The sequence below is a fragment of the Phalacrocorax carbo genome, chromosome 2 (genome assembly GCF_963921805.1).
Source record: "Phalacrocorax carbo chromosome 2, bPhaCar2.1, whole genome shotgun sequence".
NCBI lineage: Eukaryota > Metazoa > Chordata > Aves > Suliformes > Phalacrocoracidae > Phalacrocorax > Phalacrocorax carbo.
In genome coordinates, this window is record NC_087514.1 from 66,504,211 (window position 1) to 66,647,222 (window position 143,012).

The window sequence follows — 143,012 nt, forward strand, 5'->3', positions numbered from 1 at the left end:
ACAAAGTACCAACACAGACATACTACTAAAACAGAAAAACTCAGTCCTAAATTGGAAAATGCTGTTAATCTGAAAGTTGCGAACAAACATTGTTGGTGAAAAGGTGGGGAAAAAAATCCTCACGGCTTTCTTTTCTAGGATGAAGCATACTCATATCACAAAGCCACCAGGTTATCCCCAGCTAAGGAAACAAGGAAGTGAATCAAAATTGCCCAGGCTGCCATGCAGAGAAGAGTGACTGTGGGGAACGCTGAGGTAAAAGCAAGGAGCTGTGCCCAGCCATGGAGGTCACCTCAGTGCCCCCAGCAACTCCACAATGAAGCAACTGTGGACAGCAGAGGAGGCAGAACATGGGGGATCTGAAAGATGCAGTTGTCTAAAGCTACCCATTTCCATCAGCAACAGATTTGAGGTCCTTTATTCAAAGGTGGGATGATACTGGATGAAACATGAAGGCATCAGACAGCAGTGTACTAAGCAGCTTCAGACAGATTCCTACAGGAAGAAATAAACAAACGAGAAGGACTCCTAGCCTGAATTTGATGTTCTTTCATTCATACAGGTTCATTAGCAGCCAAAATTGTCCTGCGGGCAGTGCAGGCTCTTGTTCCTCACACTGCTTTTCCATCTTCTCTGACAGGAGATAATGACTTGCCAATTGTCTTAGGCTCATTAGCAACGTAATTTCACATGTTTTAACTTTCCTGCTACTATGTCTGAGGCCCAAATCCTGGCTTACCTGTCCTTATGAACTAACTCTTCCTGTTGTAAGAAAACCCTTGGCAGTGTATTAAAGGGAAGAGATACCTCTGGAGATTTTTTTTATCCTTTTTTTTCCAGAAACATTCTTCGCTCATCCACCTTGAAGCTGATTTAAACTGGGAGATCTGCTCCTGCAATCTGGCGGCTGGCTTAAAAACCAACAGGTTGCAAGATATCTTCTCAGGAGTATTCAAATCACACGTGACAAGCTCAGTGACACAGGGTTCACTATTCTTGTTTTATATTTATGCCTGTCACCTACTCCTTCTCTTAATCAATTTCCAAAACACCTACACCTGGTAGCACATTTTCTGAAATAATTTGAAATAGCAAACCTAGACATTTCCCATGAGAATCCCCAGGAGGGAAAATGTAGGTTTTATCAGTATTAGATGGCACTTTTTCCCAAGAATCATTGTTTCCCTAAGAAGCAGTTTTGATGCAGCTTTACAATATAACTTAAAACATGCTGCACATTACTCCAGATTTCATACTTTTTATGAAAAAAGAAGACTAATGTCTAACGAAAGCACACTTTGTACTTGTCTTGCTTATGGCTATTTTACAGACTGTAACCTTCCTAAGGAAGCAAGATCCACCAAACCTAGCTGGAAAGGACTAGTGTTCCAAGCAGTTATTTGTAGTTAAAAACAAACAGTAAAAATTGATCCCTGATGTAGCTCTGCTGGTGCTGTGTTAATGAACTTCCAGCCCAGAGAACCTCATCTCGGTCATGTTGCTTTGCCAATTGCTTCAAATGATAGGTGGTGCATTTCCACAGTTGCTGCACTGTAAGTAGAAGAACAACCATACATGTAATGCCACTCAGCCTGTAGTCTCTCAAAAAAGCTAGGAATGAACACAAAAGGAACAAAAAAGAAATCAAGGGCTAGGACCAGATGCTTCTCCTGGTGTGCTCTTCTGGCTTCTAGCAGCTGGCAGCACAGAGGTTTCTAGAGTCACAGGATGTATCTGCAGTTCTGTTATTATTCTGTTATTAGCCCTGCTAGACTTTCTTCCATGAATCTAAGTGCTTTTGAACTGATTTAATCTTTTATCCTTCACAGCATCCTATGGCATCCCACTGTTTAATGATGTGGAGAAAAATGCTTTATCTTCTTTGCTTTAAATCTGCTGATAACTCCACCTGAAGATTCCTAATTCTTGTGCTATGGTAAAGTGTTAATAACTACTTATTCACCCTCTTCATTCACTTAGTGATTTTATAACCTCTCTAGTTTCTCCTCTCAGTCCTCTTTTTTTTCAGACTGTGGAGCTTCAGTTCATCATCTGTAGTACAGATGCTGTATCACACCTCCAGCCAGCTTTGTTGCCTCTTTCTGCACCTTTTCTAATTCTGCTATGCCATCTTTGAGAGGTGGGACTAGAACCACACATCAGATACTCAAAAGAAATGCTCACGGGTACATTATAAGGACATTGGTGAAGCTTTGCCCCTCCCCTTCTCATAAACCCAAGAGTCAATTTGTCTTTTCAACTACTACTGAGTGCTGAGCCAATGTCCCAGGAGGCTGTTGTTTTAGAAACCAGTACTAAGTCTCTGCACAGTGATTACCCAAACAGCCTCATGTTATCCTTACTGCCTCACATATTTTGTACTGCTCTGAATTAAATAATTAAAAAAAAAAAAAGTTGCTGGAGCTGCTTTTCAAGTGCAAGGTTGCTAGCAGGAATTCCTAATAGAGACTACCTGTCATACACAGCCAATGCACCCAAAATGGGGTGCTGAGTGCCCAGGCCAGCTGCAGCAGGCAAGACGGACAGCACGCCTCGGGTTCAGGTTGCCTGGTGTTTTCTGGCAAAAGATCCTGCCTTCGCTTTCTTATAGCATTGCCAAAAGCGAGCGGGCTGAAATCTTCCCTGGGTGCCTACCTCAGGCTAGTTTAGTCTTGTTGGGAGTTGATTTCGGTTTGGGATTTTTGTGGTTTGAGGGGGGTTGTTCAGGATTATTTTATATTGTTTGTTTCGGGCAAAACAGCTCCACCACTGCCAAGGAAGATGCTAGGGAATGTATGTCTTAACAATACTTAAAAGAAATAAATTGTGTGATTTTTCATTGAAAATTACTAATGTTAGCAGGGTTTGAGAAAAAGATTGTATTCGTGCAGATGAAATTTGCTCAGCATTCTGTTGAGTAGGAGACTTCCAACATTGCCACCGACATGCATCTTATATTTTCAAAACCCTTAGCCTGTGAGGAGTCCTCATTTGTACAACCTTCTTAGATTTGAATAGCTAAATTTGCAGAAAACCCTCCCTGAGTTAGTCACGCTTTGCTCCTGCAGGTCACGCTGGGCCCAGACACCCAAATGGGGCAGGAGGCCCATCACCCCTGTGAAAAGCAGAAACCCCAGGCTTGATGGGAAACTGATCCAGGGTGCACCAGAAGAAACAAGTGTCAGGCTGAGGAAAAGGAACAAAGTGAAGCACAGGAGGCTGAGGAACTTAAAGGAAGCAGCAGGGCAAGTGCAGGAGAACCAAGATTCACCTTGATGCAAAGGACTGACCTGCTTTGGAAGGGAAAGAGAGTAATGAGGGAAATAGTTATTTATAGGATCCTGTTTTATTTCTGTCCTTCAGCCTAACTCCAGTCCAGTGAGCTTCCAGCCCTTACCTAGAGTCCCTGACTTCGGCTCCCTCCCATCCACGTGTGTCGGTACATCCAGCACCTCAAATACCAGCAAGCTGGATACCTGCTCTGCAAGCAAGCATTTTCCTAACAAGTTACAAGTCTGAAATATGGAGCAGGCCAAAACCAAACACCATCACTCCCCCCAATAGAAAGAAAACCAACTCGGACCTGTCAGCACTTTGCTGACTCCTCCTGATCACCCACTCCCCAGAGACTGCTTTCTCCTGGCACCCAGTATCACAAATGATGTCAGATCCCAGTCAGTCGTATGGCGCCAGGGCAAAGTGAATAGAAGCCAAGGCAGTTGTGGGGAAAAGGCCATTGTTCCAAAAAATTCAAATGATGTCATCCTACTCCTTAACGGCGTCAATAAAACATCCCTTCCAATGCAAGTGCCTCACTATGCAGTTCCCTGCAGTGAGGGTAGAGACATGGAATGGATTAGTCTGCTTTTTAGAGGCCTGATATTTATCATAAAACATCATGTTTCAGGATAGACTCCCTTCCCCCCCTGACACCGAGCCGAGTGGTACCACAGTGTAGGGACCTCACCCATATGGACAGCCTGACGACTTGAGCATGCCTGTTCTACGAAGGAGGAAAGCTGCTCATGCTCCTCGTTATTGTACTCCCACTTACTAGTCGTCACCACTTGCATTTTGACATCTGCTAGAAATCTTAATCATCAGTTGTGGCCCCAGTGGAGTAGGCATGAACAGATGGTAAGAGTTACGTTTCTAATTATCTTAACACCTTTCCAGCAGGGTATCATAAACACAAGTTAATTAAGCCTCGGGCTAACCCCATGATGTAGATGTACAGCTATTTTTTTACATTCTGATTTACAAACGAAGAAGCTGAGGGGCCAGCTTATACCTGCTACTCGGTTCTGAAGCCCAAGCCTTCCCCTGGCCTCTCCTCCTAAGCCACTAGGTGACTTCTTACCTGCCAGAAGATCAACATGTTTTGAGCTGTTGCCAGTAAAATTAACAGATCACATACTGTGCCCCTGCAAAATTCTAAGTCTTCTTACAAAGATGAAAGTAATGAGGAGTTTCAACATTCATTACTTCTCCCAACCTTGGTAGCCTGGAAGCACCTCCAGCCTTGGCTATCCCCTTTAAAAACCCGAGGGCCAGCCATGGACCATACCCATATGAGTCATTAGTCAGGCAAGGGGTGACTCTTAATTGCCCATGAGTTGTATCTCTCCGTCATTGCCCATCACTTGGCCCTCGTGATGCTTGCAGCCACAGACGAACCCAAGGAGTGAACCTACAGGCTACTCACACTGAACTGCCTGCATCATGGTAGATCCCAGACAGTGTGAAAATCTAGGCAATGGGTAACAGCTGTAATACCTGTGAGAGACATCCTGGGAGATGAGGGAAGTTGCTGACACCCTCCAGTGATGCATCCAAGAGCGACGTGTATAGGAGGACTACAGGAAAGAGCTGGCACGGCTGCAGAGCTGTGCTAGAGCACCAGAGGTGCTCAGATGGATTTTGGGCAGGAAAGGGTAGAATAAGGCTCCCTAGATATCCCATCCTCCCTCCAAACCTTCATAGGAAAGGAGAAAACAACTTCAGCCCTTGTCTTGGAAGACATCTCCTTTCCAGCCCTCTTGCCACTATGCATGAGCTGGGTCTTTTGAGAGCCATACAAATATTCCTTGGTTCCTCTAACCACAGGGAAAGGGATGGACACAGGGAGGCTGGGGCATCACTCCCTGTTGCCTGCAGGCAAACCATGCGCACTGGCAAGGCTGACTTACCAGCCAAACAATGATCTCTTTCCACAGGCAAACATCCCCTGAAATTGCATTTTATTTTTCAGATCAGCTTCTGAAAGGAAAAGCACAAGAATGAAAATTTAGGTTTTCCAGAGTAGGGGAACCTTGAACAGTCAGACGGAGAGATCATTACAAGGACTTCAAGGGGGCTCAAAACAGACACTTAAAAATTGAGATATACAGAATTAAGCAACTATAAAACACTTACCTAGAGTTACCAGAAGTTCTTCTTTTTACTTGCTAAGCAAAAGTTGCTGATGTTCATGGTGATAAAAATCCCAGGAACCAGCCCTCAGCTAGAGGTATCTCATAAATTAAATTATCTCTCTTTTATTTCATAATCTTTTTATTGCAGAATCACTCTGGTAAACTGGCCTAAACCTAGAGTGCTGTATTCAAGCACCCTTTGTTCAAAACTCTTCAAGCTGTCAGGGAAAAAAAATTAAAGTCTATTTCAGCCTAGTTTTAACCCATCGGTTTTGAGGTTCATATTTTTATTATTTATTTATTTATTTGTTGCAGATTTAGAGGAATTGGCAAAAGTGATCTCAGACATGGCTTAATTTAGGAGTGATTGCTGTAGCACTACACTTCTCTGCAGTGGCTTTGCCAGTCAAAACAGTTTTTAAGAAAATACACCTCAACAAACATGGAAACTCTTATGAAGCCCTTTTTACTGGTGTCCTGTATTTCGAAGAAAACCTTGCCATTGAAAACCGAGGCTCCTTTGTTGAATTGCTTATGCTGGTGAGCTACAGGCAGAACCGTACTTAGCAGGAATGCTGTCGAACAGATGGGATCCCTGTTTTGCACATGATTCTGGAATGCAATAAAATTGCTTGGTTCTGGGAAACAGTTTTTCCTCCCATGGCACTATCAAAATGGCCAAAAGGCCTGATTCTGAAATCCATACCCCCGCCCCCAAGTAATCCTCATTCATGCTTTGGGAAGACACAAGTTATGAAGGCAAAAAAAAAAGTACAGGAACATCACCTTTGCGTAAAAATATTCTCATTTCCTGATCTTAAGAGGGTGCAAAAGGGAACTTGCTTTGGGAGGAAACAGACGTAAGGAACCTATGTACATTGCTAACAGCAAAAATACAGGAAGGAAAATATGTAAGAGCACCACAGCTGAAAACCTGTGATGGCTTCAGGCAAACTGGTCTGGAGAAGCGGTGTAAGGAATCTTCTTGAGAGATTTCTCTTTTCAGCACCTTGAGCCATCAATCGTGAACACATCCCATCCCTTCTCACCTCATGGAAGATGTCAGTGCGGGATGGAGTTTAGACCAGAGATTACAAAACTGGGCCTTTCAGCAGCAGAGGTCGGGGAAGTCACTTGGCTGAAACACTTAGGGCCAGATTCTTGGCTGGTATAAATCATTGTGGCCCCAGAAAAAGTCACACTGAGGCTCTGCTGCTTTACACCCACTGAACATCTGGCCCTCAGCCTGTGGGAAGAGGATATAATGTGCCTCATGCTTCATGAATTTCTGAACAGCTGCTTTGAAGGACTCCTTCAAGCCTCACATGAGACTGTTTGCCCTCGCTGAAAGCTCTGGAAAGGATTGACTGTGCACGAACGATTTAAAACTTCAGTGTTTGCAGGGCACAGAGGCATGCTCAAAGACATGTCTAATGTAGTAAGCTGCTTCTTGGCAAATCTTTTTGCAAATCGGGTGGGTGAGGAAGAGATTATGTCCAGTCCCAGACAATTAAGAGCTTCACAGTGCCTTTCCATACAGGAGCTTGCTTCAGTAGTTCTGACAGGATCAGGTGATTTCAGCCTGGTACAGCTATGTGCAATGGTTCGGCAAACATCGGATGGATTTTGCTATGTTAATATAGGTGACCTTTCCCTCTAACCATTTTTTATTATTCTTGTCAATCAGGAACTACATCTTTGAATCTAACTTTATCTTAACACTGCCACTGGTCTAACAGATCTGCCAAAAATATCTTGCAAAAAGCAGACTTAAAAAGTCATCTGACAATATTCTTTTTTTTTACTAAGAAGCTTTCAGCTGCAGTGTGTTACATTTTTTAGGGATTCTAGTTAGTAAGTGAGCAGTAAAGATTCGTACGTTGCACAATTCGCATGGGTAGGACAGTTTCTTATTATTTTCCCTTATTAGCAGGTGAGATTACTAATCACCACTTCTGATAGGGCTTGACTTAATAGCTAGGCATAGTACCTTATATATTGATTAAAGCTGAAATTCAGGAATATTGGGGTAGTTTAGTTAAAGTGACCTTTGGTCAATTCCCAAATGGAAGTTATCAATAAATTGTGTTTTCATGAAGATTCTGGTTGCTCCTTCCAGTTAATTTCATCCCATGCCAAACTACAAACTTCTCTGTGCTTTTGGTGAGGGACTGAGTTAGACTGGGCAAAAGTTCTACTCTCCTACCTTGTTACCAAACCCCACTCTTCAGCTGCCAGGGCTAACAAAGATGGTAGATGGCATTCATATGAGTTAAGTGCCCGAGATTAAACCCAGTTTGTGACTGACAAGAATTGCAGAGGGTTGCCCCAGGCAGGTTTCTCTGTTCACTAAATTGGATTAGAACTTGGACCATAAGCAGAAGGCAGGCATGATTATATCTTCATGACAGCAGCTTTCTTGCATAGACACTGACATTGAAAATTAACAGTGCTACTTTTATTTCAATTTTATTAATTTAAGGAAGATCTGGCCAGCTTAACTCCATTAGAAAATCAGATAACTACTGCAGAAAAATTACTCCAGTGACACAGTGTGAGTTTCAATAGCCCATTCACAGTTTCACACAGGAAAGGTGCTTAGGGCAATAAAGATGACACCAACAGCATAAATTATTTGATGGTACTGGTCTAATTAGAAGATATAACCTGCACTTGCCAACTTACAATTATGCTTCAATTTACTGTAGTAGTAGGACCAACAATAAAGTGACAAAGTGAAGCACAGCTTTCTCTTGGGGGAAGAGAACCAGGCAGATGCTCCTACACCCTAGGCCTGTGATCAGCAGTGCTGCCTTTAAACCAATTATATTTTAGAAGTATTTGCAGTTGTCATTCTAACATCATCAGTAGCTGCTATCTGCACAGCAGCTTTCATCTAGAGACTTAAAGAGCTTTCTAAAAATTAACTCAGTGCTTCTTGACCAGCTGTTGAATGTCCCAAACCCATACTACCAACCAGTAAAACCATCTTGTTTGCTAGAACCTCTGCTTTCTCCCTTTTTCTTCTCCCTACTTTTTTTTTTTTAATTAAAAAAAATCTTACTATCTGTTACGATCTGGTACACTTACTATCAGGCCATAAAAGCATGCAGCAGACATGGAAACCTTGCTGCGCTATGTGAGATGTATGAGCTACCACATGTAAAGTTTGTGTTGATTCCGATGCTCCGTGGCAAGAAATCACACTGTAAATTACATTTTTACCCCATGTGGAAGTAGAATGACCTACTTCTGGACAACTGGTGGAGGATGAGATCTATTTTTCTGCTGAAATGAATGACATCTGGGAAACATTACTGCTGTTTCATGTTTTTCTCAGTTAAGATCAGAAAACCAAGAATCAAAGTAACTGAAATGGACAAAAAAAATCAGGAAATTCGGCAAATATATGTGCAGAACAAATATAGTTTGAATATTTCTACATTTTGTGGGCAATGTCATGTCCTGGTGATTCATATAGCCAGAGCATACTTTGGCGGCAGAATAAGGAGCGCAGTCCTCCTTCCTCCCACGCCCAAACTCACCTCTACAAATCAAACTCACCTTTGCTATCCTTGTAAAGCACTCTTGCTTTTAACCCCAATTAGGTGTAATCTGGAAAGATGACAATCAGTCTGATAACCCACTCTACTCCCTATCTAGTGATGCTCAGAGTTTGGCCGCTGGGATCGTGATACCTCAGCAGCCTTGGTTCCTGAATTATTTGCACGTTGATACATGTCAATATGTAACCAGTTATATAATATCCGTCAGTTAAACCGAAGTGGCAAATTTTCAGCTGACACAAGAGCACGTTGACCTGATCTGCTGAAGGCAGGGTACTTGCATGCAGATGGTCTGGGAACCTCTGCCCGCTCTCCCCAGCGCGTCGGCAGCACTCATGCTGCTCCCTTCCCGGCGTTGTTTCAAAACAGAAGAAAATTGAGGTCTAAAACATAGTGCTCCTAGCATCCTTTCATGGCCAAGTTCTCACCCCCAGTGCTTTGTCTGGCCTTCTTTGGCGTGCTTTTCCCTCTGCTTTTGGGCAGAGCTGCCACGCGCACCCTCCTGAGACCTCTCGGAGCCCGGCCAGCCACCAAGCTGTGATGGCAAAGCCCAGCGGTGGCATGGGGAGTAGTATTCTGGAGAAACAAAGAAAGTAAAGGACACTGGTAGTGCAGAACAGTTCTTTGGAGAAATCCTGGGAGCTGCAATAGCAAATGCCAGTCTCTGTCCTTGCTTGTGCGCTCTGCAGTGCAGCTCACCAGGTGCTGTTCCCTCAGCTACAGCTCTGGCCTCTCCTCTGAGTATTCTGTAGTAAAGTCATGCAAGAGGTTGCCTTGATGCTTCATCATCCTGGAAAAAAAAGCATCATCAGGTTTCCCCACCTCTTGAGAACAAACACCCATCTTGCTTTGCTCTATTTCCTATTAGATGCACATACATCTGGTGAAGGCCTGAAGGCGAAAGCTCTTAGAAGGAAAGAAAAAGCAGATATTTCATCACCATGAGGGACTGGACAATGGAAAATCACTGAAGCAGCTGGCCTCTTGTCCTGGAGCATCCATTACTGCTGTGGCTGTGGCATTTTCCTTCCTGCTCCCCTCTAGGTACGCTCCTGCACTGGAGCAACTGATGTTCGCTGGCATTGTCCTCTGCGCTTGATGAAGTGGAAACCGTCCTCGCTGTGGCAGGAACACTGCTCGCTACAAGAAAAACAATAGTTGTCATCCCCCTTCTTCCCTCCCTTGTGCTACCCTTCATTCTGGTTTACATTTAAAGAAACCAAAACCCGCCTGTCATTGTAGCAGCTCCCCGAAGTCCTTGGGATTTGCGATTTGTAGCTCTTGCAAATTCAGCATAGGGAGTGGGGGAGAAAAATAAATCCTTGGATGTGAGTCTGGGGTATTTTTTCATCTCTCAGAGAATGTAGATGAGTTGTTAACACTAATGCGGCATGCAGCTAGTCGGAGGGAAGCCCCTTGCATGCTGAAAAGCAGCATTGCAGAGTCAGGCAGATGTTGCAGCACCTTTCATTGGTCCAGTAAATAAAAAGCTTTGAAAACAGGAACACCTGAATATTTTTTTAATGGCCTATTAGGATCCCTGGTCTGTGACATCCCTGACCAGTTTAGGGCAAGAAACAAGGGTATTTGGTGCAGCGCTGCACGCAGGAAGAGGCTATGTGGCTGGGTAAGAGCAAACGTGCCCCCATACTCCACATGCTTCTGGGAATAAGGCTGCAAAGAAGGGCTGAGAGATGGGCACCCAGGAAGAAACTGTGATTTAAAAGCTCTGCAGGTCAGAAACAGGTTAAACTAACTATGGATTACTAAAACAGATGAAGATTTATAGAAATTGTCAAAGGAATGCAGTGCCCTTGGCAAGTGATGAGAAAAAAAAAAAAAAAGGCAACTGAAAGGTGCCTGAGCAAAAGCAGTTAAATTAAAACCATCTTTGCGACTGAGTTTGAGGAGGAAAACAGCTGGTAGGGGCTGCAGCGCGTGGTGCAACCTGGGGCGGGGGCAGCCTGGGAGCACACGCAGTGCTTTGGTTCCTGCTGGTGTATGGAGCTCATGCCACTGCTCATTACAGCACGGCGTGGGCATGGGAAGGGGAGGCAAGAGAAGAAGGGTTTTTCTCAAGCTGTCTTAATCGTGCCTCTGCTCTCCTCTGGTGGAAAGAGATTAAACCTGGAAGTAATTTGGAAATGGGAAAAAAAAAAGGTGTATCGTAGTAAATTTACAAAAATGGACTGAACTAGATTTCAGTGTAGCTTCATTGAGAAGATTAACTTTTAATAAATTCTTATATAATACTAATAAATAACAAAAAGTCTTAACAAATAATGTAGTATGTTATTAAATAAGTAATTGTATCATATGATTGTATTTTTCTACAAATTAAAGTATACAGCCAGGTTTTCATACTGTGACCCCATACCCATGTGTGCACCTATTTTAACCTAATCAATGAGCTATCCAGAGGCTGATCATTCCCTGGATCAGAGTGGGTAAAATTTGTTTATATTAATTTACAGAAGAGTGGATATTTAACTTAAATTGGATTTAAGTAAAACACTTGTATTTTAAAGGTCTGTTCATCATTATGTTTGAAATCATGGCAACATATATTAAAACCTGAATAAAAATAATTGAAATAAAAATATCTTTTTCAGGTATACTGATGGAATTTTTTAAAGAGGCAAACAGTTCGACTGAGAAAAAGCAGCAGAAACCAAATTTTGTTGAAGTAGTTTGAAAAGAACTTTTTTTGCTAGCACTAGCCTCTTCAGGGGTATAAAGAGTGTATTTCCCTACATTAGTGTATTCACTTGTTTACCGTGATAAGTGTTTAATGCAAGGTTGAAAAAGCAGGCAGGAACAGAACAGCAGAAAAGCAGCTCTTCTTATGAGTGAATTAAAAAAAAAAAAAGGGGAAGCAGTGACCTACCACTTCTAAATCCTTTTAGGATAGAAGAAATAGAAGCAACATCAGCTCCACTCCCCAAATACAGTCATTTGTGTCCTCAGTACACCTGTCAGCTTCAAAGCCAGGGTAGATGAGAAGAGGAGGATTGTGTATTCATGTGCTGGGGAAAGTATGAACAGGATCTTCAATGGCTGCTGCTGACAGGGAAGGGAAAGTGGAAGTCCCCGTAGCCCTGCTGGTAAATCAACCCCCTTCTTACGCTTTGAAAAATGTATCTTTATTCTTTACGAACCCAGCATGGCTTACCAGCTTTCATCTCACGCCAAAATATGTATTTTTTTGTTCATTCTAATTGAATTCCCATTCTGGTTGCACACAGCTTGGTAGGCATTATTAATTTGAAGAGTCTTTATTAATATAAAAGAGATGGTAATGAAGCATATGCACTCCCTGAAGGAAGCATAAAAGACAAATGAGTTTAAACCGTACTTCTCAAATGAACATCACAAATACAAGAAGGACCAAATTTAAAGTTATGACTCAAATTAAATCACTTATTGATTGCCAACTGTTGAGAACTCATTTTTCCTTAGAAAAAAAAAACCTAAAAATTTGAAACAAAACCTAATAAAGATCTTTCCTTCTCTGTGGTTGTGATTCTGAGTTCAGCCACATCACCACGTGCCTGAAATGTATAAGAGCACCCCTGGGGCTCTTTCTTGACCCAGGAGGTAATGCAAACAGCTGGGTCTGTTTCTAAGGGTCAGCTGGAGGACCGGTAGGCTGGAATAACATCCCACCTGAAGCCCCTGCTAATGCTCCCAGCGATGTGAATAATACCAGCATTTCCCCCGTTGCAGGTTACATGACTAGACTGGTCCTTTAGCTACTATTTAACTTTGTTCTAGTGAATTGACCTTGTTGCTCCAGATGTTGGACCACTAAACCATATGGATCCAGCTGTTGATTTCAAGGTCGATCTTTAAATGGAAATATCCCAAAAGGATGTGCAGTCCCCGAGCACACTGGGGATACCGCGTCTCCACAGCTCAGCCTTGGCCATCACAACAGGGAGACAAAGCCGCTGCATTGCTTGTACTAAGATAAAAAGAGAGGAAGATCAAGTTCATGCAAACGTTTAGTTTCTCAGCTCTCTATACTTTATTTTTCCAGTTTAGCTTACAGCAAGCCTTCCAAATACAGTGCAGGCCCAGAACATGTGGCAAATGTTCATTTCAGTTCCATTTTCCAATAAGCTGGAGCTGGTTTGTAGCTGGGGCAGCTGCTTTGATCCTCCCGCTTGGAGTCACATGAAGAGTCAACTCAGCTCTTTTCTTTTGCCCCTAAATTCACGGGTACTCCCCGTCACTGCCATTGACACCTGCCCAGCGGGTCTGGAGAAGGGAAGATGGGTGCTCTGTCACGTCTGCTGGGACTTTATGCTCCTTCCTTAGATGGTCAGACGATCCTAGGAGATGTCGAGCGGTAGAAAACCGGTTGCACAGGTTGCGCCTCGTCCTCAGCTTCTTTACATCACGGCTGATGTTTTGGGCAGTGTCGGAAAAAACACCACTGTCAAAGACTCTCAGTGACTAAAAGAAATTGACTGAAGGGAAAAGGCCTGTTAGAATTTTAAAGGTCCTTGGCAGAAGATGGAAAGAAGTTCCTTCAAAATTCTGAAATTAATAACCCACCTAAGTAATAAGGGCTGCTAGCAGAGGGAGGCAGTCCGCTGATTTATTTCAGCGAGGGAGTGGTGGAAACTTTCCTCCCAAACCTGGTGATCTGTGGTCTCAAAATAACAACTTGGAGCAGTTTCCAGATTCCCAACGCTCTTTACGAATAATCAGTGCTGTCCGGAAAGTGCGTGCGGGTCTCTGCGGCACACAGCGGCCACCTCTGAGCACCCCTGCGCCCGCGGGGCACCCCCGCATCACCCTCCGGCGGCTACTTCGGGCGTACTTCCTGCACCCTGAATGATGCCGGCGGCAGGACCGCTCGCCGCCGGTGAAACCGGGCAGGTGCACACGCCTGCCAAGCGCTGGGGCCTAACGCCGCCCCCCAGTAAAGCCGTTTGGCTTCGCGCCTGCACCGCTGCCGGCCTTTCGGGGCAACGCTTTAAAGCGGCGCCCCCGCGCTCCGCCGGCCCCGGCCACCGCCCGCCCTCGGGGGGGCGCGCACGGCGGGGGGGGCCCCGCACCCACCCGGCTGCCCGCACTCGGCTGCGACCTCAGCGGGGCAATCCCCGCGGGGGCCCCCCCGGCCCCCCGCAGCCCCCCACGGCGCAGACTCTTGGGGCCAGGACGCGCCGGAGCCCCGCGGCCGCCGAGGGGCGGGGCGCCGCCGAGAGGGGCGGGGCCGAGCGGGATGGGTGGGCGTGGACGTGGGCGTGGGCGTGGCCCGCCGGCCCAGGCCCCCGCCCCCCCCTCCCTCCGCCCGCCCGCCGCGATCCGCGGGCGCGCGGCTGTTGGGAGCCGGAGCGCGAGGCCGGCGCAGCGGCCGCTCTCATTGGCGCGCCGGGCACAAAGTGGCCGGAGTGGTAGCGGGGCGCCGCGTGCCGCCTGTCGCGCGCGGGGCGATCGGCTCGCGGGGGCGTCCTGGGGGCGCGCGGCCCGCGACGGGAGGGGGGAGGCGGCGGCGGCGGCGGCGGCGGCGGTGGGGGGGCAAGGCAGCGGGGCCGGGAAGATGAACCGGAGTTTCAACAAATCTCAGACTCTGCGGTATCTGGAGTGCAGCGCGGTGGAAGTGAAGAGTAAGGTGAGGAGAGCGCGGCGCGGCCTCGACCGGGGGCGCCCCTGCCCCTCCCGCTCCCGGCGGCTCTCCCGAAAATGAATGGAGCCTGCCCCCCGCGCCCGGCATCCCGCCCCCTCCCCACGCCGCAGCCTCCCGCCCGGTGCTGCCGGAGCCGTGCCCCAGCCGCATCCCGGGGAGCGGTGACGGGCTGGCGGCAGCCCGCGGAGAGGCGGGATCCCCGCTCCGGGCGCAGCTCCCGGCCTCGCCCCCGGCGAGCCGCCCCTGCCCGGCGTGAGGCGGCGGCGTGAAGGGGCGGCGGCGCGACCCTTCCCAGACCGCCCCCGGGGCGGTGGCGGGGCTGCGGCGGGCGGGCGGGCGCCGGGGGCCTCGGGCCCGCAGCTCCCGCTCGATCTTTTGTTTCGCCGCGGGGACTTCGGCACTAACTTTGTGGGGCAGCTCGGAAAGTGCCGGTCGCCTCGGCAGGCGGGAGGGCTGGGGCTCGGGCCGGGGCCGCCGGTGGGCGGGAGGGGAGGCCGGAGGCGGTGACGCCCCCGGGGTGCTCCTGCCCCCCGCAGCCACGGGAGCACGCCGCCCGGCAGCTTCGGCCGTCTCCCGGGTGGTGGGTCGGGTCCCCCGGCGGGGTCTGGCAAGAGGAGCGATGGGTTGGGGGGAGAAGGGCTGGGTCCCCCCCACCTCCCCCCCCACCTCCCCCCCGTCCCGACCGCTGCTGGCAGTGCCGAAATCCTGAATCCTGCCGTAGTTCGGAGTCGGAGAAGCCAGAGCGAGGCCTGCGGGAAGCTTCACCCTCCCGTGGCTGTTTTACCAGGTGTTACCTGGGGGTGCCGGCACCCGCCATGAGCCAGCCAGCTTTTGCACGCTTGTATTGTTGGGGAAGGAGTTGAGATCCGCAGGGCTGTCTGTGCAGAAACAGCTGTCTGCTGGGGCTCGCCTTCTTAAAATGATGATATCAGTTGGCTGTGTCTATCCCTGGTCTTGCTGAGCTCTCTTCAAGAGGCTCCGGTTGTTCTTGGTTGAACCAGCACGTCAAAATCTTGTGTGCCGCCTCTGTGTGCAACAATAAGTAGCTTTTAGAATGTAAAGCTCAAAACTAAAAAGCTAAAACTAGAAGCTGGAAGCCTGTGTTTTATATACATATAACAGAAAAGCCATAGGCAATGCATACGTTGAAAAGAGCATGGAGTAACATTATTAGCATGTCCTGGAATCGTGCACAGCCCTGATCACCTGCTGAGGTGGTACTGGAGGGAACGCCTTTGGGACTTTGTGGTCGGTGCTCCCCATTTTTGTCCCTTGCTGCTGTTAACATTTGCATTCAGATCAAACAGCCTTGAGCAACACACAGACCAGAGGATGGTCGGATGGCCTCAGTGGGAGAATTACTTTACGTCCAAAGGAGTCTCCAATCATTTCTAAACGTGGCACCTTAAATACAGGTTGAGGCCCTTATTTCCTAACCTCCTGTTGCCACTTGAAGGGGCTCAGTTGGCCTGGAAAGTTCCATCCTGCTTCTGTTGCTGGCAAGTTTTGGTTCAGTTTGTACTCCTTCTAAGGTATTACCCACTCACAACATTCACTGTGGTCCCCAAATGCTCCAGATCCTGTTTTCTGGTTACTGAGTGATACCCCATGCACTGTATGAACTTCAAACAAAAAACTTGACCACAGATAAGAATTTTTTTAAGTTCATCTCTTCTCTTCTACTTTAATATTGCTGTAGCTTGAGTTTGCTTTTTAACTGTTAATAGAACAACCTTATAACAAACACCTCATAGCTTCCTTAACTGCTGCAGGAATCCTGTGAGTGAATCCTACATAGTTGTATAGACACTGAGTGATTTAGGGAGGTTGTAAGTGTACGAATTACTGCAAATTTACGGAGAGAAGGAAAATAAACTGGTGTGGGAGGGAGGGGTTTTCCCGAGGTCTTCTGTAGCTCAGGGTTCTCGCTGCTGACAGCCCAGAAGTTACTTTAGAGAACTGTGCTGCATTGGAAGGAAACTTAAAATAGTGGCTAAGTTCAAAATATCCTGCTGAGGGCCTACACCCAGTGATGATCCATTAACGAGCAGCATGGGTCAGCGGAGGCTGTGCTGTTGAATTTCCTGGTGCTGGTGGGGTTACACTGTTAGCGTGACTTGTGCGCAATAACATCTAGACTGTTTATGTAGCAGGCTGTTGCAGGTTGTTGGCGAACAGCGGTTGGTACTGACATTGCAAGATGGTTTTCTTTTGTTTGTAAAGCTTATAGCTTCCCGGTCACAGAGTTACTTTTCAGTGGTTAGAAGTAAATCCAGCGAAAAGTTCTGGCCAGTGGTACCTGGTAAGGTACTGTATAAAGAATGACCTTACACCTCCTGTTAAAACATGGTAATCTTGTAGGGTCGGTTACGATGCTGTTTGTCTTGTCCCTGTGGATCACTGGGTTGTCCTGCTGCAATCATCTAGAAATACAGATTAGGTTGGTGGGTTTTTTTGGTTTTGTTTTGGTTTTTTTTTTGGATCAGGTAGACTGTCTAAGGCTGGAGAAACAAAAAGATTCAAGAATGCTGCTTTTGGTAGCCATCTGTAGTCAGCCTTTTTGAACATTTAGTTGCCTGTGTTTTGTAAGTATGAGGCCTGTCTGGACTTGCCTAAGAACTCGAAAGTTGAGTCTGAGAACTCATGATTTTGCAGCTATCGCCTGAGAGCGCAGGCTGCCAGGTGAGCGGAGGTGGGTGCAGCTCAGCCTCTGCGCCAGGGCATGCTGCTGGCCAGGGATCAAGGGATTCGCGGGTGGCTTTTCAAAGGCTGGGGAAGTGGCAGGCCGTGGGCAGGTGGAATCCCTTTTAGCGGAGGAGCTGGGTGTGAGAGCGTGCTGCTTTTACACAACAGTGTGAAACTGCTTTTTCTCCTTCTCCAAAGATTGAGTTGGATGTGAAGGAGCTCTGGAAAAAAATAGCTGTGGGGAGTTGGATGGGTGATAGTCTGCAAACACTGGGTGTTTGATATCCCTGCCTCTGTTATGATAACCAGGTGGTTCCTTCCTTCAGGATAAACCACCATCTAGCTGGTGTGTTGCATTAGTCAGGATTCAGAAATGGCTCATGTGAAAACTGAGCAAGATTTTCCAGGATTTCCTGAGTTTCTTTCCTTTTTTCCAAAAGAAAGTTTTTGAAAGTTGGTTTGTGCTCTGGATTATTGGAAGGGGAGAATTTGTCAGATCCGTAGTATGATACTGGGTAAGACACTTCTCTGACAATCCCCAAGTCTCCTTCTTAAGTTTTAAGATTCTTGATGTGTGTCAGAGGATTATTTAAAAAAAAAAAGTGGCGGGAGGAGTGAGGGAGCACCTGTTGACTGAACTCACTTCAGTTTTTCAACATCCTTCTTGTGCTGAAGGTCCAAAACCTGCAGGCGGTATTTCTCTTTCCTTGTCCAGTAGACATGTGAGCTTTGTGGATGATCGGATTTCAGCTGGTCTAAATCAGCCTGTACCTTCCCTGGACCCAGTCTGACCCGTCTCCCCCGCTGGGAACGTGGCCCGCAGGCATGCTTCAGCTCCCAACGCTGATGTCCATGGATATTTTAATGCCTTGTGACTACCCAGTGGGAACATTTTTTTTTTTTTTTCGCAGTGACACGTTCTTTGGCTACATGTCTTTGGAGAAGGATGAGCTTTGTGGTGCTGTGTAATACTTTTTGGTGTGTGTCACGTTGGTTTTACTCTGGGTGACTGTAAGGTGCTGCAGAAGCCGCCTTGGATCACTGTGTTGCAGCAAATACTGAAGGGAAAAACAAGAGCATTGGCCATCTGTGTGCCCCTCTGTTTTCAGACATGTCAGTGATGGAAATTTCTTGAAGTAGAAGACTATAGTAGTCTTCCTCCTCCAGGCTTGTTCCCTTCCTCTGTATCCTCCCCTGACTGGCCTTATAATCAAAACACTTAAAAGCTTATTGCTAGATAGGAAAGCGGAAGGACAAAGAGAAACCTGCTTAGAAATTGGCTCATGTCGTAGGAAAATATTAATTGAATTGTAATTGCACCTTATCCCTCTTTCTCACATCTTTCAGGACAGAATACATTAGAAGCACAGTTCTTATCTAGGTGTTGTCTGTGTAGTCCAGGATTAATGTTTCAGCCCTTTTAGACAGGATCTGAGATCATGTTATCTTGGTTGCTTAAGACGACTGTGTATTCTCATGTGTCTAGTACTCACTGGCTCCTTTCTCCCATCGGGTGACAAGTGAAGTGTCTGTCCCCTCTGAAGAAATTGCCTCTAATCTCTGAAAAAGGTTTCCAGATGACCCTTTCTCTCTCTCTTTTCCCTTTTACCAAGAGCTCCAGCGCATGCGATGTGTGGGCCTTTTTTTGTTTGTTTTGTTAAGAACACTGCCTGTGGCCACAAGATCCCAAACCTATTTTTTCATTTTCTCCTTAGCTTTACAGAGAGGTTGCAGGCCTCTTTTCCCATGAGTGTAAGTCTACAGAAGAACAAATACTTTTAAAATAGGAATTCCTACATTAATGATGAGACTTCTCTTTAGTTATAGCTCCATGTAGCCAATCTTCTCTCATCCTGCTCTGAGTGAAAAGGTGGTTGGGTTTTTTTGTGTGTGTTTTTTTTTTTTTTTTTTTCCTTGAATTGTATATACAGCTTTTCAAATAGGAGGATAGGTATCAGCCCAAGTGTGTATTTCTTTTCCAGTCACTTGGATGTTCTGGAAGTGTAAGGTAGTATATTCTGAGGTATAAGATTGCCTCAGACCTTTAAATGGCAACCCTTTGAATTGTTTGTGAAAGTGTGGTTTTTTGCACTTTGACAGTTTTATGCTTTTTTGGCTTAAAAGCAGCAGAAAAATATTTCTCTTCTACTATATTATTTCCTGCAAGCTGCATGTATGAGTAAGAATTAATTTTCATGTTTTCAAAAGTACTGCACTCATGGTATAAAAAAGCACACACCACTCGTGGTGTGTAAATGCACTTGTGGTTCCCTGAAAAACAGTCCTTTGGAAGGAAAAAAACCAACCCTTTTTGTTGCTGAACAATAGGAGCTTTTGATGATGGCTGAGGATTAATAAAACGCAGCTACCTGACTGAAGTGCTGACTGTGACATTTCTGCCTTTATTAACAGTGTCATGTTTTCTTGCGTTACAAATTGACTTACAAATTAACAATAATTTGAATAACACCCTACTACTATAAACAAACCCATTAAGATAAATATATTCAGTTAACTATAACCATATTTATTTTCCTCTTCTCCCATCGTGTTTTGACTTTGTGCCAGTAGACGTTGGTGTCAGATGGATGCCACAAATGTATTTTTAATAAAGTTTCAATCATATTTTGATGTATGCAGAGTATAGACATGATACAGTTCAGGACCCTGAAGACAGAGAGCATATTTGGGATCGGCTATGCTCTGTGCTCTTATGAAGTTGCTAGCAGATAAAATGATGTGCTTTGGTCCTGGGCAAGCATAGAAGTCTGCGCTTCAGCAAGCCTGCCCAAATGCTAGATTGATGTAATACCCAAACAGCTTGTGGGTGGTTCATCCTGCTCATGTGTCATCCTTCTCCTCTTAGGAGGAGCGTACCTGTGCTTGTAAATTCAGATAGCTGTTTTAAACCTTTCACATCCTTCCCACCCCCTGCAAAAGTTGCTGGTACACCTCAGCAGTAATGCATGTTCACATGACTGTTCAGCTGTTACAATATATGTACACACATTCTGTATTTGAAAGGTGTAAAGTATAATATCAAGCAGTGTTGTAACTGTACCAATAGCGTAAGAGTAAGCGTGCTTTTACCAGTCCCCTGTAAAGAGATTTTAAAGGTCTGATTCTTCTCTGTCTGGTGTTAACTAAGTGAGAGAGGTCTACAAATTGTGTTTTCCAGCCTTTTGTACTTTGATTTCACTCTAACCCTGAAGCCTTACAGGCCTTCTGAAGTTTTAAGAAATGTTTTCCATGTGTAGCACACTTCAAAATGGATCAAAAATCATCACCCTTTTTAAACTTACAGGATGTTAAAACAGACTTTAAGTCTGCTTTAACTTTTTAAGCAGTACTTTAGGTTCTTCCAAGTTGGGGTCATACTTGTTACAGCTAGAATAAAACTAAAATAAGTGCAGTGAAAAGCCCTGTAACCAGCTGATTCAACTTCTGGTTTTGAGCTTCAAAACATACTTGATTATATGCAAACCAAATGTGGCACGGACTCAGAAAACCGCAGTGCTTCCCCCTTTCAGATGAAGACAGTATGCCACGGGAATAGCAACTTGAGATGGTCTGGGTTGTTGCAAAATGTGTTAAGAGAAAGAGATTGTAACTGTTAATCTCTTAAGAAATCTTGCCTCTGTTCCTTTCCCTCCCAGTTTGCTGAGCTTCTGACAGCAGGTGTTGTATTTATTCTGATGTGTTAAATAGCATCTACTAAACTCCTAGTTCCTCTGTGATTACAAATCTTTGTTTTTCGTAGTAGGATGACTTTCTGAAGTGGTCATACCTAATAAACTTAGGTCTGTCTTTAAATGGTTATGTGACTTGAGAGAAAGTGACCACAGCTTAACAAGTTACCATGCAGCAGCTGAGCCACAACATCCTGTGCATGCTTGCTGCCCTTCACAGGTGAGAGGCCAAACTCTTCACCTGAAAAGGTGTTGCACAGACAAGTCATTTTGAGATAGATCTGTTCAGATTGCAGCTGCAGTAAGCACTAGCACAATCTAACTATCTTCTCTGACTGATGCTCTGGCACTATGTGAGCAGTAGGGCCTGTAGGAGATACAGGGAAGACTGGGCTTCACAGAGCATGGGATGGAGAAGGATATGCTCTAGTACTAGGGTTATAGTCTCAGGTCCTGCAGAACAACAAAAAAGTCAAAATCTAGTTACTGGAAGGTGGTAGTTCCACTGACAATGTTCCTGAAGTTAGTAATCTGTTATAGGCTTGGGTGCTAGCTGTGCTAACTGGATGGTTAGTGATACCCCTGTGATGCATTGACTAGAAGGCCAGGGCTGTTACCTTGTGTTTCAGCACCTCCCCTACTCTCCTATTCCTGATCCTGCCTCCAGGTGCTCACCTTTGCTTTCATAATCATTTTTAGCCTAGTAACTTGGAAATTTCTGATCTGCTTAAAACTTGGTCCAGCCAGTCTGTCTCACGTAAGTAGTCTTCTGAATTTTAGTCTTGCCACACTGAAACAGTCCTGAAGGACACTGAATGATGGACCTTTAATTTGCTGAGGTGCTCTTTAAAGTTGAAAAGTTGTTTACAGCCAGGTCAGAAAGGAATGCCTTCCATGTGAGGTTAAAATACCTGTGGAGGCTCTGTCTGGCAGGCTGCAGGACTAGCCACTTCCAAGGAGTTCTTCAGGGGTGCAATTAATAGTGCTTTCCTCGGTAGTCCCTTATCATTCCCTTTGTAAGAGACTTTGCATACCCTTAATCTGAGGTTTTAGTAACTAAGAAATGCTCTTCCCAGGATTGCTTGCTTGCCCCTAATTACCTTTACAATGCAGGTCAGAAGTTAAAGATGAAATATACCTTTGGAGACATTCCCTCCCTGTAAGTGGAGGCAGAGTCTCCCAGTACAGAGGTAGTCCAGTTCCCATTGGAAATTCCTGAAGTTAATTGAGGCAGAAATGTCTGGGGCAGGGTGTGGTGCACCAGCCCCAGGGCCACCTGGCCTGGGGCCATTCCTCCTGCTTCCGTCCTGCACAGCTGTTCCTGGTCCCCCATCAGGTCTGGTCGGGATGTGTGTGTGTGCGCGCACGCCTGTGCATCAAATTACCTCTCTGCAGCTGTTGGCTCAGAGCTCATGGGGAAACCTCTGGCAGAAACTAAAAGGGTCTTAAGTAAGTTTGCGACCAGCCAGAGCCCTTACTGGTTACGGGTGTCTTGTAACCATGCAGATACCTCTCTTCGTGAATGTTCAGAAAATGGTTTGCTCTTGCTAGAGACCTGTACAAATGTAGGGCTCCCTTTCTGTAGGAAGCTAGGCTCATGGGTTTGTCTGCTCTTGGCAGTGTTTACCAGACCTCCTGATTCAGTGGTCAGTTTTCCCTCTGGGTGGTAAGATGCCAAGCGTTCTTTCCTCCTTGTGCTGATGGTGACATGCCATGGATGTATGCATCCCGTGCTGCATTTGTGCTAAAGCTGTCTGGTGTGAAGGTGCGTGTGGTGCTCGGTGTTCTTGTGAAAATACAGGATGACCTTGGTCTACATCCTTTGCAAACAGACTTTGTTTTGCTCCCAGATGTGTAGGTGCCTGGAAGAGATTTGCTTTTGGAAAGGTAGACCAATCACTTAAGGCAAAGATATATTTTAAAGGCTTTGCTGAGAGTGACTGCTTCTTGAAGAACAGCACTGTGGGTTTAAATATCAAGAGTTGAGGCAGTGAGGAAGGCTGGCGCTGTGTGCTGCTTGGAGGCAGTACTGACTGAGAGAGATGGTAGGGAGAAAGCAGCTACACAGGTGACCTGATGGGAGAGGAGCTACTAGAGCAGGGACTGCAAAGAAAGGGATGATGAATTCAGAAGAACAGGCTGGGAAAATAGCTTCTGTTGGTAGCTACTTTTACAAACTACCACCAACTAAGAAATAGTTGGGTGATAGTGAGGCAAAATAGTGTTTAGGAAAGCTAGGGAAAAGTACAGAGCAGCAGTCAAGGCAAAGTCCAGCTGTGCCGATGAGTAGCTGAATGGTGTCCATGGATTTAAAATACTGGGTAGAAAAGATCTGGGCAATTAACATATAGATATCTGCAACTGCCTGGATACAGGGGTGGTACTGGAGTAGAGGTGCTGGGGAAGGCAGTGTAATGGTCTTGTGCCCAGTAATCACGAAAGAAGGTAGGTGAAGCAGGGAAAAGGGTAAGCTAAGCTCAAGTTGCCCTTGAGCTGGTAGCTGAGCATCTGTGAAGAGATCAATAAGAACTTGTATGGGAGGTGTGTCTCATGAACAGAAGTTGGTCTGAGAGTGATGGGAACAGAGAAGGAAGCTGAATTTGTATTCTGAGCAGAAGAGAGAAGAAGTGTTGTCGTGAACTGAGCCTCACAGGCTGTTGGGGTGGTTGCAAAGGCTGTTCTTCAGATGAAAAGCAGAGACATGAAGCATTGTGTCCAAGAAGCATGAAAAAGAAGGGAAACCACTAGGTTTCTTTGGGGGCAGAAACTATTCTAAGAATTGAAGATATTGAGCATGGCTGTATTTTTATGGGGGAGTGAAAGGGGAAAATATAAGGGAGAAGGGTAGGAGTATGGCACTGTGCCAATCAGGAAAAAAGTTTGAGGGAGAAGGTAGTGTGAAATTATCTCTGTGATGGGGTTCCTATGAAGGGCAAATAGAAGAGAGGCTGTCTTGCTCTTGTGACTGTCTCTTGGAAGAAATAGCAAGAGTTGAGCAGAACACGAAATCCCACAGTTCCCACCAGCTTGGTCATCAGGGTGGTGCACAGCTGCTTTGGGGCAGGCGGTTGAAGGGGAGAAGAGTGAACTTGTTGCAGAGGACATCTGCTGGCTTGGTGGCATTTTGCCACTAGTGACAACCACTGTGAGACTGGGAGCAGAGCAAGAGAGTGCTGGGTGAGCTGGGGGAGACATGGCTGAGGCAGAACCGGGGAGCAGAGAAACACAGACATGAATGTGACAGCAGAGCCCTGAAGTCCCGGATGAAGTCAGCCAGCACAAAACCATTTACGTTCGGTCTTCCCCCCTCCTCTGTCTTGGCCCCTGTGCCTTCTCCCTGATAAAGCAGCCCTGATCAGGTCTTACCCATTTTGAAAACCTCACAGGTAAGCAGAAATTATAGTCTATGCAAGGATGAAAGTGTTTGTTTTTCTTTCTGTTCCTGATGCTTACTTCATGGGAGAAGTAGGTGGTTAATGTAATTCATGTTTATTGCTAAATGTTGCTCTTTGATGTTTTCTTATTACAATAGCCTGAACTCAAAGCCAGCAATAAACTAGAAGGATGGCACCTCATAAACATAGGGCTTCATTTTTGACCCTGTAAGGTTTTTGAAACTTAATATTTAAAGATTAAAAAATTGGTGTCTCTTGCTTGCAAATAAATCTTCCATTTCACTTCATAAAATAGCAACTCTCTAAGTAAACAGAGCTCAAAATCCTGTTCCTTCTTCTCCTCTGACCTCTGGTCCCCCCTAGCCAGAAGAAAAAAAGCAAAAGCAGTTGATTGCTCTTGGTCAGCCTGTGTAGGTTTTGGTCAGCTAGCTGTGACTTGCTTCTTTAATACAACTTTCATCATAACACTTTTTTCTTTTTTGCTCTTTTTCTTTACTTCTGTTTTTGCTCAGGGTTCCTGCTTGATGTATGGCATTTTATTGGGTGCTTTTTATCATCTGTCTGCAGACAGCAAGTATAGTGGCTGGCTGATACTTTGAAGGATCTTGGGACAGAGCTTATTCTTTGTGAAACAAAATGTACAGTTCTTTCTAGAGTTTTTTTTTCAGTCATAATTAGCTCTGTCAGACTAAATTCTTTTAAGTTCCCTTGGACCCTTCTGTCCTCTGACTTCTGCAATAATAGATGCAGTATTTGCATTAGATAAACAGGTCAGAATAATTTACTTCATTATGGAAAACTAATCTGCTTGTTAAAATTGTTAGTTTATCCAACAGAGTAATGCAGTATTGTTCTGGCAGAGACTGCTGGCAGACTCCAGTCCTTGTGTCTCTCTCTGTGGAGGGATATAATGAAGATGAACTTTGTAGCTTAGGAAAGCAGATAGTCATCCTGGCTATCTGTGCAAAGCCCTCAGAATTTGTAGTTTCTGGAAAATTCACGGTGGATGTTATCTTGAAATCCTGGCCGAATACAATGCAGAGCACCCAGTCTCCAAACTGCAGTACTCTCTATTGACCTCATTAGGGGTGATGAATGAACGGTCACTGCTGAAGCGGTTTTTTTTCCCCTCTTCTGAAAAGACCTGTTGACAATGGTTGCTGCCTGTGTATATGCACGGGGTGAATTAATCAGCTAAACTACTACTACAGTAATACCTTTAAACAACAAAACATAATCCACATTACCTGCTTAAATCTCTTTTGAAGACAATTTTCCTACTTCTCTCTGCAGAATCACCTTCTAGCTCTCTTGCCTTAAAGGGCAGCGTCATGCAAAAATCACAAGAGAAATCGCTTTTATTGGTTTATCGTTGTCCCGTTCCTAGGTGAAGGAAGTTGTGTCTTGGGCTTTCCTGGGGCTCAACGTGTGAGCGAGTTCATTTGACTATACAGTGCTCGCACCAGGCCTCAGCACCCCAAGTCTGCAGTTGCATCCCTGTGGGTGGGCTGGTACCCACGTGTCACGCTCCACTGGCACAATTGTGTCTCATGGGCCCATAAGGGTTAGGCTGGGAGGCCTGGCCCTTTCGCCAGCTGTCCTCTCATGTGGCAGCTTAAGCTGAACTTTGGGTCATACCAACATGTAAATAACCATCCTTGCTTCTTTCCTCTCTCCTTTCCCATGTCACTTCCCCGCTGAGTGTGGTGCCCCAGCATGGGAGCTGGTCTGTTCCTTGGCGCGTGTGTCAGGCAGAGCGGGGCCGATGGGCTCCCCCGGCACACCGTGCGGGGCGGGTGGTTGTGTGGGATGGGTGTTGTACTGGCTGGGGTGAGACTGCACAGCATCCACTTCCTTGCAAGTACTGTGCATGCTAATGGTCCTGAACAAGTTGTCTGTCCAGTAAACAAGTGGTTACTGGGATTGGCATCCGAATACCCTGGCCTGGCACTTTTTTGGCTAAAGGAATCCTTTGTTCCTGTTCTGGTGTGTGGAGCAGGAGATGCAGCCCTAAACAAAGATTACAAAGATCTTGTTCCTGCTCCTTCAGTTTACCACGTAGATGTTAAACTTGTGACTTTGAGGTGGTTGCTTCTTGTTTGAATCTAGGAAAAAGAAAACTTTTAAGATACTTTTCAAATAAAAAGGCTTAAGCTTTTCTTCAGTTTGAAATGTGTCAACGAAGTAAGTTGCCACTTGGATTTTTCTGGAGAGGAGCAGGGGGTGGAGGACAAAGGAGGACTGTTTTTCTTCCATTGGAACCAGCTGTGGTTTGTTCAACTTAAATGCATTTGGATGGGCACTCTGAATTGAAATTCAAACTGGAACTAGCAGTTGATATTACAAACAAGCAGCATAATTTGACTAAACAAGCTTTCAGATGTTCACAACTAGGCTTTGATGCTGAAGAGTGGGATTTTCATAACTGCGGAAGTAATTTGAGAACATGCTTGCACCCAAAGCAGTAGGGTTGAGTTTGTTTGGGTTTTTTTTGTTTTGGTTTTTTTTTTCTTGAGGATGATTATGGTGATGATTCATACTCTTGTTAGTCTCGGCAAAAGAATGGCTTGCATATGTACATTGATTTAACATCTGAGACCTCAAAGCATGTCATTCTCCATTTTGAGGAAGAATTTACAGAAAGTTATCTTTTTTTTTTCTTTGCTTGTTAGGTTTTTTGTCTTTGGTTTCTTGCCCTGGTATTGACTGACAATAAGAACTTCCATGAGATCCTAGTCACAGCCTTCCTTGTTCTCAGATTTGTGGATGTGGTTCCATGCTTTCAGGAGTGAGTTAGCATGATTTAGAGGATCCATTGATGAACAGTAGTTTATTAGTACTACACAATCTGAGTTATAAGATTAAATCTACCAGAAAGGTGATTTAAGCTTCTTAGTTTAACTAGATGCCTGTGTTCATTTCCTTGATTAGAAAATCTTTTTTTTACGCCTGTTCTTAATAGCATATTTGGTTTCTAATATCAGAAATAAGGTCCATTGAAATATTTTCCTCAATCACTTTCTGACTTAATTAACCTCATGGATTTATAATATTTTCAATTGTCTTGTGCCAAATCACACCCTCTTTTTTTTTTTTTTTTTTTAAATAGCCACTTACTGGTCTGTAATCGTCAAAAATAAAAACCAGTGGAGTGACAGAAAAAGTAAACCTATGAAAACTAACTTAGAATAAGAACTTTCCTCCTCCTCTATGGATACCAGGAAATTAAGGGGACATACAGAGTGAGCATATTTCCTAATAACAAGCTGTGTGCTCACATACCACACTTTAAAGGTCTTGTGGTTGTGATCCCAGTGGTATTGATAGGAAATGTGCAAAGAATTTTTATAAGGTTATTTGAATAGTTGAGTAACTTCTTTTGAAAGCAGTAGAGTGAACACTTCTGCTTTACTGCTTCAGAGAAGAATGGTTCTGTGGATGCCGGAGATGATGATAATGAATGATGGAGCTCCAAAGTTAAATCCTGCAAATGCAATTATCCTCTAGAGGATTTAATGAAAACTTCATATTTAAAAAATACACTTTCTTTTAAGGTGGCACACTTGAGTATATCTCTTGTCAAGCAGGGTCATGTCTTGGTAGCCATGGTTATATTTTAATGTGAGGACATAAAAGGTCAATTGTAGTCTTGAAAGCATCGATATTTGACTGTATTCATCATAGAAAGACAGAGGCGGCATATACCATGTTCAAATGCCAAGCTAGAGCATTGGGCTGTGGTGACGTTTGACAGCAGACACTCTGTTTTCTCTTGCAGTTTGGGGCAGAGTTCAGAAGGTTCTCCCTGGATCGCTACAAGCCAGGAAAGTTTGAAGACTTCTACAAACTAATTCTACACATTCATCACATAGCCAACCTGGAAGTGATGATTGGGTATGCTGATGTGCATGGAGACCTTCTCCCTATTAATAACGATGACAACTTCTTCAAAGCTGTTTCAAGTGCTCATCCACTGCTCAGGGTTTTTATTCAAAGGCAAGGTAAGATGCAGTTTCATTTTGGTGCCTTGAAGTGTGCTGGGGCAAGGTGAAGAGTGGATTTGTGGCCCCCATTTAGAGGCTGAAATGATGTAAGAGGGACGTAGGAGCCATCTGACTCCTCCTCTCAGGTGCTTCGTTACAGCTTGCAGTAATGGTGTGACTTCAGGGCAGGTAGAGACACTGGGTTGCTGCCTGTGAGACGTTTGAAGGATAACATACTGAGAATTGCCATGAGCCCCTTCTTCTCCAAGGAGGGCATACCTTGCGCTACTGGTAGTGTCATCGCTTGAGCATGTCAGCTGCACCACTCCACTTGTTTGAGGGAGCTGTGAGGTGGGAGGGGATCCTAGTGTTATACTACTCCTTCACATTTAGAAATCTTATCTATCCATCTTGATAGTCAGTGTCATACCCAAATGATTCATGCCTGTATAGCGTGTGAATGCTCATAGATGTGTAGTTATAAAACAAAAAATGTCTCTCACAAATGAGACCTTGTTTGACTGTGTTGACCTGGCAGGCAGACAAATAATGATTCTTGCCTCTGTCCTTACTAAAGAGTATTGAATCTTCCCATTTTGAATCATCAAAAAAACTTTGGGCAGAGTTGCCCAAATGTTAAGATGGCGTGTGTTCTTGTCAAGCTTTTATTGCAGATATCTGAAACCTTCCCCTTAAAGACCATGTTTGGCAGTTGCTTCAGATGAGGTTTGCTTTTTATAACAAGGTGTCTTCCCCACAGAGCTCCTTAAATCCCAGGGAAACCTAACACTGTGTTAACACTACCTCCATAGCTTTTAAAGTCATGTAGTGATTTATAGCACAGGGCTTTTGGAATTAAAATCTTGTCAGTAGCATAGTCAGAAATGAGACTTGATCTGAGACTTTGAGCAGTCATGTAGCTCTCCTGGCCTGGACTCTGCTCTGTGGGCGTTTGTACTGATAAGGATTTAGCAGGAGGCTCCAGCCTGCTTGCTGGTATGAGCTGATATAGTGTGTGGTTCAATTCAGAGCATGTTGTCTGCCGCCACCTTTTAGATGGGAATAAGCACGCAGGGAGGCAATGGAGAAAAGGGTCTAGAGCAGTTTGGTGTGGGGGTGTGTGTGTGTGGGTGTGTGTGTCAAATGAGTGGAAATGTCTGTGGGAGATGACTTGGGTGGCTAGCTCTGCCTTCTTGTGCTGAACATGCAAAGGTGGATGGCAAGTCCTCCTTCCTGCGATGCCTGTTAGGGCTTATGAATGTTCATGGTGTGTCAGGTCGTTGTGTGTGTGAGGAATTGCTTGCATGACTGTCATGCCTGCATCAGTTTGAGTTTATTCATGTCTCTCTATCAATCCTGTTCAAAAGGCAGCTATCCTTGCCCTGCTTGGGCAGACTGCTGAAGCCACTGAGTATCTCTAACTCTGTACTGGGGGGGGCTGCCACTGAATTGCTGATCGCAGAAGTAGGCAAATGAGAGAGAACTGTTGACTACATGTGGGAAAAATGCTCCCTCCTCTTCTTCAATAGAAGAAATATGCTAGTTGTGGAGCCTTACTACTAGTAACCTTAATGGAAAAGTGCAGTATTTCCTTTTAAAAAAGCTGCTCTTTTTACCTGTTGCTCAGTGGAAAGAATCACGCTGACAAGTAAGGAAGCTCATGCAAGAGGGAAGACAGGCCCGTGCCTCCTCATGTGTGGCAAAGCCTGAAAGCTTTCAAAACACACATCCTCTTTTGCTTCCTCTATAAAGCTGAAGGGAACAGTAAATTTTGGCCTGTCGCTTTGATTAATGGCACCTTTAATAAGGGACTCCTGGGGGTTAACATTTGAGTTTCAGACTTGTGAATGCTCCCAAACAATCATGTCTATCTCCTTTCCTGAGAAGAAACCTTTAGAAATTTTACCCTTCAACAGTAATAGGAGTTACTGAAATCTTGTTTGTCTCTCTTCCTTTCCTCCATCATACAACCCCCTTTTCCCCTGTCTTCAGACTGGTGTGATGAAGCAATGCTGATCCTTCTGCTGGAACCTGCACTAGAGAAGTGCAGGTGACTGTATCACAAGTCACAAGGTGACTAGCACTGAGAAATCATTGCCCCATCCAGGGGAATGTGATGTGCCTGCAGTGCTTCAGCTCACACCCTAAACTCTGACTTTAGAGGCAGGAAACGAAGCTGACAGGGATGCTAGTAAAATATGAGGCTAGTCCTCTTCTGTGACTTTGAAGGAGACTGCAGAGCATGGGTTCTCTAGCCTGTCGGGTCAGGGATCACTGCTCTTCAGTGGGAGAAGTCCTGGGAGGTGGCTGCCAAAAGGTTGTTCTCAGTGTTGCGGAGTAGGGAGGGTTTGAGAGAATTAGGCAGAAGTATGCAGGCATGGAAGGACTGCATAGTTGAAGTTCAGGTCTTTTTCTAGCAGAGCAAACTGTTTATCAACTGCATGATTAGTGATCTTATCTGTTTTCCCAGTTTATAGCTGGGTTATCCTTTCTCTTTGTCAAGTGAATTATACATCATGTTAAAACAGCTTACCTACTTGTTCCCAGAGTTGTAAAATAGGTAACTTACTCTTTGCACAATAATCAGGCAACAATTTGCTAGTTTGAGTTTTGTTTGCCTAGTTGTTTTTATCTAAGCTAAGTCTTGCACCTTTTCAGTTCAAAAGCGCTTCCCTCACTTGTCCCCAGAGGCAAGCCACGTGCACATGCCTGGACTCTTACGTGCTAGGTTGGTGACCGGGGATGGGATGCCTGTTTTATTTCACTTCCTCCTTTTTGGTCAAGTCTCCCAAGCCCCAGCTTTTTCAGGATCACAGTAGCTGTTCCCTCCCCAGGCAGAGGATGTCAGTGCTTGTTAGCCAGCCTTCTTACTAAGGACCTGAATTGCCTTTCCCAGTGTGCCTACAACAAGTACCGCTCATACTTTCTGGGATCTTGAAGTTTCTGGGACATTTGCAGGTTATGTTTGAGGAAACTCAGCTATAACAAGTTTTTTATAGCTTATAGTGATCCATCTGCTGAAAGGATGTGGTGCTCTTTTCTTTTTCTCTCCAATGCCAAATTACAGTGCAGACAAAAATCCTAATTAGAGAACCAGGCTATAAAAAGAAAAGGCAGTTTTCCCTTGACTTGCTTTCCCAGGCAAGTACGGGTTGTGTCCTGTGTTGTAAACTGATGTGGCTCTTTTGACTTCATTCGCACAGTAGTGATTTATATCAGCTGATGCTTTGAGCCCAAGAACTTCTTCACTTGGCTGTAACTGATATCAGACACATCCAGAACTCTCTATCGAAGGTGCCTGCTGCTGGGGAAGGGACAGATGTCCCAAAGACCTTAGAACAATGCAAGGAATTATGATGTGTTTGGCTTGCTCCATAATAACTGAACTCTTGTACTCTAGCCAAGAGGTTTTTGAAGGAAGAGCTTATCTGATGATGCATCCGGTCATCATTTTTTCAAGACTTCATTTGTTCTGTGTTTGATTTAAACTACAGTGCTTGAGACAGTCTTTTGAATACTGCAAAAATATTTAAGTGTAAGCTGTGAATTCAAGCAGAAACAAAGGACAGAAAAACTGAAAGGAGTTAGCACTACATATTGTGAATGCATTACACTTTTCCTTGTGCCATTCAACGGAATGATGTTAATACCGAATCTTGCTTTAATGCCTATCTCGCAGAGGCAGAGTATTCAAACCAGGCATTTTGGAGGCTCTTAAATAAAATGGAATAAATAGCAGAATTATGATGACTTCTTCATTGTAAACCTGCCTGAAATGACTCCTTGAACTTTGCAAGTGGAGCATAAGGATCTAAGTGGAGGCCTACCAGATAACAGAGTTTTCAAGATTTCTCCTCTTCTGCTTGGCCTACCTATTATGGTGTGTTTAACCTAGGAAGTTCAGAAACTCAGGAAATTGTTGTGAAATGAACATGCTGATCATCACCTTGCAGGTACTCTGTGCAGCACTTTTTTACAAGAAAAAGAGGCAGATCCAGGACCAAGATGTTGAAGTACAGCAAGCACAGTGAATGGAGTGATATTTGCTCTACTGTAACTGAGCACACCACTGTAAATCCAGACTAATGATTCTGATTCTAGGAGAAGTGATGGAGGATGCTGCTCTTCAGGATTTGTAGAATAATGGTCAGTTACAGAAGATATGCTGTAGCTCAAGTAGCAAAGGAGATGAGAGAGGTAGTAAGCAGCCTGTCAGGCCTCATCTTGACGCCAGACTGAGGTCAGATGAACTGTTCTTGGGGGAAGGCTTTTTGTTTTGTCCCCTTCACAACTGGAGGTGTGTCCTGATGGTGGTTTGAGGTTTTGGAGCTCTGCTTGCTTTGCCTGAGTTTCAGCAAGTGGCTTTGTTCCTATAAATCTGTGTGTCGATGAAAATGTATCCCTCAGCAGAACATCTCACCAGCAAAACTTGAAGGAGTTGGGGTTTGGAGAAATAACAAACGTACTTAAATATTCAGGCAGTCTTGACAAGACATATAGAGTGTTAGTAGGGACCGTGATTGTGCATGTGGCTGTTGTGTGAGTACAGTTGCTGATCCTGTGAATCAGCAGGTATGCTACTATTGCTCTTAAGCAACTTCCATAAACATAACAGTAAATTAATGAATGTGGGAGCACTAAAAATCCTAAAGCAGATTCCAGATCAAATTCACAATCTTTCCATCAATAAAATTAATTTTAAAGCTTTCTAAAGGTTTAAAAGGTTTCATGGTAAGTGTCCTACAAGTAGGAGACAGGTGAAATGCTGGAGTGTCAGATGCTGGATCTGTATTTCAGCATATCTTTGTCAAATATCACACTTCTTGCAGGAACGTAAAAGGTAAAGAAGCTGAAGAGCATTCTAACAGCAAATAATCCTAAAACACACTCTACAGCTGACTGGAACAGGCCCTTACGTAATAATCTAGCAAATGCCACAAATGAACTGTAGCTGTCAACTGAGGTGGCCTGAAGTTGGAGAATGCTCATGTCTTTTGGTACCTGTCTGGAAAACTGATAGTGTGTAAAAAGCCATTAAGTACCATCTTCAGAAACTTGCTATAAGTGTCTTTTCTTTTGTAGTTACATTTTAATAATCCATTACTGTAACAGTAAACCAGTACTGAACACCAATTCTTGCTTTCCTCCTTGAGTGGTAAGACCTGCTGTCTACCATCAGTTCTCACTTAAAGCTTGATCCAAAATCAACAGGCAAAAATGTGCATTTACCTGGTTGCATTTTGGATTTGGCTCGTTTTAACTTACAATAAATTAAAGATTGGAAGATGCTGGTTTTCTTCTACTCCATGCAGCAACTAATGTATTTCAACTGCAGTGCCATGCGATGTTTTCTGTATGTTCAGAAGCAGTTCGTAACACTGGAATCTGTTATTTACCTGGCAAAGTTCTGTTCTGCTTGAAGTACCAACATCTGTGCTTAGCTTTCTTGTATTATAAGATCATAGCAATCACACTGAGTTTTAAAATAAAAATATGCTAATGGGAATCATGCCCAGGTCTGACTGAAAAACTAATGGTGGGTTGTTTTATTGTCTTTCATACTCTAAGCAGATAATCCCCAGGAATGGTGGTTGGCTGTCTAACCACATGTGTTAAACACAAAACCTGGCTTTGAGGCAGCAACTAAAATGAAACCTATTTCCAGCTACCTAAAAGCTTTAACTCTCTGCTCAGCCTTCTAGAGTGGGTACAGTTGGAAAAGTGAGTTGAAGACTTGCACATCTTCTTGGTTCTTAGTAACTTTCCTGTTTATTTTACGGCACAGGCATCAACTTCACCTTCTCATTATCTTGTATTCCTGAATAAGAACAATGTGATTTTACTGCTCTTGTTAAAGGTATCTGATATATTAAATAATAAAGCAGGTTGCAGCACATGTTGAGGGAAAAATACCAAACTGCTTCTGGTCTTGCTCTTGGTTGAGCTGTGTAGAGTTTCACAATGGTCTAATGAGTTCGAGGGAATAAGATAAAGTTAAGAGTGCAGAGAAGGTGACTCAAGGTCTTCAGTTTATCTGCTCCTGTATGGGGGGGGGGGGGGGGGGGGTTGGGGGAGGGAGGTGAGAAGAAACTCTTCTGACACTTGGTGTGGCTCATCGGTGCACGGGAGGATGTGGCTGAGCTGTTGGTCAGACTCCTGGGGCTGCTACCCTGTCTCCTCTGCCCTGGCGCTGGTGTGACCCAGGCACGGAGCTCTCTGAGCCAGCTCTTTGGCAGAAAAGTAGTTGTTTTCAGTGAGGAGCTAGCATGGGATGAGCAGGACCACAGTAGATTTAGAGACTTAACACCACCATGAAGTTTCTGCTTCCTGGTAGAAAGAGCATGTCTGCTTGTAGCCTTTGGAAATGTGCAACGTCACTGTACTTGGAAAGAAGGCAAAGCATCTTGTCTTAGCTTTGACAAGATTAGGGGATGGTGGTAGATTTCATGCCAGTATAAAAGGAGTTGCTGCTAGGCTTAAATGAAATCCTTTCATGATTTTCCTCAGAATCATCTCTGGTTTTGAGCTGGAGGGGTCTTTGAATGCTTGTCAGGCCAAGTAATCTGTGTCCCACTCAGGTCCTTTGATATCTTCAGATAAGTAAAATGCAGCTGTTTGTTCCAGTGAAGTCTGGCAACAAATCACTGTTAACTTCCCTGTTCCACCTTTCATGTGCAAATGATGGGACTGGGTAATCATTATCATTCAACTACTTTATTAAGCATCTTTAAAACATTATGTTTTATCTGGCTTGTCAGACATAAACACAAAACAGCCTTGGATTTTGTTGCTTGCATGGTTAGTGATACCTGATGGCTGAGCAGAGCCAGCACGAGGCTGCTTCTTTCATTCTCCTTGAAAACACCATTTTTAGAGTATGAGGATATTTGATTTTTATCACTGGTTACTTTAACTGCAGCCAGAACACCTGGTGAGCAAGAATTTTCAGTGAAAGGAGAGGAAAGCATGTGGAAATAGCATAGCCTACAGATGGGCTTTGCAGAGTTGGTCGATAACTGGTAGCGGGAACTGTTGCAGAAATACGTGCTGCGTAAATATTAGTAGTTGCAGTGTACAGTAAGCATGGAGCAGACGCCTGGCAAAAATGCTGCTGCTGCTGTTCTGTCATTGGCAGCAACAGTTTGTTGCATTTCTGTGTTAAAGCTACATGGGATTTGGTTTCAGTTTCAGAGTTTATTAACAATAAAAACACATAATCAAATATATTAATAATAAAAATAGACTTTAACAGTTGATGCTTCTTAAAAATTGCATCAAGCTGGCACCAGCACCATATGTTCTGCTGAATTTAGACTGGAGACTTGTTTACCATGGGGACTTGTGCAGCCCTTAATAGGAACCTCTACTTAACTCCATGCTTTGCTTTAGCTGGTAACCCACATAAGAACAAGCAAATAGCCACTCCTTTTGGTCCCTACAAACTCATGTTTGTTGTCTTACAGTTGCAGATTGTGGCTCTCACAGTACTTAAAAAGGCAAAATAGAAGAACCCCACAATTATGTCTACTTAAAGGTAGTCTCATGTAAAACTATTTCTTATTTTTTTTCCTTGGGTCTGACCCTTTTTGTTTAATATAGTGAAGCTGCTCTAACAGGTGACTTGACTGTATAAGAACAGTGGTGAGGAAGACTTGTCAAACGATCCACTTCTGTTAAGGTCCCTATGAGGGAATTTTCCACTATTTGTCTTTCCTTACCTTAGTAGTCAAAACAAGAGATTCTGTTTCCTGCTCGTGGCTCAGGTTTTTTCCTGTTGTGCCTAGCTGTCATTTCCCTCCTGTAAGTGATGGAAACAAGCACAGTGTTCAGATAATAAGGAAATGCACTTAACAGTCTCTTCTTTGATACCAGATTTTGCCTGAAGAGACCTCACAAGCTTAAAGTAGCTTTCATATAGTGAGGGAGGGTAGATAGCACAAACATCAACTCAAGATTCAGGCCTTCAGGAATAGGCTTTCTGCTAAATTTCTGAAGTACTCTAAACTTAAGTACATTAAAGGTCTTACGACAACTTAGTTGGTAGACTCTTGCGCTGAAAGCAAGCATGCAGTGAAGAATGTTTCTGCAAGGTGTTTGTAGTGGGAATTGAAAAAATAACTCCAAATATAACTCAACTGAAACTATTTTTTAAGTGACTGAAAGCTCCTCTTTTGTCTTCAGACTGCCTGTGTTGTCAGGATTGGACGCTCCAAATTTAAGTGTGTCAGCATTGATATTGTATAAGAACTCTGGATGTTTTTCAGCTGCAAGAGAGAAAGTGGTTTGGGGGAGGTTGAAAGAACTCTTTCTTGAACCTGCCCCTGATGATGATCTACTTGAATCTTATTTTTTCCTCTGTGCTATGTTTAGAGTAGCTAAGAGTCCTGTGGGAATATTAAGGAAACTATTAACCTAGAAAATTTCACTGTTGTTCTTGCTCTTCAGTCTCCTGCCATATGCTGACATTAAGTAACCTCTAAAAACTTCTGCACTGCTCATCTTCCCCTCCCCCCCCCTTAATTTTCTGGTATTTTTTCTATTCTGCTTCTTTTTCCCATTTATTGCTTTTTCTTCCTTTTGGCTCTCGGCTTTCTACTCCTTGCCATAGTTTTTTAATTGCTCTTCAAGGCAGTCACTCACTGGGCAGGAGAGTGTGTGTTGGGTGAAAGCGCATGGGTGCTGGTGCCTGTTTAACTCCAGGTGCTAGAAGAAGGCTTGGAGAACACTGGCATCAGTGGGGTGGAACGGCAGTGACAGAGCAGGTATGGAAATAGCAATTAGTGAGGAAAAACTGTGGGTCTTAGACCAATTAGTTTTCTTTTCTGATTATCATTCTGCACTAGAAATAATAGAAGAGTTGAGAATTTTTTAAAAATAAACATTGTGAAATTTTGAAGGAGAACATTTATTTCATTTGAATTTACATATGAATAAGAAGTTGTCTTGCCTGGTGTCTGTGGAAGTTGGACTGCTGGAATCCATCAGAGCTGGTGGAAGGCACCATCTTGGCACGGTGAGGGCTCTGTGAGGCTACCCAGCCACTGGCAGCGGTGGGCTTTGAGACAGTGTTTCTGCCTCTTCAGCCACAGTAGGTGAACACAACTGTTTCCTTTAAAACTGAGGTACCAGCTGAGGCTTTGAAAAGGCCTAAAGCTGTTTTCCGCATCCGTCAATGCCACTGAGGTGTGATAAGAGGAGGTCCAAGTATGACCTCGGGTTGGACATTAGTGGCAACCAGTTTGTTCACTTTATTAGCCTGCTTTATTGCTGCTTCATTTTCATTCTGCCAAGCAGTTTGGTAGTTTTAGTCGTATGTATCCAGCAGGTGCAGTGATTTTTGTTTACAAAATAATGTAATCTTTACATTTTTGCTTGCACTTACTTCTTAAAGTCTAGTTTTAAATGCAGCAGGCATGAGTAAAGGGGAGGAAAAAACTGTGTTAACCAGAAAATCATAAAATTTCAGGAAGAATTCCCCCCAACCTGCAGGAATCTGAATGAATGAAAGCTTTATAACAGAGCCCATAACTAAGTCCAGCAGTAGTCTCTTTGTGGCTAGCAAGAACAAAAAATGGAGTTCCCCAAGTTTGCATTCCTTGAAGCTGCATAATTCTAATATGACTTAGACTTTGTAGAAGGAAAATATAAAAGTTTAGTACAATTGAAGTATATGTTGCTGTACTTCATACATACTTCATGTATGTATGTTAAACAAGACATTTTAACAATTTTGTTTCAGAGCAGCTCTTAGCTGAGACAAAGATTATCAATAGCAGGAGGAGTGGCAACGTCTGCTGAACTGGGATCCTCCAGTGCCTTGGTTGACAAGTTGCCTCTTCTGTTAGGTTGCTTCATAAGGGAGTTACTTTTCCATGTGGGTAACCACATGTCTTCATTTATCAGCTTGTTGTACCTGAAAGGTGGTATCCCAAGGGTTTCCCCTGGACAGACAATAATTGTGGCGCAGACAGTGCTGCTGCTGATTTGCTAGGGAGCTTTACACTTGCAAGAGTGACTGAAAATGCTGATTCTGGTCATGATTTTCACTAGATCTGGCTAACACCTCTTCTTGTGTAAACAGGCCAAGCCCAGAGGCACATCAGGTTCTTTTTTGCTTTAGTTGATTTCAGTAATTGTGTGGCTGGTGCCTTTCTGACCTCTTCAAAGCATCTGTGCCTGAACTGGGCCATGACTATGAAAACAGGAAACTTTTTTAACTTCAGTCTTCTGTTTGGGTCTCTTGCCTTTTGCTTGTGGATGCAAAGGTGCTGGTGAGGACATTGCAGAATTTCCCCTTCCCTGTTTTTTTGGCTGACTTCAAAGGACATGTGACAGCATTACCTGGCAGCTCTTGTCACAGTGTGGAGTTTGGTGCATTAACGTTTGCACTGAGAGAGGGGAATTGAATAGCTGTCTGCGGGCTGCCCGGTGGGTTCTAGCCTGCCCCCTAGAAAAGCACTGGCCTGTGCTGTAATTCATTTAAGTGGGATTTAATTTCTCCTTCTTTGATCTATTTGGCTACCATACCATAGCACACCACCTGCTGCCACATGAACAGTTTACCAGTCACCTTACAGAGGACACAGGGTGTAATGAAGAATTATGGTACGTGTGGGTTGTAGTACAGGTTTGGTGTTAGATGTTGTTCATTGCTGTGTGCTGATCTGTGTTGTACAAGCACTGCAGGGCACTCTGGGGTAGGGGGAGGTATTTAAGCTCATCTCAGGCATGCCATGTCATCCAGAGGGGATGGAGAGGAGAAGGGAGAGCATGGGAGAAGCTGCAGACTAGATATCTGTTGTGATTTAACAAGTGCTGCTGTGGGTGAAGTGGCTTGGCAGTACCTCAAAACCCATCTTCCCTCCCTGAAACATTCCCAGAAGCAGCTGGCCACAGGAGCCAGCTCATGGGTTGCAGATCACAGGAAACAGCTTGCTGCAACAAACTTCCTCTGCTCAGGTGACCCTCACTCAGCAAGGGTACGTGCCATCTGCACCAGCTCTGGGAAGTGCATGGTGGTGACGAGCAAGAGGAAGGGTGTAGTTGGAGGTATGCACAAAGCCTTGTCTTACAGCAGGCTTCACCAGTGTTGAACCCCAGACCATGTGGAGACCATCCCTGCAATTAACTTGTCCTAACTTTGGATGCCTTGGAGTAAGGCTGGACAGCAGTATTTCCCTGAGCAGTTTTTTAGTGCTGTACCTCAGTTGGTCCCAGTTCAGTTGGTAAGTGGTGGCTATGTTCCACACCCTTCCTCTCACCATTTGCATCCTGAGTTCCCAGAGTCATATTGCATCATGAGGAAGTACCGGAGCTGCAGTGTGGAGTGCGGGTGCCTTTCTACAGTAATGGGTGTCATTCAGTGTGTGGGTCGGATGCTCTTGAGTATTGTTGGTCTGATTTATGGGTGTTTTGTGCTTATCTTGGAAAATCAGAGTCACTAGCTCCATCTGTCTTCAGAAATGTTACTGCCTTTGTCTCGGACCACTTCAATTTCATGTGGATGTCCCATGAGAGCTGAAAGAGAGAAGTGAAGAAGATACTTCTGTATGTGCGTCAGCAGCAACCATGAGAGGAAATTGTTTCCCTGCTAGTGTAAATCTGGTGTTCTAGGTTGCTCACTAGCACTTGCTGAATGTGCCGCTACCCACCTTCTGTGGTGGCTCTCTTCCAACTGGTATGGACTGAGCAATTCCAGCAAACCAGGTCTCCCTGCCTTAGACGTCCTGGCACTACAAGGCATGTCAGTATCAGCAACATGTATTGCTGGATAGCTGTTTGCACATAGAAATAAAAAGAAGTTGCATCCTTGCTGAGGAGGGGTCACTGTGGAGGGAATGCTGCTAGAAGTATTTCTGGGGTTGTGCTGAGGTCCGAAGGTTCGTAAAGGCAGCCTGCTGCAGTCTTGTGTCTGTAAGGTACACAAAGGCACTGGCATGGCCTCACATCCCTCTTGCATGATGGGGCTCTGTCAGCTCATGTGGACTGGCGTGCCTTACAGAGCACAGCGTGATCATGCTCTGTGACGTGCAGTTGTGGAGTCTGTTACTCAGATATGGTTCCCGCTGTCTTGCTGAGACATGGTTCCTGACTCTTGATGTTTGTGCTGTTTCAAGGAAAAACCTAAGATTTGCTTATGTTACTAGCTTTCACGCAGCCTGAAATAAATCTGGAATGCATGTTACTCAACGCAGTGAATGAATCCCTCTCCTCTTGAATGTGGTGCTTGGCTACAGTGCACGTGGATGGGCTTTGCAAGCTGGTCCAATGCGCAAATACTAGAAGCGGTGCACTCTGGTGCAGAGCACTAAGGCAGAGTTCAGGGTCGAAGGGGAAGCCTTGTCCCTATGCAGATGCAGTCTGGGTCTTTTTGGGCTCACATTGCACACAACTTGCAGCTGTGCACTCGGCAAATACGTTAGCATGCAGGAGGGGGTCTTATGGTTCTGAGATTGTAGTCTTCATATTGCCGAAGTTGCTTCCAGAACCTGCCTACCCACAAACACAAAATTTTAGTACAATTCAAAAGCAGAGGAAGAGAGAATGTAGAGGAAGTCATAAACATTTATGGGAAAGATGGGGAAAGAACCGAAAAAAACCTGGCAAAAAGGAACCCAGGAAGGAGTTGGGTTTTCAATTCACATACTGTCTACAAAACCTCGCTTCCTAGATATTTTGCCTCAAGACTTTTTAAATGTAGTTAAAACATGAATAGTTTAAAAACAATCAGCTTAACTATTTCTTTATAGAAACATACATTTGCAAACAGCTGGCTTGAAAATGCATGTACAGAAACAGTAGCTGTTGTGGACAGCAATTTGAGAGGCCTAAGGAGCTGATATCTCACTATCTGGCTAGAATAGCTTTTGGAGACACCCTACTGGGGAGGCCATTACAAGGAGGCTGATGTTGAATTTGGGTAGTAAAGAACAGAATATGGTTCAAGCTTTTCATCTGTGCATATGGCACTGAGAATATTGGCACTTAGAAGAAACTGAGTGGTTGCATGTAATATATATCTATGCTTGATATGTATATATAAATCTCAACATCAATTCTTGACAGCTTGGATGTCGGTAAAATAAGACAAGTTCTGCTGTAAGGTGTGGAAGAATAGAGCTACTGAAATAACAGCCCCTGAATTTGTTTGCATTTTAGTGCTTCTATGAGGAGCTTTTCTTTTCACTGTTCAGAATGGTGTTTCTTTTGGGAACAGAGGGTGGGAGGCTGATGATTACTAAGCCAGTCACACAAGTGGTGTGTCTGCCAGTGCGGTGGCACAGTCATTGCCACTAGCCACTCCTGAATAATGTAATCATTTCCACGATAAAGCACGTGAGCTTTTGCAGCTTGCAGAATTCTCCTTTCCCAACAGCTGAAGGTGGGTAAGCTTTCTTTTTTTTTTTTATTTTTTTCTTTTGTGATGGGCAAGTTATATGCCTAACTCTGTATCATCCCACTAAGAGCTGGGTGAACAGCTTTTGCACTGGCCTGATAAGATTTTATTGATGAAAAAAATCAAGTGTGTTCATGATACTTATATCCCATGCCACTTAGTTATTTTTAATGATAAAATGAGGGGAAAAAAAGAACTAAAAGAGTTCGGGTATGTTGTCTAGTGCACCTTCAACTGGGAATCTACATCAGCTGGGAAATAGTTGCCAGCTAATGGCTTTAAAATAGTTACAATAAATAATCTGCTCAGCACATGTATACATTTGTCAGTGGATTACTTTGATTAAACAAAATTGTCAAATGCACTGTTCCACCTTTTTTTTTTTTTTCTTCTGAAGTTGTTTCTTGTCTGTCATTTTCTCTCTCTGCTTCTCCACGCGCCAGTGTGATACAGCTGGTTGTGCTCTGCTGCTTATTACTTGTACCCTGATTCCTAGCCCTCCCAAGGGGGCAATGACCAGTAACAATCTGAATATGCAGCAGCCCGGGACCTTTGGAGAACAATGAGATTAAAAGCTGAGGTGCCAGGTTTAATTCAAACTCCATAAAGACTCCAAGGAGCAGAATTGTTCCTCTAAATTGGTTTAGAAGATTCTGAGTCCTCATATATAGAATCATAGAATTACTGAGGTTGGAAAAGACCTCAAGGATCGTAAAGTCCAACCATCAACCCAGCACCACCATGCCTCTTAAACCATGCCCTGAAGTGCCATGTCTACACATCTTCTAAATACCTCCAGGGATGGTGACACCACCACCTCTCTGGGCAGCCTGTTCCAACGAAGGTGTTCATGTCTGACAGCTCAGAGGATCTGACATGACCAGTGCAGGACAAAAACCCTTGTGTCTGTGGGACCTCACTTGCCTAATGGTTGTGTAAACTGGGAGCTGGTAAACAGCTGCTTCTCTTCAGACATAGTGTGCTTGTCTGTTTTCAAAGCAAAAGATGTTTAATGGGAAGTCTACAACTGCAACCATCTTCCTCGTGGTCATCATTGTGTGCATCCCTCTGGAAATGGTAAATATGGTACCTTGTGCCTGAAGTTTAAGCATAGATTTATAGGAAGGAAGAGAGTTTTTACTCTGACTGTTTCAAAACTGTGGCTTACAACCTTTTTTTTAATGAGATATATTTACAAGAAGTCTAGGGCATGTGTTACTCCCTGCTGCTCTCTGTGTGGCAAAATTTGGAGAGAAACGTCACCTTATAAAGCCATTCAGGTAACTTTTTCAGCCAGGCCTTCTTTGAGATAAAGCATTTTCATTTTAAATTATGTTAATTCATTTAAAAACAAACAAAAAACTCAAACCAAACAAAAAAAAAAACCCACACCACAAAACCCAACCAAAACCAACAGGTTTTTTTGTACGTTCACTAGCTTCTGCAGCTGCTGGGAGGTGTTATATGTCCAGCTTTATTATCTCAGCAGAAGCTGGGTAAACAACTCCTGTGCTAGCGTGACACACTTAAGAGTCAAAGAAAAGCTGCTTCAGAGCACATTGCTTCTGTAGGTAGAGGGAGGAGCTATGTTCTGGGTGTGTTGTCTTGTGTACCTGTATTATCTTTGTGAGGCAGGTGAGATACTGGCTCCTTAAATAACAACTCTAGTCTTCAGCAAGCATTTCATAACAAAGTTATTTGACTCATCAGTTGCTGGGAATAGCAGCCCAGGTCCATTTTACTTGTGGTGAGAGGGCTCCCTGGGAGAGGCTTTGTGAAGGCTTAGCACAATTCTCTGTCTGCAGCTGCATTAGTCTGTATTTTTTTCTTGTGGTTGGGATGCAGTGTGGTGGTAAATTGGTTAAGCTTGGGGCATGAGATCCTCTCCTAGACTTTTCTGTGCAGCCCTGTGGTCCCTTTGCAGAAAAAGGAGAAAGAGACCTTATTTTGGAGTGTTGCCACCATGTCTGCTGAATCACGACCATGAAAACTGCTGAAGGGGGTCTGTGCTAAATAACAAGTGTTGTATGCCAATGGTTATTTTTGGTGGTTTCAATTACAATTCTCCTTTCTCTGAGAACCGCACTGGTGTTTGTGTAAATGGATGCCGAATCGCAACAGCAAAGCCACTGAGTACCTAAGCCAAATCCTAAGAAGAGTGGACACGTTTGCAGCAATGTGTGGGCTCTTCTCAGCTGTTCCAGCCCATGATCCTCAGCCTCTTCCTTGTGTAAACATGGATGGAAGCAGTCAGGGACATTTTTGTTTAGGAGCAATATTGGGAGGCTTAGCTGGGAAGAGGCAGCACAGAGGATGGAGCAGTGGTTAGGCTTTTCAGGCTTTGTCTCAGTGGGAAAGTATGAATGCATTTAATACTGTATTTGCACTCTTGGCTGGCTGGGTCCCAGCCCTGACCACAGCGCCTGCTGATGCTGCAGGGATTGCTTTGGCTTTTAGCACATGGATGAAGGAAAAGCACTTTTGGGAGCTTATTAGTAGTTAAAGAGCAACCTTCTTTGCCTCCTTTCACTTTTTGCCTTTTTTTTTTTTTCTTCTTTCAGCAAGACTCACTGTTTAGACATCTTGTGAATGAATGGCGGAAAGTCTTTGACTTCTGTTTTGAGGGGAAGCCAGGAGTGACTAACATTCCTTAATCTGATTTTACTGCACATTCTTGTCTTGGATATGTTTTTTCTTTTTTCCTCAACCAGAAGAAGAAAACAATCCCTGATGCAAGTGGCTTCTAAGCTCCGTCTTCCTGTAGCTCCACATGTAGCTGCTTTCTGTATCCATTTGGGAACTGACTTTGTGTATTGTTTTGCTTTCATGCAAAAGATCTTTCTGCAAACTGTGACTTGAATAAAATCAGGAGGGAGTTCAGATGCTGGGAGTCCTTGGTGTCAGCTGAGGCAGGCAGCAGATAATACCTGCTCTGTTCTGTACGTTCATTAGCGTTCTAGAAATACCTGATATGTCTATTTCCTGATTAGGAGCTCTCTAGTCAAATGCTCATATTCTCACAGGAAACAAAGTATTCAGAATTTCTCTGGAAAAATTTAGGAATGCCTTTCTGTGTATATAACTGTGGCTTTTCTCATTTGTACGTGATGCTGGCCCCTGTTTGTTAGGGACCTCTCTGCATCCTGGTAAAGCTTTTGGCACAGAAACAAAGCGCACTAGCTCCCTCCCTGCATCCCCATTAATTCCAATTTCTGCTTCTTCCTTTAATAGGCAGATGTGGGAGATGGGCTTGACAGGAGTTGAGAGAGTTGAAAATGGTTTGAAGGGGAGGGTAGTCTAAAGAAACACGATCAAAGCCAGCTATTATCACTGAAATATGAGTGTTGCTATTGATGCTTGTTTATAGCTTGTTAAGTCTTACATGCGTGCACAGTTTCATTTTATAGGCAGATGGCTTTTAAGTAAAATAATGACTTCTCAGTGTGCTCTCCTAAAGTGAAACACTGCTTCCTTCCTCACCACCCCCCCCGCCCCCCCCCCCAAGTAAAGTTTAAAGTCTACAGCTACCAGGAGTGCACGATTCTACCAAAGACAAAATGTATCCTGTTTGTTTAATAAACAATCAGCTGGCTTTGATTTTTGGCTTAATTTAGTCCAAGTGCTTGGAGGCGGATAGATGGGAATGCAGTGTTGGGGGTGGAGACTTTCAAGGAAAAACTCAAGGAGTAGAAAATTAAAGTAGCAGAGGATATATCCTCTGTCCAGGCTGGGGAGACAGCGCTGTGACACATGTTGCTCGTAGCTTCAAAGAACAAAACAGTGATTCCCCAGAAAGTATGTTATAGTTAACATACTCCTAGTTAGGTAAACTTCTACTGCTTTATTTAGCTCTGGCAATGCTGGGTGTCTTTATTTGCAAAGTCCTTGCTTCCAGAGCCTGTGGTTGACTTCTGAGGCACTTCTGCAAGTTGTCTAGTTTTTGTAGTTACCAAGGAAAAAGCTTTGACCTGAAAACACAAGCAGAATGAGTATCTAAGGGCCTGGTTGCACAGACAGTGAGTGGTACAGGCAGTTGCATTTTGGCTGCTTCTGTGCTCTCTTGGCCGGACATAATCTGGTTTTGCTCCAGAAGCCACATAGTTGGGTTAGCATGGTGCCAAGCTCAGATTCCTGTGCCCGGTGTCCAGAGCGGGCTGGGAGAGCAGCCGTCTGCTGTGGACGGGAGAGCAGTGCCCTTGGCCTTGGCGTTTCAGGGGTAAACTAACAGAACTATGTGTGTTTATTTTTTTTTCCCCCCTGTGCTATGCCCTCTTTTTGGGGGAGGATGTGGAGGAAGGGAATTAGTGTGTGGCTAGCACAAGATATTCACTATACTATAAACAGATATTGGCTCTACTGCACCTAGGTTTTCCTAGCATATATGGTGTGAACAGTTATTTAGCAGTGTTAATACAAGTATCTGTGCACCAAAAAGGGTTGCTAGGTGACAGGCAACAAATGCATGCGCTCTGAGGTCAGATTTTTCTTCAAAACTTTGTATGGGCTCTGTCGCTAAGTGTTACAGGAAGGATGTGATGGCAACCAAGAGACCAACCACCTCAAGGGTTTGCATGGCTGTAGTGGGTCCTCGTACACCCCTCTGGGAAAACCTGTGTGCTCAAGTACCTTTCTGAAATACCTGTACACCAGTGCATGCAGCATGGGGAATAAACAGGAGGAGCTAGAGGTCTGTGTGTGGTCACAGGGCCGTGATCTCATTGCAGTCACAGAGACATGGTGGGATAGCTCACATGACTGGAATGAGATCATGGATGGCTACAGGCTTTTCAGGAAAGACAGGCCAGTAAGGCAAGGTGGGGGAGTTGCTCTTTATGTGAGGGAACAACTGGAATGCATCGAGCTCTGCCTTGGAGTGGAAGGAGAGTAAGTTGAGAGCTTGTGGGTAAAAATTAAGGGACAGCCAAATATGGGTGGCACTGTTGTGGGCGTTTGCTACAGGCCACCTGATCACCAAGAGGAAGTTGATGAAGCCTTCTACAGACAGCTGGAAGTAGCCTTGCAATCGCAGGCCCTGGTCCTCATGAGGGACTTCCACCTCCCTGATATTTGCTAGAAAAGCAACACGGCGAGCCATGCACCACCCAGAAGGTTCCTGCAGAGCATCAAGGACAACTTTTTGATGCAAGTGGTAGAGGAGCCAATGTGCTGCTTGACCTTATCCTAACAAACAAGGAAGGGCTGGCTGAGGATGGGAGAGTTGGGGGTACCCTTGGCTGCAGTGACCACGAGATGGTTGAGTTTAGGATACTGTGAGATAGAAGCAGGGCTATGAGTTGGGTTACAACCTTGGACTTCAAGAGGGCTGACTTTGGCCTCTTCAAAGACCTGCTAGGAGGAATCCCATGGGCTAGGGCTCTGGAAAGCAGAGGAGCCCAAGAAAGCTGGACAGTGTTCAACGACTGCTTCCTCCAGGCTCAAGATCGGTGCATCCCCAGGAGGAAGAAGTCAGGCAGAGGAGCCAGGAGACCTGCATGGATGAGCAAAGAACTTCTGGAGAAACTGAAATGGAAGAAGGAGGTTCACGGTATGTGGAAAAAGGGACTGGCCATGTGGGACAAATATAGGAATGTTGTCAGGGTGTACAGAGATGTGATGAAGGCCAAGGCCCACTTGGAATTAAATCTGCAAGGAATGTCAAGGATAACAAGAAGGGCTTCTTTAAATACATCAGCAGTAAAAGGAAGACTGGGGATACAGTGGGCCCACTGCTGAACAAGGAAGGGGCCCTGGTAACGCAGGATGCAGAGAAGGCGGAGTTGCTGAATGCCTTCTTTGCCTCGGTCTTTACTGCTAAGGCTGGCCCTCAGGCATCCCAGCCCCCAGAGGAGAGAGGACAACTCAGAAGAAAGGAAGACTTACCATTGGTTGAGAAAAACTGGGTCAGAGATCACCTATGCAAACTGGATCCTTGCAAATCCATGGGCCCTGATGGGATGCACCTGTGAGTGCTGAGGGAGCTGGCAGATGTTCTTGCTGAGCCACTCTCCATCATCTTTGAAAGGTTGTGGAGGATAGGAGAGGTGCCCAAGGACTGGAGGACAGGAAACGTCACTCCAATCTTCAAAAAGGGCAAGAAGGGAGGACCTGGGGAACTATAGGCCAGTCAGCCTCACCTCCATCCCCAGAAAGATGATGGTGCAGTTCATCCTGGAGGTCATCTCCAGGCATGTAGAGGAAAAGAAGGTCATCAGAAGTATTCAACATGGATTCACCAAGGGAAGATCACACTTGACCAGCCTGATAGTCTTCTACGATAGCATGACTGGCTGGGTTGATGAAGGAAGAGCAGTGCATGTTGTCTATCTTGACTTCAGTAAGACATTTGTCACTCTCTCCCATAGCATCCTCACAGGCAAGCTAAGGAAGTGTGGGTTGGATGAGTGGACAGTGATGTGGATAGAGAACTGGTTCAACAACAGAACTCAGAGGGTCGTGATCAACGGAACAGAGTCTGGATGGAGGCCTGTCACTAGTGGTGTGCCCCAGGGCTCTGTACTGGGCCCAGTCCTGTTCAATATATTCATTGATGACCTGGATGATGGGATCGAGTGTAATCTCAGCAAGTGTGCTGATGATACCAAGCTGGGAGGAGTGGCTGATACACCAGCAGGCTGTGCTGCCATCCAGTGAGACCTGGACAGGCTGGAGAGCTGCGCCCAGGGGAACCTGATGAAATTCAACAACAGCAAGTGCAAGGTCCTGCACCTGGGGAGGAACAACCCCATGCACCAGTACAGGCTGGGGGCTGAACTGCTGGAAAGCTGCTCTGCTGACAAGGACCTGGGAGCGCTGGTGGGCAGCAAGCTGACCCTGAGCCAGCACTGTGCCCTTGTGGCCAAGGCGGCCAACGGTATCGTGGGGTGCATTAAAAGGAGTGTGGCCAGCAGATCGAGAGAGGTTATCCTCCCCCTCTACTCTGCCCTGGTGAGACCACATTTGGAGTACTGTGTCCAGTTTGGGCCCCCCAATTTAAGAAGGACAGGGAACTGCTTGAGCAAGTCCAGCGGAGAGCTACCAAGATGATCAGGGGATGGGAGCATCTCCCTTATGAGGAAAGGCTGAGAGACTTGGGTTTGTTTAGCCTGGAGAAGACTTAGGGGGGATTTCATCAATACCTGTAAGTATCTAAAGGGTGGGTGTCAGGATGATGGGATGAGGCTCTTTTCAGTGGTGCCCAATGACAGGCCAAGGGGCAATGGGCACAAGTTGGAACACAGGAAGTTCCACCTCAATATGAGGAAAATCTTCTTTCCTGTGAGGGTGCCAGAGCAGTGGAACAGGCTGCCCAGGGAGGTTGTGGAGTCTCCTTCCCTGGAGACATTCAAAACCCGCCTGTATGCGTCCCTGTGCCCCCTGCTCTGGGTGTGCCTGCTCAAGCAGGGGGTTTGGAGAAGATGATCTCCAGAGGTCCCTTCCAACCCCTGCCTTTCTGTGATTCTGTGATTCTGTGATTCTGTGATTCTGTGATTCTGTGATTCTGTGATTCTGTGATTCTGTGATTCTGTGATTCTGTGATTCTGTGATTCTGTGATTCTGTGATTCTGTGATTCTGTGATTCTGTGATTCTGTGATTCTGTGATTCTGTGATTCTGTGATTCTGTGATTCTGTGATTCTGTGGTTTCCAGAGGCTAACCTCAGTCCTTCGATGATGACTTACAACCATGGGGCTAAAAGGGAAGGTGGCTTCACTGAAAACTGAGTGTCTTTATGTGAGGAGTAGGACTGCAGGAGGCTGCTGTTTGAGGGCAGAGAAGCAAACCCCCTCGAAAGCACAGGGGTCTGAATTTGTTGCTCATGCTGTTTTCCTAACTTGATTTCAATCCCCCTTTGCATGCAGTGAGTTACCCTCATGGTTGCTTCCTAAACCAGCTGGGGAGAATGATGCAGGCAATTGCCGTTAGCCTTGAGAGCATCAGTGACTGGGGTGTTAGAGGGAGGAAATGAAATTGCCACTGTGTTAAGGTAAAACTCCTTCTGAAGGGGGGGAAAACTTACTTGCTGAAGTTTTTCCACTTATACCCGGTTTTCTGCAGCACAGCAGTTCTTTGCTTGGCAACGCCTTTCGTATTGCTATTGCACTGAGGCTTGTAAGACTTTGAATTTTAGTATGCATACTAATAAGAATTTATTGGTTTTTGCCCTTGAAATGAACAAAAACTCTCCCACTCAGGATCTTCGAGCTGGAGAAAAGTACACTGTTCCCCTTGTGCTGTCCTCTCCCCTTTCCCAAGCACTCCTTTGTGCAGTGAGGAGTTGCTGCAGATCTGCTGTGTAGTTTGTGCAGCTTATTCCTCCTGCTGCCAGAAGTGTAACCCATGCCTGTCTTCATGCTGGCAAAGGTGGTTCTTTGGAAAACTGGGGAGGACGTGCATGTGGGAGGGGGAAAAGTATACAGTCCTGTACTGAGCTGAGATAGCAACTGAAAGTCTTGGGAGTGTTTTGACTATTGCTTGAAGCTCTTAGAGGCATATAAAGGGGAGGGGGGGAGGAATTTACATTCTTTGCCAAAGCTTCCCACAAGTTACAATCTCTTTTTAAAAGAGTTTATAATAAAGGGCCAGATTGTGCTTTCAGACCCTGCAGTCTAGCAAAGCATCCAACTTTTCTTGTCCTATGGCCCTGCATAGCAATGTCCTGAAAGCCTGGTGGAAGCTGGTGACAAGGCCCATTTCTTGGGGGGGAGGTTCTTCAGGTGGGGAGCTCTGAATTAGCAGATCAGCTGGGCAGCTGCTGCCTTTCCCACTTCACCAGTAAGTGGCCTTACTGGACCCCCTGTGCCAGTGTCCTTGCCCTGGCTGCTGCTCCCCAGCCAGTGATTCACTCCCTGCTCCAGCAGCTGCCCAGCACCTAGCTGGTATGATGGAGGTCTCTGTGCAGTGTCTTTCTCTTCCCTCACCACTCCCAGGCTTGAACTACTTTGTAAGCAGCACTGTAAGCAGGCAAGGCCACTTCAAAAGTAGCTGTAAAAGCTGCTTTTAAAGTCAATAGTTTCATCCAGTGTGGTCAATGGCAAATTAGAGAACACCTCAGAAAAACGTGCTGCAATGACAAATGTAGCAGCATGTATTCATCAATAAAGCTAGCACACTGGCATCTAAAAAAGAATTTGTCCCAGAGGGAGCCTGTAATGTGCTGTGTCCTGTTTTTTGGCTGTTAACCCTTCATCTCAGGAAAGAACGGTCCAGAGGTGAGCAATGAGAAGGTGAAGAGGCTTAGGAAACTTTTCCTTCTGTTTTTCTTCAAATTAAACAGATTAACTGAGGGAGGAGAATATAGGTCCAACACTGGTGTGTGGTAAAGGCATTGGAAGACAGCTATGTCTGCGTTTCATGGTTTGATTTGGATCGGGAGGGCACTTGTGATGTAAACCTCCTGATTTTCCACCCCTCCCTGCCCTGTGTGCTGGCTGGTATTGCAAAGCACTGTCAGGGTGTGCAAGCTGGGTTCCTTCTACTTAAAATAAAACCAGAGGCTGCATTCCCAAAGCCTACCCAGCTCACCTGATGTGCTGGGTGTTTGGTCTGTGACAGGAGACCTGGTCTGCAGTAAAAGTCTTGTAAACCTTCAGTCTGGATGTCAGGACCTTCTTTATCATTGTCTTATAGATTGCTTCAAGTGGGCCAAGCTACTTGGTCGTGTGGAGGTATAGCAGGACAGACTGCCCAGACAGAAGGCTGGAAATGGTGAATCTCATCCTTCTCTGCCTGCAGACCCAATATGCAGATCCCCACATGACAGTGGATATGTGTGGCAGACTTGTGCTCCCTTCCAGTGGATTTGGTGGGGTTGTTTTTTGTTAGATTTTTATAACTGCCTTTCACACTGTCATTGAAAGTTGTCCTTTTCTCATCATCTTGCTGGCTCTCCGTTTCTGGGAGATAAATGACTTTTGTCTGCTGTAGAGGATTCACTGAATGGTCTCTTGAGGTGCTTTCCCAGTCCCTGCATATCAATCTCATGCGCAAGTGGTACATGGTAGGAGTTTTCCTCAGCTGCTGTGTGATCCCACTGAGCTATCTAGAAACACTTTCACCTTAAGTGTATGCTCTGTTGCAGTCTTGGAGTATTTTACACAGATTCAAATAGCTAGGAAGGTGAATAAGAGAAAATCAGACATAAAGTGGGGGAAGAAGAGGTGTGCTCTTCTCTAGAACAGGGTAAGAACAGGTAGCATTGAGAAAGATTAAACCCACCAGAAGTGAAGTACTAGCTTTTTTTTTCCCCTCATGGGTACTGCTTATTTTGCATTGGCAAGGTGCAGGAGGATTTGGTGCTGTATGCTCTGTGTGTGCTGTAATTTGCCTGCAGCCAGTTTCTGGCTGAGCAAATTTCTTACCTGTATATGAGCAGGTGGAACAAATGACAAGTCAGCTTCTCTGTTGCCTCCTAAATCCCACTGGTAGTTTTTGTTCCAAAACAACATAGTATAGATGTATGCTGGAGATCCCATGGTGTAGTCTGCTGTGTTCTTGGAGATGGATCTCCTCGCCCTTTGCCCTCGATGTGTCTGGATGACTTTGTTTTCAAATGTGCTTGATCTCAAGAGGTGTGTTATTCTGACCCTCTGAAGTCCAGGTCTCCTGTTTGCCTTGTAACAAATGACTGGCAGGTTGGAAATTGCAAGTAAACTTGTGCAATGCTGTTGTCCTTGGATTATGATCTCACCACTGCAATTCCCAACACCATCTATATGACTACTTTCTTACTGTTAAAACTGAACTCCCCAAAGCTACAAGTTAGTTATTTAGGAGAACGGAAGAAAGAGCATATTGCTTCCTCTTTATTCTCCCCTGCCCCCCAGCATTTGAAATTGTCTAAGATGGGAGAGGAGGGCACATTATTGACTGATGTTAATAGTCAATAAATAAAACCTAATCTGAGTTAAGGATGCTGTGTCCTAAATGGCACATGCCTCACATAAACTCATCATGCTGTATGTTTGGCTTTAGCCAGCTCGGGAAGCAATTCTGACCATTAACTAGCCATAAATTGCTCTGTGTCTGTGTGGTTGGGATGTACTCCTGACACAGGAGAGGATGATGTGTTAAAGACTTGCTAGTCGTCTTGTTTTGAAGCTCTGAGGTGGACATGTGTCAGTGTTCCTTAAACCCTTGGGGGTGTTGGTGACATGATGCAGGTGCACAGCTCAGCAACTTGGGACTCAGTTTTTCGCAGGGCTCTCAGTAACGGAGGGCTGCCTCTTAGGAGCTTGCAGTTTGCAGTGGTGATTGGCCATGCTCTGCTCTGTTCAGGTACATCAGATGTTTGCTGTGAAGTAGCTGAGCGGGAGGAAAGCCTCTGTCTTTGGTGGCTAGACTGGTTTTTGCACTGATGATGACTTCACCTTTTGACTATGCAATGTGTCTGAGACTAGCTCTGCTGGAGACACACCTGAGTAACTTCAGTTGTGGAGATTATTAAAGAAAAATGTTCCCCCTCTAGTTATAATAAAACTTCTGCCATCCATTTCCTGAGTCTTAGTGTAAAGGTAGTCTCTGAGTGAACTATTATGTTACTTTTTTTTTTTTAATTTCTCTCTTGTTGTTTGACCAGCACTCAATGCCAGCATTGCTGGATCAAGTTAAGTTCAGAAGACCTAGTTTTGCTGCCTGTATTTGAGGGAAGAAAATAGTATGCTACTCCATCCTAGAAAAGGAAATCCTCCCTGGATTGAAGCATAAAAACTTGATTCCATTTAAACGTGGCATGTTATAGCAGGAGAGGGCTGGAGTGCCTTGAACCTGCTTGGGTTTAGACTTTTTGTTGTCCAGCCCAGTTTCTGTTAACTTCTTAAAGTGCTCTCTGTTGGAGTTTACTTATGTTGGAAGCTGCTGTTCACCTCCTTGATCTTCCTATCTAAGGTGGTGGTCGTAAAGTGTAAGGAATTCACAGCAGACTCTTGGCTGCTTAGTCTTTTCTACTTGGTAAGCAGAATAGACCTCAACAACATACTATGAATCCCTGGGTTTAGGATTAGTTCAATCTGCAGTTAAGGTAATGCTTTGCATTACAACCTTGTGGCCACCTGCACTGGGCCGTACTTAATTTACAGTGCATGCTTCTACCCCTACTTTTAAAGAAGCATCTCCTGGCTGTCACATTCATCTCGGGGCCTGTGGGATCTGGCATCAAACACTGTTTGTGTTAATTTATGGGGACAGAAAGGGAAGGTGTGGAACTTGTCCTGCTTAACAGCATCTCTTTTTCTGCTCCTGAGCCAGATGCTTTTGCATGTGGCCTTGGGTGCAAAATCATGTTTCAGCAGGTTGAATGGAAGGATTAGTAAGAGCCAGCTGTTGGCAGGAAGGCGTCTTACTGTCAGTGTCATGGCATGAAATCGATTGGATAAGTACAACTCTTGCGTCTTACCACGGAACTTTTTAAAACTGTGTTAATCACTGTGGGAAATCTAGAACCAAATACTGAAACTTGCCCCCCCCAAGTTAAGCTGAAATCCTGGGGATTCTTGGTTGTATTTTTAACGACTGCTGTATGGGATATATAAGGACCCTGCTTTTAAAAATGTGGTGGGCTTCTGTCCAGGTGTGTCTTGACTGGGTCTGCTGAAAATTTCCTTGCCCAAACTCTGAAATAAAGTTGCAACCTTGCTGCAGAAAAATCAAGCACCTCATGGACAACAGGATTTTTCTGGAATCTGAGATGTCCCCACAGAGCTGATTACAGTTAGAAAATTCATCGTCCTTGTTTGCTCACTTGGTATACGCCAGTTTTTACTGCAGGCATTGTGGGGTGGCTGCTGGCACATATGAGGAGTTCTGCATTTCTCATGCCTGATAAAATCGTGCAGCAATGTGTTGCAGAACTCTTGACCTTAGCTAGCAGGCAACATGACTGCAATTCATTCAGTCCTGGCAAGTTTTCTCAAGGTAAGAGATTAAAGGACTTTTAAGATGGCTTTCAGATGCCATTTCAGTAGAGAAGGTAGTGGTCATTTCTCCTGGTGCATTTAGAATATAAATCTGGCAGCATGCTTTCCAGAATAACTTGTTCTTAGTCTGTGTATGTTCCATAAGCCAAACGTTTTTATATCCTCTGTAGTAGTAAAATGAGCTTGAATAGGCTGATACCAAGATATGACTATGGTAGAGGCAGTGGCTAAGGTGGAAAAGCAATGGTTCGTTAATGTGTGGGCTGTCTTTGAAAGAGCATATTGTTTTTCAAAGCTCTTCCATTGTGCATGTTGGGGTGTTTATCTTGGTTTGCAGTCATCAGTGATTTTCTCCTTAGATAAGTGACCAGTAGCTGAGCTGTCGGGCAAATGATTTTATGCCTGCACAGCCTGGGCTGGGCACCTAAAAGAGAACCAAAAACACAAACTTAGGGCTGCATATTGTGTGGCTGTTGCATTTCATAACTGCTGTAAAACAATCACAGTGGGGCTTTTCCTTTCCAAAATGTCAAGACAATAGAAATATTTCTTCTAAAGAAAGAACAAATGGAGGAGGAAGGCTCTAATTGCCCTTTAAAAACAAAATCCCTATCTTGCTGTGCTGCTTCTGGTCTAAAATTAAAATGTTAGATTAATCTTTGAAGCAATGCAAGAATCTCCAAGTGGTTTTCCTCTCTCCACCCAGCACGTGCCTGGGTTTCCCACTCTCTTTAGGAGCAAACCTCTCTTAGGCATGAGCTGAATTTTGTTGTTTGTTGCCAGGAGCAATGAGATGGATTCAAAATTGGGGAGATGAGGGGAGCAGCACACTGATCTCCCTGCTCCTTCTCCAAAACAAATAAGGGTTGGATTTTTATTAAAACCACGACTTAGTTTTGTTTCTTAAATGAAAACACACACTTTATTGACTTTTTAAATCAGGTCTAGCCCTTCCAGTCATGTTCTGTTATTAAGTGTGCCCTTCTCCCAGTCTCTGTGAAATCACTTGCAAGTGGAGTTTAATAAAGAGTATGTTTTTCTGTTTTTATAGTAAAGAGGGAGGAGATCAGGCTCTACTTGCTCTGCTAATGAGACTCATCAAGGAAACCTATCCCCAGTGTTCATTTCTGTTTTAGTTCGTACTATGAAGATTCACCTTCTCCTGTGCCTTGGCAGAAGGGGAGCTGCTTTGCCAGCAGGCAGGGGATGAGATGCTGAAGCTTTTCTGTTGTTTGTGTTGCTGATTTTGGCAATGCCGCTCCTTCCGCCCTGGACAGCCCTCTGCCTTCCTTCAGCAGCTGGCTCTGCTGAACTAGGAAAGCATCTTTCCCCTGTCCTGCTATGTATGAGGAGGGGAGAATTCATTGGTTTTTTCTCGTTTTTTTTCTGGCTTCGCTGAAAATGCTTTTGCTGTCTGATGGTGGAGTAGAAATGAACAGGTTTTCATGCTTGAAACATCCAAAATGGGTGGTCTCCTATCCTTGCTATAGGACTTGGTTAAATCCTGTATGTGCCTTTGAAAAGCTGTTCACTGGAACCTTGCTCGCTTGCAGATCTGACTTAGAGCAGCAGGTATTAACCACTGGTTTCCTTCCAGCACTAATGCCACTTTGATTTGCTGCTTTTGGCCACTGCTTCTCCTTGTCAGCATTACGTAGGCCTCCTCAGCACATTGAGCCAATCTGTGACTTCCACAGGTGCATATGTGGCCATGCAGTGGATTTCTCAACCTGCTTTTTCTTCGCAAATATGTCTGTGCTGGCAAGATGCAAGCTGACTGTCGCAGTGGTCTTATGGGACCATGACTGTATGGGACAGCTGACTTCTTATCCCCTCGCTCCTGTGAAGTAAGGAACTTTCCACTGTTGTTGTTGCTGCAGTTGTTGGAGCCTGGAGGAGACCAGTGGCAGATGTTGTGAAATGTCTTCTCCATGCTACCTACTGGAGAAGAAATGTTGGGTTCTGCTGATGTGAAGCTGTGACTTGGGTGTTTTTGTTTGGTTGGTTGCTCTTTTCTCTCATTCCTGGTGTTTCAGCAGACCACCCTTGCTGGGCATCCAGAGGAAAGTGAGTGGCTGGAGGTGTCTCACTACCTTCTGAAAATGTGTCGGTTGGGTGAGCTCTACTCCTTCAGCAGGTGGTGCTTACACAGCGAATAGCTTTACCTGGGGTGTGGGAGGGCAGACTGGGTGAGGGGTGGTAATGTTGATTTGACATGCTTGAAAATGCTGAAGCAATTTGTTAGGGTCTTTCATGATTGGGTCTGGTGTGCCAAGGAATATCAGGGGAGCTGAGGGGAGAGAAACAGATGCCAAAGCCTGGATTTTTCACTCTCTACCCCCCCGCCTGAGAGAAGGGCAACATAAGCAAATACAATAAGCAAAGGACTTAATTATCATCTGTTAACTCCTGTGGAAGTGAAGGGTGAAGTTTTACATATAGCCAGAAAAACATGAACGTTTCCCCAGTAAGTTTCTGGTAAAAATTGGAGAACTGCACTTTTTTTTTTACTTGCATTGCCCTCCACTCACATTTTCAAGTCCCAACTTGTTGAAACAAACATGCTCATTCTTATTGTGTTCCTGTAAATTCCTGACTTCATTGTAGGTGAAATAATGGAACTGCAGCTCTGAAATGGATCTTCTTGCAGTCCAGGCCCTTGCAGGCAGATGCCTTGAAATAATCCAGAGACTGAAAAATAGAAACTGGGAGCTCGTTATATGGCAAAGACCTGGCTGTACCAGTCCAAAGCTGACTGTTCCTGGTGAGAGAGTCATGTAAAGAGGAGTTGTACAGATGTCAGTATATGAAGCACTGATGAGTGAGACTAAGGAAGGGGAAGGAGGTGAAAGCTAAAGGCTTGTTTTGGCATGAGAATAAATGGCTATGAACTGACCAGAAGTAGACCTGTGCTGCAGTTCAAAGGGTCTCTAATCAATGGAGTATCGATGCTTTCAGTGAGCTTCCCAGGATGCAAAGTGGAAAAGACATCTAACTGGCTTCAGGAGATCACCCTATGATATTGGCTGTGGTAGTAGGGGATTGGACACGTGTACTCAGTGACATTTCTTCCAAACCTGAAAGCTTACAAGCACTTTACTATGCGCTTCTAGTGCTGCTGCTTCTGAGTTGAGGAGCTGTATGAGAGGGGCTTGTGGTGCCTACTGGGTGTGTTGTACTTGTCTAGAGAATTTCCAGAGAATTATATATGCAAACAGGAATGAACTATAACAAGCACTGAATTGTTTTAGCATCTTGTCTACTTTTTTCACTTCCTGCAGCACTGAATACTGATGTACAGGTATAGCTACATCTTTACAGACATGTTCGTCTATGCTGTAGCGTTGGAGTTATAACACACGGGAAGTACTCCTCTGGTGAGGATAGAGCCGTTCTGCCAGAAGTAAGAGCTTGAGTGTGCACTCACGGAGTAACGTGGCTGGGCTTGGGCAGATACTGCAGGAGGTGGGTCAGTTGGTGGTACTGCCTCAGGAAAGGCTTGTTGGGAATCTTAAGTCATGACCATATTTATCATGTGACAAAGCTTTATAAATTGAGTGACTTTTATAGTGGATGCTTTCAGCCCCTGGCTAAAAGAACAGTGGGAGAGGAGTGAAATGGCTTGATTAGTCCTAATCAACCAGCTGTTAATGAAGTATATGCTCAGTTTTTCAAATTTATGCAGAAGAATTTTCAAGTGGGTTGAATCCAGTATCCAAACTTGAATGGGCATGTTTTGAGGCTAAGTGTTAGGTACAGTTGTACTGGAATACTTTATAGCAAAGGTAGGGTGGAAGATCTTTTGCCTTAATTACCTAAACAAGCTTAGGCTGGAATATGTTTTCACAAGGCGGTGTCTTTTTTTTTTTTCCCCCCCCCCCCAGGATTAAGTCTGTAACCTAGTGTTAGCTGGCTTGCTTTTTGTCCCTAGGAAGTAAGTTGACCACCTCTTCTGGCTTGCTAGAGTTGTGGACAAAGCAGATCCAAACGTGCATAGTAAACTAATGGTGATAGTTCAGCATCTAATTCTCAGTCTCCTGTTCCACAGAACGGTTCTGTGAATTATTCTCTTTTTGACTGTGTTGTATGACTTGTAAGTCAACTGAAGATACAGTGCATCCTTCCTTCAGCAGTTGCTTGTTTCATAGGTTGTAGCATAGCAGTCGCTGCTCCTGAAGAAGAAAGCATGTTTTGGGAGAGTCTGATATAAGTGGGAATACGAAGGGAGTCAGCAATGTGGCGCTGTTCATTCAAAGGAAAGGGAGCTAAGAATCATTCCAGGCAGCGGTATGGCATATGGATATTTTGGATGTCTTGGCTTTTCCCAAACATAGTGTTCACACCTCTTCCTATGCTTTCCCCTCTGCCTATATCTGTTCTCCTCTTCCTGTCATGCTGAGCGTGTTAGAGTTATCCTTCGATTCCTGTCTTTTAAATCACTTTCTTCAGGAGTGCAGTAAAGTGTGCGCACACATGAGTGATTGATAAGCCTTTAGTTGCAGAACTGCTTTTACTTCCACTGCTCCCAAGAGACTGCAGTGTGGTTTTGGGCCAGCCCTGTTCTTGTTCAGACATCTCTTAACATGTCTGTCAGGTGTGCTTTCTTTCCTCTCCCTCCCTCCTGTTTTTCTTGATAGCTGTGTGAGATCATCTTTTTACCACCACCCCCACCACCTTTCTCCTTCCTCCACACACCTAACATTACTGTGCAGACTTAGAGATTTTTCTCTGTGGTCACATCTTTGCAGCGAGCAAGAATTCTCCAGTGGTTGCAGCACAGTTGCTGGCCCAACCTCCTGTCTCCTGTGCCTTTAGTACTGTTTTTATGCTCCGCTGTAGAAGCGGAGCAGTACAACTCAGTGGCTTATGTGGCTGAGAGGAGAAGCATGGGGAATAGGCATAAAATGGCTTTAGGGTAGGATCACAGTTTATTTTGCATAATGTGTTGCTGGGTTGGAGATGCCATGTCTTTTCCTGGCTTGAAGCAATGCTCTTGTCTTTCAGCAGCACTGAAGTGGGATGGTGTACCTCCAGCCCACTTGTAATGCTTAGTCTTCATAGTGAAGTCACCCAGACATGATGTGATAGATCTACACCTATAGGCTAAAGACCTTACAAAGCACTGTTCCTTGAACACCTAGACTTTGGGCTATGCGATCACCTGTCTGCATGTTGCCAGGAGTAAATCTTCATTCTGGGGACTGCTGCCTAGCTGATGCTGGGGATTGTTCGGAGAGGACTTCTCAGCACTTGCTTCTGCAAACAGTAAAAAGGGTAAAACACATTAAGGTTGCAAGGGGTGGTTGGTACGAAATTCTGAAGAGTTGAGGTGGGTGCCACCTTTGAAGGCTTCCAGATAAGCCAGAAGCAGCAGCAACATTGTGGTGCCCTAAAGTACTTTGCTGAAAGGTGACAAGAAAGGTGTCTTGACCAGGAAGCATTTTGGGCCATCGTTGTTACCTGAAGCAACCCATCTTCATGCGGTGGGGGAAGCTTGAAATAACTGCTGCTTGGAAGTAATTGTTTCTGCCATTTAGGAAGCTGATGACTCCTGAGAGGCAGAAGGGATTGTGATGTCCAATGAGCTTCATGATGTTGTGGAGTTCCACCACATAAAGTGAGTTAATGGGCCCAAACTGGCCCTAACAAGTAGAATTTCATGATAAATCCAGGTGCTGTATTTCAAATCCAGCTTAGTGAAAGGCCTGCAACTGCATTGATGTGTGCTGAGACACAAAGCAGGAAGAGGATCAAAAAGGACTACACCCAGACCTTGAAGACTTGACCAAAACAAAAAACCAGGCTTCACTGTCTTGATAGAAAATAGGTAAAATCTCTGAAAGATAATATTTTTTTCTGCAGCTTTACAGCCCATGTATTGTTTAAACAATGAAGCAGATCTAGCTGCAGCTCCACTGAATTCAGTGGAGTGATGATGATATGACAGCTGATGATGTGGCCCTGTAAATCTAGTCACAGCAGATAGATGCCTTACAAACTGGAATTCTTAATGTATCGTCTGAAGATAAAGCTTGCTTTTTCTATGGGAAGAAATAAAAGGTTTTGGTGTCAGGTTGGAATAGGGTTTTCTGTCTGAATACTGTCTTTAGTGGAAAGTTAGGAGGATACAAATAAATTAGCAATTTGTGTCTAGATAGTGTGAATTGTGAACTTTTTCTTCATCTTACTTCCTGGAATCTGCATTAAGGAAAGCATATCTCAGACTGAAGTGAGATGAGGGGGAAACTTACTTAGGTCTATTTACAGAGGTCCTCTTAGTCTTTAGCAATAGTTTCAGTTCCTTCCTTCCAAATAATGTATTTCAGTTTTCCTCAGTGCTGGCCACAGTGCTCTTTCTACCTCATGATCTGAAGTGTGACCCTTTTGTTTTCTTATCTTCTTCCTCTGTGGCCAACCTTCTACAACCTACAGACTTTGACTCTTCTAAATACTCTTAGTGCTTCTTTTTGGTAGTCAGTGCTCCTTGTAATGTGTAACTCAGTCATCGGCTCACCACTAGCCGCTGCACACACACACACACACACCCCCCCCCCCTTTTTTTTTCTCCCTCCTCTTTTCCTGCTCATTTGGATTCTTTCTCTTTTTCCCCTTTGTACTGCTTTAAATACCTCTGTGACTGAGTGTCTATGACAGCCTTTGGCTTTTTGTGTGTACACTGGACTACTGCCTTGTACGCCTCTGCTGTGAAATCCAGATTCTTTGAGTGGATATCTACAAACTTGACAGTCTGAAGAACAAGCTGTTCTTGCTCCTGTTTTTCTGGAAGACTTTTCTTTTACTGAAGTAGCCACTGTTTTAGTGAGGTCAGCAGATGCTCAGATGCTTTCTGCTCCCTCCACAGTAGCACTTAACACTGCTTTCATCTGCTGGCACATCACCATGGCTCTGCTGGCCTCCATCAGTGACACTGGCCAGAACATAAGCATTGCTTTAAGCTCATGTCAGAACCTCCTGGGACAAACAACCCTGTCTTTTATCTGCTCTTACTCCAGATCTCACTCGACATCAGATGCAAACATTTCCTTTCTTTAGAAGATGTCACTTCAAAATTTTACCAGATTTCCAAGGGAGCTGTGGCACTGTCTGCTCTCTAGGTCCCTCTGTTCATCCTGAAGTAATTTGGTGTCAGTTCTCTGCAGATTTGACTGGGAGGGTCTCCCACATTTAGAGCAGAATTTGGGTTATAGCCCTATATTTGGGTACTTGGGAGTTAATCCACGAGTGGTGAATCTGCAGGCCAGCTTCCCTTTCACACTAGATGGCTACGAGCAGCTGTACAGACAGCACTCATCCTCTTGGAGCAAGTTGTTGGCCAGTAACAGTAGGAGCAGTGCATGCCATGCAGTCAGCAATCTTACTTTAAAGGCCTTTTTCTATGCAGATACATTCACACGGGGTTTACTGTCCCTCTGATGTTAGCCACATGGCCTGGCTTCAGGGAGTGCTCTGCAGAGCTTCTCATTATCTGTGCCCCAGCGTGAGTCTGTACACGTACGTTTCTTTTCCCAGGAGGAGCTTGATGAGACCAGAGGTTCTTCGCTGTCCTTTTGATCTGGGCCTCCTCAAGGATTGGTGGAGATGTTTCAAAGATTTATTCTGAAGCCAGGACAGATGGACAGCGAATTACTAGCTCCCTATCATTGGGATTTTTGTTAATGATCCTTCAAGTGTTCCTCCTTAAGTCCCTTATCTCCAAAGCAAAAGTCATTACTTTATTTCCTGCTTCCTTTCCTCAGTAGCTCCTTTAGAGATGGTGTCTATATAGTCAGGTGATAACAATCATAAGGTTGCTGATTACTGTAAAGGCATACAGAAATAGTTGATATAGAGCTATCATACATATTTAACTTCATTTAACAGGCCTCTCTTTTAAAGAATCCAAAGCAAGGTTTGCAACATCAGACTTGGAGGAGGCTAGGCTCGGGCTTTTGAGCTCAGACAACATAGGAAATACTTATGTCTAAGGACCAATGTTTTCAACCTGCACTATATCTTTTTGGTCCTGAATTGGTAGCCCTTTGCTATAAACTTTCATGTAAACTGCATTAAATAATCCTGTATTCCTAGAATATTATGTGGTGTGGGGTTTTTTTGTTGTTGTTTTGGGTTTTTTTGTCTGTCATCCCAGGAACTTCTCGGGAAGGGAGCAGGATGACAATGAAGTGGGGACTTTATGGTAGTAATTTTGAGAGAGGGCTGGCTGAATTGACTTTGCCTGGAAACTTTTCCTAGTTTATCTGGGAGAACTTAAAAGATGAACCAGTTAATGCACTTGATATCCCACAGCCAAGAAAAGGTTAAGGTGGAAATAATGTTGTTAATATTGGTCTGTGGAACTGCTGGCAGCATTGCTGCTCTTTAATTAACCTGCTGCATCCCAAACCTCTGGACTACCACAGGGAGAGGCTAAAAGCCATAGTCTGTGACCTGCCGGAACTAGCAGTGACTTCCTCCTAATTGCTTGGAGGCTGTCAAGGAGGAAGCACTTTTACCTGGCCACAAAAACCACTGTCCTAACTGGAGAAAGATACAACAGTGGTTTTGTCTTGCTGTAGCAATACTGAGAACAAGCTGGGGTCATGCTATGGCACGGCCTACTGCAGCCTGAGAAGAGTGTCAGGGACTGATTGAATTAACCACAAAAGCTAGGTGGAAGAATGGGCAAGAAGCCTGCCCAAATTCAAGCTTGGGTACATCAGGTGTGTAAAATTTTCAGTCTGAGACGCAAACTGGTAGCACGAGACGTGCTGGAATTGCTTGTGGATAGAATCTGTCCTTCCAGCAAAACTACCAACAGGCTGGATGTGGTCCTGGTAACTCACCTGTCTGTTTTTAGCCCTTCTTCAGAACTTAACAGTATTGATACTTCTTTCCCACTGCCTCTGAAGTGCTTTCCATACTGCTTTTCTGCTGTTGGTTGTAGAAACAGAGCAAAGCTTTCACACTGGAAGTCTCTCTGGCCAAAGTGGAACATAAAGCTGAGGTAGGCCTTCCCTTCTCTTAGGTTGCCTCTTCATAAGCAGAATCACTGACAAAGTTCAGTCAAGGCAAAGTTGCTTTTTGAATTAAATCCAGATTGTCTTTAGGCCTGTTCTGCCTAGATTTGGAAACTATGAACTGTTTGATACAGTGTGGCTGTTGCCCAGACAGCAGTGGGCCAAAGCAAATGAAAGGGTGTGACTGAAAATTGTGAAGTGCATGTTCATATGTATGTATGAACATGAGAATATATTTATTTCTTACATGATAAAGATTGTAGTCTTTTTACAGGAAAATTTTGAAGATTGTTTACAAACCATTGCTTTCATCACAAGCATTCTGTCTTCCGCAAGCTTGAACAATTTCTAAGTTGTGTTTAAAATTTGAAGACTCAGTGTACCAAAAATATGGATGCAGTCCCCTCCCTGAAGATGTGTGTCAGGGAGACTAGACAGAAGGGGTTCCTGCATTAGTTGAGTGAATCAGGCCAATAACTGGCAAATTATTTGCTTTTTTCAGGTGATTCAGCTATCGATGGCCCTGGTTTTTATTGGTATGGTTTGGTTTGGGGTTTTTTCCTCAACTTTTCTGTATTGTGTGGAGCCAGATGCTGAAGTGCTGTTTGTATTAATACAATCAGCAGTAATCAAAAGGAGTTTGCTTATCAGCCTGGAGCATCCTGGACAACCTAGTCGCTTGTTAGAATGAAAGAGCAGAGGGTGGAGTTTAGTTAGCAAAGATCAGGTATGTCCATGGGAAGCTGACAGCACTGGAGGGTTCAAACTAAGCCTGTTGGGTGGGTTTGGCAAAGGTGTGTTACCAGTAAGAATTGGCCATCGTGAATAACCAAAATTCAAATCTTCTGTGTGTGTGTTGCGGCTCTGTAATGAGCCAATTACTGTTCTGAGGGTCTTGCTGCCCTTGCTCGTGAGAGGTGTGGTGACAGTCTGAGCAGGTATGTTCATCTCTCCCACCACTGGGTAGGAATCTGGCTTTTATTTGGGGGCGGGAGTGCTTGTGAGAAGACCCACAGTGTGTCTACTTCCTCTTCTGAAGTAATTAATTGGCTAAGAGTAGGACAGAGCTGTGCTCAGCCCTAGCTGGAGCACATAGAAGCCACTCGTGCACGCTCCGGGATGTTTTGTTCTCCTAGCAGTGGCAGTCCCAGCTTTGCCACCATTATTTGACTCTCACACTTGGAAACCGTAGTGACTCTTTGCCTACATAGGTATATGGTCAGCTTTGAGTTGCAAGTCCAAGGTACCTGTTAGTGAGGCAACATCCAGCTAACAGCTCATGATTTAACTGGGAAGGACAGGGGACCTGTAAGAGTAGTATAGCATGTCTGAATCATAGGACATCACAAAATCAAGCCTGTCCTAAAATAAAATGACAACTCACAGATTTTTGAAAGCTTAAGTCTCTGCATTCCTGGCAGCTCAGTATTAGAATCTGTATAGCCGTTTGAGCCCTGACAGTGACATTTGGGAGTGCAGTAGTGTGACATAGCATGCACCTTTCTGCACGAGTGTACCCTGAGAGGACAGGACCGTGTCTCGTCTCTGGTATCACTTCCTATCCTAAACAAGCATTGAGCAATGTGTTCCTGTGTGTCCCATTCCTCTAATGTTAGTCGCTGCTCACCTTCTGCAATGATTCTTCATCAACAAACTGTAGATTAGTCTTCTAGATAAACATATGTTAATGGCACACAAATTGGTGTGGTATTTTAGGTGTTAGCTTTTAATTGGAAGTCCCCTCCTAAGTAAGTTTTCAAGTCTAACAGTAAACAGGAATTCCTCCATTTTCTCCACCCCACTGACAGCATGACTTCCTCTGGAAATTTGAAGGGTGCGATCCAACATATTTTTTGCATCAGAGGTGCTGACAGGTTATAAAATAGTCTGTAAATTTTAGAACTAGAATCTCTTGGCTCTTGCTGACACAGAGTGTGACAGTGGATAGGACAGAGCAGCAGCTTTCATGCTCCATTAGAGATGTAAAGAGGAGAAAATAAAAATGTTGGAGGAGGGAAGAAGCTTGATGCAGTTTTCTCCCCCCCCTTAATTTTTTTAGCATGGCCTTCCCTACTACAGCAATCGGTACTACAGTCATCAGTATTGATCTTGTGTAAATTCATAGAAACAACAGAACTTCTCCTCCTTTATTCTGCATCATTGTCCTCCACAGTGCAAGAAGTCTGAACTTTCTTGTCATGCTTGGCTGCCTTACCTTACTTTGCCCCTAGACTGCAAGGCTCGATACAGATGTTGAATTTGGAAGTGGTTTGTCAGGTGGTGGTGGCTGCTGCTGAGCTGGTGAAAACTGGCAGCAGGCAGCAGAGCTGGCAAAGCCCCCTGTGAGAGGCAGTTTCAGCCTGTTTCAGTGGCAGCTTAGTCATCTAAAGAGAACTTGCTGTGTCAAACGTTTTGCTTACTCCAAGTTCTCAAACTTACAAGTTACTTCTGTTGTAAATGCTTTAGCAAGATGGTCACTTAAATCCATTTACCTCCATTGTAATACAAGTGATTTCTTGAAATGGGTATAGTGAGAATGCCATTGTACAAGGACAGGCTTTTTTTGAAGAGTCTGCAAATAATTCTGGTTAGTGATATGTGTGTGCTGACAGCTGTAGTATCTGGTGAGCAACTAGTACAATCTGCAATAACTGCAAATGCCAGTTAGGGATGTTTTCTGTGTGCTGCCCCATGCACTAATACCTCAGAAATGGGAATTTTAAAGGAAATTTCAGAAAGCTGTTTCCTCGTGAGAACAAATGAACACAGGTCTTGTGTTTGCAGACAGCGTTTCTGTCTGCTTAGAAAACATGGATGTTTAATGTGCCTTACCGAGCAGGCAGCAGAGACCTAGTATTTTATTAAAAGAAAAGGCAGCTTTTGCAAGGCTTTTATTTTGTGGGTTTGGGATTGTGGTGTTAAACACATATGCCACCTTTGCTTCTGCCTCTTAACCACTGGCAGCTGCTAGGGCACAGATTGTACACTGTGAAGGCGATAAAACCTGAGAATTTAAGTATCTTAGTCAAACTGTTCTACCTTATTTTGTTGGCTATTTAAGGCATCTGTAAATTCCAGAGGAGACAAGGGAAGAGTATGTGCTCACAGTTACTTTCTTCCATTTCAGGCCTTAATGAAAGCATCCTAAAGACTTGTAATAATATGCACAAATAAAAAGGCTAGAAAGAGTATTTGTGTAGTGTTAAAACTGTTTGATGACAGGCTTAGGATGGGAAGAAGGTGACAAGATGTCTTCTGCTTTCTGAATCAATATGGTCGAAGGGATTTGTGTCAATTTTTTGCAAGTCACTTGTTTGAAAACATGCAGTTGTTGCATGTAATCCTCGCTTATTCAAATGTCCAGTTTTTACTGTTTATAAAGCATTTCTGGTAGTGAAGGCAGTTGGTTTACTCTGGAAAGAATAAATCTTCTGAGGAGGCAGAGCTGATAGCCAGAGGAGAACCAGATTAAGGACCCTGCTTTATTAATAAGCTAGAGAGAGAGTGAATGCTTGGTGGTATTCTCGTGGCTTCTTAGCCAGCCTTTGGTCAGACATTTGTCTTAACTCTGCCATGCTGTAAGCCTGGCTCTGGGCTGGTCCCTTCACTGTCTGTTTCAAAGGTGAAATGATGCATCTCCACTAGCCTTTCTCAAAAGTAAACTTTTAGCTCAAAAGGTGAGTAAGCCACATTTAGTGTTTATTTGTAATATAGAATAGTATAATAGTATATACTACTATACAACTGTATAGTAGTACAATGGTAGTAAGGAAGACTTCCTTAATTGTACTGCTGTGTACCTTTAGCACTGCTCATCAGACAGGTCACAAATATGTAATTTGCTAGAGGTTATATAGTAAATGGATATGTAGAGAGCCCTTAATTCCCCAGTTTATTCTTAGATTTAGCTAGTGAATAGTTGTCATCTTGTACAGTACTAAGCATCTCATTTGACGCATGAGCAGTCCTCTTAATTGTCTCTTTTTTTTTTGTATCTCCCTCAAAACTTAGTTTGACCAGCACAGAATGGGTTTGGGTGGGAAATTTGTTTGTTTTCTTTCAAACCAGCTCATTCACACCTTGCAGTTTCTTAATGATGGTCAGCTTCAGCTTCAGAAAGCTCAATCTTCCTCAGGCTGTCAAAGTCGCTCAGGCTGGCGGCTCCCCACCCTGTTCCTGTCGATGCTGAGCGCCTCTGGTTACTGTCCCCATGGGTGCCCTGTGCCACCACGCCTGGCTCCTGTTTGCGAAGGCTTCCTTTGCCTGGCTCTTCCCCACGTTCCTCCTGCCACCCAGAGAGAGTGCAGGGTGGCCGCTGCTCTGGCCTCCCGCCAAATGCATCTCCAGTGTCCAATCCTCCCACTCTGCTAAAGACCTTGCAGAGATCTGGCAAGGGCAATAGAGGTATTCAAAAGAACTCAGCACTGTGTGTGATCCTAATATCTAGTATTTTTCGTCAGCAATTGGGATAGCTTTTAAAGATAGCTAATTTTCAGGCATATTAAGTTGTAAATGACTCCTGAATTGAAAGTTTTTAGACTTGTGAATTGGAGATTCGCTGTTGGTCATACTTAACTAGAGGTACTGAGACACAAACTTGTTTAAGCTGGTAAACATAGCTGCTGCCTCACCAATTGGTGACATTATTTCCTTCTGGATATTCCCTGTTGGCTTGCAGATCACTGCCAAGGTATATAGAGTGACTCACTTCTTGTAGTGCTTCCAAGATGGAAATTCTTAAGTATAAGCTTGGAGGTGACAATAGTAATATTTTTTACTTATTTGTTAGGTTAGGGGTTGGTTAAGCCCAAAGATGACATATCTATACCCAGTAACTTGCCAGCTAGCAACTGCATCTTGTTTATCGAGTGAATTTTTGTGGGGCTGGCGCTCTGTCTGGCAAATTTGCTCAGATGGTCCTGTAGTTTTAGGGAGGTTTTTATGTCATGCTTCTGCAGAAAGCTCCCATTGTGAAGGAGCTCAGGCTGACTCTGCATAACGTGACGAGTCTCCTACGCAGCATCTCCTACGCAGCCTATCAAACCGACAGCGCAATGCTGGCTCTGTGCGTAGCAGCGGTGAGAGCGCTGGAAGCTATTGACTAACATGATTATAAAGCTAGGAATCTCCTCCTTGGATCCTGTGGGCTGTGTAACACGAGAGCAAGACTTTTTAATTAACACAACAATCTGAAACGAGCAAAAGAGCAGAGCTCAGCTAAAACAGTTTTACCAGTTGTTTGGGCAAGCAGCTGATGTGAAATCTGGCATGTTAACTTTATATTGGCCTTTGACTGATCTGACATGAGAGGCATAAAACCAAACAGGATGGTGGTGCTTTCACAGAAGACGTGTTACAAATGAGACTCTCCCTTCCACTGGCTGGCTTTCTGATATCCATAAAGCCTAGCTGGTCTTGAATGCCTCACCACGCTTTCAGTATATTTCAGGTATTCTTAGGATCAGGATTTACCAGATTTCTTTCTTGCCCAGACAAGCAGGTGATTCATAGCCACAGCCTTTTTTCTTTTTCCCCATTTTCTTTCTTAAACTTTCAGTACTGTATCTGTGTATTAAAAGGTGGAGACTAAGGTTTCCAGGTGGTTCTTTTCAACTAACCTGTCATTTGGCTTGCTGTGGCAAAAGGCCTGACCTGTGTGAAATTAACTGATACAGACGAAGCTGAGATGGAGGGTGTCTCGTGTAGGGTTTTAGTGTGGTGATCTGGATGTTAAATTGCATCAACCCAGAAGGAAAACCTGGAGCTGAGCAGATAAATATCATATAGATGGGTAAAGGGAAAAGAAGCCTGGAAAAAAATTTCATTCCCCTCTTTTATTTTTTTTTTTCCTCACCGCAGCTCCCTGGATTAATGTGGTGTTAGCTGCTAAGCCAAGGGCAGGTGTTGTTAACTTTGAAACTTGTTTAACCTGTCTTCTTGATGCTCTATCTGTCCCTCAGCATGGGAGGAAGCACTCCCTTTTCAGTTTCTGCAGGAGGTGCCCTGTGTTGATGCTGTGCCTCCGAGTGCTGTACTGAACACAAAGGTTCTGCGCTTCTGTTCTTGGCTGCCTTTAAACCTGTCCCTCAGGCTTAACTTAAGCACAACACAAACTCCCCTCACGCTGAGTTGTTGGTTCTTACTACTGATCTCTCTACTGGAGCCACAGAACTGTGGAGTTGGTAGACTTCAGATAAGCTGGGGTTTTTTAGCTTATATGTTAATAAGTGTGGGTTAAAATACAACACACCTTAGTGCTGAGTGTTGGTATGTCCCACCCCCCAAGAGCATCATAGCAAGAAGACATATTGATCACATCAACCTGTAAGCCAGTGGTTTTGGTTGAGGTAATTGTCTTCACTTTTTATGTCCCTGGAACTATGATTTTTTTTTTTTTCTGAAGGCAGGTTGCATCATCAAATTACACTTGTCTTGGTCACCATTTGGCTCCTGTTGTGGGAATTCAGTATGGATTTAGTAATACTGCCTGATCTTATTATTAAAAAAGTCTTCGTAATTCCTGGTGCTGTCTAGCAATTTGAGAGAATGCAGTGAGGAAAGACATGGAAAAGGAACACTGGGCTCTTGTCTAAAGAAAGGAAGAGGGGTCTTATTCATTCTTGTATGGTGGCGGGGTGGGAGTGAAGAGATGGCCTGGCTGTGCTCACTGTAGTACCCCAGGAGGGACTTGAAAGTGGAGGAAGGTCTCGCAGCTAGTGGCCAGAAGCAAGTGATGAGCTGAGATTCCTGGTAGCAGTTCAGTGTCTGGGCGGGGGCACAGCTTGTATCAAAGCCTGTCCGAGTCAGCTTAGCTAGCGCTTGCCTTTTGTATTGGGAGGATGCTTCTGTTGAAAGCGTTCTTGGAAACAAGCTCTACAGTGTAATGAAAATAAGTCTGAAGGTACTGCATCTGTTCTTTCCTGCCTTTGAACTGTACAGATCCCTCCTCCTTCCTTTGAAGCTGCTGGGCTTTGCATAACCTCTGATGTATTCTCCAGGTTTGTAGCTTAACCATTCTAATGGGAGCTTAGTCTCTCGTGAACAGTAAATTTTTATTTTTAGCACTTCAGGATCCACAGATGAAAAGTGCTTTATGTAACTAGCCCTCTTGTGTGGGATGCTTTTCTTTAAGGTGACTTTTCTGGAACTTAAAATGGTAGTAAATCATTCAGTGCGCACTAAGAAGTTGCACGGCTGTGGTCTGGCCACAACTTAGCTTTTCCTGTGCCTGGAAAAATTATGTCCCAGCGTAGTCTGTGCACTCAGAGGAGGGATCAGGCTGTGAATATTGTATATTCTTTTGGGTGTATTTCTGCCCCTACCCCCCAACAATGTCAGTTAAGCAAATGTGGTGATGACTCAGTGTTATCTCCTGTGTAACAGGAAAACTGAGATCATGAAGGGAATTCCCAGAGGCAGGAATACTGGGTGTATCCAATGTGACACTGGGAACCTCTGCTGACTTCATAGTGGCAGGAGATTGCTGTTAGCGGAGATGAGGGCTGAACTTGAGCCACGCCAGTCAAACCATGAGCAGCAGTGCCATCAGAGACTTGCTGCTACAACTGGCAGAGCCTTGTTTTCATTCAAAACAACTTGTTTGGGTAGAAGCTGGGGATCTCTACTGCAGTGTTCAGTACAACTTTGCTGGTGAAATATGTGGAGTAACTTGTGCTCCCCAGGAGGCATTATCGATGCTCACAGCTGCCAACATGGATTTTCATTAAGGAGACAAAATGCTTCCAGGAGCCCTGAATTAGGTTTAGTAAATAAAGAGTTTTCTTACATTTGAGCCAGTAAATGTCAGCTTCACTTGCCATGTGTCATGCTTTGTTCTGATATCATGGAACCTGATCTAATTCTTTAATTTCTGAATAATCGCTTCCTGTCTGCCACTCCCTTGTTTGTATCATGTGCTCATAGGAAGAAACACTTTTTTTAAAGAAAAAGTACAGCAGCCACTAGTTTACAACACTTAAATAATGATGGGGTATTTCAACAATTGTTTGAAGAAGGAAGGCAGGGTTTTTAAGTGGTGTGAACATTGGTCATATATTTTGGGGTTTTTTTGCGTGTTTGTTTTTTCAGTCTTGCAAATCAGTGCTTGATATTGTAGGAAATGAGAAGCTTCACAGTCCAGTTAGTGGTCATCTGAGGGCTGGACCCCTCATGTACACAGGTTCTGTGGATGTCTGCAGCTCTTGGAGAGTACCCTCAGGTGCAAAGCTTACCCAGGCTGAAGCCTTTAATTAGTTTGTCTACATGGTCAGGCATGGAGCCCTAGCCAGTGATGGAGAAAGGAATATAACATTACAAAAATAATGTTGGGGAAATCACTTAGCCAATAACTCTACACAGCTGATCCTTCTGCCAGAATCGCCATGATCCTTTAAGCTGCTTTTAAGTAAGACGTGCAGTCTTTCCTGACAGAGGAGGAATGAGAGTTAAGTGCTGCTTGCTTTCTGGGGATGGCCAGGAAAGGATATTGCTAGTCTAACGTTAAAGGTAACAAATTTATTTTCTTCTCAGCTGGAGAAATTGTGGTAGTTGTATATCAGGCAAGGCTTTGTTTCTTGTTTTGAAAAAGAGGGGTGGGGATATTGCTCTGACCCTCTGGCTTCATGCTTTTATGGCTGCTAAGGAAACAAGATAGTAGCATGCTGCTGTAGCCCAGGTAAGCTGCCATTGCAGCAAAGGTTATGGGTACCCATGTGGTAATATGCCATAGAAGGGGGGGTGATGACCACAGGGGTGATGATAAACTTCACATTGAGAATTTGTGTGATAAGGTTTTAATCTTTAAATATCCACTGTTGTGCTGCAAAAAAGGTGTATTGTGGAGCTTCTCCCCCCACCCAGACAACCAGCATGTGCTTGGCTCTGTAGGGAGGATGTGCACAGGGCAAACCCCAGACAGGCAGCCCTCCTTGGACTGACTTTTTTCAGCCCTTCCTTAGCCTGTGGGCTGAGACTGGGGGCACACCTGGGGGTTCAGCTTGGGGGGTTCAGCTGGGGTCACCCATGTGCTAGGGATGGGGTCAGTGTTTTGATCCCAAAGAGAGGGGTTCTTCCCAGCCCCTCTCTGTAGGATGGATGCACTCTCTGCTGCCTGGCATGGGGCTGGGCCTCCACAGGAGCGACTGAGCTCTCAAGAACAGTAGCATTTACTTGTGCCCGTGTGTTTAATGAAGAAAAATCTTATTTTGTACTCTGCCCACAGCTTTTTACTGCTTTGCAACCTGTCATCAGGAAAGAGGGCTGCCTGGCTTGCTTCGTTGATATCTAGAAGAAACAATGATTTCCATTTGTGAGTGAGCAGCCTTGTCCTCCAAAGTGGGAAGGATGCCAGAGGGGCAGCTTGGGGAAGTCAAGCATTACAGATGCAATTTGAACTGTAATAGTTAGGCTCTTGACCTTGCTTCTCCTACATGTGAAACATGCTTGCAACTCTTCTGTTTTGTCCTAGCAGCACTTTGAGGTTGCTCCTCCCTTGTCCCCTGCAACATGAGGGGCCCTCTCTTTTGCTTTGCTTCTTAGGGCTCCTTTTCCATCCTGCCATTCCTATGTTTGAAGCATGGGGTGGCACTGGCTGTACTCCCTTGGTGTGGAGGATGACTGGCTCTGGCTCCCTTCTGCCAGGGCTCAGTGCTGCTACTCCTCCCACCTGCAGGCTTGCTTGCTCCTGCCCATCCTGGCCTGCTCCAGCCTGGGCAGCAAGGGGACTGAAAAACGTGTCTGTGTTGGGGCAGTGCCACCTGTTCCTGTCCCACCAGGACACGGGAGATAAAGTGGGTGGGATTCCTACAGCTCCCCTGTCCTGCCAGCCAGGGGGACATCGTGGTGCATCCGGCAGGCCACAGGTGGAGGTGAGAGTGTGCCAGTGCTGTGAGGCCCCAGGCATCCGGGGCAGCGGCTGCGTGGGGCTGGTGAGGGTGCAGCTGTGCGGCGCCCTGCACAGGGCTGGCCCAGGAGGGGTGTTTATCTTGTGACTAATCTCACTCCAGCCAGCAAAGTTTGGGAGACTCCCAGAGGTCGTGACTTGAAAGACAAGTGCTGTGATTAATTTCTTATGCCACACTTGTTTTGAAACATTTTTAATTCTGTGATAAGAGGTAGAATCTGGACTTTGTTTACAATCTGCGGGCTTGGAGGCAGGAACTAGAAAAGTGCTTTGTAAAGCACTGTAAATGTTTTTCTCTCCCTCCCCCCCATTGCAGGATGTATGTGGTATTATCACACCACAACAGTGAAACTATAAAAACATGATCATGTCCTTTTTTTTTTTTTTTTGAAGAGAGAAAAGGCATCCTAGAACAACTTTAACTGTGTAAGAACACATCTTCCTCTCAGAAGCTGTGGTAGCAACTTTTTAGAACAATCCAGGGTAAAGACTGGAAGAGACCGCCATTTATTTCTTCGAGACATAAATCTTCATTAAATGTAAAATTCTTCCCAGTTTGGGGATTTCTTTTTTTATTATTATTATTTTTACTGGAAATTTAGAAGTATAAGTGAAAAGATGCTTCTTAGCTTGCCTGTCTGAACTAGCTTGGGATGAATAAGATGTTACTCAGCAAAAGAATGCATGAGAAAGAATGACTTCAGAACAGAAAACAGTCTTTCTTGGTAGCACCCTTGTATGTCACAGATAGTGTTTGCAACAGTTGAATATCCCCACTGTTGTGATTATGAGGTATCTCAATTCTTTTAACATGCATGTCCTGGCAACACTGCAATTTTCTTGAAAGCAGGAAAGAATCATAAGGAGTTGCAGGGGATAAATAAAGCCCACTGAATTTAGTAGCTCAGCCACAGGCACCTAGGAGGTCTGTAGGTATACCTCATCCAAAGCTAGTGCTCTCAGCTCTATCTTTTCCATCCAAATAGAAGAACGACTTGCATGCTACAGAAATGGGATTAGCGGTACCTGAACACAGGAAAATAGACAATTCTGGATTACTGTCAGTTTTGCTTTTAGCTGGGGAGGGAGGATCACTCTGGGGAGGAAGAGAGCGCCAAGCAGCAAGAGGAGGGTATGTGGCAGAAAGCAGCAGGGGGAGTGTGAAATACCAGTTTAGATTCAGTTTCCCCTTGGGGAAGCTACAGGCTTGTTAGATGGGTAGCACAGGTCCTGTGTGACTCATCTCTGGTGGCTGTTTAGCAGAGCCCTGAAATGGCCTTCAACACTGACAAAGTTACTTCTGAAAGGAGGAAAAGGCTCCATTTTAATATCGGGGTCTGTAGGATGGTGGTTCTGATCAGGGTCAGTACTGCAGTTCTTCAAAACCTTCTCCTTTGACGTATGGCTATGTGAATAGGCCAGTATAAATACACTACCTTTTTTTTTGCTGCCTTTCCAAGCTTTGTTTGCAGCTTCTTCTGATTCTGAGAGACAAAATTTTTGTTTCTTGTCAGAGGTATAATATTTGTATTCTGAATGAATATGATCCTGAGGTGAATTTGGGTTTATTACTTGCAGTGGTTTTTTTCCAAATATTGCAGCTGTGAAAAACAGAATGGTATTTTCCCAAATTTGCTCTTTGATTCAATCTGTCAACTCTGTTTACCTTTCTTATCTCCCAGACTTTTGACTTGTGCAAAAAGTAACTCTTTGTCTACTACCAGCTGGGAAACAGTTACATTCAAGACAGAATACTTGATAGAAGCCACTGCTTTTTTTTTTGTGATTAGTAAGATTTTTATTTTTTTGCAGTATCTGCAGCATGCAGTAAGACTTATAGTTTGGTCTCTTATTTTGCTTTGTTTTGTTTGGCTTTGTGGAACACGTACACATTTTCTTTTGGAAAGAAGAAATTCCCTTTGTGCACGGGGAGCAAATGGCGCTCCCCTCAGTTGTCTGATCTTCTGAGTGGAGAGTGTGCTTGTTGCAGGTCAAAAATGGGAGTGGGTGAAATAAAATAATTAAAGGGTTGCTTTTTAATAACTTTACAGTTTATAATAATGACCTGCTGAAGAGATGGCAGGTAATTATAGGTTGGAGAGTGGTGGTAGTTGAGATTGGGGGGGGGGTGTGTGTGGGTGGGCGGTGTTTCTTCCCAAGCATCTTTGAATAGGATTGATAGCCCTCCCAGTTTGATGCCATCAGCTGAGTGAATACAATTTTTGATGGCTGCTGGGAGTTGTTGGGTGCACGGTGACAGGCTTGATTTTGGCAGGCTCCAGCCAGCAGGAGAGTTGCTTACAGGTGATGCTATTACTCTCTGCATGCCTCACTGGCCTATTACTGCTGCTGGGTGTCTGCTCAGTGCTGACCGGCCTGGGAAACCAACTCACCAATAGAGCCTCCATAAGTAGCACCTGCGACCTTGGGATGAACACAATAATTGGTGGCTGAGATGTGCAAGCGAAACATGACTTCCCCCACCTTCTCACAACCCCCTTTTAGGAAAAGGGAAATGATAACTAATACTTTAAAAACAAAACAAAATTCAAACCAAAACAGAAAATAAACAAAAAAACCCCCACAAAACAACAGAACAACTATGAAGCCAAAGCTCAAACCCCACAATTTTCTCATGCTGCAATAACATAACCTTGGCATAATGTGGTTTGTGGAGGGAAACAAGGGAAGAAGGGCTGTTTCTGTTGTGTTTTATAGCAGAAAATAAGTCACATCTGAAACTTAGAAGAAGACGACCCTGATAATCCCAGTAAACATGATCCACAACTTAACCTCTAAAATCTGGAGTCCCATAGGTGGCTTTTGGGCTAGTTTGAGGGGCTGGGTTTGGATGTTTATGAGTTTGAAGATAGCTTTGGGAGGTACAGGCCTGAGCACTTGCTTACATTTGGTAGCACCCTTCTCCTCCAAATGCCTCACTTCTTTCATGGGGCAAACTTGCAGGTCGAGCAATAGCTCTGGCTCCTTTGGAGCAGTGCAGCAAGTCAAAAATAAAGGGCCTTCTGCCGAGAAGGGAAGAGGTTCAGCAAGGGAACAGTGGCCTCTGATGACAAGCAGTGAGAAGTGCAGGAGGCCACACCAGCCAGCACAGGCTGAATTCCCATGGGGTCGTTGTCTCCTTCCTTAAGGCGAGCAGTCTAAAAATGTTTCTTATGTGTTTCTGACACCATAAAGAGAGCCTGAGCTTAAGGCAATTATAGTTTTGCTTGCTGTAACATGCTAGACCAGGGAACAAAATAATGTTCACTTTCTTGAAAGAGGGCAGGATATTCTGAGTTTATAAACATGTTGGCAGTAGGGAGACGCACACTTGTGTTCCTCAGATTTTAATCCTAAAGGCGAATTTATGTTTTTAATAATGAATCACTGTAGAAGGAAGGTTGCCTTTTGCAAAACTGCAGTTTACTAGGTTTAGTAGGGACTGGACTAGAGTAGGGTGTTCTCAGATTTTCTTTCTAGTGCAGTTATTTGGTGAAATTTCTTCTCAGAAATATGTCATTGAGTTTACAGTCTACAAAAAAGTATTTGGAAAGAATTTTAGAAACTAAAGGATTGAGATTAAGGATATCAAGGATAACATGCTTTCTTGTTAATTTGAACTTGTCCCTTTTGATCTTGTTTGTGCTTCAGAAGCCCTGTTGAATGTTACAGATTAACTATTAATGTTTAGGTAGTCTTCTAAACGTTGATGAGATTGTGTCCAGTTCCTTGTGATATGAAGGGAGAGAAGAGTGAGTGTGTATGTGTGGGATACATTAATTGACTTTTAATGGAATAGCAGGTACAACTACTTTACCTACTGTGTGCTCTTTCAGATTGGTTCACCCAGAGGTTGCTGGCAGCAGCGATAGCTGCATATTTTTTTTTTAATATTCCTGTAATACAGAATGCAATGTTAGCATTCAGATAACCTCATTTTTCCCTCCATTAAATACTTCTTGATGAGTGATATTGGCACTGGACCTCCCCCCAAGCCATAGTTCACTTCATATCTGTTTCCTTTTAAATCCCTCTGCATGTGGTCAGCCTTACAGGTCACAAATGAGACTGCTAGCTTATTTGTTGTCTGATTGCTCTCACAAGTGCTTCTGGTTTTGATCTTTCTGAGAAAATGGACACCAAATGCAAGTTGTGTCAAACACAGACAGTGTTTGTAGCTGGGACCCAGAAAGGTAGAAAGGTTAAACATGACACATTCCCTTGAAACGGTTTTATGACTGCTGCTAATTTGAATGCTCAGTAATAGAGATCTGTTGGATGGAGGGGTTACCCTTCACTATTAATGACTCATTGGCCTCCTTCCCAAGCTGCCTGAAGTGCTGCTCTCCCTAGTGGAAGTAATTTTGTCTTTGAAGTACTTTCCAGAGCTGTCAACTAATGTTCCACGGTTCCCAGAGGAAATAATAAGCCATGAGTACATGTACACTGAAAACGTAGAGTCTGAAACGAACTGTTCCTATAGGAGCCTGGCAGTCTGCTCCTCTGTGGAATTTAGCTTGTTTATACAATCTTATCTGGCTAAGCTTTGGTATTTCATCTGGCAGGCAGTTCCTATGAAAAGCAGCTGTCCAAGCAGTGGGAGTGGTACTCCTGGTGGTTTTTTCAGAAGGTCTATAATTTCTTGTTTCATGTAAATTAAAGAAATACAATATTCTTCTGGCTACAACCAGATGCTCAAAGCAGTCTTCTTTCCCTTATATACAGCCCTTTAAGTATGTTCTGCTGTTTTGAACTGTATGACTTAACTATAGGATTCATGATGCCCACCAGGAAGGTATAATCTGTTCTGTAAAGGCACAGGCTGACTACAGAATTGTTAGAAGAGTACCTCAAAGATGTTACCATCTATAACTTTCTACATACATTTAAAAAATAATCTAATAGTAAAATACCCATGCTTGGAAGTGAAAACCCCCTTTAATGGGTTTTACTGTTGCTAGACCAGCGGAGGTAGTTCCACCAGTTTTTTGGTTGTGGTTTGTTTTTGTTTTTTTTAAATCAAGACAAAACCACCACTGCTGTCAGGAAAGTGAGCGCAGGTACACTCTGCGTGAAGAGATCCGTAGCATCTCTCTAACAGAAAGGTTCTCATGGGTAAAACTCTATTTAGAAAAAAAAAAAGGAAAATAAGCACATATTAACAGAAAGGATGCAGCCAAAATACTTACGGTTTCATGTAACTCATTGCCAGGTAGTAAAATGTTTCTTAAAATGTACTGGAAGAGTGGGGGAGAAGAGTTGTAATCATATTCAGTGCCTACAGACAAGTTGGAGGTGTTTTTTGTGTAGCTTTGGGTTGCGGTTTCATGTAGGACAGAACTAGAAAGCTGAGGATGCCTTCTCCAACTGTGGTAAATGTTGTTCTTAGCTTCTTTTTACAGGAACAGTATTTTCAGTAGCAAGCAAATTACGGGCAGAAGTAAAATTCAGGTCTAAGTCTTCCGTAGTTTAGCGGTTATCCAGGTTTATCCATCGAGCTCATAGTACATCTTAATCTGAAAGCGCTACATCTTGTACGTGAAAATGCTCCATGTAATTTGCCCCATAAGAAATAGGGGTCACATTCAGTACCTTAAAAGGCTAATTCTCCCTCTGTCACCTGCAGGTAACATTTCACTTGAGCCTCGTTCAAGACATAGGAAAACATGACACCCTATAAAATATGAGGCGCTTGATGGCACTTCTGCCAATATGCATGCAGATTTCTGTAGACTTTTTGCTCTGCAGAAGGAGAACTTGATATTGCAACAAATGAAACATTAACAATGAGCTCTGTCTGGTTCCATATGGCATTATACTGGTCTTCACTAGACCTGGCATCAGGCACGGTCTGTTCCATTAGCTAAAGTGGCATTCCTGCTTGCAATCCTATATGGTGAGAAACTCAAAACCTAAGAACAAGTTACTGACCTTCATTAAAAGTGCATCGTTTTAAATTATATGATACAGTTTTCATTTCAGCCTGACACGAGCCAGCTGAACAGTATATTACTGGAAGTAGGCAATAATGCCACTGTTTGACCACCCCATAGTTGATAAACTGGAGTGATGTTGGCTGACTTCTGGTTGCCTTGTGAGGAAGGAAATCTTTTTTTCATTGTATTAGGAATCAATGACTTTCTGCTGCTACAGCAACAGCTGATGTTACACTTCAGTAGAGGTACTTTGCTTTACTCCTGCAGCAAGAGTAGTGACTCTGAATAACTGGGAGGGCGTGTATGGCCATTTTGTTCTGGGTTTGTTTTTTTTTAAATTTTTTATTTTAAGGCAAAGTCCCAAGCAAGCGTAACTGCCAGTGAACAGGTCATCTTGAACACAAATAGTGAAATAATCTCTGTATTGTCAAGGAGCATGTATTCTGTACTTTAACTTTTTCTAGAAAATACAATTAATTTTTTGTGGTGTTTTTTTTTGTCGAAGCTCTTCAAATTAGCTCTCATTTCTCCAATTTATAATAGGTTTGAACAGTTTTACCTGTTAAAATTGGGACTTCATCCTTCTCCTATTTAATTCTGTTTAGGGTCAGAGTTGGAAACTAATGCCTGACACTGTTTTAAAAACAAAAAATCCAGTCATCAACAGGACATGGGCTTCATTTTTTCATATGCTCCAGCCCTGAAATAGTAGGTCCAAGAATGGTCAGTGGTCCAACACTGAAAGTAGTCTATATTACTTGTAATGAAATCCCTGCTTCTGCCTGGTTCATGTCTGGAGAAAAAGATAGCATTTTTGTGGTAAGCTGGGCTTTTTGTTATTAAAGAAGGTGGTTGTTTTGAAGCTGCTCAGAGGTTAGGAATGCTGGCAGTCAGCTGGGGAGACGGATTAGTGGGCTGAGCGCAGGTGAGGAGGTCACAGGCACAAAACAACCACTTCTTTTGTGCCATTGCCCTGGTGGTGGTTCAGCTAAAGGAAGCTGCTTAAGAAATGACCTCTACGTATCAGGAGGACCGTCGTACTTCTGTGGCATTACTACCTGATCATCACGACCTTGCATGTTGTGAGAATTAACTCTCTGGGTTGTTGTTAATTTATGGGGAAGAAAACAGTGTTGCCAACAAATATTCCTGGGTGAATTATTTGGTAAAAGCTTTTGTGGGTCTGCTTTAAAGTAATTCAGTATTAATACACTAACAGAGAGAGGGAGAGAATTGTTACCTGGGTGCTTTCGGGGAATAGATGGGTAACTAGGGCATGCATTTCATTTTACCTGCAGTGCAGTGGACTGCAATTGTCAACCTAATTTTCTGAGTCTTTAAGGGATACAGCTTTTGTTTTGACTTGGATTTGCCAATACTGCAAGAGACAGTCTTAAACTCATAAACTCACATGTAATTTCAATTGCCATCTTAAACTGAAATTTTGGACTAAATTTTATCTTGGGCTTTAAGGTACAGTGCTACTGTTCTACAAGTGTAGAAGTATATTCAAGTGAGGAAGAATTTTAATTCTAAATTAAAGTTGTTTTCATAGGACTGTTGCAGAAATTTATCTGAGTTGTGAGGGTGAGCAGGGCGCAGTGTTTGAGACTGTGGTGATGAAAGACATCTCTTGTGGACCCATACTTTACAAGGAAAAAATATTTGTTCCCAACCTTCGAAATGATCCATCAAAACTTAAAGTCTAGGTGAATGCAGATGATGGTGATTCTGTTGGTGAAAGAGGAATAATACCTGGCTTTGGCTGTCACAGGTGTCTTGTGCATTCAAAAGACTAGACACTGAACTCGCTCTGCCCACCAGGTGGACTTGAGAATGAGCCATCTCCATGCAGGCACTGTCTTGGCTGTGAATACGCTGCCAGGAACCAGTTGAGAGCTTCTCGTGTTTGGGTAATCTTAAGGACTTCTAGTCCTGTCTCTCACCAGTCTAAATAACAAAGTGGGGCCTGTGCAGTTGGTGTGGCTCTGAATAGACTGGGAGGAGAGACAAGAGGCAAATGTGAAGTTAAACATGCCAAACTTGTCCAAGGAGTATCTTTATTTCACAGAAGCTTTTCCTTCAGGATGACCTTCGAGATGCCTTGTGATGCCCTTCAGTGTTAGTACAGCCAGTGTAGATAAGTTATAGGAGAATGCAGAAATAGTCTTTCTGAAGTCTTCAGATTATTTCTTTCCAGCCCAAAGGACTATGTTGGATCACAGAATAATTTAGGCTAGAAGAGACCTCTGGAGGCCAGCTAATCCAATACCCTTCTCCAAGCAGACTCAGATCAGGTTGCTGCTTAGCACTTTTCTTAGTGTCCTTTGAGTTGTGTAACTTTGTCACTTAACTGAAGTGTGTCAATAATATGCCTTGAAAACTGACTCAAAAATGAGACCTTGCAAGAAATAAAAATGTAATTATAAGCTTTTTACTAACACTTTTTTTCAATGTTTATCAAGTAGAGGTATTGTCTTATTTTCTCAAATATGAATACGCAGGGTTGATTTGTTGGAGGTAAAATTTTCTTAATGGCAGTCCTATAATTGTGCTTTTGTGTTTTACTGCTCGTCTTCAACAGTAGAATAAACTTAAAGTCTGTTAGTTTGAGAAGTGTTAGCATGCTTAAACTACGGGTCAAATAATTTTCCAGCTAGTGCATGCTTCATGTTTAAAACATGTGCAGTATTTTTAATGTGAAATTCAGTGATGTATTTTGTACATTAACAACTTCATGACTAAGTGGGGTTTTTTTATGCAAAGCACAACATGAACTTCTTATATGGAATAACTTGTATTATTACTTGGCTGATTTAAAGTTGATCACTTTGCACATGCCCTTGAGATACCACTACAGAGACAGAAATACTTGAACAAGTCCTTAAACAGTAGACCCTACAAAGGCTGCTTTCCTATGGATCTTCCTCTCAAGGGCAGGAGTGCATGTCTGAGTCCTGCCTCTTCTGTGATCCTTAGCATATGGACTAGGCAGCAGAGCAGTTTCTTTCTCCCTGTTCTCTTTCTACCAGGCTGCTTGCTTATACAGAACTTTTTTTGTGCTTGGGGCTTTTAGCACTTTTTATTGCTGTCAAGTTCAGCTGAAATGAAGTAAAATATTCCAAAGAGAGAAAGATGCATGTTAACATAAAATTCCTTACTTAAAAAGGCTAGGCTAAAAAACGCATATCCAACTACTCTCTCACACCTGCTTTCATGTTTATACCTAAGGTCTGCTATCAGTTAAGGCTGTGTATTGGATATTAAAATAGTCCCCTGTTCAGACTTTTAGGTTAGGAATGTGTTAGGTACACTCCTTGCCCACTTGAGATGTATGTGTAAAATTACAGTCCAACTCTGAAAATATGGTCTCACATCTGAGATGGAATATCAGGCCTGCAGCTGCAAGTAATTGCATCCTGCACAGCTGACAACAGGAGTTTGAGAATCAGAAGTCTTTTTCCTTCAAACTACAGAAGAAATAGAGGTAGTCATTGAAAACAACTTATGCTGGATGATGGACATAAATGAAACAATGCTTAGAGTAAGCAGAAGAATTAATTTGATTTTTTTCTGTATTAGGAGTGTGTCTTCACTGAGCCAGATTGAGGAGGAAAATGCCCTGTAGATTGAATTATTCTCTGGTTGATTGATATATTGGTACTGTTTCTCTTTCAGATGAAGTGGACTACAGTAATTTTGGGACCAACACACTATCGAGGAAGAAGAAGGCTCTGGTGACACTCCGCAATGACAACCTTCGCCGGCGTCCCCACATTAACATTAGCATGCCTCATGATTTTAGACCAGTGTCTTCCATAATCGATGTGGACATTCTTCCTGAAACACACAGGAGAGTGAGGCTGTATCGACATGGGTGTGAGAAACCCTTAGGATTTTACATTCGCGATGGCACCAGTGTAAGGGTTACTCCTCATGGACTAGAAAAAGTACCTGGTATCTTCATCTCTCGTATGGTTCCTGGAGGCTTAGCTGAGAGCACGGGCTTGCTGGCTGTGAATGATGAAGTCCTGGAAGTTAATGGCATTGAAGTAGCAGGAAAGACTCTTGACCAAGTCACAGACATGATGATTGCCAACAGCCATAATCTTATCATCACGGTCAAGCCAGCAAACCAGAGGAACAATATAATTCGAAGCAGTAGGATGTCTGGTAGCTCTGGCCAGTCTACAGACAGCACTGCGAGTCACCATAGCTTGCCTACATCCCACATGCTCCAGAACTTCCACCCTGATGAAATGGAGAGTGATGAAGAGGCTGACATTGTCATTGAGGGCGGCCTGGAGCCACAGCACATTCCTAAACTGCACAGCCTTACTTCCAGTAGCCTCTCTCGAATCAATGGCAGCAGCGTTAGCCACAGACTTCAAAGGGACCTGGTGCTCAACAACAACTCTGGCCGAGAAAGCAACGGCAACATCCACAAATTACTGAGTTCCTTAAAAACTGATCCCCGACACAGTCTGGTTATCCCCAGAGGAGGTATTGAGGAGGATGGAACAGTCATTACACTTTAGTAGCAATTCCCGCAACTCTCCTTTCAGTCTTAAGTGCCAATTGGGACAATTGACTCTTGCAACATGTTATGCACAAAACAGAGAGCCAATACTCTCATAGACCTCATGGGTGCAGAAAATTGTTGCTTTCTAGGAAACGTGGCATCTGGAGTTAGACATAGAACTGTCATGCAGTGCAAAATCTGTCAGGAGAAAGCCAGAGTGTAATACCTGGTTTATGTCCCAGCCCTAAAGTGAGAACACAAATTTGTTTTAGTTGGTATAAATCTAAGCGAGTCTTACAGTTTACAGATGGCAGTGCCACATACTTGGGTTTGAATGCATGGGTGGATGTATTTATACATGCATGCATATGAATTAGATTTTAATAGTAACAGACATGTCTGAAGTGGAATCTGGTTTTCTTCCAATACCAGTTTCAAGAGAGTGCTTCTTGATAGCCATCCGATCTTCTACCATTGCAAATGGACCTTCCACTGACTTGTTTACACCATATTTACAACCTTATGTCTAATCCAGACAAGCTCTTTAAAAGTAGCGGTTTCCTACTGGTGGTAACAATGTTAGGGAGATGCTGCAAATATATTTTCCAAATGAAATTTTTTTTTTTTAAAGCCTAGAGAGGCGATGGTGGAGATGTTGCTGTTATTGCTGTGAGACCAGCCCCATCTGCTGGTCAGAGGCAGGCCTGCCTGCAGCACAGAAGGGGAAAGGAAAAAGCTGATAAGGGCTTAAAACTAGGTTCAGCACCATTATGTATAATGTATTCTTTTTCGATATTTATTAGATATTACCTCTTTTTCAAATTTTCTTTTTCCTATCATCTCTGTTTTTTTCAATATCATGGTTCATGTGAATTTTAGGGATGCAAGTGAGAAGGCAACAAAAGTGGAAGAGTGTGCTAGGACTATCCCCCTCACCTCAGAGCTGACACAGGTCCTTGCTGTACCTTTGGGGCAATCTAAATCCACAAGGTCTTTCCTTACATAAGATTGGCAAAGTGCTATGCAGAGGAGGGATTTTAACTGACTGACAAACCTAACTTAGGATATTTCTGTTATTTTTTGGACTCCTCTAGTGGTCATAAAGCTTAATGCCAACACAGGACTTCTAGAAACTTAAAATATACTGGATGTTTGCGACAGTCAGGCATCTTTACTGGATGCCTTACTGGATGGGTAACCAGTGACTGCTGAGTTGATAACTGTCTGCTTCTGAAAATGCCATGAATTTATGAAAGTGGTCTAACCTAAGATATTTTGTTATGTCTTGATCAGTGTAAGGAACAAATCATAAATGTTTTACAATGTATTTTTCTACTTTTAGCTTGTGTCATTTTCCTTTTTGTTTTAACTTTGTAGTATATTAAAGCTTTTTTATATGGTGGAATAGACATTTCTTAAATATTGTATGGATATGGAAATACAGAAGTCTCGGTTTGAAAAAATTACATTCCATTTTGGAATCTGTAATGGCTGGACAAAGGATGTGCGGACTAATTCACTGTCGCTAATTTAGAATACCTGTGGAACAACCAGTCTTCTGCTCATCATTAAATATGTTTGGGACATTGAATTTAGTTTATTTCTTTTAGATTTGTTTTTAAAGTTTACTTTAAATTTTTTTCACTTACTCTAATTAAACCTCTTCTAGGAATCACAGCAGTTATAGAGCTGTACTCTATTTTTCCTAGCACAGTAAGAATAGAACATTGATCCTGTTCGTCTTAAAACTGTGTTTGTACTTTTACCAAAGGTTTTCACTTTTTAAAAAAAATCTAATTATTGGTGCAGTAAAAAAAAATGGATAGCTGGATGTGCTTCAGTCAATCAGACCATCTTATCAGCAAAACTTTGTCACACCTTAAGTAAGACTAATGAATAAGTGGATTTGTCTGGCTGAAGTTACTCATTTTACCTTATTTAATGGATGAAAATGTGACCTGTCTGCAATAAAATGTGCACTGTCTTACTTCTGTGCTATATCCTTTCCCCTACACTCAAGCACATCTGTCTGTAGAAGTATCTCCCTTCCCAGTGGAAACAAGATAACCTGGTTTTGATGATTCTTCAAATACATAACCATTTTAGTAATGCTTTTCTCTCTGCTGGTACAGGCTTTGATTCCTCCGGTTGTTGTTACTGATACCAAGTTTCTCTCTATAGTGTTTTTTCCCAGTACTGCTTTTCCCAAAGCGTACTATACTTGGTTCCCATGGGAATCTGTGTAAGTTTGCTACGCTTCTCATAGCACGGCTTGCTTCAAACCTCATGGCTGTGAGGACTTGGAGTAGGTAGTTCTGGCTCCTCAGAAAAAGCCCACGTGACCTCTGGCTTAGTGATATGCTGCCATGCTGCACACCTTTACCTAGAGCCTGCTCCGCAGCTGTCCCAATAAATTGTGTTAGTACAAACTATCCAAACTCCTCCAGCTAATTTATCCCAGGACCTAGGAAACATAAGTTGCATTTCCTTAGAGTTCAGTTACAAGCTGAGAATAGCAAAATATTGACGCATGAGTTCTGGAGGTAACAATGTGGGATATAACTTCTAAGGCTTGCAAACATTTTGTGCTCATTTGCATTAACTAGGCTCACCAGGCATGTGCGGGATAGCCAGGGGATCAGGCCCAGCCTGTGTGGGTTCATGAAAGGCAGGTCGTGCCTGACCCCCCTGATCTCCTTCTATGACAGGGTGACCTGCCTAGTCGATGAGGGAAGAGCTGTAGATGTTGTCTACCTAGACTTCAGTAAAGCCTTTGACACTGTCTCCTATAGCATCCTCCTAGAGAGGCTGGCGGCTCAGGGCTTGGATGGGTGCACTCTTTGCTGCATAAAAAACTGCCTGGATGGCCAAAGCCCAGAGAGCTGTGGTGAGCGGAGCTAAATCCAGCTGGCGGCCGGTCACGAGTGGGACTCCCCAGGGCTCAGTGTTGGGGCCAGTCTTGTTTAATATCTATCAATGATCTGGATGAGGGGATTGAGTGCACCCTCAGTAAGTTTGCAGGCAATACCAAGTTGTGAGGGGGGAGTGTTGATCTGCTCGAGGGTAGGAAGGCTCTGCAGAGGGACCTGGACAGGCTGGATTGATGGGCTGAGGCCGACTGTACGAGGTTTAACAAGGCCAAGGGCTGCGTCCTGCACTTGGTTCTCAACAACCCCATGCAACGCTCCAGGCGTGGGGAAGAGTGGCTGGAGAGCTGCCTGGCGGAGAAGGACCTGGGGGTGCTGGCTGACAGCCAGCTGAACATGAGCCAGCAGTGTGCCCAGGGGGCCAAGAAGGCCAACAGCGTCCTGGCTTGTATCAGGAATAGTGTGGCCAGCAGGAGCAGGGAGGTGATCGTGCCCCTGTACTCGGCACTGGTGAGGCCGTACCTCGAATGCTGTGTTCAGTTTTGTGCCCCTCACTACAAGCAGGACATTGAGTTGCTGGAGCGTGTCCAGAGAAGGGCAACGAAGCTGTTGAAGGGTCTGGAGCACAAGTCTTATGAGGAGCGGCTGAGGGAGCTGGAGTTGTTTAGCCTGGAGGAGGCTGAGGGGAGGAGACCTTATCGCTCTCTGCAACTACCTGAAAGGAGGTTGTAGTGAGATGGGTGTTGGTCTCTTCTGCCAAGTGAGAAGTGATAGGACGAGAGGAAATGGCCTCAAGCTGTGCCAGGGGAGGTTTAGATTGGATATTAGGAAGAATGTCTACTGAAAGGGTGGTCAGGCGTTGGAACAGGCTGCCCAGGGAGATGGTGGAGTCTCCATCCCTGGAGGTGTTAAAAAAATATGTAGACATGGCACTTCAGGGCATGGTTTAGGAGGCATGGGGGTGTTGGGTTGACGGTTGGGCTTGATGATCCTAGAGGTCTTTTCCAACCTTAATGATTCTATGGTTCTATTCTATGATTCTGTAAACTAGAGGAAAAAAATCTTCTATTTTTGCACGCACCATATTGGTTACTGATGAAGGTGTATTATATTAGTTGTCTTTTTAAAGATGAACCCGTTTCCCAGTTCAGCCTCTGTGCTGAAACGAGACTGAGTGGCTGAGGTCGTGGCCCCCTCCCCTGTGATGTTAAACTGTTGAACGGGGGTTTAACAGCGGGTGTCTGAAGGAACCGCGGCACGTTAGTCCTCTTTGGAGGACAGGTGCTCCATAGAGATTCTGGCAAAAGGAGCCACCTCTCCGCCCTTGACGCTGCCAGCGCAGTGTAGGGACCGGCCCGGAGGCGGGGGGGGCTGCTCGGCGGCGGCAGCCGGCCCGCGGCACCGGCGGGAGGCGGGCCCGCTGACCGGAGCGGCCGTCGTCCCCGCCCATCGCGGCCGCGCCTGCGCCGGCCCGGCTCCGCTCACGTGGGCGGTGGCACCGCCTGGGGCGGGGCGGGGTAGCCCCGTGGCGGTGGCGGGCAGCAGCATGGCGGCGGCCGCGGGAGCGGGGGAGAGGGAGGCAGCCGGCCCGCCGGGCGCGTGCCCCGGCGCGGACAGCGGGAACGTCTCCCACAGCCACAGCAGCGCTTCCGGCCTCGGGGAGCCGGAGGACGAGGACGCCTCGGAGGCGTCGCTCAGCGCCGCCGCCGCCGCCTATTCCGCGTGCATGCTCGCCGACCGCAGCCTCTTCAGCGAGCAGGTGAGGGGCCGGGGGGCGCGGGCGGGGGGCCTCCGCACCGCCCCCGCGGCCGGGCTCCCCGGGGAGAGGGAGCAACGGCCGGCCTTTCCCCACAGAGCGGGCCGGCCGTGCCGCCGGCAGTGCCGGGAGCGGGTGGGACGGGGAAGGGGGGTGTCGGCGGAGCGGGGGCGGCGCGGCGGAGCTGTGCGGGAGGCGAGGTACGGCCGCCGGTGTGTCTGGTCGGCTGGCGTAACGCGGCCCAGAGGGGGCAAGGCTGCGGGATTCCTCTTAAGGTGGCGTTGGTCTGGCTGGTGTCTGTACTCGGGGGAGTCCGGGGGCGTTTTGTGTTCTCAGGTACCTTTAAAGGATTCCTGTTTTGCAGATAGACAGCTTAGACAAGAGCCTAGAAGATTTGCTGACCAGAGTGGATGAATTTGTGGGAATGCTGGATATGGTATGTGTAACTTGCATGTAGTTGTGCTTTTGAATTCAGAATATAGTTTATTACGTACTCTGGCTCGTTTAAAAATTCAAGACGCAAAGCAGCCTTTGGTCTAGGCAGGCACGTTCTGACACGAAAAGGCACTTGATAATTAGAAAACTTATGGATGAAAACTACTGAACTTTCATGTTGGAGCAAAATGTGCCCGTATAACGGCATATTTACATCGTTCTGTTTGTATATTTGTCCATGTACATACGTGAAATCCAATTTTGAATGGCATAAAGATAGGCGCTTTAAAGGACGACGCAATATTCTACTTCTCCTTTAAAATACGTAGAGACATCCTCTCTGAGTTTTGTAATCAGAGTAGCTGCCAGAGTTGCCAAACGTCCAAAGCTGGATTTGTCTTGAGGGGACCCTTTCTTACCCTTTCTTCAGAAAGGCAGCTTTGTTTTCACTTTTGCGTGGGAGGAGACAGGAAACTCAATGGAAAGGTTCTGTAACGTGACACTGGTATATAGGCTGCCTTTTAAAGCATAGCACGTGTGTTTCTCCTGCACTAATCTAAGGGGAACTTTACTGTATTTGTTTTTGAACCGATTAAAAAAAAATTCTGTGGCCTGGCTTTTTTTCTTACTTAGCAAAATTGAAGAAATGTACAGGTAGTAAAATTTAAGTAATAATTTTAGTTTCATGCATTTGATTCTTCAGTGTGTCTTGGGAAATGTTCCATGTCTTAGTTCCGATAAGGCAGCCTATTTTTAATATAATTATAAAGGTAAATGTTTGTCTATGCAAAATAAATTTTGTTTAAAGACACTTGCTAAACTGTACAAAGAAGCTAGCTTATTAGCTTTAATCTAGTATTTTTAAACTATGAGTTTTACTCTGTTAATTGGAGCACAGTTCTAGTTTCCAGAATAAAACCTACTACTTAATATTTTGGTTTATTTGTTGACTTTTGTATTATTCCTTTGAATCGTTTTAGATTCGAAGTGATTCCTCTCAAGTTGTCAATGAAAGTATACCTCAAATTTACACAAAAGCTACAGAAATGAGACAGATCTACAGGAAGATTGACAAACTAGAGGTATGTATTTGAGATATTCTAGATGTGTTCCGTTTGTCAATAGGGGGAAGAATCAATCATATGCTGTAATTTCATGTCGTGTGCGTGTGCGTGCACGTGAAGTGGGTTCAGATCCGGTTTGCTCTCTATGTTCAGTCTGGGTTCAATACTTCAGGATTAATGAAGAGAACACAAATTGTTAAGAATTTCTGGAGACTATGGGGCGTTCTAAAACAAAATGCCTTTTATAAAAATGCTATTTACTGCTGGAAGCAAGGCAGCCATCTTTCTTTTTTCAGAAAGTAATAACACAGCTTTTTCTTCTTTTTTTTTTTTTTCTTTATTTGTTCTTTTTTTTTTATAGTATCTTTCAAAGTTATTGTCCTGGGAGCTATTTGGAGGCTAGTAGAATGAGAGGTCTGTTGATCCCTGGTAAAGCTTTGAAACTGTGATTCAGATCCCTGGTCCCACTTTTAACAGAAAGGCGGATAGAAGTCTAAATTCTGAGAAGTCTGTATTAGTTACTTGAGAGGCAAATAGGAAAAGGATTTAACCTGTTTTTTGAGCCTTTTAAGTATCTCGAGGAATTTTTATCAATCAAATGGACTTGTAGGTGGAAGGGAAATAGAGCGTGGAATTTTTGACTCTCATTTAAGTAATGGAACTTTCACCGCTGTTGTGCAATACATAATCCTGCTCTAATCTGTTAGTGAAAAAGTTGGATTTCTTTTGGTGTTTTCACACTAGGCTTTTGTGAAGATGATTGGAAATAGTGTAGCTGGACTGGAAGAACGGGTCATAAAGGCAGAAACAGACCTTGGAGCTTTTCCAAGCACTTTCAAGAAAATCTTGAACACAATCAGCATACCATCCTTCCTCAATGTAAGTAAGCTATTGTTATCATGTGACCAGCTTAGTTGCTCTGCTTGCCAGGGTGGGTGATTAAAAATAATAGTAAGTTTTTTGCACATATGTCTGAATTTAACTGTAAAACTTTCATATACTGCTATTAGGATTTTTGCAAAGTTCTCAGGCTTCACAAAAAAAACCAACAACTTTTAAAAAATCACAAATTCTTACAAGGATTTGTGTAACTTTCCAAAATAAGGCTGAACACATGAAGAAGGGAATGTGAAGAGCTCAAACAAGCGCATAATGAATAAGTCATTATATTAAAGTACCCCGATCTCTGATGGTATGCAAAGCAAGTAGGAAGAGCCTGTACAGACAAAATGGTTAAAGGATCATACTGCATTAAGAATACCACTGTAGAAATGTTACCAAAAAAGGAAATGAAAGCTACACTGCACAATTTTTTTTTTTTAAAAAAAGGTTATTTTTACTGAATCCACACAGTTCAGTAATCATATAAGCATTTTGTTAAACTTCTTAAGAGTGCGGTTTTCTCTGCCTTTCCTCATTACTACTTGTGGACTGTTTCTCTACAGAAGACTTGAAGTACTCTCTCTAGTTTGTAACCAAGAGATGCCATACCTAGCCTTAAATGCTGGCACTATGCCCTAGTTTTAAAATAACCTTCTAGTTTAACAAAAAATAAAAATTCTTCTCTTTTTAATCTTCTGAAGCACCTGATGCTTCTTGGCATCACCTGCCAGTGCACCATTTATAAGTACTCCTCCTTACGTCATATTGTCTTTTCTTTATCTTTTCCTATATTCTTCCTGTACTAGCTCAGGTTTCTGTACTGGTGAGAATGCTCAAATTTGCAGAGGGGTAGAGGAAGGTGGCTGTGGCTGTTGAAGTATTTGTGTTCCTACATATTGCAAGCACATGTGGCAGCAGAGAAAAATGGTTGTAAAAAGAATGTGTGTTGTCTTTGTAAGACTCAGTTCAGGAAACCTGTTCTTCGCTGCTATTTCCTGTGCAGTCTCTAAGTTAGTTAACTTCCCATTCTGTCATTTTCTTTAGTGTTGAAGTTTAGAGTGATGTCATTTTTTTCTTAAATAGCAGCTTTGTGTTGCGTTTGTTGTTTTTTTTTTATGGGCCAATTGCAAAACCAAACAACTGCTGCAGTTGTATTGAAGAATATTCAACGGTATTTTCCATTTTGTTCCTAAAAACAGGTGTCAACCACAGAATTATAATCTTCAACTTAAAAGTCTGAAAGTTCTAATAAAGTGGTTTTTCAGTGTTGCGTGGGAACACTTTGTAAGCTTCGCAGTTTTTCCACAATTAATAAGGTGGAAAGTCTCTGAAAGTGTCAGCAAGCTGAACTTGGCATGTCCAGTGGTTTCTTGGTTTGAGTATGGATAGCAATAAAATCAACCCTCAGAACTTAGTGGTATTAATGGATTAACTAAAAGGCAGGTGACTGTTTCGCAGTGGTACTGAGAGCATTGCATAGTAAAATATCTATTTTCACTAGTAAACACAATCATGTGTGAATGAAAATGCCTGTGGAGATTTCTCCTCATGTCTAACAATTAGCTCACTTGATATATCAACCCTTTAGAAAAGAAGGCCTATACCAGTATCATGATTTTCTCTGTAGCTGTAGTTCACATTTTCCCGCTACAATTTTAATTTAGTCAAGTCCCCTCACTCTCTTCCCATTTAAATGTAACTGTTTCTTTACCCAAGAGACATATTTTGTATTTCTTAAGTTGTGTATTTGTAATCTCACTTTCAGATTTTGCCCCAAGTTCTTCCCTTGTGAATACCAGGCAGTGTAAAGTACAGTACTGTAAGACTTCTAATATCACTAAGGATGTAGACTCTCTCAAAAGGTAAAAATAACTGCTAAGCAGCTGCAAAAATAACTATTCATAAATATGTACTTAGGCAACTGTGGGTACTGTCCCTGCCTATGAATTTCCTCACTGGATCGAAATTGTTCCCTTCTTGCACATATGCAAATATAGTGCCTCTTAAATCAGTGTCAGGAGTTGCAGAATACCTGTGACCTCAGTTTCCCTTTCTTGCAAGGTGTTTTCTCATACGGCAGTACAGGATAAGAAATTGTTTTTAAAAACAGAACTTTGATTTCAAAGATTCTTTTTACATTTGGCAAAACTTCTGATACACAGAACACTGATAATATCCACTATTTATAGCTCAGATCTGTTTATATTTTTTAATTACAGCTCGAATGGCGAACCAAACTTATTTCAGAGAAATTAAGGGTATCGTAAAGTTAGAGGCAAATATAATTTAAATGTCATAAATCAGCAATTTTATATCTAACAGGACTATGTACTCAGTTCATGTGGAGTACAGGTGTACAGCTCAACCAAGTATTGGAAAATCTCCACTTAGCTCTTTTGTAGGTATGCTTAATGATACCCTCATTTTGGTACTGTAAAAGCATTCTAAACTCCAAGTATACTAATGAGTTTTGGTATGCTTTTAACTTTATTATTGGTGAAGACTCTAATTTCCTCATCCCAGACAGGCAAAAAAGTACCTGAAGAGCTCTGCAGACAAACTGACTGAGAGCTCTGCAAAATAGTTTGTCAATAGTATTATCTATCAATAGTATTATCTGTCACTGTGAGGGTGCCAGAGCAGTGGCACAGGCTGCCCAGGGAGGCTGTGGAGTCTCCTTCCCTGGAGACATTCAAAACCCACCTGGATGCGTCCCTGTGCCCCCTGCTCTGGGTGTCCCTTCTCAAGCAGGGGGGTTGGACAGGATGATCTCCAGAGGTCCCTTCCAAGCCCTGCCTTTCTGTGATTCTGTGAAAATCTTTTCATGAGTCCAGAAAAAAAATTTAAATGAATAAAGTCTTGATTTCAAGCCTTCTGATTAAGATGATATGTTGAAAACCTATAGTGGGTGTGTGTTGCAGTGCAGCATTATTGGCTTGCAGGATTGCTGACACGATAGTCAGTTGTGGTCCTTGCTGTTGTCTCTTTGAACGGCCCATTTGGTATAGCAAACCAACATGCAGTTAATATTTAAAAGAAACATGAACACTTTCCCTTAAAAACAGTGTAACAGCTCTTTTCCAGTCCACTACCATATTGTTTTTAATGGTATGTCATAGTATATATATTCTAACGAATTTGTGGTGAAGAAAGAAGCTCAGCAGGAGGAGTAGCCTTCTCAAAAGAAGCATTTGCTAGGCATGTTTCCACATGAAGACTTTTTTAACTAAGTGAATGAGAACACAGGCTACGGTTAACTCAAGGGCCGGAGCAGGAAAGGTAAAGGTATGTGGCTTTGGAAGGATGAAGGTTACAATGACTATACCATCACCTGGAAAAGTTTATGCGTTTGGCTCCTGCAAAGCTGGTGTATCATACACTTTCCAGGACAGAATCTGTTCAGGTGATAGAATGGCAAAAGTGAAAGGCTGCTTTTCTTCACTAACATTAAGAATGTGTCAGACCCATCTGAGCTATGATTAAAAATTCACCTGACTAAAGAGATGTGCCTTTAAAACTTTTCTTGTTTTGCATTTTAGCTTTGTACGCTTTGTTTTAAAACTTGCGTTTTTAAGAAGGCGAAAAATAAACTTATCTAATTTGCAGAAATCATCTTCCTCACGTCAACAACAGACCCTCTATGAACCTCCAGTCCTCTTCAAGACTGAAGACTATTTTCCATGTCTTAATGAAGCACCTTATTGATGATTTTTGCTTTGGGATTGATACGAATCAGCCAGAACAGACACAGCCAAGTGAACAAAAGAAATGCTAACCTCAAAATAGCTGCATTTCTGAGCATTACTGATGGCATATTGCCGAACTGATTCTCATTGTCTTCCTTCAGGCAGTATTTTCAGGTAATCTTTCTTTTGTGTACATTATTTCAAGTCTTCCTAAAAGACAGGATACACTTTCAGATTATAGTGGGGAAGTAACTTAGGGATACTTCTGCATTATAACTTTTTTTTTTATATAGGGAAATAATAGGAAACATACTTTTATATATAAATCTTTTAACACACAAATGTCTGTGCTGCAGCAAGTGTAAATAGCTGTACCACAAGGATGTTTGTTTTGGATTTTTTCTTTTTTTTTTTTCTAATGTACTGATTGAGGTGAAAGAAAAACTATGCATAAAACCATCTACTCCCAAGTTTTGGTCCCTGTGGTTTGTACAGAGAAATGCACCACATTGGGATGTACAAGTTGCAAGGGGAGGACTTGGAAGATCGGCGAGGAGTCAAGGACAAGGCTCAATGCATGTGATCTAGTCCCAGTTCACAAATCAAACGTCCTGCCCCAACCGATGATCGTCAGGTTACAGTGACCTGAGCTTCTAATTATTGCAGCATTGTGGTGTTTGGTGTGTTACCAGGTGGGCATGATATGTGTATATATATATAAAAAAAACCTGCTGTCAAAAGAAAAAGGTATCTAAGTTGAGGCAGGGACGTCCCTGGACTGAGCCTCGATCGGGTGCCTGACCAGACTGTCTGCTTTTCCCTTGCAACCCTCCATGCGGTAACTGGGGCTCCCCACGCTGATCGCAGTATGAATATATTATCAATAAACTAATAGCTGTCTAACTCCTGTTGTGGTCTTGCATTTCACCTGACAGTATTGAGCTGCACCATTGCTTCTGAGAACCTTCTTGCATACAACCTCATATAATACCTAGTGCGTGTTAATCATAAATCGTTGTGTTCCTCTGAATATCAGTTTTACTGCTGTTGTTTTACTGCCAATATACCTCACTACAAATATCTAAAATTCAAATTTCAGAGGAGTAAGGAATGCATTAGGGAAACAACAACATGTCTGCTGATTTTGTGTTGCAAGCACAGAAAAAGGTATGCAGTTGTAGAGCAAGGATTATATATTAATAGATAAAGCTTTGAAAACCATTATGGTCTTGTCTCTCAACAGCAGCAGGGACCAGGTTTTAAACAGTACCTGAAGCACTATGTAGTAAAAATAAAAGCAAAGATTGTGAAGTCAAAATTAGTAGGCTCCAAAAGCAGTTCTAATGTAGAACTTGCCTGAATTTTAACATAAAAGAGTCTAGAAAAATAACTACATGTAAAAATGCAGAAAAGAACAGACATTTGAATTTGAAGAAGGGCTTCCCCCCACCCTGCCCCGCCCCCCATACTTGCTTTCTTAAATATTTCACTATTTAGATGTTTCACTGTAGCAACAGTTGCATTTCCAAAAGGTGTGGTACCTTTCAGTTTGTGTGTAAGTAATCCTTGAAGGCTTATCGATCCTCAGTGAAATCTAGTGAGATGACATACCTATACCTTAGTGTAGCAACATAAGGCTACAGTCAAATACTCATAAACAAGCTAATGCTGATATTGCAAAAGTTAGAGTAACTTTAGAACAGCTTTCTAATTAAATGAATCAACTGCTTAAGTAACAGCTTCACCCTTTGCTGGTTCAAGCTAAAATGCAGTTATTTTTAAAGATATAATTTAAAATATCAAAATAATGAAGACCTCATCAAGCTTTACAGAGCTGAGTATTTGACACACAATATTGTTCATATTAATAAAAGAAAAAAATTCACATTCTGAAGTGGGCATTTGTGTTATACAGTTGTGTGGAAAATGTAAGTTATATCTTCAAAGCACCCCACAAAAATCATGCAGTTCCTATAACTAGTATAGTTCTATACTGGAAATGCTCCAAAATATTTTTATTACTGAAAATAATGGACAGTATGTGGGTGATTTGTTAAGGAAATGCTATAAAAGTACAGACAATAAATCGTGGCTTTTTTTAATGCACAGAACAGAATAGCAAGTTCACAGTTCACCTGTGAACTATAGTCTGGAGAAGTTATAAAATGCATTTAAAATGACGTTATAAAATGAAGCCATTCTCATGATACTGACAAGATCTGCACAGGCACTCTGTGGTTGAGTTTGTACTACCTTGGCTGTCTCCTTGTTTGTGGTTGGTCTCACCAAGTAGGAATAGTGTAAAAAATCCCAAGTGTGCACACTCGGTAAAGAAGGACTCGGAGAATATTCCTTTATTCTGTCTGCTGTTGTTACCTTGTATTAGTGTAAAACCAGTAATAACTATATTATGAATTAAGCACAATATTTACTATTTTTGCCAGCTGCAAATGAAGTCTAAATCTCAAAATCGATCAAAATCAGGTACTGATGGTCACAAGCCCAGAAACCTGTACTTGTATCTTTCTCTGTACAATGTTTATATTTCTTCTCTTGATTGGGTTCCAAGATACGAAGCCAGTAACAGTAGCACTACATTATCTGTTTTTAACATGAAGAGCTCTTCAGATAGAACTGATGTAAAGCAAGACATGAGGTTTACTGCTAAAGGTTGTTTATCGAGTGTATGAAATGAGCTAATGTTTAATATCAACAAAAGAGGCTACACACAAATCCTACTTACCTGCTGTGACTGAAGCAGAAATGTTGAAGTTATCCTAACAGAGATAATGCTAAAAATGTTTATATTCTTAGAGTCAGGTATTTTTTAGGCAATGTCTAACTGAAACTAATGCTGTGGCTTACTGAAAGATACCTGTTTACTGTAAGATGTATGTGTATGTATAACAAAAGCTCCATTCACAAGGAACGCAGGATGGACTGAATGTTAGAGGCCCACATTTTTCATCGCTCCTGGACAAAAATCAATGCGATCTGTCTTACCTAAATATTTAGTTACATGACAAACTATGCCTGAAGTAGGCACATAAAGATTGGTATTTGTATTTCATTATTTTTGGACCTAGACATTTTGTTCCACTCTTGAGCATTGTTACTGCAGGCGCTAGGAAGCCTAAAGAAATTATAAAGGATGCACATTACTGCCATGAGAAGAAACAGATTTGATGATCGAGCTGACCAAATAAAATAATAAATTATTTAAAGATTTAACGATGCACTGGATTATGTTGACATTATCAAAACCCATAGCAGTTCATTACTTCTGCTGACAGTAACCTTCAAGGTTACGTAGTTTCACCTGAAACACTAAGAAATCAGTAGCAAGTTTAATTTGGATTCTGTCCTGCACAGGAACTGTTTCCAAATAGTAAGATCTTGAGCTGTAGAGAGTGATCTGGAGTGAAACACCACTTAGAATGAGAAAGAAGAGCCGAGATAGCTTGCATCTACATCTATGAAGAGAACTTTACATTTGAAAATGGTAAGTATTTTAAGGTTCCCTTACACACAAAAGAAGAGGGGCATTTAGAGATTTTTTTAAAGCGATGATACTTTTAAACTCCCTGAATTTCCATGGAAAAAGAATTCTAGTCTTGGACCAGCTACCAAGAAAATCCCATATGCCCAGACAGAAGCTGTGCCTTGAAAAGCCAAATTCCCTGTCAGATTTAGCTGCACCATAATGGGGTTTGGTAATCTCTCTAGCCACTGCAGCTAAATCCATCAGGAATGAGCGTCTTCAGCTTTTGGGATTCACAGCCTTGAAGGAGCAATGTCACTGGGGCAGGCTGTGCTGCTGCAGCAGCGCAGAGGCTTTGTCCACTCCGCTGCCTTTGTTGATTCTACTTTAAGCCGGTGGGTGGTAGTACAGCCTAAAGGTGGTAGTGCAGACTCCAGCTGATCTCTAAGAGGCTTGGGGAATTTTCTTTACCTTTTTGTTTGAGGTTATCTGCTCACAAACTTAATGCTGGTGATTTTTATGGTTTGGCAAAACAGTAAAAGTAGTAGTCAAATTATGCATGATGATCAATGCCTTCAAAGTGCTAAGTAACAAGCAACGAATTAAAAAGGGAAACAAAAGGTACCGCTCACGGGCAGTACTGAACAATGCTGGGGAGACAGAATGCAGTCACCTGTAGATACACAATTTGAAAAAGAAAAATCGAAATAATGCCTTTAGAATTACATCAGACAAAAGGAGAAGATAGGGAAACCAAAGTATCCTGTCTAAAATCCACATGAAAGACTGAAAACGTTATTTAATTTTTGTCAACTTTAATAAAGGTTGCACATTATTTGATGGAATTCTTGATTAAGTAATAGAAAAAAAGACATTAAAATTACATAAATAGTCATAAAATATGTTTTCTGTCAAATGTGCTATCCATACAGGACCTCAAATAGTCTTTTAAAATATGATAAAAATATAGGTATATAAATGAGCTGACAGAGCTAAGAAAATTAACTGAATGTTAGCAAGGATTCCGTTAGAGGGTTCTGAGTGAAACGGCTAAGACAAAAAAAAACCCAACAACCCCACCACTTGCTGAGCATCAATGAAGAAAGAAAAGATAAGTTTCTAATTTGATTTATCATCTCCCACTGTTCAGAAACTGTAGGCTTCTGGAGAATAGCTTGATGCCTACATTATTTAAAAATAAATTAATTGCCATCTGTTTCTTACAGGTGACGCTGTCAGGATTTTCTTTACAAGCAAGTGGTCTAGAAACCAACCTCTAAAAAAAAGAAAAAGCAATAGTTGATATTCCCGCAATCCTAGGACTTCAAAACTGAGAGCTGGCACTAAGTGTGACAGGAGCATCTGAAATGTTTCTCTGAACATCAGTCAATCTGAAAGGTTTGCAGAGGACTGCAAACTGGCAGAAAAGCTGGTTCAGATTGATTCATACAAAAAAGAGAAAAGAAAAAAGGGAATGATAAGAGCCTCATGCAGGAATGGAAGAGGCAGCAAATAGCATAGCCAGGAGATAAGCCAGGGCAAATGCTAAGGCATTCACTTGTGGTGACAGAGCTTTGAGCAGCATGAACAGATGAGGGCAAGATCCCTGAACTGGGGGGTATGAATGAAGATCCACAACAGACCTGACATACACATGCGATTTTGTTATTTGTTCACAGTTTAGGAGCTTTTGAATTTTTTTTTGCCTCAGGGCGCACTACTCCCAAGTACACAGTTTTAGGAGGGGCTTTAACTGTACTAGAAGAACTGTGAAAGGACAGTCTGGGCTGGGTCGCCGTTACTGCCTCTTTCACAAAAGCAGCAGGACTTGCAGGTAGAGTTAGCCAGACCATTAGACTGCTCTGGCAAAAGAATCAGCCCTGCCAAGCCAAACAGTCCAGCCCCAGCACTGATGTCCCAGCACAGGGGTGAGGGCTGACACACCTCTACTCCCAGCCGTCCCCCTGAGAAGGCAAGCAAAGCCGGGTGCCGGCAGGACTCTCTTTCCCTGGCAGTGTCACTGGGGAGACATGCAGCCCAGGAGATGCCTACTATGGAATTAGCATCTGTTTTCCTCATGCTGCTTTGATTAGCCCTTTCTTCTACAGGGGCAGCTTCGCAATTTGATTGGAAGCATAGAGGGAGAGAACAACAAAAAAAGTAGGCATTGGGAATAGGCATCTTGTCACTGCAGTGGTGTGCGTGTGCTGGGTGACCTGCTCAGATGCCTACCTCCAGCAATGGTTTATCAACTCCAATACAACGGTTCAGCTGCTAGTGATAAGCAGTGCCCTCATTGTTGGTGTCAGTGGTTGCTGGGACTTTTTTTGGAAGTGTGCCTGTTGCCTCTAAAATCCAATCTATTGGAAGACCATTAAGGGAAAAAATATTGGGGGAAAAAGTACTAAACTATATAACTGCACAAAAAATCATGTTTTCTTTCTGGATTTATTAGCTTGACTTTTCCTTGATTTAATTGTGGTTTTGTAGTGAAAGGAAGGAAAACACAAAGCAGTAATGCTAGAGAAATCTTGCCCAAGGAAAATCAACTATGATGTTGTTAGCTAACAAGGTAGGTGTGCAGTGCTGCTGCAAACTCATTGCATGTACCAGTGAGGTAGGTCAAGGCTGTTCCAAGTGAGGTGGATGAAATTGTGAGAAGGACACAGAATCAACAATAGAAATAGATCAGTGAAAGCAGGGCTAGATGCTATTCCAGTGCCCACCTGTTGGCATTCTGGCACTCATTAGTTTACACCATGGAACAGTTTCTGGGTGTGAAATGGATTCTTTTTGGATCAAATGTAGCCAGAGACTTGCTCCAGGAATTTATTTGACATGCTACAGCTGCTGTCAGGTATTCCTACCATGCTTCTGGCCTTGAGCTAGTCTTAGGTCAAGATGAAACTCAATGAAACGTTTAGGCTTGAACATCAGGTTCCTCCTTACAGATCTGCCTCTGCTGTGCTGAACTACTTGCTAAGACAGGCATAGCCCCAGGGTGGTAAATGGCACTCTTCAGGAGTACAAAGACTGAACCAAAGCTGTGTGATGAATGCAGATGTGATGGTGCTGGAGTTTATATTTGAGAACTTGAATGGATCACTCATACGGAAATGAAATTCATGCAGGGGAATTGTGAAGAGAAGAGCCTGACGTAAAGGTCAGGTAGGAAAGCTGCTGGAGAGGAGATGATGGATGGAGGAGTGACATGGAGGAACAGACATAGACCTTCTAACTGAACTCAGACATAATAAGGAAGTGTACAGGAGATGGAAGCAGGGGCAGGTGACCCAGTGGGACGATAGAGCTGCTGTTTGATCTTGCAGGGATAGGGTTAAGAAAGCCAAGGCCAACCTGGACTTGAATCTGGTGAGGGATGTGAAGGGCAACACGGAAGGCTTCTGCAAGTACATAAACAGCACAAGGAAGACCAGGGAAAACGTGGCCCACTGCTGAATGCAGCGGGGGCCTGGTGATGCAGGACACAGAAAAGGCCAAGGTACTCAATACCTTCTGTGCCTCAGTCTTCACTGGTAAGTCTTTACTGGGCAGCCTTTACTGGGCTGTCTTTACTGGGCTTGCCAGTACAAGAACCATACAGATGTACTGGATTGACACCAGTGCAGGGCCACAAAGGTGATTAAGGGACTGGAATACCTTCTGCAAGGAGAGGCTGAGAGAGCTGGGACTGTTCAGCCTGGAGGAGAGAAGGCTCAGGGGGGATCTCATCGGCATGTATAAATACCTGAAGGGAGGGAGTGAAGGAGAGGTAGACAGACACTTGTCAGCAGTGTCTGCTGGTGGGACAAGAGACAACCTGCACAAAAATAAAAGCTCCTTGCCAAAACACCTTCTCTATCGCATCCATTTTTCTGAACCTTGTTTCCCGCAAACTTCCTTTAATATCCTCTAATTCTTGTATTGGAGGACACAGTCAACAGTCATTAGCCATCTGTGTTGCTCATCATCTTGTAGTAATGTCTGTAATTTCCCTTTCCATGATCTCTTCCCTTGGCTGAAGAATCACAAAACCATAGAATGGTTTGGGTTGGAAGGGATCTTACAGATCATCTAGTTCCAACCCGCCAGCAATGGGCAGGGATACTTTCCTATAGATCAGGTTGCTCAAAGCCCTGTTGTTCTGCGCATGAAGCTTCCATACCCTTGTTGCCTATCTCTGATCTTTTTCCACTTCTGCTGTGTCCTTTTTGAGATCAGGAAGCCAGGACTACCTGTGTAATTCAAGGCACAAGCAAATCAGAGGTTTAAACAGTACCACAATCTGCCACCTTCTTTGATTCTTCTCTAGTTAATCCCAATATCGGATGTATTTTCTTGTCTTCTTCTAAACACTTAAAATGGTGTTTTCAGGACCTATCATAATTGTGTGATCTCATTCATGAGTAACTGCTCAAATTTACTTTCTGACTCATAAAGTGGTTCATATACAAGGGTATTTTAATGTAGGGTCTAAATTTGTGGCTGTTAAGCAGGAGGTGCTTCCAGTTAGTAGGATGAGGCTTTGCTAAAACAAAGGTTACTGCATATGTGGATCTGATACAAAAAGTAGAAGATTGCAGGGCTGTGCACAGGAAGGCAACACCACAGATGCTACGGAGTCAGTGTGTTTATGTATCGATACACCACTACTGGAGGTCAGCAGCTGGCCTAGTCATCTGACTCCTTTGTGTATTTGTGCTCACCTGTGCTGTCATTGAACTTTTCTTTCCATAGCTACAGAGCAGTGGGAAAAAATGGTGCTTAACCTCAGCCTGAGGTACTGTGCTGAAGCAGAGAGCCCGTGAAGTGTCCTAGAACCATGTACCAGGTACTGTTCAGCCCACCGCAGCCTTCGAGGAAAGAGGTAACACTTTGTAGCACTGTCAGAAACTCTCTTGCTTTTGAATACCCTCAAATACTTTTTTGTGCCGAAAGTCCTTCCAGGGTACCCTCTCCTCCCTGTCTTTACTTTTACTCCTCTGTACCCTGAGGAGCTGGCCCCTGCCTCTTATGGAGCCATAGGAGCTCTGTGTCTTTCTCCATGGCAGGGTGCAGGGGAAGCACTCTGAGCATCTGCAGAGGTGGGAAGCGACGCTTCTTATGGAGGCTCCTGCTTGGAGCTAGTTGAGAGCAACTGTGCTGAGGGTTTTCCTCTGGTTCTCTTCTGCAGCTAGAACCCCAGTAGTTTGGCCCATGTTGAGGAATGCCTTGAGGCTGAAGTGGGCATTTCACTGCCCTGTTCTGGTGAGATTTGTGTACTTGTGCTCTCAAACATTTAGATGGTCAAGGACTGAGCCTGAAGAACATCAGCTGGGAGGGTGCCGAGCCTCTCGAGAGAAAGGCAGTGCCTGTGCTACACTCTCCTTTGGACAACAGTATCCAACGTTTCATCTTCCAAGCCTTTGCTTTGAATCCAGCCCTTAAGACTGTTGTTGGTGATTAATCACGCGCTACTTTTATCTTGCAATGTGTAGGAAGAAGTTAAAGTCAATGACTACTTTGCAGTGACAGTCTCCTGTTTTCTGTATGAGGGCTTTGTGGATGTGGCCAGCCAATATCAGCACAGTCTGAAACAAGAGGAATAGCCTTGCCTTTGTACTCTTGTTCTTTTCAGCTCAGTTCTTTTCATTTTCTTCAGCATCCGAGAGTTACGGTCACACTAGAAGGCAGACGTGAATATCTCCTCTTGCAAGAAAAATTAACATCTCCAACTGTGCTAATGTTAATTTTTATGTGACCTGCTACATACACTGGATTAATTTACAGGTGAATGGCGATACCAGTTTGGGTCCCACAAGCAAAGCCTGGCCAAACTGGAACAGGAAGAATATTCTCAAATGTTCTGCCATCATTTTTTACTTGTTTTCCGTTTACCTCAATATGCAGTTTTCTAGTTGGTTGATAGTCTGGTGCATAATTTTATTGTTCACTCATGGTTCTTATCACCATATATGATGTTATTAGTATACGATGTATTTATATTCATATGAATACTGTTGGTCCTTAGGGTCACTTGTTTAGAGTCTCTGGGGAGAACAGATCTGTTACATTTAGTATCGCTCACAAACTTTTTGTATGCATGGTTTGACTTATGGAGAATCTGCTTTGTGTTGTGTTTAAAAGAAGGCTGGGAGGCGTACACACCTCCTTGGCCGGGCTTACATATGGCAGTGTTGTCATATATCTATCCCAGTCTGTGCGGGCACCTAATTTTACCTGATTCATACCAACTGATGGAATGAATTAATGATTCAGAACATTAATGAGGACAGGCATTTGCATCAGCTGGACCCATCAGAGCATGCACCTGTGAAAAGGTTCATCTCAGGCCTTCTTAAATGCGTCTGAACCTGCCTGCAAGCAGTTGGGGATCTGCATAGGCAGCAACTGGCCAGCTGTTACTTCATCACTTGCACTGCTGCTGGAACAGAAATCTGCAGGCTGAAATCTGTGATGCTACTGGGACCCTCGCAACAGACACGTAGCTGATGGAGAGTCCTGCTTAGGTGAGTTCTCTTGGCAGATGGAGATGGGTACTCAGCTGTGTGGAGGCAGACCTCTGGGAAGGAAAGAGGTAACCTGGGGTCTGCCTGGGGTTTCTTGCTCTATCAAAAAGACATCTGTTTAGTCGTGGGTTTCTACAGATTTAGCTGTATATGGCTGGCTGGCAGATGCTATTGGAGAAATATAGGAGGCTGTCAGCACATGGCTGTGAAGACTAAGCTGTGTCAGACAACAGGCAGCAGCACAATCCCAAGTGGGCCTGGAACTTCTCACTGCCATTTCCACCACACTGGCCTTCCTGGGTCCACATGCCCTGAGGTAGCCTGTGGGACACTGGAGGAATTCCTGTGGCTACCCAGGGCTGATGACAATGTGAACAGCAGGTTGTATGGGGCAGGATGGGGGACAGCAAAGAGAAACTGCTGGTGGGAAGAGGTGCAGGAGGCTTCCAGAAGAGGCAGGAAAGCAAAGCATGGAAAGGATGTGGGTTTATATATGGTGGCACCAGAGGAGGTTATAAGACTGCAAGCATTAGGGTCAGTCACATCAAGGTAAAGAGAAGCGGTTGATGTAGATGGGTGAAATGGATTTGCTTTGTTGGGAGAAAAGGGAGTATAGGGTAGAAGGAGGAATCTGTTTGGTCATCTGAATGCCACATACTCAGTTTGACACCAAAATTTTAGCCACAGATTTTCAGAAAGCAGATGAAACAGCTCTACTGCAGATGAATTATCTCTGACTCCCTGATTGTAATGATTCAAGCACTTCCTTTCAAATTGCATTTTTCCTTCTTATGTGCTTTATAATCTATTTCCAGGCAGAACATTTATTACACCAGTCTTTACTAGTTAAGTGATACTTTTTCTAGCCAGCTGTTTTTGTTCTGTTTTCCTTTTAGCAGAAAGATGGAACAATTAAAAATGAGTCAATCCACATTGTGCTTTTTTTGCATCTTTTCCAGAAATGTTTAGTAGGTGTTGCTATACAAGTCCAGAATGTTGGGCTCAGATCTGATTGTGTCAGGGCATTTCTGTTTCTGTAAGATAGTTTCCAGTGCCCACTATTGGATAATACTAATGTCATCCTAGTATTTTCTCTGTGTAAAAGAATCATGAAGTAATTAAACAAGCATGCATTTGGAGGTGCTCTGATCCACCATAAACAAAATGGGAAATCCCCTTTGTTTCCACTTAGATTCCAGTATACTTGATAGTACCTGAAACTGGTAAAAGGATAGTGATGATTTACGGTTTACAAATTTCCCTACCAGTGGCTTTGGTTTAATCACTTTCATTATTTTTGAAGACTTGATTACATTCTTAATCATTAGTGTACATACTTCCTCCGAATTTCCATCTGATAAGATCAGCAATATTCGTTAGTATGGAAGTTTCAGCAGGTAATGTTAAAATGCTAAAAAACTCAGCTCCCTCCTTCCTCTTCATTTTTGTGTATCTCAGCTTACATTGCTTTCCAGTCTCTGATGACTCATTACATTTTTTTTGTACTGATACTTTTCACATTTCATTCCCAAGCAGTGATTTTGATTTCCTTGTTTTCTGACCAGAAAAAGCACCATTTTTTCCCTATAGGTAACACTAGATTTTTGCCAGATCAGAGAAACCCTCTTTTCCAAGTTATGGTTGCCCAGGATGTTGCGAAAATGGCATGCAGGTGTCTCTGGTCACTTTTGAAGATCTTGATGCTGTTTTCTTAGTAACAGTCCAGGTCCCAAGGGGATGTTGCTTTATAATGCAGCTGAATATTATAAAGATCTAAAACATAAACAGTATAAAATATAACAATCAACTATGAGGATATAAATGAACATTTTGAATACCAGAGACTCCCAACTATGCAAATTAATTCCCTTCTACTCCTTGTCGCAGCCATAGAGTGGCAGGGGGTATTGCTGAGCATTGATGGATGTCCTAGCAGTAGTACAACCCAGTATTTTGAGTTTAGCAGAGCATTTTTAGAGGCTAGGGTTCACAGACTGGCCCATGGTTTGTTTGCTCCTGCAAGCAAATAAAACGGAGGCCTTTGCCTCCAGATAAAGGGCTCTGTAGTACCAGCTTCAGCTCTCCACTCTGCTCCTCAGCCAACTACTGCCACTCCAGGCAGAGGGAGTGGGAAGAGATTTCCTTCTGCACCTTCTCTGACCTCTTCCTCCTGCTCCGCTGCCCGCCCTGCTACCAGCGAAGGGAAGTGTCAGGCAGCTGTGATGACATGTGTGATCTCACGCCCTGTGGTTTCCTCCTCTGGGTGGTACTCCGTTGCCCCCATACCTCTTCTTAGTGATCCCATCAGCTATTAGATAGTGACACCCCCTCAACCTGTGTTTCAGCCTTGCCAGTGAGGTAACCTCAGGAGGAGGAGTGTGTTGGTGAAGGGATGTCTTTCCCCACCTGCGGCTCCTACTTGTTTAAAAAGAAAAAAAAACCTTAACCTACCTCTCTTTATTTGGGAGTTTTCTTTTTTTTGTCTTATCACGAACCTCAGCCTCCAGAGGTAGATAAAGAATAACTAAAGCCTGCTGAGCCAGCAGACTTGGCACAAAACCAAGTAGAACCTCGAAATTTTGAAAAGCATTGTAAAAAATTGGGAAGCATTAACTTCAGAGGATTTTTCGTGGTGATGAAAAGATGAAAGTTGGAAACACGTAACTGAGTTATTGTTTGAAGAGTTGCAGCACTTCTGAAGTTAAATCAAAGTATCCTGTTTGACATAGGTGAAGTAGTTAATATTTGTCAGATTAGCTTGAGGCATTTCGATGTAGTGTGAAGATAACAGTGGCACAATGTGCTTGTACAGATAAAATGAGGCATACGCACATCCAACTCATTTTACAGAAATACACCATCAGCACAGTTCCCGTTTAACCTGCAAAATCGTATGCTGCATTTTACTAATACCTTCTACAGGTTATGTTGTAACAGTGCAGAAAGTGATTTATTTTAGACGTAAAAAGTAGTTATACTTTGACCTGTCTTATCACTTGCTTGTTTCAACTTTATGTACAGTAACTGGGTAAAATCTAACAAGTATTTAGCTGTATGAATTAACTTCATGGATTATGTCTGCTGTGGCAGCACAATTATTTGTCAGCAGAATTTATTTTCACAGCCTGCTCTTATCAGAAGACAGCCGTGATTACTAAGCTAAATTGGTATGTGAAACCATATGGTGTTTTGGAGCTGCTTGGTTACTGTGGAGGATAAATAGCTCTTGACCCTAAACAGGATCTTTTTAAGAAAAAAAAAAAACCAACAGTGTCCATATGCCTTATAAGGCATGGGCAGGCTTACTCCAGTGCTGAAGAAGGGGCGGTAACGGGCTCATGCTGCTGAGTTTTCTCAGGCAGCGGTCGCAGGCGACTGAAGAAGTTGTGCTGAAATTGTGAACGCTTTGTCCCCGACGCTTAGCGCTGAAACTCAGTGAAGAGAGGAAGCAGCAGGTGAAATTAAAAAAAAAAAAAAAGCCACCACTTGATCATGGGAAAATCAGGTGAGCAAATGCCTTCGTGCAGTTGGCTGTGTATTCTTACAATGTCCGTGCCTGGTTTTGTGCTCGGAAAGCGTTGCTAAAGCGTTAGTGGCTTTCCTCGGAGAAAGCTGCTTTCATTTGTGCATGGTACAGCCTGGGAGGAGCTTTCTCTCTGACACAGGGTTAGATGAAAAAAAGCGAGATAAATGACTCCCCCTCCCCAATCTGAACAACGTTGGGGTAGTTGTATGTTTTACCATTTACATTTTCTAACTGATAATAGCTTTGCTTTGCTGTATGAAATAATTATAAGCCCTATAGCTTTAAAATTACCTTGTGTCTAGCTGTTTGACAAAACTTACCTGCGCTGCAGATAGGCAGCAGGATGCTTTGAGGGGGAAAGCTCTTTGTCAGCCTGTTGGGAGGATTTAGATTTAAGATTTGTTTACACTTTAACCAAGGATAGCCTTGTTCAGCTCCTAAGTCTCTCCCCAGCTGTGCAGATATTTGTGAAGCCTCTCCCTGCTGCTGGCTGTGTTGCTGGTCCTTTCCCCACTGCTGCCGGCTGCTTAGATCCCCTTCTCTGACAGTCTCGGCTGGGGGAGACTCCTCCGATGCTGCCAAGGAGCCAGAGAACTTAAGAAGACAGAGTTCATGCCCAGGGCTTTCTCCATCTTTGTCCTGTTAGAGTCAGGAGCGAAAATCTGTGCTGGCCTTTTGAAATGGCTGTGAAACTGGATGGTCTATTCTTTGTTCTTGTGGTTAGGAAGTTATTTTTGTGACAAATCAGAGCCTGTCAGCATATCGTCTGTCTGTGCTGTGCATAAACAGCACATATGGGACACACACAGCAAAACCTAGTACTTGATTTACTCTAAACCATAGGCCTCTTCCACAGAAACTTGAGGAAAATCTTTGTGTGGGTAGCACTTCAACGGGCCTCAGCATGGGTGTGTTGAGTTTTTTTCCTTTCTCCTTTTTTAAAGGTCAGCAAGTTGCTAATACAGTCATAAGGCAATTACTGTCTCTTTTAGTTCCTGCACATTTATTACTGCACATCAGTTGGTTGTTCCAAGCTTAGGAGCAACGGCAGACCAGAAACTGATTTTGCCGAGGCTTGGGTATTGTTTGCATCCCTAAGTAGTTACACAAATGGAGCTTGAAATCTAAGTACCTATTAAAAATCTTTTGTCACTTGTGTCATGCTTTTCAAATCCATGGCAAACTGGGTCCAGGTTACTGTCTTTGAGCAGCATGTGGTATTTTTAGATGAATCATAAAACTGAGATCCTGCCCTGACAATTGGTTTATTGACTAAATCCCATCTGCCCTTTCCAGTGTACTGAAGTCTTTAAATTCCTGTCTGAGATCATTCAGTGTGGTTTGCCTTTGAATGGGTCGGAGCAGCTATTTTTGTAGAGTACTGCTTCCTCTGTGTTTTGGGTAAAATACCTCATGTTCCTGCTATAGTACTCTTGAGGACACAATACGGGCAGGTTTCTCTGTACTGGGATGTATGGAAATGTAACAGGTTGGGATCTGTCTGACCTCCAGACAGAGTGCTTGCTACTCTCCTGGGTCAGAAAGATTAAGGTGGGGTTGCCTGCAGGTATAAATGTAAGGGTGCTCTAATTCATGTAAAGTGGGGCCACTATTTTAGAATAAATGTCTTTAGTTTCTTTAACCTTTTATCTTCCGTAAATCTATCTTAAGGCCTAAGTATCCCCAGGCAAAGAAATCCTGTTGTTGAAAATATCAGTACTTTGATAAAAGCTGCCTAAGAATGTGTTTTTACTAGCTGGTGGATTATATTTGAAGCAATGTTCATTGCCAGTATCAGAGCTGGAGACTTAGCATTGCTTTTGCTTCATTGAACAGAGCTGAGCGTTGGATGATATCGGTTCCTCTGACTCAGCTTTCTTCCTTGGAAGCTGCAGGCTGCTGAAACCAAATTCATACTGAAATTCCCTCATGAGGTTTACAGATATGCCCCCCCCCATGGCCATAACACCTGCAAATACTTAAGCCAAACATGGAGACTCCCTCTGCCCTTCCCCTGGTCTTCTCATTTAGGACAGTGCTTGGAGTAGTGGGTGGTGCAGGCTCCCCTCCCCGCAGATCCTGCAGAGCCTGAACCAAAAAGACTGGGGTAAGTATTTTCTGCAGGAAATGAGGTGACGGTGAGCTGGCTGCTCTTTGTTGCCCTGTTGCTAAGACCGCCGTGTCGGCAGGGCTGTGACCCCCCTGCAGCTGTGCGCGGCCGGAGGCTGGGGTCCCGCGGGCAGCCCTCGCCCCAGAGGGGATATTCATGTGAGCAGCTGCAGGCGATGCTCAGGGAAGCAGCTGGCTGCCAGCTCCACTCCTCCGCTCTGGAGTGTGGGGATTTCTCTAGCTGGTGGGAGTCTCCGAAAAGGCTGGGATGGTGGCAGAAAAAGGCTGCTAAAAGTCTCATTTCTTCCGCTTCCCCTCCGGCCCTCCCTGCTGGGGGGAAGGGAGCTCGCCCCACTCGCTCCCTAAAAGCCAGGCGGAGGTGACGGCAGGGGAATCGCCTTGTTTCTTCTGGCTGGTGGCTGCAGAAGCTGTCAGACAAAGACAAGGACGGGCTTAGTAAATATTGGCTAGCTTTTAACAGTGTTTGGTTTTCTTTCTTTTCTTTTCTTTTTTTTTCCTCCTTCTGCAAATGTGGGTGGGACTCCAGAGGAAGGGCTGGGAGGTACCCGCTGTGCTGCTCGTTGAGCCAGTACAAAAATAAGGGCTGAGAAAAGGGTTTGATGAAAAGAGACGGGAATGAAACTCAGTGCTGTTTTCTGTGCTGTTTTTAATCTTCCTTAGAAGCACGTGCCAGTTTTAGCTCTTAAGATGCACCTTTGAAGCACAGCAAAAAGGACTGTTGTGTTTTCTGTGGAGTGAGCTATGTCTTCAGCTGATTTGAAGTGCAAACTTGTACTCCAGCATCTCGGTAGGAGACAGGCATAGCCGGTTGTAAAAAAAAGTACAAATATACTGGAGAAGTGACCTGTTTGCTTTCTGAGAAACACGATACTTGCAAGCTACCAAAATAACAACGTGTTAGGTGCTGGCTGGTTTTACAGGGCCTGTGGCAAGAGAGGAAATTAATTTGTCTAAATTGCTAGCAACTGAGCATTCGTGTTTGGTAACAGCAGGGCATTTGCAGACCTCATCGTTAATACAAGTTGCTGGCTGTTTCTCTTTACACCAGAACTGAACTGGAGGGGTGGTGGGAAAAGGGCCTTTCAAAAATCAAGTCAATTCAATTAAAAACCCCACACTTCTCCAGGTTTTGTATGTAGAAGAAACCGATTATGTGGTTCAAGTTCAATAAATGGCAAATAAAGATCTGCCAGAAAGGCATCAGGCTTTGGCAAACAGTATTCTGGGCCCAATTTTTAACTGTCGGTTGAACCATCAGGGTTTCGGTGGGGACAGGAGGAGAATGCAGCAGCCATCCCATGCAACAGTGGTTACTCCTGTTGACTGTTAGATTAGTAGCCTTAGCTCCTCATGCTCAAGGCAGATAAAAACCAAAACAAGTATGAAGGGCTCACAAAGAAGGAGGTGGAATGTGATGGTCTGTAGTAACCACACTTCTCCAGGTTTTGTATGTAGAAGAAACCGATTACCAAGGTTTCCCATGCCATAGAGTTGCACATCCAAAAATATCAGTTCTCCTTTCTGAATCCTGCAAGAAATCTTTCTCAAAAAAAAAAAATTAAGCAGGAAGAAAGCTTGTATTACTGGAATTCAGTGAAAACATTCAAACCCTTAGTTTTCTCTCAGTGCAGTCTATCTTGTCTGTATTTGAATTTCCCTTAGCTGCTGCTCTGTATGGAAGAACAAAAAGTGTGTGAAAATGAGTCTCTTGACTGTAACTGCTTTGTTGTTTATTACATATCTCAACAGACCAGAAGGCTATTTCAGGTCGCTGTTTTGGTAGAGGCCATGCCGTTCTCCAAAAAGATTAGCTGGAACATATCTACATTATGTTTTTACAGGCAGATGTAAGCAAGCTCTGCCCAGTCCTTGAAGGTCTGAACAGCAGCTCTGCCAGAGCTGGACTGGGTGGCCCTGCAGAGGAGGGCGAGGTGAGGCCAGGAGGGTGGCCAACCAGACTCTGTGCAAGCGGGTGTGAGGAGACGGTAGTAGTCTGGGGTGTTGTGGAGGAAGACAATATAGGCATCTTTAAGGCCATCACAAATGTTATTTAATCCCATTTAATGTTGAGTGAACTGAGTTACCAGACCAAATCTCAGCTTTAAACAGAAATCGCGTGGGCTTTGCCTGGTCTCAGCTTTAAGTGTGATTGCTGCAGAGCTGCATGAAGTGCCAAGTTAAATGTCCTTCTGAAGCTTTGCCATGCTGCCGTTGTAGTGGTGGGGTTTGGGAGCCATCTTCTATTTCAGATTGTAAGGGCTGTCCCTGGTTAGACACCTGTGCGTCACAAAGCTGAAAGGGGCTTGCACGTGTTGTTGAAGTCTCCATGCCCCACTGTAAACACAAATATGAGGGGCAGGAGGGCTCTTTTCCATGAGACAGCTCTAATGATAGTTTGTGACAGGTGGGCATTAAGATGTTAGTGAATATGTGCTTAATTATACCCTATGTGTTTGTTTGTCACACTTGTAAATTCTGTGGGCCGTTGGCATGTGTTGGGCACTTAATAAGTGATTTGGGGTGAACTGTGGCAGGGTATAACCTTGAATTTGCCCTTATGAAAGCCTTCAGCTTAGAATCACAAAATGGTTGAAGTGGGAAGGGACCTTTGGAGGTCATCTGATCCACTCCCCCTGCTCAAGCAGCGCCACCCATAGCCGGTTGCCCAGGACCATGTCCAGATGGTGTTTGAATATCTCCAGGGATGGAGACTCCACAGTATCTCTGGGCAACCTGTGCCAGTGCTCTGTCACCCTAACAATGAAAAAGTGTTTCCTGAAATTCAGACTTCGATAGTTCTATAGTTTCTACAGCGCCACTGTACGAGGACTTACAGCCATGAGGAGTATATTTCCCCTGAACTGCCCCCATGGCAGGTCACAGGAGGGGATGTCCATGACACAGTGTTATTAGGTGTGGCTCTGGCTTTCTGGAGAGATGCAGAGGATTCCCCTTTGGAACTGCAGTCCCTGGGTCTACGCATGCACGTACATCTCTTGCATATGCTGCCATCTCTCTTTTTCTTTGGCTCCCAAGTGCTGGACCAGTGTGTAAGCAACATGAGCTGCAGAAGGAACATTGAAATCAAGAAGTTTAAATATTTTGGAGTTTAGGTGGAATTTTATCTTCCAGGGTGTGGTGTGGGGGAAATACACCTATTTGATCCTTTAAATATATTATATTCGGACCAGATATAAGGAAGAAGTTTTTTATGATAAGGGTGGTAAAACACTGGCACAGGTTGCCCAGCGAGGTTGTAGATGCCCTGTCACTGGAAACATTCAAGGTCAGGTTGGACGGGGCTCTGAACAACCTGATCTAGTTGAAGATGTCCCTGCGCTCTGCAGGGGGGTTGGACTAGATGACCATTAAAGGTCCCTTCCAGCCCAAACCGTTCTATGATTCTATGAAATACAGACCACGTTTTTCAAGATTTTGAGTTACAAGAATTGGGGTTTAGCCTGTTGAGCAGGGGTTGAGAATGAGACTATGTAATTGATAGTAAATATGGGTAAAGAAAGTTTCCTGTGTCTCCCTGCCTGGTCTGGGCTACTGGATAGGTGAGTTTACACATCAGTGATCAGGAGAAACATGCATATCTGTATTTCCATGCCTCAGGGAGGTGCTTAAATAAACATACTTTGAGCATTGCCCCAGCTAGCTTGAATGTCCTTGACAGAAAAGCAAGGTGGGAGGGTATTGGAGCTAATAGATGAAAGCTAGTTCAGGTATGGCTGCCCCAAGCAATGGTAGAACATAAATGGCAGAGCATATCCCAGGAGAAGTTGGATAGTTCTTCTACCTTTCTTCAGTTCTTCTTCTTTGCAATGTTCTTCACTTTGCAGACCTGGGTTGGCAGCAGACGGCTAACAGTGCTATGTAAAATGAACTTGGCACTGGGTACCAACGGGGCTCCCTCTGTTGCTGCCCTTAGAAGCACCACATCCACAAAGCACAGGAATGTTTAGCATCCAAAATATGAATAAGTGACCAGCAAAAATTACTCAAGTTAGACATGCAGTTGACTTACAAAGGACTTAGAAGAGCTACTTGCTGAAAAGTATGGTATGCTGCTGTCATGCAAACATTATTATAAGGTGGAATCACAATCTAATGGCTGAAGGTCAGATTTTGTGGTAGGGAAGCTCTGATTTCTGGTGTTACTCAGTGAATACAATCGCACCTCAATTTCTTCATAAATAACTGTAATTAGAAACTCTAAGCAAATACGATGTTGAGGAGGCACGAAGAGAAGAAATGGAGCAGATGGCTTCGCTTTCTTCTCCTGCATAGTGTGGTCAGTTCTAACACATGGAGGTTGCTTGGGGCTTTGTATTTTGAAGTGTATGTACCCTAGGAATCGTGTGGTAATTAGATTTAAGAATACAAGACCTTACTAATGAGAGGGTATTCTTAGCCTTTTTAAAAGGGTTAGCAGCTTACTCATTAACTGTCTGCCAGGGTTGTCTGTGTGGGTGTGTGGAATGATTACAATATTTAGTTGTCCTCTATAGCAGAATAGTCATAAAAATACTACTTTTGATTGTCTCTCATGCAAAGCCAACACTGGCTTCTCTGGATATCGAGCAGTCAGTTCCAGCCTTAGGCACGATGACCACACCAGGGTAGTGACTTGCTGACAGGCCCATTGGTCTGATTGTTTGGAAGTGAGGGGCTGGAGGCAGAGGACTTCTCCCCCCCACCCTTGCCTCCAATGAAAGTGAGAACTTGGTTCTGTCAGTGCTCAAGACTGCTGATTAGTGTTACTTTTTTTTAAATGCTTATATCACAGACGGCTCTGCTGCCTCTCGGAGCTGTGCAGTTTCCAGTTTTACCAGGTGTTCCTTTTTAATCATGGCAGTCAATTGCCTAACAGTTTATAAAAGGCCTTAAGTGAGGAAGTAATCAACAGTGTCTATTATAGCAAGAATAGGATTCGCAATCAAATAGTGACATGACTAATGTCATTGAAACATTATTACACCAGCAGCTTCATATTCTCAGGCAATATGCCTCAAATCGGGTTGGGGGGAAAACTGTGTTACGTCATGTGGCACAGGTAATGCAAGGTTATTAAGTTGCCAGTTTGTTGTAGAGGAAACGCAGATAATAAAATGAACTTTGTCCATCAGATTCAATTAACTCAAACATCTTACTGTTGTCCTGAAGCTCATCCCAGTGATAAGCAGGTGTGTAAGGAAAGTTCAGGCAAAACTGAATACTGAAAGACATCAGAGAATCTCCTCCCTGAAGAGGGATCTCCTGAGCTGAAGGGAAAGCTATTTTGAGCAGCCTGATAAACACAAGAACGTTCCATGAAACTACTCCCATTCAAACTCGTGTCTAATTATAACCCCCAATTCCTTTCACTCCTATAAGCAATACTTTCTCTTCTATCTTTTAGTGGGGTCGTAAGATAATTCGGGTTGGGAGGGAAATAGTGTACCAACAATTATGATATCTCCCATAAATGCCTATTGTATGGGATGGAGCTGTTGCCCTTTTATTGAATTCTTGGTTCAAATGTGTAAAAGAAGACAAAGAAACCCCACCCGGGATATAATGCTTTTGGAATATAGTATCATTTTTTCTTTCCTTCCTTCCAGGATGTATACGTAATTTCATTTCTTCTGTATGTTGCCAAGCAATCAGACAGTTCTGTTAAGAGTACAGGGGAGTTTAGCACTGAAGGAAGTCAGGTTTTATGGCTGGAAGTGGCTCATGAATTGAAGTGTCATCAGATCTGTGCTCCCAAATGACATATTTAGGAATAGCATTAAGGGCCAGTCTTTGAAGAAGTTGCTGTCCCAGTTGGGAGAAAGAAGGTGCAGTCAAATAGAGAAAGGCACATGGAATATCCACTCCCTGTGGCACTGTAGAGGCCAGCCAGTATAGGACCATCCTGGAGTGTTTGTGACTTCAAACCAAAGTGCCGAGTCAAAATGCAGTAGTCCTCTTAACGTTTCTCATATCAGTTAAATATCTGTCACTTCTCCATTGAAGGAACATTATTCTCAGAGTGTGAAAGATTTAGCTGGGGCTTGTTTCCAGAGAATTGCATTGCAAGTGAGGATAAAGATTATTAATAAAGGTTATTAATAATAAATATGTCAGGTCTCTTAGAAAGGTCTAGATGAAAACATGGTCATTAGAAGCTGGGATGTCTTATACTCAAGAATTTTGTTTGTTTCTAATTGTTAATATACTTTGAGAAGTTTGTTGAAATAGAGGCATCTTCAGTTATCTGGGACAGTAATAAAGGACATCTTGATGTAGTTACTTTGCAGTTCTGTGAAGCCTCTAATGAATTTTTTCACAAAGCTGTTGGGCATATTAAAAGCTGTATTTGCTGCATTCTCATTCCACACCCCATTGCTGCTTTCAGAGTAGGGTAGAGCAATTCTGCAGAGTCAAGGGACACTGAAGGGATTTCAGTATTAAAGCAGAGCTATGCTTAGTGTTCAAATGGTTACCTGGTTACCTTTTTATGTGTTTTCTGTCCACCTTGCATTTGTGTCCTCTGCATGTGTTCTGGCACTTTCTGTCTGGGTAACTAATTTTCCTCCCTGTGTTCTGGACAGGAAAGAGTGTGGAAGTAACACACAGTATCCTGGATAATATGAGTCATATTGCCAGGGTTCCTGGTATCAGGCTTTCGAGTTTACCTCTATCCAAAAGGGTGGGTCCTTTGAAATGTGTTTTGTAGCATTCTTCAGATATGTTGCTTTAGCCATTATATGAGCACATTTCTAATTACTTATCTTGGGGCAGAATTGAAAGGTGAGGTAATTATCTCCACTTACCTGTAGTGCACACATTGGGTGAATGCTTGAGCCTATGTCATGGTTCAAAGAGGGATTGAGACAAACATAGTGGTACACTTCTGTGTAGGATTCTACATCAGGTCCATTTCTTGTTGACGGCATTATATGTTAATTATCTGAAGGCTAAGCAGAAGAAATTAGTATGTATGGAAAGTACAAATTTGCCAGTGAAGGTTAATCAATAAACAGTAGGACAGAGAACACTGAGAAGACGATACTTCTAGAAATTGATACTATGGTCTTTCATGAATCTCACTGGGGCGGATACTGAGTCATAAAAAAAAAAGTATGCCTTTTTTGCTAGCTAAGCGTATGCCTGGTATAATGTTGTGCATCCTGAATGGTGACATAAGGGCTGCCCACAGCATTTCTATTGTGTAGGTATTCAGTGGAGAGGTTTCATGTTTGTGTTTTGTGGAATATTTTACTGTTAATCTTTCCAAACATAATCTTGCAGCTCTGCAAGGCCAGTGGAGTAGGTCCAGCTGATGGCTGCAAAGATGATGCAGAGGAGCTAGTATTGTGGAAGACATGTTCAGATAACTTGCTTCTGTTTTGATGCCCAAACTAAGGGAAGAACAGGGCAGGAGAAGACAGGGTTCAAAGAAGAGGCAGGAAGGATTCAGGCCTGAAGAGCTCTTCGCTTGAGAAAGACTGAATAGATTGATGCTGTTTAGAGACAGTAAGAGAATGAAGAAATAGGAAAAGGCAACCTAGATGCCTCTGCTTACTTTTCCATGGTCACACAAAGTTGATCAATGAAACTGAAAGTCCAAAAACTAACAACTGTAAGGCATGCTCTGTACCACATCGTAGCCTGGAAAGTAGTTGTCACGTGCTGTCGTTATCTTAGCCAATGTTCCAGAAGGATCCAAAACAGAGGTAAATAATTGAATAATGAGAAGCAAGCAACTGTATCTAATACCTTTAGTTGTTTTACTTATTAAGCTGTGTAATGATTCATGACCACATCCAACTTTCTGGCAGTAGGAAATGTTTTTTTCTAGCAGCTTAAACAACCTACATGAAGGGAAAAAAGTACGTCTCCAAAGCTGTTTGGGAAGCTGTTCCCATTTGGGTGGGAGCCTGAAAACTCCTGTTAACTCTCACTTTTAATGTCTGGCTTCTCAGTGTATGGAACATTGGTAAAATGGAAAAACTTAACATGTCTTCCAAAACAAATCTGAAATACATTTGGCAGTTGGGCGTCCCTCTCCACACATCAGCATGCACGGGAGAAACTGTGCAGAGGGAGGCGGTTAGCACATGAGCTTGAGTCATGGCAGATAAGTGTTTCTATGGCAGCCACCTTTGAGGGAAGGGGAGGATGGAGGTTCTCTAGGGAGAGCATAGCGGTGCCTGCCGTGGCTAAAAGAAACTCAGTTTTGTCCATGTCTTGTTGGTCTTCATAAGTCAAAATGTTAGTACAGAGCTGGATTATGCAATACTTCCATTAATGAATGGACAAACAAGTGACATAGCCTGTATTTCAGTTTACTTCATTTTTCTTTTTAGAATTTCAATTTGTTGTTGCTATTGAGAGCAAATAATTTGAATAGAAACTTTCACACTTGCAGGTCAGATTGTTTATCTACTGTTTAATGCTGAGCAGATGAGATATTAAGTCTGGGAGATAACAGACACAAGCTAGTCTTGTGTAGAAAAATGCAGCCTGGAGTATGTGATGCAACTTCCAAAGCCATGCATTTCAACTTCTTTGATTTGCAGGCTGTCTTGAAATTTCCCTGCTGCAAGCATGGGCCCGAGTCAGTGAAGCTAAGTGAACTGGTGGTAGGCTTGCTTTCCTCAGTAACCTATGATAGATGCCTTAGAAATAGGGCATGACCCCGCATGATGCAGCAGGTGAGAGGTTTAGGACTCTGGCCTGATAGAATCAGACAGCTGTGAGCAATAGTAATAAGAGTGATGGGACAGGTTTGTTAGCAAAATGGTGTGTGAGTGCTTAAACACCAAAGTGGAGGTGTTTAGATTGTTGGCACGCAACTTGTGACACACAAAATTGAAGGAAAATCTAAGAGGAGGAAGGTGGTAGGCAGATCTCATCTCACTCTCAACACGGTTCCTGTTGCTGTCTTATGCCACCGATTTTATACCAAAAAAATCAATCCTGAAAGCATGTTGATGGAGAATATATTAGATATATGTCCACAATGACATTTTGGTCTGGGTCAACCTAACTTCAGACTGTGTTCAAAAGGTTTAAAGTACTGCATGAAACAGTAATGGCTTTCTATGTGCATTAGATGTGGAGATTACCTTAGGCTGCCATATTATCCTAAAGCTGTCGGGGAAAGTGTAGGGAACTCTGAGAACAACTTAAAGCATGAGCGTGGGTTGGGTAATCACCTTAGGAAAAAGTTGCAAAAGCAGTGTGTACAAACTGACAGCTCTACTGTGGGAAAATGCATCATTACAAACAGCAGACTGGTGTACATGCTAATAAAGGAGAGAATGATTGATTATAGTTGTTAGGGTCGAGTAGTGAGAGGAAGCTGAGAAAGCTAAGCTTAATAACAGGAAATGCTTTCTAGTCATGAGGTCTATTTGGGCTTCAAAACTGTCTTACAAGGCAAATGATGGTAGCTGTGCTAATTAGGATATTCAGAAATAAAGCTGATGAATCATTAATAAATGTAGAACCCTGTGTCATGGTAAAAGTGGAGTAAACACTCAAAGAAGTCTTGGCCTGTTCAGAATCTTCAGCAATATAAAGAGAAAACTGTCTTTCTGTTTTGAAGATGTGATCCACACCTCTCTAACTGCCCCAATACCCTGTTTCAGGTTCCAAATTTGTCTCAAAGCAGCAAATTCCCCAGGCTGACCAGTGCCAGGGAAGATACTTTTTCTGTGGTTCTTGGGAAAAACATCAGCAGAGTCGTAAAAGGAGGCAACATGAAATTGCCATCAAGGGGAATTGCAATGTGACTTGCCACTTGTCCTCTACCTTGTGCTGCTGAAAGGCTCAAGTTTATCAGGGTACACACAAGAGCTTCTTTAAAGCTTTTCAGTAACTTTGGAATGCAGATATTTAGCAAATGCACTCTAGCACAGGGGGGAAAAAATAATCCCCAGCAGCCTTTTCTTTTGTTACCACTTGCTGTTTGTGAACAGTTATTTGTCTTGAGCCAAATAAAGGTGCATTTTGAGATTTCTATGAATTTGTACTATATAATGAAAAGAATGGTGTGTGTTTCAAAGTATTTGTGTAGTTCAACACATTTTAGCATTTCAATTTTCTTTAGGTGGTGTCTTGACTAATACAGAAAATTCTTGCATGCAGTGGCAATAATTTGCATTTTTAGTGCATCTCCACAAGGGACCTGTTTGTTGCTTACTCTGAGACTTCTTTGCAATGGTGATGCAGTGCACTGAAATCTTAAAATGCAAGTCAATCAAACTAACCTTAAATCACCTTGATATTGAGGAAAGGAGTCAGGTTCACATATTTCTTCAACCTGTAGTGAGTCTGCACCATCCCAATGGGAGAGTCTCTTATAGTTCCTGGATGGAGGGCATTAACGGTTCATTTCATCCTGCTCCCAGGTAATAAGGGTGATACTCTTCTGTTCTTCAGTCCAGCCTGCACCGACGTCTTAGCTACAGGGTATGCTTTTTCTGTCTTCACTAATGTCTGTATTTGACAGACCTTTCCAATTTTTTTGATGTGATTTCAGCTTCCAAACAATTTGCTGAAGAAGTCTTGAAAGCACACAATGACTACAGGAAGAAACACGGAGTCCCCCCATTAAAACTCTGCAAGAAGTTAAACAGAGGAGCCCAACAGTGAGTTCAGTCCTTTCTTTTCTCTAATGAGACCTGTCACCCTTCTATCTGTTAGGTTTGACTGTGCATACTGCAAAAATATTTGCCTTTTGACGTGCTGTTATTCAATGAAGACTTACTGGGTGGAAAGTGAGGGACTCCACTCTTTCTGTCTCCTTACCCAACCCTTTTTATTCCTTCTTTCTCTATGAGATAGCACCAGCTGGTCACATGAACGCTTCTGTGGCCACAACTGTATAATAATCTTTCTTGCACCCTTTCCCAGACGTGGGCTGCATCTTTCTAAACTGGTATGTCCCCTCTGCAGAGGGTAGTTGCCTAAAACATGCTGCACCACCACTTCTGTTATATAATGGATTGTCATCTGCAGGGGAATATTCACTGCTGCTGAAATGGTGAGAAAAGAACTTTTTCATGGTAGGAAGTGATGACTGGTCTAAGATCAATGGAATCAGAAGGAGGTCATTTCAGATCAAATTGTCTGTCTCCCTGCCCCAAAAGCAAAATCAGTATACATTGCTCTCTAGGCTGTCAGGAGGGACACATCTTGCCTCTTCTCCAACACTGAAGACTGCACAACTTCTTGTCAGTCTAATATACAGTAGATCCATCTTCCTGCTGTCTGACTTGAGTCTTCCTTACAGAAATTTGAGTCCAATACTGCTTGTTCTCTTTGCTGTAGACACAGCAACCAGATTATTTCCTTTCCCTTTACAGCAACCTTTTTCAAAGTAGGTTTGAAAATCTTCATTTTTTTCAGGCTGATCCTCACAGTACAGAGGAAATACCTGAAGGAGGAAATGCTGATTAAACTATTCAGAAAATAAATGTCCTTAATAGCTAAATAGTGGCCAGTTTGATCCATGCAGACATGAGACCTCACCTCCCGTTAGGCTTTCTACCATAATTGTGCACACTTCTCCGTGCCAGCTGGCTGGGAGCCAGAGAGGCTTTAGACTTTCCAGAACCGAATTTACTGTCCCAGCACAGTGCTGTGCTGTCACACAGATGCACCAGCTTCTGCACTCCTAGACCACAGATCTCTGCCAGGTGTTGTGCTGTACAATGCACCATGTACGTGGTGTGTGGACATGTCCTCTGGCAGCAAGCAAAATCTGATTCTGTCTTTATTTTTTCACATTTTTTTTTTTTTCTTGAGACACCATGATAACTGGATACAGTATTTCTAAGAGATGGAATGCCAGTGACTCATCCACATAACTTTGTAATCTGCTGGGGTTTTCCTTCTGTTCTTCAAAGGATTGTTTTGTTTCTGTCCTACCTGATGCCTCACAATGAGGAAAAAGTTCCTTGACTTGTCAGTAACACTTGTGTCTCCAAAGTGCTACAGTTGGTTTGAACAAGTCAACTTGTATGAATAGCTCAGATCATTCTGTCAAATATGCATTGCTCCACATTTATCTCTAAGTGTGCTATGGCCCTTGCTGAGTATTTTTAGGTCCTTCTGGAATTCCTCACAGTCCTCTCTGGTCTCAGCTGACCTTCCCTGCTCTGATGAATAATAATAGGAAACCTTAGGATGCAGTCTGTAACTTAACCTGTAAGAATTAAAAGGCACATGTTCAGAGACTGGTGAAACTGGTTGATAGCAAGAACCAGAAATGGTTTGATCTCAATGGAAGACATGAAATCTCTTATTTGTCAAGACAGATTTTGCATAATCTGAAATGCAAAGAACTTCACCTTTTCTTTAGGTATATCTGATATCTTTGTTGGTGTATATCTGGTGTATCTCTGGGTACTTTTCCATGCTTCTCTATCTGTGTTGAAAATGGTCTGTTTCCTCCTACTTTCAGTTCCAGTAATTGCGACAGGTTAGATGTACTGACTATTGGATCCCTGCTTTAGAATGAGATGAGTCACCCTCAGCAGGTGTCTGTTTATCTCTGACTGTAGTGAAGCATAGGGTGATGATCTCAGATGCAAATCTCATGCTTTCAACTGCCTGAGCTAGAGCGAATTCATCATGCTTTGTCTCAAATCCTTGGCAACTTTGTCCATGTGCAATGTGTACTCTGTTCCAGTCTTGTCTCTTGCTTGGGATGTGAGAATCTGTGAAGAGAAGAATTACAGGACTGTAGTGATATGGGGCATCAAGGAGTAGCTATAGATCCTCTAGTTCAGGATATAGCAGACTGACAACTGACAAGTTTTTGGGATTTCTAAATTGATGGAGGTAATTAAATGTTCTGGTTTTGGATGGTTTGTTTGTTTGAAAGGAGTAGGACAGAAAGAAATGAAAACTTAATGACTGAATTACTAGCTTGGGCCAAAATGTTCAGCTGGACAAATTTCCTGTCTGTCAGATGCCAGTAATTCATGATTAGGGAAGGTGTAGCAGAACAGGACAAACACAGTTATCCCTCCCCCATTATCTTCTCCCAGAAAGTACAGATTTCTCCTGGAAGCAATGTTTTTCCTAAGCAGGAAGTTGTATCCTCATCATTTTTTGTTGCTGCTGTTTAACTCCTGAAGATTACACACACACACTGTAAATTTGTCTAACTCTTTTTCAAACCTACATGTGTTTTGGTGTCTGCATCATCCTGTGGTGATAACTTCTGCTGCACAGTGTGGAAAAAGTGCTTTGTCATTCTTGACTTTTAAATCTATGACCTGATGATTTTGTGTGTTGCCTCCCATTTCTTGTGCCGTGAGAAATAAGAGTTTTTCTAATTTCACTGTATCTGTACTGAAGCCTCTCCAATACTGAAAAAAGAGAATAATAGTTTTACACATTATGTTCTTAGCCCTGTTGTTGTAAGACAATAAAATACATCCCATGCTCTCACACATCAACTTCTATAGAAACAGTGCTGCTTATCCCTATGTTGGTATACACAGTGGCTGCCTCAGATTCTCCATGTGGTCCCCTTCTCCTCTGTACTGTCGCCTGGCACATTGTTCTTGTTTTGCATTTGGATTTTTTTGTTTGTTTGTTTGTGAATGTAGCGTTTTTTACACTTGCTTTGACTGAATCCCCACTTTGGTCTTTTTTCCATCTCATTGAGAATATTTGAGTTACTTCCATGAGGGGCCTAGAAATGTCAGGAGGTGACGCCTGTAGCAATTCTGGCAGGTACTGCTCTTTCCCCCAGCAGCTGCAGGATGCCCGGTGGATTTCCGGGTGCTGCGCAGAACATGGTGGGGGGAGATCTGCCCTTTGATTTCTTCTAGGCCATTCTCAACAGTGACACAGATGCTCATGAAAGGCAGGGGAAATGGCCTCTAGGCCTTCCCTTTGCCTTTGCTAGATCTATGTAAGCTTAAGGCATCCCTGGCTTCAGGGCTCTGCAGCTGAGTAACTTGGTTTGAACTGTCATCTTGCAGAAAAATTCATTGCTTGCATTTCCTCCTCTTCCTACTGCTCCTCCTCTCTGCACGCTGTGGCTGTGGTCTGTGACTCAGTGTGTGGATTCCTTTGTTAGGTATGCAGAAGAACTGGCTACCACCAGAGTCCTCAAACACAGCTCCGAGTCTGCTAATGGGAAATGTGGAGAAAACCTAGCGTGGGCATCCTATGACCAACCAGGTAAGCTTTCTTCTCTTGTTGTCCCACAGTCACTGCGTGAATGGCTTGTCTCACGTACTTTGGGCTCAGAGCATCTGGTTGCCAGTGTACTGTGAGCATTTACTCTGCTTTGAAAATGTGTCCACCACAGCCCAGCCCAGGCTCCATGGGGACTGGATGGTGGTTTGCAGTCATCTATGTGTACTGAGAGCAAGGAGCACACGTAGGCATGGAGGGGGTAAGGGACTCTGATAGTGTGCTATGTCCCTGAGGAGGTAGGACTTGGCAGCTAGGCTGCTCCATACATCCTAGCTGTGGAGCTGTCTTGAGTGCTACTTGTATGTCCATAAGAGGAGAGAAGGAGGCCATCAATGCCCTGTACTTCACCTTTATCCTTAGTTGGTCCCAGCCAAAGAGAGGGCTGACCACAGGCCAACTGTGGTGAGCAAAGTGGAAAAATGGCCATTGCATGCTTCACAGCAGTTCCTGTTTGTGGGGACAAAAACAGGAGGCTGGACACCAAAGTGACAGAGGCTAATGTGTTAGACATCTAGTCTCTTTTGCTCTGTCAGCAAAGAGGCTTTAAGTCCTTTTCCATGCCTTCACTTTTGAAGACAAAAATACTCCATATATTTTCTGATCATAAATATAACATGTTACCGGCAGCCTTTGGTTTGGATGCCCAAGAAGCTGAATTTTGGCCAGGCTGACAGCCTGCGGTGAGCTTGTCATGGTTTAGCCCCAGCCAGCAACTCAGCCCCACGCAGCCACTCGCCCACTTCACCCCGGTGGGGTGTGGGAGAGAATCAGAAGAGCAAAAGTGAGAAAACTCATGGGTTGATATAAAGACAGTTTAACAGGTAAAGCACAAGCCGCGCACACAAGCAAAGCAAAACAAGGAATTCATTCACTGCTTCCCATGGGCAGGCAGGTGTTCAGCCATCTCCAGGAAAGCGGGGCTCCATCACAAGTAATGGTTACTTGGGAAGACAAATGCTATTGCTCTGAACATCCCCCCCTTCCTTCTTCTTCCCCCAGCTCTATATGCTGGGCATGATGTCACATGGTACGGGATATCCCTTTGGTGAGCTGGGGCCAGCTGTCCCAGCTGTGTCCCTTCCCAGATTCTTGTGCCCCCCCAAGCCTGATCACCGGTGGGGTGGTGTGAGAAGCAGAAAAGGCCTTGACTCTGTGAAAGCACTGCTCAGCAGTAACTAAAACATCCTTGCGCTACTAACACTGTTTCCAGCACAAATCCAAAACACAGCCCCATACTAGCTACTGTGAAGAAAGTAATTAACTCTATCCCAGCCAAAATCAGCACAGAGCTGTCAGTCAGAGTGATGTTCAGCAGGCTCTTCCTTTCTACCTCCTCCAGTGGGCAGGGCTCATGCCTCAGCCTGCTGAGACAGCAGGTGGGATGTATTAAAAGTGACCACTTGCTTTCTTTATTCCCATCTTCCCCTCAAATTTCCAGCAGCCTCGGGGAGACAGAAGCACATTTCTGCAGGCTGGAGGCCCTGTTGGAAGGACCTGGAAAGTTTAGTAGGTAAATTTTAGACCCAGGGACGCTGCTTGGTTCCTCTGCAAATGCCAACGCTAGTCTCTAATGGGTACTTTTTCATGTTGAAAAGAAACCCAGGGTGGAAAAATACAATTTGATCTACTCATATTTGGCATTCTGTCCATTGCAAGAGTCTGAGGCAAGGGTTCAGAGCAGCATGGGAAAACACAGATGTATGGCAAAGTTTGCATAGTGGCTATGACTCACTGGCTGAGCTTATTTCTTCCTTCTTGTTTGTGTTCATGATCCGTGCTCCTTCCCCCAAGGTTAAAGTCACAGAATTCCCATTTAGAGAGCTGGAAACAAAACACTAATGCCTGTCTTTTTCTGGATCCCATTTGTTGTCTTCAGTGCACTGTTTCCATACATAACTTGCCAGATTTGAGCAATTTTGTTGCTATTTTTTTATCCACAGGATTGAATGTCTTGCTGAGAAAATTAAGCTACATCCTCTTTTGTTCTGTAAAACACTTCTACAGGATCATTCAAAGTACCAGAATGAGAAAACTAGTTCTTCAAAGAAAGTTATTCTTTCATCTGGGCTTAGTCTTCATCTCTGTGGAGCTGGTTCATTCTTCCTCTTTTTCTCATACAGTTCCCTTTGGATAGTTAATTTGTACCCTGCTCAATGAGGCTGAAATTTGTATTAAGGCATCCATTCAGGGGCTTAACAAAGGCAGGCAGTGTCTTCTGGTTTCTTAACCAGATAAAGCAAAACTCAATAAACCTCAAGTATACTCTGTATTCTCTCTAAAAAAGTAATGCTGTTGTTTATTTTGGCTCTTACTGAGTTCTGTAATAATGCCAGAAGATGTATTTCTTGTTTCAGAGGAGATTTAAGCTTTCAACTGTAGGAGCCTTCTAGTTTGACCCCTCTCCTGGTGCAAGAATACCTTGACTTGTATTTGGGATTTTAGAGTTACATAGCCTAAAGCTGTCACTGGAAATATGTTTATCCCTGTAATCCAAGAAATAGTTGTCAGCTGTTTCCTCCCTCCAGTCCTGCAGGAATTGCTCTGTGGCAGACTTCTCTTTGTCTGCGTTCGAATAAGTAAGCTGTCATCTGCCACTAATGTGAGAGACTGCAGCCTGCCTTGGCAGCTGTAGTATGTCAGGCTTCTCAGGATGCCTCATCTCATTTCTCATGTGTTGGGAGGCTGAAGGCAAGCACTGGATGACTAAATTCTGGTTGGGACGGCCAGTGTGGTCATGAAGAATGTGCCATGTTGCCTGTGAAAACCCTGCAGCTTATGAACTCTAGGGAGTCTGTAAGAGAAATCACTGTATGTTATCATCCAAATCTGTTATGGGAGGAACCTAGGTCTGCCTGCAAATCTTGACTAGCGGGCAGAGCAGCACAGACACAGTCTGCCCCAGGCCTGGAGGAGCACGCTCTGACTGATGCATCTCTTGCTGTCTAACAGCAGGCTTATACAGTACTGTTAAACAAACAGTAATACAAAACAAAAATAAAATAAGGACCTGCATGAGGAGCACTGGAAGTAGAGGATTACTTCCTAAAACCATTAGTATGACTTCAGTCTAGGTAGATATTTTATTTCTGAGGCAAATTTAAGTCTACCTCTACCTTCTTTCCCCTCAGACTGGTGGAAGGAAGGTTGTGATAACAAAAGCTGGAAGCTTTGAGGAAAATTCTGAGGTTTGGGGTACCTAGTTTTTAAGTAGATCACCATGGTGCATCCTTGCACAGAAATATGTCCTGTGTGATGTTATTAGAATGCTTTTAGCAACTTACTCAGTGGGGTTACTTGAAGATTTAAGGATTCTTTAGTATAAGGAGTATATAGTAAGGCTGGGCCCAGAGAAATTAAATGTAAGGGGTGCCGAATATAGTAGTAGGGCTGCCACAGCTTTGTGCCCCCAGTAGTGAGGCTGAGAGTGTATTCCCAAGCTTGTGTGCGTGCACACACACGTATACATATATACAGCTTGCACATGTGTATATATGCAGGTTGCCATACAGATCAGCCCAGACAGATGCAGTTAGCATTCACATAAACAGCACCAGTCACCTCATACTGTTCCCCTCTCTGGCTAATCACAATGAAGTCTGTTATTGCAATATGTATAAATAATACAACATATACATATAAAATATATTTTCCCAGTAATTTATTCAAATATATGTATGCATATTTTTGTAACACAAAATAATATATCTGATGTAGACATTTCAGTAATGGAAGTAAAATTCCAGTGTGGGTCCCTGGAGCAGCTGGGCTCAGACACTCAGTCTGCTGGGTAGCTGCCTCTGCATCCCAGTCTCCCCAGCTGCTGGCACCTGGGTGTACAAACCCCTGAGGGTGCACTTCCACTCCAGTTGCTGGTACAGCGCATCTCGCAGATGCAGACATGCAGCTCCCTGGCCATCGGCCAGGACCTCCCTTGTCCCTCTGGTGGCCGTACGCTTCTGGAGTGACTCCTCCCAGACCGCACCGCCTGCTCACCAGCTAGTCCAGCCTGCGCTTTGCTAGTGCTCGCACACTCACACCTGCACTAGTGCTTCAGTTGCTGGTACCACAGGTGCCCAGGTCCCTGCAACCCGTGGTCTGGTATCAGTCACTGGCGCTCAGATCCCCCCACACATCCACACAGAACAGAGCTCCTCACGCAGGAGAATAGTTAGAAATGAAATCTAATGAGACAACAGGACAACTGCTGAGAGGCAGGGCATGGCCAGGCAAGAGTACTGACACCTGTTTACATGCAGTGGTCCCCTTTTACTTCTCTACCCTTCAGAGACTTGTATCAGCAGAAGAACTTTACACCAGAACTGTTAGTCCTATGTATGGACTAACCTCATATGGTCAATCCTCTGACCATACGAGGCAGCCTGAGGCACAGTCAGTGTGGCTGTGTTACTAGCTCATAGCTTGGGTAAATAAAATAAAGTCACTATGCTGATTCTGGACCTAGTCTTGGGCAGAACTATACTTGTGTCCGAATTCAAGGATTGTTTTACCAAGTTTTTGTGTGATGTAAATTATGTCCAGAAAGTCGTGGTACTGATGGAACTCGTTAAAGGAAAATCTAGCCTGTTCCAAAATGAACGTCTAGTAAGTCTAACCAAGCAGGTCATCAGTTAGCTGTCGCTAGAAGGGTGGAGTCAAACTATGTTTCCATAGAGAAAATGTTGAAACTGTGAATGTGGTTTACAGCAATGCAAACAGGAAGGATGTTTAAAAAAAAAAAAAGTCAATCTACTAATTGTTGCTGCAAAGGGAGCAAGAGAAGAGAAGCTGCAGTGCTGACTGTAGGACAGATCTGCATGTTTTTTGATTGAAGTAAACTTCAATCATTTCTGCTATAATCAGAAATGGGGGGTGGGAGTGAGATTTCTTTTCTTCCTATTGAAATGCATTTGAACAATAAGCAACCCCTGTTTTGGAGGGGGCTTTTAGGGGAGTGGGAACTGTTTTCAATCAAACATGCAAATGCAAGGGAAAGAGACACTAAATATAACTGCAACACCTATTCCATAGTAATTTGAAATGGAAATACTGTGGTCAGTTCTCTGAACCAGCAAGTCTGAGCATGCAAGTTGCTGCTGAAGCAGCTGGGCTCAGTGCTGTGCTGGCCCCTCTGCTGTTCTCTCTTGGGTCATTTTCTGGAGGTCCTGGAGGCCCAGGGGTCACTGGGCTCAGAACAGACTTTTCCCTTAGTCCTCTGTGTATCAGCTGTCACTTTCAATGCTGGTTTGGCTTGTGTCCCACCACTGCATTGCTTACTGCTCCCCAAGGGGCAAAGAATCAGAAGGAAAATATTTCAGAGGAAAGAGAGTGTGTTTAAACGCTAGGTACTTACGTGTCCTCTCGCATGGTGAAAACTTCCTCATAGGAACCCCCTCATCTCCTGCAGCGTATGACAGATACAATTCATTCCCTTCACTTCCAGGACACTTTTTTGACATGATTTGAAGACAGAGTCTGTCAAAAGTTGCCTTGTCCTTTGGTCACCTTCTATTTTGCCAGGAACAAGTCGGTCTTCAATTTCTCGCAGCCTATGAAGCAATGACTCTTTTAATGCAAGGAGGATGACAGCAATGCCATGTAATAATAACCCGATCCTGCACTTGAATAAATGGAGCATAGCTACCAGCTTCTAGGCTTTCACCACCTGGCTGCAACAAGTTGCAAGCTTTCATCCCTGAAGGCTTGGAATTAACACACCATAGATTGTGCTACCCAGCCATGCCCGTTGTCTTTCATGTACAGGATTGAGGTATGCTTACCTGATGCCATTGCCATCTCCCTTGAATTAAAGTGTTATGAAATTTTTATATGATGGTATTCTTTAAATTAAAAAAAAAAATGAAGAGATGCTACGTTTGTCAAAACTTCCATGTCTTGCAACATTCCCGTTATGGAGATTTGAAGTTCTTGTCATGTGGAGCCTAGGTACACTTCTTAAAGCTTAAAGCTATAGAAAGCAGAGCGTGGATCACTTTCTCTCAAACTGCTCTTTATGCTATGTCACACTGATATATTAATGGAGGGAATGAAGTGCTGGCAGCAGAGGGAATGCAGTCCTACATCTGTAAAAATACTACTTACATAGTATAGACACTTAAGCACTTTTACACACAAAATACATGTGCTTCATAAGATCTACATGTCTGCAGTCTCATTCTGTACTTCTGTTCCACCCAGTTTGCCACAAACACATCTAAATCCTTCATAGCTTTGAAGTCGAGGGTGGGACAGGATGATGTTTGGGTTTTTCTTTGTTTACTATGTGCTTTTTCTTTTCCCCTTGAATGTCATAAACATTGCTCTTTGCACATTTTTCAGTCTTCATTTTAGCTTTAGGGTGAATAACAAACGAACAGATATTTTATTTGCGTTACAGACTTCAGCCATAAAACAGGCCTACTGGGTTTGTTGTTTGGCACAGGGAGAGCAGGGAAAGAAGGAACCTATTGTTATTCCTGAAACATTTACTTTGAGAAGCAAGAGATATTTTGCTACCTTTTTATGTCGAAAATGTAAATGATTCTCCTAAGAGAGCACCATTCCTAACAAGCAGTGTGGCATAGATAAGTTCATAGTACTTTCAGTTCACAAACCTTGCAAAAGGTGGCATTTCATTCAATATTTTCTTTTTGGTGACAGCTCTGACGGCCAGCTTGCCAGGCTAACAATGCCATCCTTTTAGCAGACTGCACTCATAAAGCAACTCAAGTTTCAAGGAGTTAACAGCTCAAGGTCTGACTTCTAGAACAGTGCAAGTTTAAGCCTTTTTGCTGCAAAATAGCAAAACATGAGTCATTGCTGTTCTGCAGCCAACAGTCCACCAGGGACCAGCGTTCTTCATGACGGTAGGCTTAACAGCGCTGGCAGCTTGCTGTGAAATCAACTGGCCTTGCGTTATACTTCCTGGAATGCTAAACAGAAATTTCATTATTGATGTAGCTCAAGGAAAATCCTGCCCCCTTTCCCCCACCCAGTATTTGACACAAGAATTTCCTAACAACCAGTAATGGAAAAGAAGTCACATTTGACTTTTGAGTACATAGCATCTGCAAGTTCTGGTCTGAGCTCCTGCCCTCTGTGCTGCCTGTTCCACCAGATCCATTGCAGGTTATCAGAATCTCCTCCTTCTATCCGGTTCCTTAAACAGCCAACAGAAAACAAGGAAGGATTATTTCTTTGGCAAACATGAAGCCTAGAGACCCACAGGCACGTAGTGCTACATCACTGGCCATAGTCATAGCCCCTACACAGCTGTAGTCAGTGAAGGCCTTTGGTGAATGTGCTGGACACAAGGACTTCCGCAGAGCAGCTCCTTGGCATGTATATTTGAGGTGTCTGACTGTAGTACTCTGAGTTAGATCGCCTCAAAGTGGACATCCACAATGGCTCAAGCACTAAGTAAGAACCCCTAAAAATAAACGCACTCAGAAATTTGAAGTATTAAATGCTGATGACAACATGGAAAACTGGAGGATGTCAGAAGTGTCATTTTTCTTTGGTTTGCTTGGAGCTGTAAGGGGATATGTTCATACACCTGCATCCACAGGTGGGAGGCCTCCCTGTAGAAAAGGTCCCTGTGCCCTTTGCTCAGAAAATCTGGCAAGGCTCGCTTAAGTCTTTTCAAACAGATTTCAAGAGGGAGGAGCTGCTGAAAGCTCTATGTAAAAGCCTAATGACAGGAGCACTCATTCAAGGCGAGGGAGATGTCTTCTCACTACCTTCCAGGCTAAAGGTTACAGAAGGTTGTGGGCAGAAAAAAATGTAAACTCAATGTATTAAATTGCCAGATGATTTCTTTGAGGACTAAAGGGATTTCTGCCCCAGCTCAATCCAAATAGTGTGCCACACAGACCTCTCTTGTCCAAAGTTTCTTCTACTTCAAAATTATAAAGTATTAACCGCAGGTGAAAATTGGTGGGTGGTCCTGTTTCCTGATCTGTTGGTGATAGTATAGCGCTCTTCATCACCTCTGTCCTACCACACACGCACCTTGCTGCAGAGATCTTCCCTGAACGGAATGAACTCTACCTGGTTCTACAGCTGGTTTGTGGGTTGCCTGCCCAGGCTTTGAGCCAGGCCACACAGTCCCTGGCACTCTGGTGGAGGAACTGATGGGCTGTGTTTGCACTGAGCAGAGCTCAAGTCATTGATGGCATTGATGGCATGAGATGAAAAGCATCGAACTAATTAGTAACTGAGAAGCAACAGATATTGCAAAACAATAAATATGTGGTAAGTTACATGTACTTTGGTCACAACAACCCAATGCAACGCTACAGGCTTGGGGAGGAGTGGCTGGAGAGCTGCCCGGTAGAGAAGGACCTGGGGGTATTGGTTGGCAGCCAGCTGAACATGAGCCAGCAGTGTGCCCAGGTGGGCAAGGAGGCCAACAGCGTCCTGGCTTGTATCAGGAATAGTGTGGCCAGCAGGAGGAGGGAGGTGATCGTGCCCCTGTACTCGGCACTGGTGAGGCCGTACCTCAAATGCCGTGTTCAGTTTTGGGCCCCTCACTACAAGCAGGACATTGAGGTGCTGGAGCGTGTCCAGAGAAGGGTAACGAAGTTGGTGAAGGGTCTGGAGAGCAGGTCTTGTGAGGAGCGGCTGAGGGAATTGGGGTTGTTTAGCCTGGAGAAGAGGAGGCTGAGGGGAGACCTTATCGCTCCCTGCAACTACCTGAAAGGAGGTTGTAGCAAGGTGGGTGTTGATCTCTTCTCCCAAGTGAGAAGTGATAGGACGAGAGGAAATGGCCTCAAGCTGTGCCAGGGGAGGTTTAGATTGGATATTAGGAAGAATGTCTTTACTGAAAGAGTGGTCAGGCATTGGAACAGGCTGCCCAGGGAGAGGTGGTGGAGTCACCATCCCTGGAGGTGTTAAAAAAATGTGTAGACATGGCACTTCAGGGCATGGTTTAGGAGGCATGGGGGTGTTGGGTTGACGGTTGGGCTTGATGATCCTAGAGGTCTTTTCCAACCTTAATGATTCTATAATTCTACACTACCACGTTACCTACATTTCAAAAACCCTTTTCAGTAGAAAGGCTGTTTCTCCATGTTTCTAGAAGTTCTTGCCAGTTATTAACAGAAGACCTTGCTGGCCAGGCTATAAGTGAGCTACGCTTTCTGTTTTTATGTCATGATTCCACAGCAGACTGCTTTTGTCTTTCAGGAAAGGATGTGGCTGACAGATGGTACAGTGAAATAAAAAATTACAGCTTTCAAAACCCAGGGTTTTCTTCTGGGACAGGTAAGTTCAGACTCGGCACTGTTTCTTCAACAACACAGCTTTTATTTTAAGAAATTGGCTAGCCAACTGTTTTGGTATTTTTCAGAAAAATACCTTTATTTCTCAGGAAAAAAATAGAGGGAAAACATAGTAGAATTTCCTCAAAGTTTTGTTATCAACTCACAAAAACATAAGAGGAAACTGAGAAATGAGGAAGTAAGCAAAATATGTGGGTTTTTTTTTGATATTGTGTTTTTCCTCTGACTCCAAAGTTTTGAGAAGGCAACTTATTTTTAAGGGAAATTAATATGTTAGAAAATACTAAATTGAAATCATATAGGTGTCTTACTAAATATACTGTGCTGTTGTTTACATTGACATGTGTCTTCTACCGAGTTATATCACTCCAATCACAGAGATAACTTCAGATTTAATTTGGAGATCAGCCAGAGGCTATTGACTGCATATTGACAATCTGGTGTTGAATGAACAAAAGAACATTGTTCCCTGAATAATGCACAAGCAAGAGATGTACCCAAACTTGTTTCAGATTAAGAAAATAATGTTTTTCTCCCATGCGGTCTGTCTATGCATAGGGGGTACAACTGACGGAGAAGCGTAATGCAAGGGCATCTATTCCAACTAGACAGAAGAAGCCACAAAACCAGTGTTATTTTGAATAGTTGCACATGCAGACACATGGAGTATGAGATGGTGAAAGCAAATGAATAATCATAACTCTCAGAATTGCTATTCACACTGCAAGGAGTGAAGACCACAATTTCTTTGTCAAATTTTATATTAGATACTCGTCAAACTACTCCTTTCGTGATTGTCTTGCTGAGTGTTCTTATTTGGATATAGGACATGGAAATGGGAATAGTAGTGTGGAACCAGATCAGATCAGGCTTTTTCAAGACAAAATGCTAGATGTAGTTTTCTTTCCATGTCCTTAGCTAGCTCTCCTGCTAGATAAAGAAACAGTATTGTATTGTTCTTTCTCCCCGCCTCCACCCTGCCACATGTTAAAGGGAATGCTATAGGTTCAGTACCCAAAACGAACGCAAATATTTATCTCTCTTTCTTCAGGTCACTTCACAGCAATGGTGTGGAAGAACACAAAAAAGATGGGAGTCGGAAAAGCATCTGCTAGTGATGGCTCAACATTTGTGGTAGCTAGATATGATCCAGCTGGAAATGTAGTAAATCCAGGCTATTATGAAGAAAATGTCCTTCCTCCAAGAAAATAACTTTTTTTTTTTTTTAAGGTAGTCTTATTGCTTAATGACAAGTGAACCTGGGTTTGGACTTAACAGTGTTTGATATGAAGTATGATTCAGTGAAATTTCCTGTTTGATACTACAGTTCACTTCTCATTACAGAGGAAGCAATTACATGTTGCTTGAACCAATCTGCACTAGGTCCCTGTTGTTTCTGAGGGGGCCTCAGTTTATTTGAGGATGAAGTATATGCAGCATTTCTGAAGGGTAAGATTTAAAAGGATTTTTCTTAATAGTTTGCATGAACTCCGTGTCAGTATGTGAGTAAGCACATGTTGGATGTCTCTTTTTGAATGAGCAGATTTATAGCTTTCTGTAAACTGAAGATACCAGCTTGTAATTATATCACATACTCCCAGCGTTCCAGTATTTTTTAATAACTGTAACTTCTTTGCTCTATCTATACCTCCTGCTACTGTGGGACCTGCTCTCTGCAGAGGGAACATATGCAAAACTTCTTGTATGAACCATACATGTGTAAAATGCAGTGGCATTCAGACTTCAATGTTTTTATTAAAAGGATCTCACAGAACACTAAAATATTGCTGGCAAAATTGTGTCCATCAAGCAAGCTATAACTAATACGTGACCTGAAAGTTACTAAAAATTTTTAAATCCTAGTGTTACATTTTAGGTGCTAATATTTAAAGTCTATTGGAGATGAGTGTATTTCAAGTTGAATCCCCATTTTACAGTTTACAGTTTGTACATTGTCTTATAATAAAATTGTTTACTTCTGTTACAGGAAAGCAAGATACTGCCTTTTCCCTTAGATACTTATGCACAAAGAAAGTTGGATATTATTTCTCAATAACTTATTTTTCTTTCCTAGGGAAAATCTTCTGCAGGCATCATGCTATACAGACAAAAACATTTCTTGTCTCCTTTCTTGTCTCCTTCCATAATGTTATAGTAGGAGGTATTCACATGGTCATAATTAAGAGATGTTTACTCTTTGTTCATGTCATTCAATAATAGTAAAAATATTCAATGTAATGGATTGATGCCTTAGAAAAATTCAGATTGAATTTCCTTAAAAGCAAGCAAAACTTCTGAGCACGCTTTTTTCTCTTACGGAATGTGGATTGGTCCATTTTGGCCAGGTTCATATACTGTGCTTCAGTTTGGGGTTTTCTTTTCTTTGTAAATGTTTCTTTTGACTTCTGCTGAGATTCTGTATGCCAGAAATTTGTTCATGAAGAGTGCCATTATAGAAATACTTATTTTTGTTTACACAGTTGTAATAAACTGCACTGTTACAGCTTGATTATATGCCACTGTGATGCTGTATGTTACAATCTTTTTGCTGTAGCCAAGAACTTAACACGTATAATGGACATCTGAAAAGTAAATATTTTTGACTATGAACTACTTAAGCGTTTGCTGTTACCTGAGTCTTTGTTGAATAACCTTCAAATTTTATTTCCTGGACATTAACTTATGACTTTATTACTTTTGCAACATGGAGCAAAAAAAGCAGCAAGTATTCTAGTCCAGGAAAGAAAGAAGCGACCTTCCAAGAAACGATAAATCATCACCTTTATACAAAGATTGAGCTAACACTTGAATCCTAAGCTGCAGAGGCGTACCTCTTCCTCTGTTGAACTCCTGCTTTGATTCTTATTCCATTTCTGCTGCTCCCTCTCTCGCTTGACAGGTTCTCAGTAAAGAATACCCACTCCATTCCCACTCAGACATGCATGTTTTAATAAGTGCAGTCTTGGGGCCTTCCCCTCAGCTGACAAATGTTGCACCTCCAAATAGGCTGTTGTTTTATGTGCAGCATATTATCATCCCTGAGAATGAAAACAGGACTTTCTGAAAAAAAAAAAAAGGCATGCTGCAACTGACATCAAGGTAAAAGCTGATGTTAAATAAATTCATGGTATTAAAATACTCTGTTTTTTCCTAATGGCATTGCTGCTGTTGGTCCTATAATTCCTTGCATGGTTGGTGTAAAACTGTATATATTCTAGTTGAGGGAATGAAGTCAATTTTTCTTTGCTGCTGCCTATTTTGACATCAGAGAGAGCTGGGAAGGTAGGTAAGGACAGGATAAACAAAAACAAAATGTCGTTATCTTTATTTACATTGATAGTGGCAAGTGAACTTCCAGAGCTTTTCTGATAGAGCATTTTGAGGGAGGGTGAGAGATAATCAGGCATGGAAGAAGCACAAAGCCACTCAAATAGACCCAATGCATGTTTCATGCACTCCACATAGCATCCATGTAGGTAAGCATGATTGTAATAATTAAAACCCCAATTTAGTTCTTCATGACCCAAGATCATGATGTTGATGCCTTCTGCAAATGATCTCTGGCTGCACAGTAAACTGTAGCGTACGTAGGAGTCCAAGTGCGAAAGGAAGGGTAACATTGCTAATGTGACTCACCCAGAAGCCATGTGATTTTTGGAAAGTGTACACTGCAACCTGACTTACCAGTCATCTGTATTAAAAGTCTCGGTGTAGGTGTATTGCTCCACTCCCCACCACATCTTGAAGAGTTGTGGAGATTGGGATGTGGCAAAGAAGGTTTATCTTGTGCCATGTTGCAGCTGAGCAAGGTGTTCCAAGAGCTTCCTCAGCCAGGGTTGTACACACAGAAGTCATGTTTGCCCTGGGAATAAAGAAAAGGCTGATCTGACAGCTCTGATACCAGAGAAAAATACCTATCTTCAGAGGCCTACAGATGGCTTTGAAGGTCTTTTTGCAGCAGCAGCAGGAGGAGGAGGAGGAATTCTAGCTGGTCTGAGGCTTTGTTTCCAATCTTCTGGGTCAAATAATAACAAAACACAGAGGAACTGGGACTGATCTTAAAAAAGTGCTAAAAAGGGAAGCCTGCGTTAACACATTTTAATTTGCCAACTTCCCTCCTTTATCTTCCCAAAAAGACAAAACACAGGCAATTCTTCCTCCAAAAAGTAGAAGATGACATTGAGAAGTGGTAGAAGTACTGTTCAACCACAGATCAAACAGAAAGCCACATCACATGAACAGTAACAATGATAAGCCCATGGGCAACAAAGATGTGAGCACTTCACCGAAGTCTTGCAAATTACACTTGGAAGTGATTTGAGTTTTGGGTGCTCAGCCACTCTACTTGTCTCCAGCTTTAATTTTTCAGGTGGATTTGCCTCCAACAAGGTGGTTGACTTGATGGGGTAGACTGCAGAGGAGTCATGTTAGACTGGTGGACTGCTGACCCACAGGCTTTTGCAGAGTGTCACAGGTGCCCTAAGAATGTTTTTAGCTTTTGTGGGTAACTCTGACTTTGATAGCCTTTTTTTTCTCTGTCTTATTCAATATTTAAAGGCACTTCTCCATGTGACTGGTTTTAATGCTAATGTGAGCTGTCTTTTCAGCATCTGCTTTCTTACCTTCCTACGATATCCAAGCAGCTGACTGCAACAAAGCCAGGTATGACTTCAGCTGAGGTAGTGAACATCTTAAGCTTATGAAAATAAAGCTTTTAAGAAGGCAAAATGCTCACTGGCGGTTCCTTTACCCCAGGGTGTGATAGTTGTTTTGATCTGTATTACAAAGTCCAGAACGGTAATGTGAACAAAGCTACAAACCATCCCGGTCTGTTGATTACAAACACCAATGCTGCTGGCCTTGAGGTCGCAGTACACGCCAGTGCCACATTTTCTCTCCCCCAGAGGCTTTGTGAGGGAAGGGCTATGTGTAAGATGGCAACTGGAAGCTGTTTGACCCCAAGCAGAGTGGAAAAGGGGCTTGAGATGGCACAAAGAAAGCTAGTGAGCCAGTGTGCTGAAGCCACCTCCTTCCCTTGTTGAACCTGGCACTAGAAATCTCAGAAACTGCATTTCTAGGGAGAACACAGGAAAAAAGTCAGGGGTTAGGCTGCTCTAGTTATTACACAGTAGGAAAGTGAAATTTGAAAATTACATCATTATTTCTGTCTCGTTCATGCAACCTAAAGAACAAAAACCTGTCTGTGTGTCCAGCTCCACAGTATGCTTTTGCATCCTTATATCACCTTTCCAAAACTATAGCAGAAGAAGATGGTGGGACTGAGTTTTAGTGTCTTTCATCTCTCTCTTTGCCTCTCTGGGGGACATCACAGGTTAATTTCTGCTCCCCAAAGCTCTACACACCTGACCATGGGTGAAGATTCCACTTGTGCCAGAAACACAAAACAGGAGTTGCACTAGGCCTGGGCTTTCCTATACGATCAGCCTGAAGCAAGTCCCAAGCCAGAAAATAATCTGCTTCTTTAAGTTGCTGAAGCAGCCCTTTGTGACATATTAAATGCTGAAAAACAAGGAGGGCCTGAGAGTCCTCCAGCAATGCCTGGGTTTAGCTTCTCCCCTTCCCCTCTCTGGAGGCATGCTCTGATGGTGGGTGCCCCTGCCACCCTCCTGGGAGGAGTGCCATCCCCATGCACCCATTTGCCCCAAACAACGGTCTGGGGGCCCATCGCCCCCTTCTCTGCTGCGCTCCTTCCCATACACTTCATAGTTCCTCTGCTCCTTCACAGAGAGTAGGGGCTTCTAGGCAAGCTTACCCTTGTTTGACCTAGCAGCCACTGTAAATTTACCCAGCAAGGTGGTTCTTTGTGAGCTGGTTTACTTCCTTGAGCAGTGCTGTCAGGGTCCTCCACATCCTCTAATAAGAGGTTTTAAGTTCTCTCCTTTTGCTCAAAAACTAATTCCTCTGGCTCTCCTGTCTAGGAGAGTGCTGAGAAGACATAGCATTGCAAGAATCTTGTAATCGATGCAATTAAATGCAGTTGACTTTTGGTTATACCAGGTGAACTGTAAAGAACACAGAAAAAGCAAACATGGACTGCATGGACAACATGCAGACTAGCATGTGAGACCTTATTTATCAGCAACCTAGGAAAAGCTGTAAAGAGGTCTGTGGGGAGCAAGAGCACATTAAAGCATGGCCGGGATGCAGAGCCTGCTAATCTGCAATAGCTGGGGGCAGGCTGCCTGGGCAAAGCTGTACTCAGAGGTCATAAAAATCCAGGCTAGGGTTCATATCCCAAACGGCTGTGAACTTTCAGCACAACTTCTCCCCTATCCATCAGCTCTGGGGTGCTCACTGATGTATCAGGCAGGAAGTCTAGCTGGTTGTCCATTTTTTCAGAGACAGCCATGAAGGCCCCTTTGCCCTTAGCTGTCTCTGTAGGGCTGCAGTGTGCCCTTTCCTCCTCCCCCTCTCGTGCCAGGTTAGCAGGGTAGCTGCAGGAAGAGCTGGAGCACTTGGAAACCCAGTCTGTAGTCGCATACCTGATAGTCCTGCTGCAAGGCCCAGGGGCAGGTTATTGCAGGCTTACAACCATAAACACCAAGGCATTAAGTAGCCCCTCTCTCCATTAAGGCAGGCACAGCTGTTAAACATGGTTAATGTGCCATGTGCTAGAAAAGAAGAAGTAGTGAACAGCTGCTCCACCATCTTGGAGTGCAGAAAGATGCAGGCAGTGACAGGGCAGTGCTTGGGGCGGGGTGGGGGGGGGGTGGTGTCTCTGACAGATTTCCCTCAGGGTCTTCCGTCCACTTCAGCTTCACCCCAGACGTTTCGCCAGAAATGTGATCTGCCTTTTAAATGATTGTCTGCCAAACCCGTACAATCCTTCCCCCAAACCACCCCCACCCTGCCCTTGGGCTTGGTTACAGGCCTTGGGTGGGCCGCCCGCCTCAGGCGCCAGGGTTTGGTGGCGGTGGGCGGCAGGTGGCAGCCTCGCTCCGCGCTTAATCCCTCATTGAACACATTTAAAACAATCACAGCGTGGAGTGGAATAAAAGCAGGCTGGGTTGGGTGGTGTTTTTTTCTGCATGACTTTGACTGAAAATGTAATTTGGAAGGGAGTTAGCTGAGTCCGTACAACTATAGCATCAGGTAAAATGGTGGGAACAGCGAGCAGCTTTATATTCTGTCCTGTCCTTTTTTGGTGAGCCCAGAGGCTCCACTGAGAGCTGCACCAAACACCGCAGCTTCAGGGCTGCTGCTCTGTCCATACCTTCAAAGTTCACGTTAAACATTGACTCCCGAAAACAAAGTAATAACAAGGAAATTTATGATGCGAAAAGTTTGCATTTATTAAAGTGTCCTGGCTGATACAGTTCTTAATGTTTTTTTCTGTAGTACTGACTCAATAGTTAAATATCCTCTGTGGCCTTGGGCACAGAGAGAAGCTGCTAGATACCTGTAAGTGCACTGACTGGTGTGTATGCATGTGCTGGGAGTGGAAGACGACAGAGGAGGTGATCTGTGGCCAGAGCTCCGGGGGAATCGGGGCTGGAAGGCTGCTCACGAGTGGCTTGGCTGTGTGTGCTCTGGATCTGTATTGCTTGCTCCCATCTGAAAGAAAGCAATGTCCTGCCTGGCCACAGAGGGGATGTAGATGGCTTCCCGTCTCCTTCTGCCTCCACTTTTCTTCGTTCCCCCACATTTACCAGGCTTTCCGCAAAATAGAGAAGAAATCCCCTGTAATTGTGAGTTGGCTATTAGTGGGGTAGTGCCAAAAAGGGGGTCATGACCATGGCAACTCGCTGTGTACAGCTATCTATCCCATATGTTTCTTCCAAGAAACAAATAGCTTACAGTGCCTTGCGTTCTTTGTGCAAAGGCTGCCTTCTCTGAGAAGTGTCAATACAAAAGCTATGACAGTTTAAGAAATATGGGAGGGGATCTTTTTCCCCCTGTCGTTCCGTCACAGGTACATTACCAAATGCCTCACTCCAGACAGAGTTACACTGTGGAAAATGTACTTTTACTGAATGTTGCCAATGTTACAGCATCTACACTAGCAAATATAGCGAAAGCTTTGCATGAATTGTTTCTCTGACAAGCAGGCTATTTCTCTTCTATATCTGAAAATTAGTGAAAAATCGTGTCCCTTTTGGCTGCTTGCCTACTTCCCTTGGCAAGTGTGGAGCTTGCATACAAAGCTCCAAGAGTCTCATTCAATTATTTTGGTTTGTCCTCTCTCTCCCTTTCTTGGTTGGGAATTGCTAGCAAACACCGTGCCTTCAGGCTGTAATTTCCTGTTGCATATTTTCTGAAACCATGTGAGGGATTGTTCTTGATGAGCTTTCCAGGAGCCTGCTGCAACTGAACTTGTCTCATTACAGGCCAGATATAGCCTTCAGCTTCTTGCCATCCTTTTTCTCCTGCAGTTCAGGATTATTTTATTTTCCCCTCCTGGGATTTGAATGCTAATATGGGTCATGGAGTCTCTGAAGGTAGGTAGTGCAAGTTCATCTGGGCTAGCACAGAGGAGAGGGCAGGAAGAGAGGGCTCTGACCACTATGGATGCTTCATAAAGGCTTTATATGGTGCTTATATCCTAGATCAGGGCCTACCAAGCAATGGTCCAGGAGGCAGCAATGACCGCTCATGAGTGTGTACCACCCTTATGCTACTCTCTGTAAACAGATGATTTGGTAGAGAGAAGTTATTGAGAAATTCCTAGGGTTGAAGGTGGATGGTGGCCCAAAGAATATGGGAGGATTGAACAAAAAGTCAGCGAACCTGCAAAGGATCATTCTGTGCATGTCTAGTTCAGGCAGTGGAGCAGACTGAGGAGATTGCCAAGCCATACCTGAACTGAGTCGAGGACCCTAACTTATGGCCAGAAAGAGGATTCGGCAATACAGAGGTGATTTTGGCAGACTGGTGTACCAATTTCCCGTGCCTACTGCACAGACAGCTGAAAGGTACATCGTTTCAGGGACCACAATCATACTTTCTGGAGTCTGCCTTATACCTGAGCAATGCACTGTTCACTGCAGAGTATGCAGGTGTGTTTCCATGAGCTTCTGTCTTAGTGAGCTGCTTATTCTCCCACCCTCCTGGGTGCAGTGCTTCAGATGTTTGTGGGACTATGCTCTAGCCTGTAGAAGCCTTGGTAGGAAGAGTCAGGTGGAATG

General features: G+C 43.6%; 3 protein-coding genes across 4 annotated transcripts; all 3 read left to right on the top strand.

Annotated features, from left to right (window-relative positions):
• Nucleotides 1-14,269: 14,269 nt before the first annotated feature.
• Nucleotides 14,270-86,040, top strand: PARD6G (par-6 family cell polarity regulator gamma). Its single transcript, XM_064443150.1, has 3 exons — nt 14,270-14,603; nt 28,166-28,388; nt 83,210-86,040. Exons 1-3 carry the CDS (start codon nt 14,532-14,534, stop codon nt 84,067-84,069), a joined length of 1,155 nt encoding a protein of 384 aa, XP_064299220.1. The 5' UTR covers nt 14,270-14,531; the 3' UTR covers nt 84,070-86,040.
• A 2,363-nt stretch (nt 86,041-88,403) lies between these two features.
• Nucleotides 88,404-95,646, top strand: BLOC1S4 (biogenesis of lysosomal organelles complex 1 subunit 4). Of its 2 annotated transcripts, XR_010371526.1 has the most exons (6): nt 88,404-88,679; nt 89,041-89,112; nt 90,092-90,193; nt 90,920-91,054; nt 92,823-92,919; nt 94,664-95,646. XR_010371526.1 is itself a non-coding variant. In XM_064443151.1 (5 exons), the coding sequence occupies exons 1-5, from the start codon at nt 88,467-88,469 to the stop codon at nt 94,760-94,762; spliced, it is 621 nt and encodes a 206-aa protein (XP_064299221.1). In that variant the 5' UTR covers nt 88,409-88,466; the 3' UTR covers nt 94,763-95,646. The 2 variants fall into 2 exon arrangements, 1 of the variants encoding a protein (XP_064299221.1); XM_064443151.1 differs by lacking the exon at nt 92,823-92,919 and having other exon boundaries at nt 88,409-88,679.
• Nucleotides 95,647-107,609: 11,963 nt separating this feature from the next.
• On the top strand, nt 107,610-136,484 carry GLIPR2 (GLI pathogenesis related 2). The gene is made up of 5 exons (XM_064443152.1): nt 107,610-108,238; nt 120,909-121,017; nt 124,467-124,570; nt 133,772-133,849; nt 134,918-136,484. The coding sequence occupies exons 1-5, from the start codon at nt 108,226-108,228 to the stop codon at nt 135,076-135,078; spliced, it is 465 nt and encodes a 154-aa protein (XP_064299222.1). The 5' UTR covers nt 107,610-108,225; the 3' UTR covers nt 135,079-136,484.
• The last annotated feature ends 6,528 nt before the right edge of the window (nt 136,485-143,012 follow it).

Coding starts and splice junctions, on each gene's coding strand:
- BLOC1S4 (XM_064443151.1), top strand. CDS start 88,467: ATGGCGGCGGCCGCGGGAGCGGGGGAGAGGGAGGCAGCCGGCCCGCCG. Junction 88,680..89,040: donor GCAGCCTCTTCAGCGAGCAG/GTGAGGGGCCGG, acceptor CCTGTTTTGCAG/ATAGACAGCTTAGACAAGAG. Junction 89,113..90,091: donor TTGTGGGAATGCTGGATATG/GTATGTGTAACT, acceptor GAATCGTTTTAG/ATTCGAAGTGATTCCTCTCA.
- PARD6G (XM_064443150.1), top strand. CDS start 14,532: ATGAACCGGAGTTTCAACAAATCTCAGACTCTGCGGTATCTGGAGTGC. Junction 14,604..28,165: donor CGGTGGAAGTGAAGAGTAAG/GTGAGGAGAGCG, acceptor TTTCTCTTGCAG/TTTGGGGCAGAGTTCAGAAG. Junction 28,389..83,209: donor GGTTTTTATTCAAAGGCAAG/GTAAGATGCAGT, acceptor TTTCTCTTTCAG/ATGAAGTGGACTACAGTAAT.
- GLIPR2 (XM_064443152.1), top strand. Junction 124,571..133,771: donor GGCATCCTATGACCAACCAG/GTAAGCTTTCTT, acceptor TTTGTCTTTCAG/GAAAGGATGTGGCTGACAGA. Junction 133,850..134,917: donor AGGGTTTTCTTCTGGGACAG/GTAAGTTCAGAC, acceptor CTCTTTCTTCAG/GTCACTTCACAGCAATGGTG.